The sequence below is a fragment of the Medicago truncatula genome, chromosome 2, assembly GCF_003473485.1.
Source record: "Medicago truncatula cultivar Jemalong A17 chromosome 2, MtrunA17r5.0-ANR, whole genome shotgun sequence".
Classification (NCBI taxonomy): domain Eukaryota; kingdom Viridiplantae; phylum Streptophyta; class Magnoliopsida; order Fabales; family Fabaceae; genus Medicago; species Medicago truncatula.
This window is the reverse complement of record NC_053043.1, coordinates 9,483,020-9,605,600: the sequence shown is the minus strand read 5'-3', so window position 1 is coordinate 9,605,600 and position 122,581 is coordinate 9,483,020. Positions and strand designations below refer to the sequence as shown.

The window sequence follows — 122,581 nt, the reverse complement described above, 5'->3', positions numbered from 1 at the left end:
TCAGCTGGATGTTGCATACAGTAAAGACGACGAGATAAATCTGGAATATCGGAGAGAGCTATGGGATAGAGGATCAACAACTTCCACATGGAATTTCCAATCAGAAACTTGATAGGTTTAAAACCTTTTGGATGAACTTGTGAAAATAGAGTCTAATCCAAAGCTAAAGAAACCATATGAGGCCGCTAACAATTTGAAAATACTTATTTTTCGTACTTAGTTGATCTAACATATTAAAGAAAGATCGGTAGAGCAAATAAAGGAACACAAAACCCCATGATATATTGTTGTTTGTATAATTGAAGATCTTGAACTACTCCCACGGAGTCGGTGCAAACAAAGAAATTGTTAGTAAAAATGATACCCAAATCTTCAAGTTCGAATATATGGGCCGATGGAGCTTCAGAACCAGTAATCGGCAAGCCAAGAGTTGGAGCCATATTAAGAAGGGTATGGGAATAAAGTCATTAACCCCTATCGACTAGTAACTAATAAAACCGAATAAGAGTTCTAAATTGAATCCCATAAATACCTTCGAGAACATGATCATATTATAATTACCCCATCAAGCGATGGTAAAAAAATCTACATCCGTGGATAAAATCTGTCGCGGACACGAGGTGAATACCTTAATGGTTACCCATAGATCAAATGAATGGACATTTCAGTTACTCGTTATTTAATGGATATGCACGCATATTTGATGGTATTTGCACCCGTAGATATCCGCACCCACTATTAAACGAAGTAAATTACATAAAAACCTTCCAACTTCAGTAAATCAGGGAGAGTAAATATCAAGGTAAAATATGACTCGGCTGAAGTTATTTATAAAAAGGTGACTTAATGGTTAGAAGGCAATATGTAACGCCCACTTTCGTTTAATAGTTATTTAATCGAGTTTAAGTGATTATATTATATTTATATAATATATGTATGATTTTGATATGTTTTGATAAATTGTGGTGATTTTGGTGATTTGATTGATGACGTGTTAGGTTATGAGTTTTGGAGGAATTGATAAGATTATAGAATTTATTTTATTGTTAAATAAGATAAAGATTTGAAAAATATTTAGTTGAGGGCTGTTTTGATATTTTAGATAGTTTTGGGGGAGAAAGTGAGATAAGATAAGTTATTAGAAAGAGGTATAAATAGGAGAAGACCTAATATTTTAGAAACTCATTGTACGTGAAAACTTTTGGAAAAGGGAGAAAAAGCCAAGTCTAGAGGAACCAAGGTAGAGTGCTGCGATTTCTTCATAACCAGGTAAGGGTGAGACTAGTAATTCAATAGCATTGATTGTTGTAATTCTGATGATTAATTGACAAAGTTAGGATTGATTTAGAAAAGTTTTGGAATTAGGTTAAAACCCTAAAAATTGATGATCAAACGGTAAAACTTGTTTAGATTGATGTAAGAACCGTCCTATAACCTTAGAATATGTTTAGGATGAATTCTGGAATCAAAATTAGGCTTTGAACCATGTTGTGTGATGGATTTTTGAGAAAAACCCTAGTCTGCCCGTGCTTCTGTTCATCGCTCGCCACGGCGAGTGATGATCCTCGCCTCGCGAGTGGTGAACTTCATCGCTCGCCACGCGAGCCCCTTTCCTTCGCCTCGCGAGTTGTTTGGTGCAACTCGCCATGGCGAGCAACCTTCCTCGCCTCGCGAGCTTAGGCAGAGTGCATGTCATATTTCGTGTTTCGACCTTTTTAGTTGAATCTTGTATGCCTTTGAGTACCTGAACTTACCTAGTATTGATTAGGAATGAATGTAGGATCAGAGGGAACCTAGAACAAGCTTAGTTTGTGAGTTGAGTGGTGCTCGCCATGGCGAGTAAGTACTCTCGCCTCGCGAGTACAACCAGGATGAACTTGATTATGTGTTTGTGCGATCTGTGTCGCACTTTTTAGTCCAGAGTGAACCCCTAATTGGTAATGAAACCTTATGATAACGTTTAATGCAGTCTGTAAAGCTATTGAGTTAAGTTGATATTATTTGAGCATGATTAAGGTATTATGCAATATGTAAGATATAATTGAAATGATTATGATTCTAGTAAATTGTTGTTGATATATTGATATCTCCTTGCTGTTATGCGACTTGACTATGCTGCTGCTGTTATTTAACTGAGTATGCAATGTTTATATATGAATATAAGGAAAATGATGACGTTTTGCATCAAGTTATTGAATGCACATGATTACGATGATTATGATGTTTTGTTCATATGTGTCCATGCATAGCATATCATTGAGCTTAGTCCTCACCACGAAAATTAGGAGCTTTGTCCTCCGCACGTTTTATAGGAGCTTTGTCCTCCGCACGATTAAAGTATATTAATACTTATGATGACGATTGGTACCACATGCATATAAGGAGTCTAGGAGCATTGTCACATTGTCATGATTAAGATGCCTTGTTGATAATGAATGGATATGTGATTATGTGATAAGTGTTATTTGATTATGTTATGTTGTTTATAATGATTGGATATGTGATTACGTGATAACTGTTTAGCATTTATGCAAAGTTAATAATGGAATGATTGATGTTAATTTATGATTCACAATTACATTGATTAATGTTATTTTATTATGAAATCTCACCCCTTCTGCTTGAAAATGTTGCCCTTCGTATGGGTAACTTGCAGGTGATCGTGCTTAGTGTGCAGTTGCTTCGTGAGTTGGCCTTGCCTTCACTGTGTCGTCTAGGTCGCTCTGATACGTAACGGGATGGGGTTTAATGCTATAACATGCTTCATTCTTTTACGTGAACTGCTTATGTTTTGATAAACTCTTTTGAGATACTTATTGGGCCTGCGTGCCGAAAACGTTTATGATTTATGTTTATGATTTTCCGCTGCTATGTTAAAGATATTTGTGAAGGTTAAATCATTATTTAACTGTTTTGGATTACGTTTCTATGTGATATCCCGTTTATGGTTTTTACTCTGATAATTGTTTAAGAAATTTGTATATTGGGAAAACGGGGTGTTACAATTGGTATCAGAGCAGGTCGATCCGTCCGGTCAATTAGAGAGTCGTGTCGAGTCTTAGTAATATTTATATTACTATCTTATGTTGATTGTTGCTACTTTTGTAGAATATCCGAAATGGCTGGAAGGAATGATGCTGCGTTAGCTGCTGCTCTACAAGCTGTTGCCCAAGCTGTGGGACAACAACCTAACGTGAATGCTGGTGCAAATGCTGAAGCTAGGATGTTGGAGACGTTCATGAAGAAGAACCCTCCGACTTTCAAAGGACGTTATGACCCTGATGGAGCCCAGACGTGGCTTAAGGAGATTGAGAGGATTTTCCGAGTTATGCAGTGCACTGAAGATCAGAAGGTGCGGTTTGGTACTCATCAGCTGGCCGATGAAGCTGATGACTGGTGGGTTGCTATTCTGCCTACCCTCGAGCAGGAAGGAGCTGTTGTGACTTGGGCTGTTTTCAGGAGAGAGTTCCTGAGAAGATACTTTCCGGAAGATGTTCGCGGGAAGAAAGAGATCGAATTCCTTGAGCTGAAGCAAGGAAATATGTCCGTGACAGAGTATGCTGCCAAGTTCGTGGAGCTGTCTAAGTTCTATCCGCACTATACTGCAGAGAATGCTGAGTTCTCGAGATGCATCAAGTTCGAGAACGGTTTGAGGCCCGACATCAAGAGGGCGATTGGATACCAACAGCTGAGAGTTTTTCAGGACTTGGTTAATAGCTGCAGGATCTATGAGGAGGATACCAAGGCTCACTACAAGGTAGTGAATGAGAGGAAGGGCAAGGGACAGCAGAGTCGTCCTAAGCCGTACAGTGCCCCCGCTGACAAAGGGAAACAGAAGATGGTCGATGTTAGGCGGCCTAAGAAGAAGGATGCTGCAGAGATTGTGTGTTTCAATTGTGGTGAGAAAGGCCACAAGAGCAACGTCTGCCCTGAGGAAATCAAGAAGTGTGTCCGGTGTGGTAAGAAGGGTCATGTTGTAGCTGATTGCAACCGTACAGACATTGTTTGCTTTAATTGCAATGGAGAGGGTCACATTAGTTCACAGTGTACTCAGCCTAAGAGGGCGCCGACTACTGGTAGGGTCTTTGCTTTGACTGGGACTCAGACAGAGAATGAGGATCGTTTGATCAGAGGTACTTGCTATATTAATAATACTCCTTTAGTTGCTATTATTGATACTGGTGCTACGCATTGTTTTATTGCTTTCGATTGTGTTTCTGCTTTGGGTCTTGTTTTGTCTGATATGAATGGAGAGATGGTTGTCGAAACTCCAGCTAAGGGTTCGGTGACTACTTCTCTCGTATGTTTGAAATGTCCTTTGTCTATGTTTGGTCGTGATTTTGAAATGGATTTAGTTTGTCTACCTTTGAGTGGTATGGATGTGATTTTGGGTATGAACTGGTTAGAGTACAACCACGTTCTTATTAATTGTTTTAGCAAGTCAGTGCATTTCTCTTCCGTCGAAGAGGAAAGTGGTGCAGAGTTTTTATCTACTAAGCAGCTGAAGCAACTGGAACGCGACGGTATCTTGATGTTTTCGTTAATGGCTACTATATCTATTGAGAATCAAGCAGTGATTGACAGGTTACCGGTGGTGTGTGAATTTCCTGAAGTTTTTCCAGATGAGATTCCTGATGTGCCTCCAGAGAGAGAAGTTGAGTTTTCTATTGATCTTGTTCCTGGAACGAAGCCGGTCTCGATGGCACCTTATCGTATGTCTGCTTCTGAGTTATCTGAGTTGAAGAAACAGTTGGAAGACTTGCTTGAGAAGAAGTTTGTTAGACCAAGTGTTTCACCTTGGGGAGCGCCGGTTTTGCTAGTAAAGAAGAAAGATGGTAGTATGCGGTTGTGTATTGATTATCGGCAGTTGAACAAGGTAACTATCAAGAATAGGTATCCACTTCCGAGAATTGATGATTTGATGGATCAGCTAGTGGGTGCACGAGTTTTCAGCAAGATTGATTTGAGATCAGGCTATCACCAGATTAAAGTAAAAGACGAAGATATGCAGAAGACGGCTTTCAGAACGCGTTATGGTCACTATGAATATAAAGTTATGCCCTTCGGTGTGACCAATGCACCTGGAGTGTTTATGGAGTATATGAATCGCATCTTCCATGCATTTTTGGATCGGTTCGTAGTTGTGTTTATCGACGATATTTTGATCTACTCCAAGACTGAAGAAGAACATGCTGAGCATCTGAAGATTGTCTTACAAGTGTTGAAAGAGAAGAAGCTTTATGCTAAATTGTCTAAGTGTGAATTCTGGTTGAAAGAAGTGAGTTTTCTAGGCCATGTTATTTCTGGTGATGGTATTGCAGTGGATCCGTCTAAAGTTGAAGCGGTATCACGGTGGGAGACTCCAAAGTCCGTTACTGAGATTAGAAGTTTCTTGGGTTTAGCTGGTTACTATAGAAGGTTTATTGAAGGGTTTTCTAAGTTAGCTCTTCCGCTAACGCAGTTGACTTGTAAAGGTAAAACTTTTGTGTGGGACGTTCATTGTGAGAAAAGTTTCGGTGAATTGAAGAAACGGTTGACGACTGCTCCAGTGTTAATTTTGCCGAAGTCGGATGAACCTTTTGTGGTATATTGTGATGCGTCCAAGTTGGGTTTAGGAGGTGTACTTATGCAAGAAGGTAAAGTGGTAGCTTATGCTTCAAGACAGTTGAGAGTTCATGAGAAGAATTATCCTACGCATGATCTCGAGTTGGCGGCTGTAGTCTTTGTATTGAAGATATGGAGACATTACTTGTATGGTTCGAGATTTGAGGTGTTTAGTGATCACAAGAGTTTGAAGTATTTGTTCGATCAGAAGGAATTGAATATGAGACAGCGAAGATGGCTCGAATTGTTGAAGGATTATGACTTTGGTTTGAATTATCATCCAGGTAAAGCTAATGTTGTTGCAGATGCCTTGAGTAGGAAGACATTGCATATGTCCGCCATGATGGTCAGAGAGTTCGAATTGCTTGAACAGTTTAGAGATATGAGTTTGGTTTGCGAATGGTCACCTCAGAGTGTGAAACTGGGTATGCTGAAGATTGATAGTGAATTTCTGAAAGGTATCAAGGAAGCACAGAAAGTTGATGTAAAGTTTGTGGACTTGTTGATTGCTAGAGATCAGACTGAAGACAGTGATTTTAAAATCGATGATCAAGGTGTGTTGAGATTCCGAGGAAGAATTTGTATCCCAGACAATGAAGAGATTAAGAAGATGATTCTTGAAGAGAGTCATAGAAGTAGCTTGAGTATTCATCCGGGAGCTACGAAGATGTATCATGATCTAAAGAAGATTTTCTGGTGGTCTGGTTTGAAACGAGATGTGGCACAGTTTGTGTATTCCTGTTTAGTTTGTCAGAAGTCGAAAGTTGAGCATCAGAAACCTGCTGGAATGATGGTACCTTTAGACGTGCCAGAATGGAAATGGGATAGTATATCGATGGATTTTGTGACGAGTTTGCCGAATACTCCGAGAGGGAGCGACGCAATTTGGGTTATTGTTGATAGGTTGACGAAGTCAGCTCATTTCCTACCTATTAATATTAGTTTCCCTGTTGCCCAGTTGGCAGAGATTTACATCAAAGAGATTGTGAAGTTGCATGGTGTTCCTTCGAGCATTGTATCAGATAGAGATCCAAGATTTACTTCTAGATTTTGGAAAAGTTTGCAAGAGGCCTTGGGTTCGAAGTTGAGATTGAGTTCGGCGTATCATCCACAGACAGATGGTCAGTCGGAGAGGACAATTCAGTCGCTAGAGGATTTGTTGAGAATTTGTGTTCTTGAGCAAGGAGGAACTTGGGATAGTCATCTTCCGTTGATCGAGTTCACATATAATAATAGTTATCATTCTAGTATTGGAATGGCACCGTTCGAAGCTTTGTATGGTCGGAGATGCAGAACTCCGTTGTGTTGGTTTGAATCAGGAGAAAGAGTGGTCTTAGGACCAGAGATTGTTCAGCAAACTACTGAGAAAGTTCAGATGATCCAAGAGAAAATGAAGGCGTCGCAGAGTCGACAAAAGAGTTATCATGATAAGCGTAGAAAAGATCTTGAGTTCCAAGAAGGAGACCACGTGTTTTTGAGAGTCACTCCTATGACCGGTGTAGGACGTGCTTTGAAGTCAAAGAAGTTGACCCCGAAGTTCATTGGTCCGTATCAGATATTGGAAAGAGTTGGAACGGTGGCTTACCGAGTGGGTTTACCGCCACATCTTTCGAATTTGCACAACGTTTTCCATGTGTCGCAACTTCGAAAGTATGTTCCGGATCCATCTCATGTAATCCAAAGCGACGATGTGCAAGTTAGAGACAACCTTACGGTAGAGACTTTACCGGTAAGGATTGATGATCGTAAAGTGAAGACGTTGAGAGGCAAGGAGATACCTCTCGTGAGAGTCGTTTGGTCGGGAGCGACTGGTGAAAGCTTGACGTGGGAGCTTGAGAGTAAGATGCTGGAGTCTTATCCAGAGTTGTTTGCTTGAGGTAAATTTTCGAGGACGAAAATCCTTTAAGTGGGGGAGAGTTGTAACGCCCACTTTCGTTTAATAGTTATTTAATCGAGTTTAAGTGATTATATTATATTTATATAATATATGTATGATTTTGATATGTTTTGATAAATTGTGGTGATTTTGGTGATTTGATTGATGACGTGTTAGGTTATGAGTTTTGGAGGAATTGATAAGATTATAGAATTTATTTTATTGTTAAATAAGATAAAGATTTGAAAAATATTTAGTTGAGGGCTGTTTTGATATTTTAGATAGTTTTGGGGGAGAAAGTGAGATAAGATAAGTTATTAGAAAGAGGTATAAATAGGAGAAGACCTAATATTTTAGAAACTCATTGTACGTGAAAACTTTTGGAAAAGGGAGAAAAAGCCAAGTCTAGAGGAACCAAGGTAGAGTGCTGCGATTTCTTCATAACCAGGTAAGGGTGAGACTAGTAATTCAATAGCATTGATTGTTGTAATTCTGATGATTAATTGACAAAGTTAGGATTGATTTAGAAAAGTTTTGGAATTAGGTTAAAACCCTAAAAATTGATGATCAAACGGTAAAACTTGTTTAGATTGATGTAAGAACCGTCCTATAACCTTAGAATATGTTTAGGATGAATTCTGGAATCAAAATTAGGCTTTGAACCATGTTGTGTGATGGATTTTTGAGAAAAACCCTAGTCTGCCCGTGCTTCTGTTCATCGCTCGCCACGGCGAGTGATGATCCTCGCCTCGCGAGTGGTGAACTTCATCGCTCGCCACGCGAGCCCCTTTCCTTCGCCTCGCGAGTTGTTTGGTGCAACTCGCCATGGCGAGCAACCTTCCTCGCCTCGCGAGCTTAGGCAGAGTGCATGTCATATTTCGTGTTTCGACCTTTTTAGTTGAATCTTGTATGCCTTTGAGTACCTGAACTTACCTAGTATTGATTAGGAATGAATGTAGGATCAGAGGGAACCTAGAACAAGCTTAGTTTGTGAGTTGAGTGGTGCTCGCCATGGCGAGTAAGTACTCTCGCCTCGCGAGTACAACCAGGATGAACTTGATTATGTGTTTGTGCGATCTGTGTCGCACTTTTTAGTCCAGAGTGAACCCCTAATTGGTAATGAAACCTTATGATAACGTTTAATGCAGTCTGTAAAGCTATTGAGTTAAGTTGATATTATTTGAGCATGATTAAGGTATTATGCAATATGTAAGATATAATTGAAATGATTATGATTCTAGTAAATTGTTGTTGATATATTGATATCTCCTTGCTGTTATGCGACTTGACTATGCTGCTGCTGTTATTTAACTGAGTATGCAATGTTTATATATGAATATAAGGAAAATGATGACGTTTTGCATCAAGTTATTGAATGCACATGATTACGATGATTATGATGTTTTGTTCATATGTGTCCATGCATAGCATATCATTGAGCTTAGTCCTCACCACGAAAATTAGGAGCTTTGTCCTCCGCACGTTTTATAGGAGCTTTGTCCTCCGCACGATTAAAGTATATTAATACTTATGATGACGATTGGTACCACATGCATATAAGGAGTCTAGGAGCATTGTCACATTGTCATGATTAAGATGCCTTGTTGATAATGAATGGATATGTGATTATGTGATAAGTGTTATTTGATTATGTTATGTTGTTTATAATGATTGGATATGTGATTACGTGATAACTGTTTAGCATTTATGCAAAGTTAATAATGGAATGATTGATGTTAATTTATGATTCACAATTACATTGATTAATGTTATTTTATTATGAAATCTCACCCCTTCTGCTTGAAAATGTTGCCCTTCGTATGGGTAACTTGCAGGTGATCGTGCTTAGTGTGCAGTTGCTTCGTGAGTTGGCCTTGCCTTCACTGTGTCGTCTAGGTCGCTCTGATACGTAACGGGATGGGGTTTAATGCTATAACATGCTTCATTCTTTTACGTGAACTGCTTATGTTTTGATAAACTCTTTTGAGATACTTATTGGGCCTGCGTGCCGAAAACGTTTATGATTTATGTTTATGATTTTCCGCTGCTATGTTAAAGATATTTGTGAAGGTTAAATCATTATTTAACTGTTTTGGATTACGTTTCTATGTGATATCCCGTTTATGGTTTTTACTCTGATAATTGTTTAAGAAATTTGTATATTGGGAAAACGGGGTGTTACACAATATCCCTTGTTTAGTTGAGAAGATCAAGGTTACCATTAAGATAAGTGAATTGACAAGGATTAATAATTTATGACCTATTGCAAGTCAAATAAAATGTTTTACTAACTAGTTTCCTACTTTTACGACACAATGATTAATTGTTCACACGCATTTATTTCGTTTATGTCGCATCATTTCATTGGTCAAGGACCAACTGATACAATGTAACAAATGAAAGCATTTGTTTACACCTAAAAATAATTATCATGTTAGCCGACATCGGCAAACAGATGATTAAAGGTTTAGGCGAGGCAAGGAAACCTCCCAACCGATGGAATGTTAGGAGGATATTGGGACAACTGAGCGAGGGGAAAACTAATTATTTCTCAAGTATACTGATTAAATACATGGATCTTGAGGATATCAGATTGAGTCAAAACTTAGTAGGACGAAACACCGAGGTTTAAAGCCAACACTCCATGTTTATAACACAACTAACCAGAAAGGGTAATAAGAAAAGAGACACATTTGTAGGAGACCAGTTGCACACCAAAGACCTTGTTAAGGGATCATGTCGTAAAAGTGAAAACTAGGAGCCGAACATAAGATACCAGTTGACGAGAACTCAATTTCTCAAAATCAATTTTCAAATTGATTATGGCATTAGCTACTCCCAAACTTGATTCATTTATGAAATCAATTATCATAATTTGATTTACTCATTACATCAAAACTTTAATCTTTCTTTCTCTAAAAGGAAATTTAGGAAAGATTTTAATGCATAAACAATAGTACTAGTAATAGGAAGTGAAGATTCGAAAAAGAAGAAGTCAATAAACAAACAAGAAAACAGTACATCACTAACTGGCTGATTGGCACTTACTTACCATTTTTATAACTTTAGTATCTCCAAATTCCAAAGATAACATCCCAAATATCACGCAATCAAGCCGCTCCTATAACACATGAACAAAATTTGAATTGGAACAGCGCCAAAAATAACTTATCTAATCATCTGCCACGTGTCATCATCTTAAAACATCCTACGACTAAATCAAACCAAACCAAACATTAACGTTGTCCTTCACTCCCTCCTTGTTCCTCAGTTCAAATCAAAATCTCTCTCTCTCTCTCTGCAAATGGCGTTTTCATTTTCTAAGAAACCCTCTTCAAGATACAGTTCCTACGATTCACGTTCTTCAACAACTTCATCACATTTTTCAGACCCATCTTCATCATATGAGTTAAACAACATGAACCTTAAACACCCAAAATCATCATCTTCATCTTCATCTCGTGCCATTGTCAAAGCTAAACCCTCTAATGTAGCTCCAACAACAAAAGTGGACCCCACATTAACCAAAATGGTGAAAAATTTCATGCAAAATAAGCCAAAATCAGTGAACACCACCACCACCACTACTAAGTTGTTTATTCCTTCTGATGTTATTGCTAAGGATTTGAAGAAGGATGCTAAAAGGGTCACCGGTTTTTCTACGTTGCAGAAGAAGCTGTTTGGGAAAAGTGGGAGTTCTGAGAAGAAAGAGAAGGTGAAGGCTTTGACTGAAGTGAAGGGGAATACAAGAACACTTGCTATGGTGTTGAGGAGTGAGAGGGAGCTTCTGAGCGTGAATAAGGAGCAAGAGGAGGAGATTTTGAGGCTTAAGCTCATGATTGAGAATAAGAATAAAGAGGTATATATTTTGTGTTCTTGTTGTTTTGAATCTGATTTGCAATTATGGGTCTTTATATTTTTCACTTAATTAATGTTAAGTTAATTAATTATTGATTATTGATTTTTCAATGTTTATGATCTGATGGATTATAATTGTTTTACCTCAGAAATGATGTTTTTTGATTGAAATTGTTTGTGATTTTACTGCAAAGATATTAAGAAATAGTTTTGGTGACCTTTTGATTTATAAGAATTACAGTGTATGAATAGTTTTAGATGTGTGTGTTTGGTTCTGACTGTTAACAGAAATTGATTTGTGAGTTGCATACGAAGTGATTTATGTTTGGATACATTTAAATAAAAGTGACTTGATTATGAAATGATGTATGTATAGATACATTTATGTAAAAGTGAGTTGAACAATAAATTTGTGCAAAAGTCAAGTTTGGAGTAAAAAACTACATGTCCTAGCTTGTTAGAACTCCCACTTGTGAAAATCAATTTCAATTGACATCATCCAAACATGTCAAAGTTAATTTTATGTGTGTTGAATCACTTCTATCACTTGCTACCATGAAACCAATCAATCACATTCTAAGTATCCATTGAGAAGTTAAAAATTGAGATACTGGAGCTAATTTCAAATTTGAAAAAGTTCGTTGTTTTTATTTTGAAGAAATTGTTATAAGCATATATTGATACAAGTTTAGATTTGAACAATTTGAGATGCAGAAGCTAATTTAACTCATACAATAAGTTATTGTCTAACTAAACAGTTCTTCGTTGTTGCAAGCTTTTATTGTAATTTCTTTGTTCCTGAAGGGTTTCATGAAACTGTCCAAATTAACTCTTAAGTCACATTTGCTTTGGTGAATTTAGGTAGAGAAGTTGAAGGATTTGTGCTTGAACCAAAGAGAAGAAATCAAGTCATTGAAGAGTTCAATTTTGTTCCCAGATGTTACGAATTCTCAGCTTCAGGAACTTGTAGAGAAACAAGGCACAGAACTGAAAGAAGCAAAACAGGTCATTCCATCTCTACAGCAGCAGGTTTCTTCTCTCACTGGTCAGCTTCAAAGCCTCGCCGAGGATCTTGCAGAGGTATAACTCACATCCTCGCAATTCCACCAATTCTGAATTCATTCTTGTCAAGCTGAGGCTTTTCATCCATGCACGGTGTTAGCTGTTTGAAGTTATAGGCTTAAGATTGGACTGTTCCAAATCCAAGTTTGCTTTTATAGCTGATTCATTGAGCTTAAAGTTATAGTCGACTGATCTTTATACAACGACTTTGCATATGTTTGGAAACACGGTGCACACACATAAACACATGGTAAACTCAAAGCTAGTAGGTGTAGCTTTAGCACAAAGTAAGATGACACCGTAGAAGTTAAAGTATCCAAACACACTATTCAAGCCGCTTATTGTGTGAATGTGTGAAAATTGCGATTTGAGTTTAGACGATCTGAGTTTATTGTTGCTACACATGATTATGTTATTCCATTGTTTTGCAACAAAGTATTGAGTCCTTTGTTTTCAGGTTAAACAGAGAAGTGTGATATATATTATTTTTTCGTTCTTTTGATAGGTCAAGGCTGATAAGTATTCAGCAAAAACAGGCTTCCTAGGCTATGGAAGTTCTCCAAGAACACCACCAGCACATGGCAGGGAAGATGCTTCAAACTTTTGGGTAAGATTAAAAACTTAACCGAATTTTGTGATTACCACGTGGTCTAGCTCATGTGGCTGGTGCACATGGTTCTGAGTGTCGTAAACCTCAGTGTACTGAATCCGATTTCTAACAATAATTTTTTTTGAATGTTGTGATCATAGAATATTCTATTACTTTGAATTTGAAAAATATTTTGGTTTACCAATTCATGCAGGAGTTTAGCTCCGAGGACATGTCAGATGACCTATTACTCAAAGATCTAAATCCATGCTTGACACCTTACAAGGCTAACAAGTCAAGTTCCAGGGTAACTAACTAAACCTCTCTACTAAGCATTTTTCTGTAGAACTCTTCAAATAGTGTTTCCTCTTTGTCTTGTAACTTTCTAAAATAAGTTTCTTAACTATAATTTCCATTTCTCGCAGGATTCTCTGCTGGATGAAAGCTTATCTGAGGATGATCTTAAAGTATATCCTGAGCTGGATGATTTCAATTCTTACAATCAGAAGTTTTCGAAAAGTTCAGACTGTTACCACCAAAACACCGGCAAAATCGACAAAATAGGAATCACTACCAAAGCAAGTCGAAGATCTGATGACATGAAAACAACTTGGAGGTAGAATGAACCATAATAATGAGCAACTTCAGTCACTGTTCCTTGTTGAGATTCCTCATCTCTTTTCCTTGTTTCCATTTTTCAGTTTTGTTAGCATACCGTGTCTGTTTTAGAAGTTGGACATTGTATTGTATCTTATAATACATGTAACATTGAATTATCTATCCTTGTATATGGTTCACATGAGCAATGAATAAGATTTCGAAATCAATAACATAATGCTGGAAAATTCGACATAAATATACTATAATGAAGTTATAAACACATTCACATGCTTTTACAACCAGTCAAGTTTCTGTCAAAACTACGGACCTAGACTGACTGCAATTGGCAAGTTGCCACTTTTGCACACTCATGCGTTTATGGCTGTCCGATCAAGACCGGACAGTCCTGATTTACGATCAGTATTATTGGAATTATCAATTAAAAATTAAATATGCTTTTCTTGAGCTGTTTGATCAATATTAAACGGTCAACAACGACCTGACTGTGTGTAAACTGTGACTGCGTTAAATCCATTTCCAAGAACTACACCACAGGGTGCAGTTCTATGAAACTGATTTTGATCTAGTATATCTTACAAAATTGCAACAATATAAATTATTGAACCATATTTATGGAGCCTGTAGGGTGCAGCTATATAGGGAAAGGGAACACGTCCAAAGCAAATAAGAGACTTCCCAAAGATGTTGATCCTCTTAAGACATTTGCACTTCCCTTTCAGTATAAACACGACACAAAGGTGTATGTTTTACTACAAGTACATGGTTTTCTTTTTGGCTATAAAGTCGGATCAATTTTTTTATAAGTTTAGTCCTCTCACCATTCCATATGGCCTCTATGACATGAACATGAATGGAAGGTTAACCCTTTTTGGTAGATTTGTATTGATTTTACGGCTGGATTCGAATGGTACAACTTGGATTGGGATTCAATGACTTTGGTGATAGGAAAGTAACCGTGATTTTAACACTTTTTTTTTTTTATGAAAGAGAAAGATGAAAGAGAAAAAATAAATATGACGAGATAGAGAGATCAATATAGAAGATAGAGACAAAGTCATGGTGACTTTCTTGACTTAAAGTTAGCAAATTCGAATTTGTATTGCTGAATGTTTTAAACACTTGTTTGTCTGATGATTTTCTTGAATGTTTTAGAGATTAAGGGTTTGTTTGTTTATGCGGTAGAATGATCCTAAATGTATGAATGGATAGAAGCTATAAAATATAGCTTTGTAATATCGAGGCAAAATAAGCACACGTTGAACCAAACGAGAAATTTGTAATCTAGATCAATGCAACTTGAAACCTATACAATTCTTTAGAGACAAAATGATATGATTGAATCATCTGGTTTAAATTTGGCCTAGTCATACGGTTCGACCAGATGCCTAATGCCCTTGCGATCTTTATGATCGAGCCAATTTTCAAAATATTGACGTCGCTTTGCCACTCTACTCAAATATGAAAACAATTCTTGTACATCGTTGGAGATGCTCTAAGAAGCATTTCTTTTCAATATCAGATTATATAAACTATGATTCAACACATTAATAATATTTGGCTTGTTGACCATATTAGAAATTTAGGGGAAAAAAATGAAAAGAAACCACACTGCAAGAAAATGAACATTCATAATTCATAATTATTTATTAGTGCAAAGTTCTCATTTCACTCCATCAACAAACAGATGATGAATTGCGAACTATGGTATTTGTTTTGTCTATACTTATTTGTGATAATATAAATTCCTCATAAACACTCCTCCTGTTTTAAGCTACATTCCCACTTCTTTGAGCTAACCTAATGATCTGAAACAGACCTGCCACGGAAAAAAGTAAATAGTCATGCATCTTGACTAAAATATTTGATCAACCACGCTTAACTGGATTCTACAATGACTTGTCCTTAAGGCTGAGACGAAGACCTAATCGATGTTGATTTGACAAAACAAGAAAAATCGAATATGGATCAAGTTTTAAGATAGACATATTCGTTTTTCTTGTTTTGTTGAATCAACATTGATCTAATCATTGTATCAACCTTAAGGATAAAGGATATTTTAGACTCTACTTTATAAATCATCATTAAAAGTTTCAAACAATTTTCAAATACAGATCCATTGTGCAACACCTATCAAAGTAATTGACGTTAAGAACATACATGATCCAACAATTATGAAGACGAAGCACCCAATCAGAACCGGGCCAGTTGGAAACTTAAACCCCTTCTTTGCTTTCTTTGTGATGCTCCTTTCAAACCTTGCCACTTTCCTGTCTGCAACACGCCTTGATGTAGTCTATAATACAACTCAACAAGTTACATCAAACAAAACAAAATCAACAAATGTACAAGTCGCAAGAAACGAGCAACACTTGTTTGGTCACAGACATATAACTGAATAAAAGTAAACAAGAACGAAATAAATAATGTGCATTTTTAAAATAATTAAATAAGTATTTTGATGTATGTGTGACCGAATTATTTTTATCTAGAGTCGTGATCAAGTGTTGCTACACAAATAACTCAACTCAATAGAAGAGAGATCATAACCAATAAGCAATGTAACCAATAACCATTACCATTAGAGGTAAGAAACCATATCAACGTGAAATAGCCACAAATTACCTCAAAATCAAATGCACACAAAATAAAAACGAATTTTGGATTTAACAAAAACCCCTTTTTCTTGCAAAACATTAAAATAAACATAGTATCCTCATCTTATCTTTTTTGTGTGAACTAACGCATCCGACTAACAATGGGAGACTAAACGCATGTTTAATGTCACAGTTTGTTTGTCAAAATCAAAATGACTCATGTGATTTTTAGAAAACTATGGTGATATCAAACATGCTAATTCTTTACCGATAACACTTAATTATCTATCAACCGTGATCCTCTCAATTGATATATCAATTTGAAACCACAACTATTGTAGATACAATATCACTAAAAGCAATGCTATAATATACTTTTATGCTCAAAAGCTAGTTTTATTTTGTTATTATTTCAAGATTTATCATCAGCATCATCAAAAGAACTAATCTAAAAAAAATTAGCATCATCATAAGGCAGAATTAATAAAAATCAAAAGGAAAATTAAATGTAGGATCCACCAAAGTAACAAAATAAAAAGTGTGTGAAAGAGAAATTTACCATTGTAGTGAGAAACAAGACAACCCTTTGGACAGAGGAATATGCAGTTTTAAGATTAAAATATTATTCTAAGTTTATAATAAAACAATTGTGTGCTGTTGAAAACACAGTTCCACAATTGACAAAATAAAATAAAACGTTCAGCAGTATATATATGAAGAGGATGAAGATGAGTTTATAAAACGTAATGTGTCACTTCTCAAATGTGACTCGTGTATTATTCCCTAAACCCTTTTACTGTTTTTGACTTTTTTCTTTTATTTAACATTTATAATTTTGCAAAAATAATAAATTAGTCATACTACTATTTCTCTAATTTCTTATGTAACGCCTCACATTAAGTACAAAATTTATTACCAACGGATACGTTTGAATCGGGAATTCAATTTCCATTAACGCTTCAAACAAAAATTCCAATCCTATCCACCAACTAGTTCATGACGTGTAATATTCATCCGTGGAAAAACAAGTGAAACCATTTTATATTTTTTTTTTCTCTTAAAAAAATGTAAAATGGTTTTACTTGTTTTTCAACTGATGAAGTATTACACGTCATAAACTATTTTAAAAAAATATAAATAAACATATACAATGTTATATTTAAGAAATTATTATTTATTATGCGGGGGTGTTTGCGGTGCAATTTTAATGGGTTACGAAGAAAAAAAATATCCAATCCAAAAAATTTAAGTACACGTACTTTGATTTGGTCTTAAAAATAAAATGTAGTTTGATTTGTTTTGATGAAGTCAAAAATGTAACAACCGTCCAAACACATTCAATAAATTTTGGTTGAGTTTTTTTTTTTTTTTTTTTTTTTTAAGATTAATTTGGATGCGAACACAATTAGTATATATGTATAGTTTTTTTTTGAGGGAAATTATATATGTATAGTTGAATATTGATTTGTGAGTGATGAAAATATTAATTAAAAATAGAATTGTAGAATAAGTAATTAATATTGTCTTGTCAAAAAAAAGTAATTAGTCCTCAAAAAATATTAATTAAGGATATATTTGGTATTTTTAGAGAAAGAAAATATATTTTTTTAAAGAAAGAAAGAAAATATATTTTGATAATAGTATAGGAATTTTTTATTCTTTAAAAAAAAAAGTAAACGAATTTTTTATAACAGCAAATGTATTTATAAAATGAGTAACACTAAAGTACTAGTAATTATGATCCTTCAAAAAAAAAAAAGTAAAGTAATTGTGAATTAACGGACCAAGTTGACTATAATATATTATGTTCCATGATAGGGGGTTAACCAAATTATAAGTTCAAAGATATGAATATGAGATCCTTTAAAAAAAAAAGTTTAAGGTGATTAATTATGATTGGCTTCTTCCTTCAAAAAAAATAAATTATGATTGGCTTCTTCCTAATTTAGGTTTTGGTAGTATGGATTTGAAAGGAAAAAATCTTTGTTACAACCAAACCACTAAACAACGTTGTTACTGAAAGGCTTGTTAAAAAGAACGTTGTTAATGACAGAAAATACGTCATTGATTTCATAATCACGACATAACTAGGATATGATGTCAATCCAAGAAATTCATCACCTCAAAGACTAATCATTGAATTAATAGCACTGGCGGAGCCCCTTTAGGGCTCGGTTGCGCCACATACCACTGCAACAGAAAAACTAAAATTATACAGTAAGAAAAATTATTAAAATATTTTGACTTTTAAATATAATTATACTATCCTCAAAAAATATAATTATAAGGACTTAGTTTTATCATCATCATGTTGCTACAAATTTGTGTAAATGTATTCATTCGTCCTATAGTCATACATGCCAATCTATTTTTAGTACAAGTGGAACAAAGCAGGAGGCAGCTGAAGCATGTAGCATACAGTAAGGGTATTTTAAAACTAGCGTGAGTTAATTCATTCACGTTGGGTATAACATTTGCCTCAGTTAACTCACGTAGCGTGAGTTAACTCACACAGAGGCATTTTAGTCCGTTCAGCTGAGTGCGAGTAAAAAGTGTTGGGAGAAGAGCAGAATTCTTGTAATTTTATTTGAGTTATGTCGGACCCTAAATATGGATATCACTCTCAAACAGAGTTTAAACATTGATTCGTCAAGTAGTGAGAATTTAACTCCGTCCGTTAGACTCAACCTTATTAGAGCAAAAATTATTTTAAAAAAAAAATAGTTTAAATAATAATATATATTGAAAATAATATTTAATATAAACGTTATTTACCAATTGTTAAACCTTGAAATAAAAAAGTAAAACAAATATAAATTATTTTTGCATATTTTTGTTGCATACAACATACAAACAAGTATATAACTCCCCATTTAACTCCTTTAAAAAAAAACTCCCCACCTTTAAAAAAAAAAAAAAAAACTCCCCATTTAACTACCGAGATGCAAAAATGTTTAAAGAATTTGACTTTTAAAAATATATTTAAAGTGAAAAAAGATTTATGAACCTAATATGAGATCTAAAATATTTAGGGGGCCAAAACCCTTGCTTTAGTAGTAGCCCCATTAGGCCGGCTCCATGCAATGCTCAGTAAACAAGGGTGGAATACACTTGGAGAATCCTCCCTTAAAAGTTAACTATGAAGGGGGAAGACTAAGCCGTCCGATACTACTTAATATGGAACTTGGAGACCCAAAAACACCTAATTCTCTGGTAGATGTAATTGCAGCATTGATATTATGTGTTCATCAACATTGGTTGTCTGATGATAGATTGTACTCTATTTTCAATGAGAAGGTTTCATGAACATTGATGTTAGTTTAATCTCTGAATGTGTTTAACTTCAATCAATTTAGTCTATAACATTACTTTTAGTCAAAATAATTTTCGTCCCCAAAATCAATTTTTTAAAAGAATGTCAAACATAATTTTACAAATTGAAAAGTACTTCTAAGGTGCATCTAAAATTGAACCAAAATATATTCTATGACTGAAACTGAAAGTATTAATCCTTCTATCATATATATTACTTAAATTAAATTAATATGTTTCTATTTTTTCCCTTAAAAAACAATGTTTCGACTTTTTTCTTCTTCAAAAATTCAAGAATAAATGCATGAGCTGAATCATTAATATATTATCTATCATATGTATCGGTCATTTTATTTCTACTTATCTCAATATCTCGTTGGCTATCTAATTTTGCAGTACATTAATCAAAATATTCAGTGAAATCTAAAACTTAAAACTGAAAAGGAAAAAAATAAACAGAAAAAAAAAAAAAAAAAGTGAAATTGCGGTGAGCGTGGATCGAACACGCGACCTTCAGATCTTCAGTCTGACGCTCTCCCAACTGAGCTATCCCCGCAACGATGTTATACTTGAATACTGATGTTATTTAAATAAGTTTATGGATTTTGTTTTGTATTAAATTTCTTCTATGCTTTTGGCTTTGGCAAAAGCTACTATTATCATCACAGGATACGTTATATAATCTAATTGTTTTCTTAATTTCTTTGGCAATGCTAAATGATTTTTGATGTCGAAGTTATTATTTTCATTACATAACATGTACCATATGTTGAAGATGACAAATGATATAGTTGTGAGTTGTGACTTTACGAAGAATACAACAAGAAGAACGATCATATGTGAGAGTACTCTCACAACAAGAAAAATATAAAGAAATTATTCATGTCACTGGAAAATAGACTTTATATAAACAAGAATATGAAGAAGAAACAATGTACTCATTCTTAACAAATAGGGTGTGGAATACAATATGTAGAAAGACTAAAGGATATATTAAAGTACAAAATGGATAAACCTGCACAAGAAATGTACTTTGCCTAAAAAGTGAAATTAAAAATGATAAGCTATATCAAGATTCAGCAAGAGAACTAATAAAAGATGTCTGTGTTGGGTATTGTAACCGGCAAATACTGCATAGTTAATGTCAAGTGAACCGTAAAGAAAGTTAAACAGATTCATGAATTGAAGTCAGCTCTATTTGACAATCTCAAATTATGCAACCAACTAACAAAATGATTAATGAATTCTTTTTTTTTTTTTTAAGCTAGAAATTCATCTTTGAATACAAATAAGCAGGGAATTCAGAGTTCTAACCCTGACCCCTAGATAATGCAACGTCTTTATCAACTAAATTATGCTCACAAAGAGAATTGGTTAATGAATTCTAGTTAACGACAAATGAAACAATTATTAGTTGTCGCAACCTACTTCCTCTAACTCTAAGAACAGAATTGTTAACAAAAAAACTATGCAACCAACTCAGTCACAGTCAAAAACAATGCATGTGTTAGGATTGAACCTACCATACAACTAAAATAACTAAATATATATCAAAGAGCTTTCAACTTTACTAGCACCAATTAATAAGCATTAGAACATTACAATAACTGCATTCTCATAAGTCATATTCATATCACAATCATCATTCAATACAACTACATACATATAGTATACACCAAAAAGCCTTGTAAATTGCAAAACAACCAAATTGGCCAAGAAAACAGTGGATTTGAGTGGTAGCTTATTTATTCACTTTCAATCTATGATATTAACTTATCCTAACCTTACCAATAAGCATTTTTAATTTTGCTACCACCATACAAACGGAAGAGACTGAAAGCTGAAATACATGATACTACCACCATACTAAGGCTAACCAAAAAAGCACTAGCTAACCCTTCTCCAACTTGGTTGCAGAATTTTCCATACATATTGCATATCTTCATCCATTGCAATTGTTCCTGGCCCATTTTTGCAAACACAGCAGATTGTGCTGCAGCTGACACTGCTGCCACTGTTATATATGCCATTACCTGCATACATGCATATAAAAGTTATGTATTACGACGACATGTTTGAATTGATTTATTTGAGTTTATCTGCTGACATTGTCACTTGTAAGACCATTTAGAAGAGTTTATGAAAACATCTTATGACATGTCCATGAACTATTTTCAGCTTATTTTCATAAGCATTTTAAGATAGTTTATGAAAATAATTTATGGCATCTTCATAAACTATTTACAACTTATTTCCAACAGCTCTTTAGGGTAGATTATGAAAACAACTATAGCTTGTATAAAAAAAACAATTTGACTTAATTTTTATATATAAGCATTTATATGTGATAAGCACTTTATATTATAAGCACGTAATCAATATGTTTATTAAAATATGGGATTCTAAAAATCTTTAGGGTTTCCCTACAAAACAAATCTTTAGGGTTGGATACATTTTTTTATAGTATATCTATTGGAAAAGTCTTGCTACAATAAATGTATGTTTTTATGTTGGTTAAAGACCATATCTACCATACCCACTTTTTAATAACTGCTATGTTCATTCCAAACAACAAACTAAATAGGTAGCTGAGAATTGTGATACCCCTCAATTATGGTAGCAAGTAAGCCTTATGGTGAATGATTCCTTAGTCCTAACATCAATATCAATTAGGTGTAACGGTATGTTTTAGAGATTAAAAGGTCCCACAGTACTAGTTACATTGCTTGATAAGACAAACTTCAGGTCACGTGCAAAGAGCATGTGCTACAAGAAAAAAAATCTAATTTTTGAATTGATATGACTTCACAATTGCATTTAATTGATCAATTAGACAGACTAAATAGAACTAATTAGATGCATTAGTTAACAAATGGTTGAAATTAACTTCTTAGAAACTAAAAACACACACTTGAACTTGAGTTCAACTTTATTGCTTGTTTGTTGTCCGGATGAGTTTGAAAAAATCACGATTTATAGCTTCAACAAAATCAAAGTGTTACAGGAATTTTGTTCAATTCACACATACACTAAACAAGAGAAAATATGCAAAAATTTGTTCATAACTTAATGTATATAAACATACCTGATCACAAGAAAATATAGCCCAAGCTAAGGGCTTGTTGAAAAGCACACTTCCTTTAATCATACTCACTACACATCTCAAACCTTGAATTAAGGAGTAACCAGCAGCTATAGCATTAGCAACAACCAAGAACCTGTAAAGTGTATTAAAACCATCAAATTTGGGACAACAATTTAGACAACATAAATCATATTTCAGTAATATCAAGAATTACGATATTAGATGTAAAAGTTAGTTATACTGATCGGTTAACTTAACTGACCAGTGTAACTGACTTTTACATCTAATAAAATTTAAAACATTGGTCTAGACAAAAGAAGAAGAAGAAATCTTACACTAAAGCCTTCATGTCAGTGAATTTAGCTTTCTTCTGAATGGTGAAAAACTCTCTAACTTGTGAATCAGTGACAATAAGAACAACTGCAAGAACTCCTAAGCCAAGATTCACAAACCTCAAAACCAACTCAGTTATTCTAACCCTCCTATCCAACACTTTCATGTTTGTACTATGATAAACTGGAACAGTTCCAGGACTAACACCTACACCCAAGTAACTCATTTTTCCTTAAAAAAACACAACACTCACAAACAAGAAACACAAGACAAAATACAAGAGAATACCTCAAACAAACTTTTGTGCTTTATAGTTCCAAACTAGTGATGATAAAGCATAGATACAAGTATACAATGCTGCAAAGTGTGACAAGTGGTCAAGAATGGAGGTTTCTAGGACAGAGAAAGAGGTTAAGTAAGAAAAAAGGCACTTTCATTTCAACCTATAATTACATGAGTCATTAAATAGGTCTGTTCTGACATCTGGTTTAGCATTTAAGGATTTATAAATGAAAAGAAAGAAAAAAATGTGGTTTTTTGAGCTCCTTTATTGTATGTCTAGGAAGAAGTAGTAATCAGTTTCTTCATCCCTAGAAAGAAAGTGTGATTATAGGAGTGTCTTAATTTCTGTCAATTTATTATGCCCCATTTCTTTTGTTTAGGACCATAACTAGTACCAAATACTAGATGAAAAGTGTTTGGTTCTGCCCTGATTGAAATTTATTGACAAGGAGTTGATTTTTTAAAATTTACGGTTCGTTTGTTTCATTTTTAGAGGAGTCAAAATTGATTTTAGACGTGTAATATTGATTTTAAGATGTTTAAACTTATGTTTGGTGTAGCGGTGTAACGCTGAGAGGCGAGTCCAAAGTGAAGTTTTACTTTCTAGCTTCGTGTCATATGTGTGAATAGAGCACTCTTATCACGGCCCCAAATAGAGACTAAGTGCATATTTGGTTCCCCATTGATAAAAATTGATTTTAAATGAATTGATTTTACGTGAGTTTACTGTAAAATGATTTATGTTTGAATATATTTACATAAAACTGAACTTTAGTGTAAAAATCATGTATAGACTAAAAAGCTACAAATTAAATGAATGGTGGAAAATGAAACCAAACTTAGTAAGGGTGGGAACACGGTTTCTGCTAGTTTTCACCAAGGGTGGGGTCTAAGCCTACTATGTGGTGGTAGAGAACATGCATGAAAAGCAAGTTAACTGCATTGTTTGGTCTAGAGTGGAAATTGAAAAATGCTCTTCCTACATTAAAGAATTCTAAGAAACACCACGAAAATATCAAAATAACTTTAATGATAGTTAAATGCCGATAGAAATTGGAATTAAATTTATAATTTATGGTGTTTCTTAATTTTGTTTGTAGTGTAAACAACAATTTTCAGGAAAATTTAGTACCAGTTGAAAACTTACACAAGACAAAAGCTTATGGATGAATTATTTATTAGGTCATCAAGACTATTGATGATTATATGGATCTTTTGATGGGCAAAAGTGCAAGTGGAAGCGTGTTTGTGAGTTGTGATTGTGAACCAACAACAAAAAAATCTTAATCATTAAAAACAATCTGAATCATTTTAATCTCTCTTAAATAAAAAATTGAGAAATCATAGACCAATTGGTTGCAAACCATGCCATGTATAAATGAGGATAATGGGATCTCATCTCATTCTCAATCCACTACAATATCAACAACTTCATTCCACTAAGTACATGCTCTCATCATTTGCTTAGTTTAGCTTCAAAATTTGTAAGATTGTCTTTACATGTGGAAAGGGAGTTGTTTGAAATGTCACAATACAAAATGTACATTGCTTTTATCTTATGCACATTGTTCAAAATCCCACCATGCTTGTCAATTTTAGGTGAAATAGGAGCTTTACGATATGGTCCTTTTTCGAATATGGTACACTAATAATTCACTTTATCTAATAAAGTAGATAATTTTTTGCTCAAAAGCAATTAAGTAAATAATTTTAAGTTGTGTTTGGATTAAGAGTTTAGGAGGGAAGAACTTACTTTTTTTTTTTAAATTACGCACTATATAACATGTTTTTCTAAAATATATTAAGTGTAATTTTGCATTTGAGCTAGAACATCATTCAAAGCCTAATTTTATTAAAACAATGTCTGCTTTCTATTAGTATTTAATTTCGACTCTCTTTGCATAGACCCTCAAACATGAGTAATTTATAGATCCAAATTATACCGACGAATATTGACAGTGAAACCTCATTATTATTAGTAAGATTGGAGATTGTTAGCTTCATAAGAAATGTTCTTCTTATCAACAGTGTTCTACCTACCATCACTCCCATATCTCGTCGTACAAAGACAGAGAATCCACCTCACAAAAATGGTGGTTTCTGATTTTATTTCGGTATGGATCAATACGCATCAGGTCGTAACTCCTGATCGTAACTCCCAATCACAAATTATCTTTAAAGTGAATATTGTCTAGATAAATCTTTAAGGAAATATAATTAATGTAAAAAAAATTAAAATACAATTCATCGATTATGATCGATTCACAATATTAAAAAAATTTACATTATCTTTACATACAGAAATTAAAGTCGTCCCATAAAAGACAAATGCCATTATCCATTAACATTGAAAAAAATCACTTTAAAAAAGTACATTTTCACCTTATGGAGGCGTAGGGTCAAAAGTGGGAGAGCCATCGATTGTTCCTCTCATAATAATAGGCATCAAAATCTTGAGCGTTATAGATACATCATATTTTCACCTTATAGACTACATTTTTTTGGGGGGTGTAAATAGACTATAGTTTTTTAAATGTGTTTCTCGGTATCCAAGTCATGTAACCTGGAATTTTGCCTCCCGACATGGAAGACAATTAGTATAATTTAGTGTTGTAGCTCTCAGAATTAAATTTTATTAAAGCTAAGATAAATTGAGACCGTCCTTATAACTCAATTGATAGCGACAATATATTATTGTATATAAGCATTGGAACTATGATATCTATACCATTCAGTTAGCTAATTTCTTACAGTGTCCATGATTTTAAATTTTAGCTTTACTTGTGTTGTAGATCGAAACTATGATATCTAGGATTTTTTATTTTAATTTTATAATTTACTGATATCTTGATACATCAAGTGCATATGCTACTTAAAGCATAATATGAAAAGCTCATATGGTATTGGTAGTAGGTGTAGTTGCTTACAAAGAAATTAATCTTTTTAAATCATGCAATCGCCCTTCCCATTTTTGATGAAAATATCATCTCTCATTTCTTCTTTTCCCCAAGATTTTTGTGTGAAATTGTCAATAAATAAATTGTGTGAAATGGAAAAATAAAAAGAAAGCTAGATCTTGGGCATGCATTGATCATGGATTTTAAACTTCAAATATATCCACAAAAGGTTAAGCAATAGCTTTTAATTTATTTTTATCAAGACTCTTTAAGTTAGACTCTAACTATTTCAAGAGAAATTAGGGAGGGAAATTAGTGACGGAAAAAATGAAATCTTTTAAAAATTACTTCATCGCAAAATTTAGTAACAAAATTAGAGAGCGATTTCACGTTTTTGCTCGCTAAATTTCCCTCACTAATTTTTATTTTTTTTAGTGTAGTTAAATTAAACTTTGACTTATTGGAGTTAGTCAAGTGAATCTTATTAAAGTCTAACTAACTTGAATCAAATTAATGAATAATATAAAGAATTATTTTTCTAGACACCTATAATTTATTCACACGCATCCCTATCTTTACCTATCAAATTTCTTTTCTTCCCTTTTCTCCAAAATGGGTCTACAATATTTGTTTATGTTTCTTTTTCTCCTTGGATTTGCACAATCACAATCTACTACTATACATCCTTTTAACCATACTGATTTACAAGCAGCAATAGGTGACATGAGAGCAAAAATTTTCTATGGATTTGCAATGCTTTTGCAGATGCTAAATGGAACATCACAACCAATTAGGGAGTTAACTTTTTTTATGCCAGGTGATAGAGAATTGTCTGCCTCAGCTATTTCAGCTAATGGAATTGAAGATTTCATACTAAGTCATGCAATTCCTATGCCATTAGTCTTCAATGATTTATCTCATTTTCCAACTGGTACTCTTGTTCCTTCAGGAATGAGCTCCAAAATGATGAGGATGATCATAACCGTGGTAGAGGAGAGTTCTTTGTTAATAATGCGCAAATTGTTTCGGCTAATATTTGTTTGAGCTCTATCATCAAATGTCATGGAGTTGATGCATTGATTGAATATGATTGATTGATATATATACTTATGAAATATATTTAATTACATTATGTAATGTTCCAATATCATAAAGGAATGTTATGTTGCTTGTTTCAAACTCTCTAGCTGAAATAAAGCCATTACTTTGATGATTGAAATTCGATGGCTACATACATATTGCAGTGTAATTTACAAAATTGCATATGATACCAATGTATTAATTTCATTTAATAAAAAAAAATTGTTTTTTTATTCCGTCTCTTATTATAAAACTCTTTTACAAAATTCGTAGGTATTAAAATAGGGAACTTCTACGGTACACTCACAAAATGAGGTGTACCGGTACTCCTACTTCTTAATTATATAAATGAACGATCATTTTTTATGTATTAAATAGCTATTTGTCAATATTTATATTTTATAGAACAACATTTCATAAGAAAAACATCATTTAATTGTTTATAAGAATCATAGTAACTTTTTTTACATATTATCATAAAAAATAATGAATGTTCTCAATTATGAGTGATAAAAATTTAAAAAAATAAAAAATTATTTCGTTGACACTTTTGATGAATAAGATTTAGTTACTATAATTATAAATGATAAAAAAAAAATATTTTTCTTCAAAAAACAACTCATTTAACTATGAATTTAAAGAGTGAGTGTACCGGTACACTCAAATATAGTGGGTGTACCATAAAATTTGCCATTAAAATAACAAACTTTAATGATAAATTTGTAAAAAAAAAAAAATGTTTTACCTTTCCATAATTACATGTACAATTATTGATATCGAGAGAGAAAATAAATTTATGTTTCACAATTGTAAATTAAGAAGAAATATTTTTGCAAAGAAAATATTAATGAATATGAAAGTTTGAAAACAGTCTTTAAATTAAAGAGCAAAGAAACATGATTAAAGACAGATGGAATAACAAAAATAATTTTGTCTAACATATTTTAAAGCAGTATTAAAAAAATCCGTTAGTTTTGCAACACTAACATATTAGAATTTAGGTGGTTGGACTTTGTGAGGTTATCTCATGTCCAAACATACAGAAAAGACAATTTTGGACTCATTGCACTTTGAAGACATCTTCATTGTTGTATTTTTTTGTAAATCAGTTTGCATGAAAACCGTTTACTTGTTTACAGGGATTTGTTCTTGCATGCATTCTTTTTTATTTTTGCTTTTGTTTTTACATTTGAACTTTCTTCTTCCTTCATTATTTTTGGAGTCATCTCATCAACTGTGGTTTGTGGAAATTTCCTTTATGAGCCATTTCCATGTCCATATCAACTTAATCAAAAGGTTACCATTTTATAACAACAAAAAAAATTGCAATAGGGGTAGGGCACATTATCACTAGTACTAGATTACCAAAATTATGCAAACCCTATATTCCATTTCCCTTTTTTTAGGAAAAATAAAATAATTAATTACCAAGTAGATTGGTGAAAAGTTGTAAAGGACTAATATTCCTAACCAAAAATACACTACAACTAGATTATAAACCAAACCAACAAAAAAGAAACCAAAAACTAACCAAGAAAATAACATATGGTTAATACATATTTTGTGACATAAATTTTTTAAAACAACCCTCTTGTTCATGCCATTTAAGGCCATATCATTTAATCTTTTCTTAATACTATATTAGACAAATAGTGATAATAGATGCTAAATTAATTGAAACAATATTTGACAAGACTTTACTTGCTTCCCAACGAACTCTGGATTACCAGAGCCCTAGCTTCCCTTAGGAAGAAGACGGCGATTAAGACAAAAAAAAGGGATAGCTAACTTGACTATATGATGATACATTTGTGCCACTGCCAAGCCACCACATAAAGAGGCTATTGTGTCACAATCACTACTCACTAAAGAAGCTAAATCATTAGACAATTATATATATGGATTCTTTTACAGGTGAAGAGAAGTGTCAACACCAGAATCAGAGGGAGAGTCACAATCATGACCATTCTTCCATGAAGTCTGCAAGTTTTTTGTATAATTTGTGGTGCATAAGTTCATTGAAACTGGACTCTTCATACTTGTATAGTAGTCGTCTTGTTGTGATGTTGTTGGCCAAAGAGAAAGAGAAACATGAGGTGGTGAAGACTTTGATGGTATGATCAATTCATGGTTGGAAGAAAACAACCTTGTTGATTGATCATAATCATAACTAGGAATGGTATTTGAATTGAATTGTTTTGGTTCATTGAGCATTTTCTTTAGCTCTCTCTCTTCTCTCATTTCTTTTACTCTTTCCAATTGTCTAAACCTCTCTTGTAGAAGTGCAATGGAAGAGTGAACAACAATAGTAGGGTCATGGTTTTCCCTTCCCATTATATGTTTGTGGTAGTTTTAAGAAAGCATGAGTTATATAGTTGAGTATTTATAGGGTGATGGAAAATAGTGTAAATATAGAATATGGTTAAGATTATATAGTTTAATGTAAAAAAAAAAAGTTACTTTATGTAACATGATGAAATTTAAAATGATTTAAATAAGGGAATGAGAATCGGCAGGTAGGATGCAAAGTCCAAAAAGAAGATGTTGATTGGGCAATATCTAAGGAGTGTATGTGGGGGAAGAAGGCACGAGCATATCTCTGCATTTTTTATGTACTAAGAGGCTAAAGCAATCCTAAAGCAGAAAAGGACTAGAAGAAATGGACAAAGGAATGTAGGAAGTAGCACATGGAAGGGTGTGTTTGGAGGAATAATAAGTCTGAGTGATGCTCTGCCAACATGTCCCTTAACCCCTCTTCAACTTTGGAGATAGTGTGTGGTGGAGTCTTTTTTGTGTGCTTTTGTTTTCATGTAAAAAAACTCATTTACTTTTTCCTTTTAGATTTAGTTCTTGAGTTTAAAGCAATATCTTAAAAATGGGACCTAAATAGTTGGTTCAATTTTTTTTGGTTACAAAATAGTTGGTTCAATTGAGAAATAGTTAGTGTGCCGGTTAATTTGATATCATTTTGCTTAGTAGATGTTGTTGGATTCAAATGTGAGAGATTAAGTTCTCCATCAACTATAAATTAAGGATGGCAAGAGCCAACTCGTCTCTGCTCGTCAATAACCCGTTTAAAAATGTGTGGAGTGGGGGTGGTCCAACTAGAGATGTAGGGTTGAAAATCTCACTCCAATCCATTTTATAGTAGACTGACGGGTTGGTAGGTTGACGAGTCAATGTTTTTTTTAATTATTAATTAAAACTTCACATAAACAATGTAAAAATTTATATATTTAAAGTCAATTTAAGGAAATATAAATATATATAACTAATGACTCCACTAAAAATACGAAAATAATCATTCTAACATATAAATTACATCATATAAAAATCTATAATAAATCAATAAGACATTCAAAAATAAAACTTCATGAGTTATCAATTGAATAACTGTTAAAAATATAAGGCTAAAATCACGAAACAAGTGATAAAATTAATTGAATTTTTTCTCCGCTATACGGAGGAGAAAATTGGAAAATTGATTGTGACGACTTATAAATAAAAAGAAGTAAAAATAACATAGAGTTTCTTTTTAATATTAACACAACGGGCCAACCCGACTCGCCCCGTCACCGCCCCATTTTTTAGAGGGTTAGGCGGAGCGGCCACTCAATTAATGACGAGTTCAAAATCTCAACCCACCCCACTAAATATGGCGGGTTAAACTGACCAACCCGACAGGTCCAACCCATTTTGACATCTTTACTAGAAATAAATGAAATCTTGGATATATAAGATAGATAATTCTTATACACCTAATATTTTAGGTTTTTGTTGGAGATTTGACGTCTTTTTCTTTTGTGATCCTGAATTATTGATTTGTTGTTACTCTCGACACTCTCTTAGACTCTCCAACATGTGTTTGTTAAAATGTTTTTGGACATAGTACTATAACATTATGAGTTGATAACATAAAAATACATTATCGTTGCATAGTGTTTAAATTTGTTAATTAATTATATAATTTCTATCTAATATGATCTTAACTTTTTGCTTTTGTTGGGAGGAGGGAGGAGTTGAGGGCTTGGGGGAAGTATAATAGCAAAAAGACAAGTCTAAGAAGGAGGAATAATCTTGGGAGGTCATCATGCTTTGATTGAATAATTATGTATGACAAAGACAAACATACCAACATTCTTTTCTCTCTCTTAATATCTCTATGCAACTTCTTTGTCATCAAGCATTTGGATGTGAATGGCATGCAGAAATGAAAGCTGCAGATACCACTAATTACTACTTGGTTTGGATGCTTCTTTTATGAACCAAAAGAGCCCCCCCACCTCATGTATTATTTTCTTCACATATATATTTGAAATTTGAAACATAGATTGACTGATTGAGATTAAATTAAGACACAAAGATTAGACAAGGCGTGCATTGTAAAATTTATTATATTTGAATTTCATTAGTCAAAAAATTAGATTGAATGATGTTGGTGGAAGTATATGAGTAATTTTGGCCAATTTAACAACATACAAGCATAAAAAGTTGATGAAGCAATAAGGGTCAAGGGACTACATTTCACAGGTCAAATTATCTGTAACAGTAGCAGTTTTTTGTTGTAGCAGTTAGTAGTGTGTGATTTAGTTAGAGATACATATAACTTGTGTTGCACTATGTCCAATAAGAAACAGGTATTAATTTGGAGCTTAGTTTGAAAGGACTTTATTGCGCGCAACATCAAAAAAAGGGGTTAGGTGATTTCAAATAAAAATAAAAAGTCTTATCGCATAGGAGGAGTATCAAAAATAAATTATTAATGACTATTAGCCAAAAAATTTGTCGTTTGTGTGATCTTTGAAAAATTAATCTCTATATTTGCGTGTGGATTTATTCAACATTGTTACAATAGGTAGAAAGGCATGCAAGTTTCAGCCAATATTACTAATACAAGTCTTGACTTTATTAACCTTATGGAGCTCATTGTTCCATCTAATATCTTAAACTACTATGAAACTACGTGGTAATCCTAACCCTACTATTGATACTTAAGATGAAAGACGTGTATGATGATGTCTAACACATATTGTTATTTGACACCAACACAACGTTGACACATAATTGTGTTCAATTATTTTCTATATCTTAAACTATTACGAGTGTCGATATATCGATGTGAGTGTTGTATCTCTTGCATGAGTGCTTCGTACCAAATCGTATTAAGAACAAGCAAAGTTTATTTTGAAAAAATATGTGAACAAAGTAACAAAACATGCTAACAACGATGTACTTCAATTGGAGTACTTTCTTTCTCCTACTCAACAAGTGGAATTGTCAATCGTGCAACTTTATTTTTCTAACTCGATTAATTACATTATATACTTCTTAATAACTTGAATGGAGCTCATGTTCATGTATGAGTCATTTTTTTAAATGAATTTTTAATTTACCAAAATAAAGATAATTAATGAGACTCATCTAATAAATATTTATTTTATTTTTTTTAATAAACAAAACAACAAATGTCATTAGAAACTCATACGCACAAGTTAAAAAGTCAGAGTTCGAATCCCGATCATCATGTTCAACCTAACAACTTTGACATTTTACCAGTTGAAATTTTATTTTTGGTCGGATGTGTGGGTAGGTGGGGTGTCCTTAGAGAAAGATTTAGTAGATTGTTTGAGTTATCGATGTCCAAATGGGTGTCAGTTTTTTATATGTTCCAGTTAGGGTGAGGGGAGAATGGGGATGCGTGGAAGTGGAGGCGGAGGTTGTTTGCGTGGGAGGAGGAGCAGGTGGTGGATTTATGTTTATTGCTTCAAAATGTGACTAAGCATGTAGATAACGAAGACAGATGGCTATGGACGTTGGAAAAAATCAAATGTTTACTCTGTTCGTAGTACTTACAATTTTTTGACATCTCAGCCTACAGTTGACGTTCTGATGGATGTGAAGTTTCTTTGGCATAAGGATATCCCTATGAAGGTTGTGGTTTTTGCTTTGGCGTCTGTTTCGGAATAGGTTACCAACAAAGGATAACTTATTTCGACGTGGTGCCATAAATCATGACTCTTGCTTGTGTGTTACTAGGTGTGACTCTTTGGAAATTGTCAATCACTTATTTCTTCATTGGTCGTCTTTTGTGTCGGTTTGGAACTACATTCTTCAATGGATTGGTCTTTCTATGGTTCTACCGTTCGTTGCTTGAGATCATTTCAAACAATTCAGTTTTGGGTGCGACATTCATTTTTTAGCGTCATTTGGTTTGCTACTGTGTGGGAAATATAAAAAGAAAGAAATAACAGGATTTTCAATGGTAAAGATTGCTCGATTTTGCGATTAGTGGACAAAATTAAGCTCCTTTCCTTCTCTTGGTTGAAGGAAAAATTTGTTCAATTGATTTTGCATTTTTGTCCAAGAATTTTACCTAAAACTTTGATAAAAATTTACGATGATTGATACATTCAACAACATGATCAATCTAACTTTTAAGTTAAATGTTAAGAAGGGTTCTTTAGAGCATCCACAATGGACACGCCTATTTTTGGGTTCTTAAATGAGTCTCACGTGTACGCATCACTTATTTATAATTTTTTAATAGTAGTATCTAATAAGCACTCAATCACTCAAACTCAGATCTCACACAAAGTTCTTAAATTGGACCCACTAATCAATTGTCAATAACTTTACATCATTATATTTCAATTTTTTATCATTAAAAGAGTGCGGATCCCGCTTTAAAGTGAGGATCTTAAGTAAGACCTCAGGTCTTATAAGACTCTAAAAAATATTCTCCCCATTGAAGGTACAACTTATTGTGTATTCAACTTATTGAATGATTAAAAAACAACTTTTCTACATGAAATTAATTATTATTTCCTTTTTTTAATCCATAATAAGTAAACTTATATAGTTAAGTGTTTATCATGAACAACATTATGTTTACCTACTTATCACTAATTTTAATTAAATCACTCTTAACCATGTTAACGTACAAGTTATTGTCAGCTTGGGGGTGTTTCTCAACACCGGTGAAAACATATAAACCATCTAATTAATAAATGAATACAGTGAGCATAGATTAAAAAATAAATTAAAATTTAAACAAGATTAAATTATTGCCAGAAAAACAATAACGAGTTCACTAAGCTAACACATGCCATGAGCCTTAGTAACTTTATTGATAAGTTCCATTTTTTTTTTTAGGGATGATAAGTTCCATATAATCATTTCCTTCAAAAAAAAAAAAAAAGTTCCATATAAACATAGTTTTTCCTACACTGACACAAGCAAAAAACCCAACATTTCCTCCTCACAAGAACGGTCGAAATAGGTCAATGATCTGTATGTTAAAAATGTTACAAATTTATAGAAATGCAATAATTTATCTAGATATCCAAGCACACAATTATTAACGGATTTGAGTAAGAATACAATAAAAAATAAACAAAGAACATTATAAATAAAACAAAAAAAAAAAAACCTTAATTCGCGTAACAAGAATCTTTTGAACTGAGTTTGAGAATTTGTTTGTATATAAAGCAATTGACAATAAGTTAAAAAATCCTCCTTTCAAAAAAAAAAAAGTTAAAAAATCCTAAATATTAGTCTACTCCTAGACGTTAAAACACTTTATAAATTATTTACTGATATATTTCGATTATTATCGATAGGATCTCTGATATCATAAATCATATGAACCAGTGTAGCCTTATCAACTAGAGCCTAAATGGAAAACAAAAATTAATTGTATAATATTCGTTAGTTAATTGCTAATGACTTTCTTACACGTTAAATGCTTCTTTGTCAGATATTTCCATAATATTAAGAAAAGTTTGATTCGACTCAGGACGTACGAAGAAATCAATACTTCTATGGATAGATCAGATGAATAATTTAGTTTGGCTAATTCATGATCTGGTTTGCGTTTAATTATGTTGTTTTACGTTGTTAGGTTTAATATATGTTTTTGTTGTTGCAGAATCTAATTAAATGGTAGTTTTTAAATTTTATGTGTTCTGATCATAGTTTCCAAGCCTCCCAAATCACAAATTTTAACGCAATTTGGTTGTTTTTTGGATTATATAATCTCAACCGATATCAAGCTTTGGTTCGGATTATATAATCTAAAACGGCCGAAATTTAGACTATGACGTTACAAGCAATGTTTGGACGATTTATTTGAATGTACTTTTGATAGATTTGATTCACTTTATACGTTTCATTTAAACGTAGTTATGATCTAAGACTCTGTCGTGGATATAAATAGTTTTGCATTCTTTTCCAGAATCATTGCAATTCCCATCTTGTTTCATTATTCTCTTTTCTTTCTTACCTTTTCTCCAGAAGAGGTTATGATAGCATGATCAATAGTGACCATTGATACCATCTCCAAAACCATTACGTTGTTTTTATAGAGATGATACAATAGTCAACAAAGACCTTTGATCATCTATTTATAAATTTTCAAATTAATATATTCTCTAAAAATATTAGCAAAGAATGTTCTTGTGAGCTTAGATAAGTTGGTATGGACAATGAATAATATATGCAAGGTCCGGGTTCAAACCCTGGCCACCACAAAAAAAAAAAAATATTAGCAAAGAATAAGTGTGTAAATAGTATCACAAAAACATTTCCATTGCTCAAGCATATTTAACTATGAAGCCCAAGCCCAAAGACAACACAAATGAATCAGAAAGAGAAAGTGAAACAAAACACAGCACAAACAAACACACTGATTCTTCTTCTTCTTCTAGCAGAATCGATCCACAGAGAAAATCGAAAAGATGAACACAGACATAACTGCATCAACAAAACCAGATTACCCAGTCATTGATCGCAACCCACCATTCACCACCGTCGTCGGAAACTTCAACACTCTCGACTACCTCCGTTTCACCACCATCGCCGGCATTTCCGTCACCGTCGGTTATCTTTCCGGTAACCATCTTTCTTCAATTGAATTAATATGAATTTTAAATTAAAAAAATTGTAAATTTTGAAATTGGGGTTTTTTGTGTTTTAGGGATTAAGCCTGGAATTAGAGGACCTTCAATGGTGACTGGTGGATTGATTGGTGTTATGGGTGGATTCATGTATGCTTATCAGAATTCTGCTGGGAGAATCATGGGTTTCTTTCCCAATGATGCTGAGGTAGCTCGTCACAACAAAAAATGATTTTTTTTTTTGTTCATATTCAATGAAGAAAGAAAAAACCCTCTTTTTAATGAGTTGTTGAATAATCAGATTTCTATGTATTGTTGTTGTTATTGTGATGATGATTTTTGAGGGATTATGTGTATCAATTTGGTTAACAAGTTAGTAGATTTCTGTGTTTTGTTTTGTTTTGTGTACTTTTGCATTTTAGGGTAAATGTGTTATGTTTTTAAATAAATGATTCCCTTTGAATGCAACTTCATGAATTCTATGTTGTTTGCTACTTATTAGTAATGGAACAAATCTTGAGTTGGACAATAATAAGTTGTTTTTGGTTTGGTGGAGTGACTGATGAGTGACATTTGTGATGAATAGCTATCTATTATTAGTGTTTCTCACCGTAGAAAACACGCGAATTTACGTCTTTGTGATGAGGTTTTTAGAAGAGATACTATAAGTACTAGTGAGTAACATGTGTAGATATTTAACTATCTATTATTGACATTTCTTACAGCATCAAATGTGCAATTTAACGTCTTTGTGATGCTTCTGATGTGTTGCAGATTCACGTTTGTTGAGTACTTTTGACAAATAGAATTAGAAGAATTACTATATAAGTACACTACTATTTGCATTCTACTTCAAAATTGATACAATACAAGTCTACATTTTGTTTATAGGAATAATAAATTTGTGATTTGCTCTATGCATTTAACTTTGGTGTCTTGGTATTGCATTGTGTCGCTTAGTTTAGGGATATTGAATCTTAAAGCACTTTTTTTTGCAGTGTTATACTGCAATACTAAATGGAACTTCACTTACTGTGTGACTTCATCTCTGATTTTTTGTAAATAGTCTTACTTTGCATTTGCAAATGGTTAATTCCACAATTTGAGTGTGTAGTCACACGGTAACACCAACGTTGCGTCAACTTAGGGTTTGTTTGGAAATGTGCAGGAATAGGATAGCTTTCAATGTGAAGTCAACAAAACCAAAGTTTCCAGTTGTTGCTTTGAGCTTAACTCAAGGTGATATCATGGAAACTATGATTTTCAAGCGCACACTTATTTGTCATTAGACTGATGGGTATAATGGTAGTCTAGGAGTTACTGGTTTTTGTTGCAGAAATAATTGAGTCTTAAGTTCTTAAATTTTGTTTGCCCTTGCCGGAATTATGTGATTGTGTTAAATCTTAAGCTTCTTGTATCATACTTCTTACATTTCCTTCCAATTTGTGATGGCATGGTATGAAAATATGTTGCCAAGTTAGAAATGTTAGTTGTGGCCAATTTCTTATTCCTTTCCCTCCTTGCATTCCCTCTACTGGTGTACCGAAACAGGGATAATCACTGATTATCTTTGTTTATCTGTCTTCCTTCAATATCTTCATACTTGTCATTACTAGGGCGTTAAACCGCCAAAGTTGTTTTGTTCAATAAGTCAGCTTAGAGTTTGAACTTAAGGTTTATTGTCTTGCATTTTGGATTTTGTAATGCTTAACTTGAATCTAGGATTTCGTAAGAATGATGTGTCATATTGTTAGTTTATTACAATTTCAATTTGTTAATACCGAAATGAACTAGATATTGGAGTGTTGAGTGGTTAAGAATGATAACGAGAATGAAAATAAGTGTAGGGAGATAAAGATGTTGCGTTGGATGTGTGGTAAGAATAGATATGATAGAATTAAAAATGACAATGTTAGAGAGAGTTGGGGTGACACATATAGTAGTAAAGATGATGTAAAATAGACTTAGGTGGTTTGGACATGTAGAGAGAAGACCTGTAAATTTTGTATTAAGTAGAGTAGATTAAATGAATGATAGTAGACCACTAGAGTCAGAGAAAGACCTATAAGAGAAACTATTAGAAAAATTTACAAATTAATGAGTTGGATCCTAATATGGTTTATTATAGAATATTATGGCGTACTTTGATCCATGCAGTCAATCCTAATTTAGGTGGTTTGGACATGTAAAGAGAAGATCTGTAAATTTTGTATTGAGAGTGGATCAAATGAATGGTAGTAGACCACTAGAGTCGGAGAAAGACCTATAAAAACTTATAAGAGAAATTATTAGAAAAAAATTTCAAATTAATGAGTTGGATCCTAATGTGGTTCATTATAAAACATTATGGCATACTTTGATCCATGTAGCCAATCCTATTTAGTAGGATAATTTTATTTTTTTTAGGTCTTGGTTGTTGTTGCTGCTTCAATAATTTGAAATTAGGGTCTATGATGCTTGGATAGTTATCGTGTGATAAGGACTGGCAAAGTTTTGTTATTCCAGATAAGATACGGCTTAGGTATGTCAATCAATTTTTTATAATAAAAATAGTTTAATGCATGTAGTAGAATATTCGTAAAGCAATAGGCAAAAAAATTTTTTTAACGAGTTTACCAGTTTTGCCACTCATCTGCTACTGGAAACCTGACCGGCTATCTTTGGTGGAGTCCCTCCTCCCAACTTTTAGAATACTTGTAATGAAATACACATTGATCATTTGTTTAATTTACGTCCTTAGTGAAGTCTCTCCTCCCAAACTTTAGATTACTTGAAATAAAATAGACATTGATCATTTGCATATTTTATAAGATGAGGATTGTCATGGATATCCTCTTTCTAACATTTTTTATTAGATGAAATATATGTAGGAAAATGAGTTATACATAAGGTGGTGAGACCCACATAAATTTTTCTTTAATGCTATAAAAGATAAAGGGTTTGTAAATTTTTTTTTTTAAAGAAGTTAAATTAGCACACCTAAATTAACACTAGAGGGAATTGAACCTGAGATATTGAGGAGGAGCACACTTCTAAATTTCAAGTCAATACCACTGTGCCAACCCAAATGAGTTAAAGGGTTGTCTATTTTATTACAAGCTAAGTATTCTAAATGTTGGGAAGAGAATATTCACTAAAGATAGTCAACCTAGTTTTCGGAGATTACTTGTTAACAACATTGGTAAATTCTTAGCACTAATAACATGGTTACAAACAAATGACTATTGATTTACATGTCAAGCTAAAATTATGCATTCTCTGTTTATTTATTTTTTAAGTAGTTTACTGGTTGGAGCTTACACATTTTTAATAAATGTGGATAAATGGGGTGTTCAGGTTCGAACCACAACTCATTCATATAATATGCAATGTTCTTACAAACTAAACTAAACTTACGGTACCTTGTATTATCTTTATATATAATATATATTTCATTAGTTTCAGCACATTTGACACCTTTTTCTCTAAAAAAACATTAAAGTTAAGGCAACGCCATTAAAAATATGTGTATATATTAATAAATTAAGTGACTCGAATTGAGCAGTTAATGAGTTTTATCAAAGGATAAATCATTCGAAAGAACTTGAATTTGAATAGAATAATTTTTGGTCATAATTTACATGCCTTTTAACCAAACTTTAGATTTTAAGAGTCATTATTTCTATAAACTGTAGGGTTAACAGAAAAATAATAATTAATACTATAAAAATAAACAGATATTTAAGTTGCTATTCTAGAATGAAATCTAAGTTAAATTTAAGAGAAAAAAAAAATCAAGTGTGTTTAGATAAAAAAAAATTATGGAATTTTCCTCTTCAAAATAAATCTCAAGTTCATTCTATTTTTCTTTAATTTCTAGTTCACATTAAAACATAATTTGAAAGAGCAATTAAAAGTTTTCAATGCCACAATGAAAAATAATATGATAGCTTTCTTTTTAATAAATTTTGTGAACGCAATGAGACGTCCTTGAGATTTTCTTGTCCTCACATCCCTGCAAAATGTAAAAAGGTGAAAGAAAAATTCGTATCATAAATAACATCATCAAAACCCTTCTTGCACATTCCTCTGTAACCCCATCATTTTTGCACCATACACTGCAAATGACCCACCAAAAGCTTTCCCTCCACAACATCCTTCCGAATGAAAAGCTTGTCCTGCAATCATCCACCAAAATACTCTACCTAAAAGATCCTTCATATTCTCATCTTCAAGTTGAGAATAAGTTATAAGCTCTAGAAATAAATTTCAAGCTCGATTAACACCATGTGTGTTATTGGATTTTTCACCAAATCATAGAGGATATAAGTGTTACGAGTTGTCAAGTCGTAAAATATTTATTTTTATACATATTATTTTTGAAGAAAATATTTTCCCTTTTTTTTTTTTTTGGTAAGTTCCCTTTTTTAATTTAAATGCTCATATTAAGGCTAGCTATAATTTTTTTTCCTCTTTAGTCACATACCTATGCTGCCCCTACACCATATGATCCAACCTTTATTCAACTCGCAAATGAGCTAACTCACACCACCTATCCCCAAACAAAAACTTAATCAGAGCAACCTTCAGAAGACCAAAACCCCAATACTCGGAATAAAACCTTTCACCCACACTTACTTCTTCCTCTCCCTCAAACCAATCCATTGATCAACATATTTCCCCTTCGGTCCAACCAACTTCACTCACAATGCCACGTTACTCTCCTCAAATGACTACCCGGACATAACATGATACTATTAAGCTTCGTAAGCTCTTTAATCTTCATACCTAAACTTAAATTTCTATACATTCCTTACACAAAAATCTCATTGATGCATTAAATGATCATAATTGAAACGAATATGATGCTTTATTAAAAATAAGATGTGGGACTTGGTTCCTCGTTTGTCAAATGCCAAAGTTATTCAAAGATTGTGGACTTTTAGGTATAAGAAAAATTATGATGGATCTTTTGAGTGATACAAAGCTCATCTTGTCGGTAATGGTGCAAATCAACAAACTCGTATTGATTATGGTGAAGCCTAAAACCTCGTAGTCAATATGTCGACAATTCACATGATACTAAGTGTTGTGTTATCTAAATCACGATGTCTCCATCAATTGGATGTCAAGAATGCCTTTTTGCATGGCAACCTTTATGAAACTGTGTCAGGACCAGCCCAAGCTGTAGGCTAATTAGGCCTTTGCCTAAGGCCTCAATTTTTTTACCGATTATTTCCAATACCTCATATTTATTTATGAAGCAATAAATTTTAAGAGAAATAATACAAGTGGAAAATGATACACTAATTGATATACTTAATACTTAATAATATTAAAAAACTTTCATTTTCAAATACGTATATTGCTTATAGAATAATGCCAACAATTCATATAATCGTTGTGTCTTTCGAAAATAAAATTTAAAGTTAAACTTAATAATATCTTATTTAAGATCAACGGTGTGTCCATAAAGATTAAATGGTTTTGTCTTGTTGTCGATTGAAAAAGAGTTGTTAAACGAAATCAATCACAATAATTTAATGAATGATTTTGCATCCAAAAAAGTAAGAAAAGTGAAATTTTAAATTAAAATATTACTTTCATAAAACAAATACAATTAATAACTTTTTTTTTTTTGCACAAACTAATAATAAATTAACAGGCCTCATTCTTGATTTCGCCTTGAGCCATAATATATGTTGGGCCGGCCCTAAACTGTGTGTATATGCACCAACCTCCTGGTTTACATCATACTCAACTCCCTGGCCATGTATGTCTTCTAAAAAATTCTCTCCATGGACTTATACAAGCACCCCACTCTTGGTACCAACATTTTACCGACTATGTCACCACAATGGGATTCTCTTAAATTATTTTGACCACTCTTTATTTATTTATCAACATGGCAATGACACCGTCTATATTCTTTTGTATGTGGATGACATCATTCTTGCCGCTTCTTCTGACTATCTTTATGAATTGATTATGTCTAAGCTTAACTTTGAATTTTCCATGAAGGATTGAGGCCCGTCCAGTTATTTTTCTTTCTCAAAATAAATATGCAGAGGAAGTTATTGAGCACACATGTATGTCTACTGGCAAGTCATCACCCATACATGTGAATACAAAGGCAAAACTCAGTGGTTCTTCATGAAACCCCTATGAAGATCCAACATAATATCATAGCCTCGCTTGAGCATTGTAGTACCTGACATTTACAAGATCAAATATCTCTTATGAAGTTCAAGAAGTGTGCTTGTTTATACATACCCCAAAAACACAACACATGTCTTTATGAAAAGTATTATTCATTACATTCATGGCACTATTGAGTTTAGCCTCAACCTATATCTCTCTCTCCTCTCTCGAAACTACTCGCTTATACAAACATAGACTGGGCTAGATGTCCCGACACAAGAAGATATATCTCTAATTATTGAGTATATATTGGTGATAACTTGATCTCTTATTATGCAAAAATACATTATGCCTTGCCTCGATTAAGTGCAGAGTATCGAGGAGTAGCTAATGTTCTGTCTAAATCTTGCTTGATTAGAAACTTACTTTTAGAACTACATTGTCCAGTTACAAAAGCTACTTTGGTATATTGTGTTAATGTTGCTGCAATGTATCTATCCGACAATTCAGTTCAACAATAACACACCAAATACATTGAAATGAATATACACTTCTTGTGTGAAAAAGTTTCTCATGGTCAAGTGCGAGTCTTACATGTTCCCTATCATTATCGATTTGCTAACATCTTCACAAAGGGACTTACGTTGCTACTTTTTATAGTGATTTTAGAGATTATTTAACTTTCAATTTCGATTTTGGAGATGGCTAAGAGACTATTTTATGTATATATATTATTGATCAAATGAATGAAATGACGATCAATATCTCTTACAATTTTCTTTATCTTTGGATTTGGGCTATGTCCCTCCATACATACTTGTTTTGTTTTTATTAATAATATTTTCTTGGATTTGTTTGTTTGGGTGAGTGGTGCCAACCTAACTGATTCGACTCACATTTACTAACGCTAATTGCTTTTCTTTGTTGAAAAAATGATTTAGTTGAAATATACATCCTATGTACATATGCATGTAATTTTTTTTGGGTGACCTACATGTATTATATCAATCTACAATTTCTAATTAACCAGTTTATTATCGTATACATTATTGCGTAAAAAACACAAATATCTGTATAAGATAAAATTCCTAATTAATAAATAAGTTACGTCAAAGATGAAAAAAAATAAGAAAGGAAAAGTAATTTTATCATATATTTTTAATATTCAAAATTTAAATCACAAGATAAAAAGGCATACATATGAACTTAATTTAAATTTTATCATGAAAAAATATTAAAAGAGAAGGCTTATAAACCTTGTTTGATCATTTATAAACTTACATATGATTTATATCATTTATATACCTATAATATTTTTCACTATACATGGTTTATCATTTATATACTTATAAATCTTTTTTTTTTACTACATATACCTATAAATCTTGTTTGATTTAAATTTGCTATATAAAAGAGAAGGCTTATTGGATGCTTAAGTTAATGTGGTCGCTCTACAAATATGAATATTGAACGAGATGTTAACTTGATGACTTTGTAATTGTAAGAGACATGATTCAAATTTTATTGGGATAGTGTAAAATAATCATATGTATTATCATTATATTATTATTATTTTTTAAACAAAAACTCATTATCGATCCAGACCAAATACTGACTAAGCATATATTCCGAATATATATAAGAGTGACCAATTTACTTACACCATATTGTAGTATTTGAGTAGTGTTATTATTTAATAGTTTTTTTTACCGACTATATACATTTTTTAAAACAATATTGTTAGATTACATGTCAGATAACATGTTAACTAAAAAAAAAAGTATTTTTATCAAACAACATAAATTTTGATTTGTTTTAATTACATGTCAGATAATTATTTTTATATGTATATAAAAGAATAATAATAAAGTATCATTTTTTTTACACAAAGAATATAAGAATGTACCCTTCTTTTTTTTTTTTTTTGGTCTTAATGTACCCTTCTTTTTGTGATGTAATATAGTGGTTTAGAGAAATTCTTCTTAAAGGTGAATAACTGAGGTGTCCGACTCTTGCATATATTATACATTATCTCTTATCAAGTGAGCTAAGTTTACGGGGACATAAAGTACCCTATTTGTTATATGATAGTATTTTTGAAAATTTATGCTTTTACTTATTTTGCTAATATACTTATAATGAAAAAATCTAGAAAAAAAAAAAAAAAAAAAACTTATAAAGAAAAGTGGCGACGGGGGAGGTGTCTTGACCAAATTGGAAATTTACCTTTTTTCAAATGTAATAATATTTTTTGAAGAAAAGGTAACATTATTATTTAATTTGAATCTCTTTTTTAATAGCAAAAAATTAGCAAATTAGAAAAATAATAATCTTTTTTTCCTAGGTCAGGTTATCTCCCCCATTCCTCCCCTTTATATTTATCTCAGTCTATTTTTACCTTATAAAAATTAATATTTTTTTGAAAGAATAAAAATTAATATTTTAAAATTTGTTATTTAAGGTTATTTTTATTATTTCACAGATACTTTTCCTTTCTCCCATTTTTTTATATCTAACCAAATAAGGGAAGATATATTTTCTAAAAACAAATAAAAAAAGAGAGAAGAGATACCTCCCTGTCAAAAGAAAGATACGTTTTATCATTCTTTCCTTTTCAATTTTTGTGATAATAAACAATCAAATAATAATCAACTTTCTGTTATTTTCAATCTTCCACTTTATTTAATTGTTATCCTCTTACATTTTTTTAGTCAAATAGTCTATCGACTATAATTTCACCCTTAAGGTGACTAAGTGAAAAATTCAAAGTTTGAACTTTAAACTCCGGATATTACAACGTTGATGGAAAATTTTATAGAGATTAAATATATTGACAGAAAATTTTATATGAACTAAAATGTGTAATTTTGTTGTAATGTTTAAAAACAAAATTCTAAATATTTATAGAGATCATATAACTAATTTTTTTTTTTTTATACAAATCATATAACTAATTAACTATAAATTTAATTAGATAAAACTGATAATGCGGATACCGGTTGAGGTAGTTTAAATTAATTTTTAGACAAAACTTAATTCACATTATTTTTTATACAAGTTGAGCTAATTCCAACTCAAATTTAGATAACAGTTGCCGGACCACTCATATTACACTTTTCAAGTGTCTCACACTCGTTGAGATAAGATCCTAAAGTATATTTTTAAGTGCTACCTAGGTAATTTCTCATCATTAAATAAATGATGGGTAATCCCATCTTATCTCACTAACATGATTTTGTAAAGGTTGATGTATCATGGATTTCACAACACCAAATGCTCAAATATGAGAAATTTTTTATTTAAACCTACACTCCAACCAAACTATCGAATATCATTTTTTTTTTTTTTACTTATGGAACAAATATTATTTTACACTTTCTAGAACATTCCATTTTATTTATATATAAAAATATATACACAGAGAATATCCTTGTGGCATGCAGGGCACACTCAGTGTCATCATACTGTAATTATCATATATTAACAGGATAATTGATATATACCATGAATGTTAGGTGAACTTTTATTTTTTTGACTAAATACCATGAACTTTTTTTTTTAAGATATGCATTTCTTTACTGTTATACTATAACTAAAAATTAATATTCATGTATAGAATTATGTTTATGATTTATGTATGATACTATGAATATGATTTATATTTTATATTATAATAAAGTAAATGTAAATTATATATAATCACATCAACGCTCACAGATTACCACCACCACCAATCCATCGTTTTCTAGCAGACTCTTGATACAGCCTATACAGTTACTTACTTACCCCCCTCTCTCTCTCTCTCACTCTCTCTAAAACAAAATAAATATTCTGTCTTAGGAATCTCTGCCACAGAACACAACATTTAACTGAACAACCTCTCAGTGTTCAGAGTCTGATACTGAGGTATGTTCTGTTCCAACACTTTGGTTTGTTTAAGGTTTCATGAATTTGTGTTGTTGTCTGTGGGCCCTGAATATATAGCATGTGTTCATGTTTGAATTCTTATGTTATAGGCTCAAACAATTTGTGTCAAGGTAGTGTTTTCAGAATATTGTTTTTGTTTCATTTTGTAGTGGAAGCTTTTGTTTTTTGTTTTTTATTAATTCAAACTATAAATAAACCACTTTTTCGTGGAAGTTTATGTTTGGATTTGTCTTGGTATAAATTTAATTTAATATCTGGTTTTAAAATATTATGATTTTAAAGTGTAAAAACTTACATACATCACAATCATCAATGTTGTGTGTGACTTTTTACGATAAAAGTCAAATATTTTTGGTGTAATTTTAATTAATTAATTAAATCAAAACATAGCTACCTATATTTTGGTGTAATTTTTTTTTATTACCTTTTCGATCACTTTACTTTTTTTTTTCTTTTTTCAATAAGTTCCCTCCAACAGCGAACCGTTTTCATTTGAGGTATCATGAACATTAAACATGAGTTCTTCTCTTAGCTGAGATTTGAACTACGTTAACTTCACTCTTAACATTGTCTTGAGTGGTTTATTGATAATTTCTTTTTCTTTTTCAAACTAATGCAAGTGTCTATTGAAATTAATATCTCTTTGACATTTAACTTCAAAACATTGATATAACAAGGTAGAGAATCCTTTGTACTCTTGATACTAATATATTTTGTCTCTTCATTTGTGTTATGTGACAAATAAAGCTTTTTATCTCTTCTGAAATTTGTAGAATTTACAATTTTTGTGCAACATATAAATTTTTAATTTTATTCTTGTGGTAAACTCATACCTTATTCTGAAATGTTCATGCTTGTCACACGTTTTCTCTTTTTTCTTTTACTAGTTGGCTTTCAATTTTTAGAGTGATTATGCTTTATTTAGCTTGAGATTATGTTACTAATGCTGCTGTTGTAAAGTGAATTGTGTGCTAAATCTGCTTAAAAGTTATTTCTAGGGAATATGGAATAAAGATTTGTTTTTGCTCCTTTCTTTATAATATGTGCTTTCGGTTGCCATCTTTTCTTATCTCTAATTATGTGAAATTTTATTACTAGTGGATGAATTTTTAGAAGGTATTACTAATTCAAATCTATTATAACATACTAGAGATTTAATGTTTTTAACCCTTAATAATCATTCCAACTATCTTTCCCAATAAGAGAGAATCTTGATTGAAGTTTAGGTGCATTTGTTTGCCCTTTTCTTTCCTTTTTATTTTTGCCCCATTTTATGAGCGAAAATGTTTGTCGGACACAAAATCCAACATCAATATTGTATTGTTTTATATTGGTTTTTTTTTTTTTTTCTCTCCTCGGTTTTGACACCACAAACTTCCGAGTTATATTTTATACGGTGGTACGGTCTCCGAACTTTTGTGTGTCTAAATAACATGTACACCTCACATACACGGAAAAATATATAGTACTGATACACAACGAACTGATTTCAGCTGCCACGACACTATTCTGGCACTGCCCCGGGCCCGCGGCTATCATCGTGCTCACTTTTAGTTATTAATACTCAACCAATCTAACACTAAATAAATTTTCTCATTTTTTTTTGCACCTCTAGTAATTGTGCCACAGTAAAAGCTTTTTATCACTGAAATTGCTATGTTTGGTTTATGATTCATAACAAACAAACATATCCTTGTGTTGTTTGTTTTAGCTTTAAAAGACAAAAGAGCATTTAAACCCAAAATTACCATGTAGATCACATTGATGAAGTCCTTGACTACTTCTTGTACTTACTCCCATTTTTAATGTTCAAATTCAGCTTTAAATAAGGGTTGGTGCTGGTGGATCCTAACATTATTAATTTAATTTCTATCTATAAACTTTTAGATGAAAAAAACTCAGTGACCTATATTTTTGTATAGATTGTCTTCTAATTATGCATTGAAGCTCCAATTAATGCTTAATGATTTTCTACTATCTTTTTATGCTTGCAGGTTTTGACTCTTAATTTAGTTGTTGGCAATAATTATTAGTCGAGTAAACAACTTAATTTGAGATGTATACTTCTCGAAAGAAACCGAATTCAGCCGGTATACAATTATACTACCAGCAACAGTCTTTGAGACAGATTGATTCAAACAAGAATCGTTTCAAAACGTTGCAAACCAATTCCAATAATGGTGGTAGAAGGCAAAGAACCAATGTTTCTTTGGAAACAAGCAACTGGGAGAGCAACTGGGAGAAGCAATTCTGTACCTTGGAATCTTCTCAAGTAGCCAATGATGTCATAGCTTTTGATTCTCCTTCATCTGCTAGTGGTGATCCATTCAACATGAGAAGTACTTTTTCACCACAAATTTCTCGCTATTGCTCCTCTGACAACACCACAAATGTATCGCCGTTAGGTGTTTACTCTAGTGCGGATGATGACAGCTTTGAATTTAAAATGAAAGAAATTGAGCTTTCACTGGTAGGTACCGATATAGAAGTATTCGGCAGCTGTCTGTCCAACTCAAATGGTAGCCTTCACCAAGGGACATCTCAAGATAATGAGTTTCATATTGATGAAATGATTTCAGAGCAAGGCTTTAAGGAATCGGAGATTTCATTGTTAGGTCCCAGTTCAGATATCGTCGACAGCTGCCAGTCCAACTTAAACGGTAGCCTCCACCAAGGTACATCTCAATATGATTGGTCTCAATTTGAAGAAATTATTCCAAAGCTAGACTTGAAAGAAGAACTTATTAGATGTGCACAGTTTGTATTTGATGGTGATTTTCAAAAAGCAATTGGATTCATGAATAAGGTGTTGGGAAAGATGGTATCGGTTGCCGGTTCTCCAATTCAAAGGTTAGGTGCTTACATGTTGGAGGGATTAAGAGCAAGGGTGGAATCATCAGGGAGTGCAATTTATAAAGCCTTGAAATGTGAAGAACCAACAAGCATAGAGTTGATGAGTGCTATGCACATTTTGTATCAGATTTGCCCATATTTTCAGTTTGCTTATATATCATCCAATGCTGTCATTTGTGAAGAAATGCAAAATGAATCAAGAATTCACATAATTGACTTCCAAATTGCACAAGGATCACAGTGGATGTTACTTTTGCATGCTCTCAAGCATAAACCCGGCGGACCTCCGTTCATTCGTGTAACAGGTATCGATGACTCGCAATCGTTTCATGCTAGAGGTGGAAAACTTGATATTGTAGGAAAAAAGCTAGAAGATTGTGCAAAAACTTGTAAAGTTCCATTTGAGTTCAATAGTGTTAAAATGTATGGATGTGAGGTTCAACTGGAAGATTTTGAAGTTCAACATGATGAAGTTCTTGTTGTGAATTTTCCTTTTGCTTTGCATCACATACCGGACGAGAGCGTGAGCATGGAGAATCATAGAGACAGGCTTTTGAGACTGGTGAAGATTTTGTCGCCTAAGGTCGTGTTATTTGTGGAGCAGGAGTCAAACACAAACACATCTCCATTTTTACCAAGGTTTGCTGAGACTTTGAATTATTACACTGCAATGTTTGAATCAATTGATGTGGCTCTTCCTAGAGATGATAAGAAGAGAATTAATGCAGAACAACACTGTGTGGCTCGCGATATCGTGAATATCATAGCTTGTGAGGGAGATGAGAGATTCGAAAGACATGAACTGTTCGGAAAGTGGAAGGCAAGATTTTCAATGGCAGGTTTTGTACCGTTACTGTTGAGTCCATCGGTGATTGATTCAGTCAGAACTCTCTTGAAAGATTTCAATAAAGATTATAGGATTGAACAAACAGATGTTGCTATCAATTTAGCGTGGAAGAGTAAAGTTATGTGCACATCTTCTGCTTGGAGATGTTATTGACAGGGCCGACTCGACACAAGATGAGGCTTAAAGTTAGACAAGGATTGAAATCATGAGAGCACATTCGTATGTGCAAATTTTGTTCGATACCAAAATGTAGGTAAGATCGTAGAATAAATAGACTATGTAGGAGTGTTAAATAGGGGAACCGAGCGGCTTAAAGCAAAGACTTGTCTGATGCTTGGGCCGACTTGACTTGCTATCATAGGTCTATAGACATACTTTTGTTGTTCGTTCTTCTTTTTCTTTTTTATCTTTAGCGACCAAGTTTCTGGATAGGACTTGAGATTTAGCTATGTTCCTCTTCCTTTTGTAGGTTATTATAGAGATGAATCTCTAAACTTGTTGTACAATGGAAAAGAAACCTCAGTCCCCACTTTTGCAGTCCTAAGAATTTAAATAATACAAACTTTTGAAAGTGTTTGTCCTTCTTTACATTAACTACTTCAATTCTTTTTTACTTCTTACTTTTAATTCCCTTTTAATTTGAGTTTGGAAACCGTGATTTTCACATCGAATGTGACGACTTTGAAGCTAAAATTGGGAATGTTGAGCAACCGCGTCCGCGTGGTGGCAAGTCCGTGCCGCATTTCCTAGTTCATGCCACATTTCCAAACACAACAATAACATGAATGAACACATTGAACAGCCTCAAATATTAAGAGACTCATGTAGAAAACTTCTCTAAGATTTTATTTTCTTCAGAAGAAAACAATAACATGTTGGTTCCTATATGCAAATCTCATGAATTGGTTAATATATATCATGAGTTGTGCATGTTATACCATTCACTGAAGTTGTTATCAAAACTTGGACAACTTTTCCATAGGTCTTTGTACTTTAATTGTGTTTTGTTTAAGATAATAGTCTTTCTGGGACAATAGTAAAACAAACATATTTTTTGAAGAAGTAAAACAAACATATATTCGATAAGGAAAGGAAAAAAAAAAAATTCTACCAAAAAAAAGAAATTCAAATGATGTTATGGGATGTAAAGTTGTTTTTCTAACCTCATAAATAAGTTTGTGTTGTATTATCCTTTCTTCATGTATGATAAACTGTTTCCTTTATTCCTCGAATCCAGTGGATAAATTCTTTGCACCAAGGATCAACCAAAAAAAAAAAACTTTGTACCAAATAAAAATAACCAAGTTTTTTTTATTCAATAATAATAACACATTTGAAAATGTGAATTTCTAACCAATAAATTATTTGACAAAAAAAATAAAAAAAAATGACGCATGGTTTCAAAGACGTGAAAATCTTTTCTTCACACAAATGAATTCGGAAGATCCATGACTCAAGTTAAATCCTTAAAGCATTCTTAGTTGATAGGTTTGAGGATACAAACGTTCTATTAGGCTTTATTGGAATTGGTGGTATTAGATGGAATAGAGTGGTATGTAATGGAATGACATCGCGTTTACATCAATTCAGGTTCAAACTTTTTTTTTATAATTTTTTTTATCGATTCATTGTATATTTTTACTCATATATTAATACATACACCTAATTTTTTTATGTTTATACATACGTCTATATTTTTTTTTTTTTATACTCATCTAAGAGAACCTTTTTTTTTTTTTTTTTTTTTATAATTTATAACACACCAAACACATTGATATGAACATACACTTCTTGGGCGAAAAAGTTTCTCCCAGTCAAGTGCGAGTCTAACATGTTTCATGTCCTTATCGATTTGCTAACATCTTCACAAAGAGACTTACGTTGCTACTTTTTAGTGATTTTAGAGATTCATCTTTCAATTTCGACTGAGGAGATGGTTAAAAGACTATTTTATATATATATATCATTGATCAAATAAATGAAATGACGACCAATATCTCTTACAATTTTCTTTATCTTTGGGTTTGGGTTATGTCCCTTCATATATATTTGGTTGGTTTTTATTTTTTTTTACAATCTTTTGGTTTGTTTTTATTAATAATATTTTCTTGGATCTGTTTTGTCCCGACCAATATCTCTTACATTTACTAACGCTAATTGCTTTTTTTTTTTTTTTTAAATGATTTAGTTGAAATATCCATCCTATGTACATATGCGTGTAATTTTTTTTTGGTGACCTACATGTATTATATCAATCTACAATTTCTGATGAACCAGTTTATTATTGTATACATTATTACGTAAAAAACACAAATTTCTGTATAAGATAAAATTCCTAATTAATAAATAAGTTACGTCAAAGATGAAAAAAAAAAAAGGAAAAGTAAATTTTATCATACATTTTTAATAAGAATAGATTGGGTCCTAAATAAAAGAATAAGAATGAAGTACCATTTTTTTTTATTTACAAAGAATAGAAAAAAAAGTACCCTATTTTTATGGTCATGTAGCCTAACGACTAGAGAAATTCACTTTAAAGGTGAATAAGTGAGGTGTCCAGGGTACGAACCACAACCCCTTACATATATTATACATTATCTCTTACCAAGCGAGCTAAGCTCACGGGAACAGAAAGTACCCTATTTGCTAATGTGATGGTATTTTCGAAAATTTATGCTTTTACTTATTTTGCTAATATACTTATAAAAAAAAAATCTTTAAAAAAAACTTATAAAGAAAAGTGGCGACGGGGGAAGTGTCGTGACCAAATTGCAAATTTACCTTTTTTCAAATGCAATATTATTTTTTGAAGAAAAGGTAATATTATTATTTAATATGAATCTCTTTTTTAATAGCCAAAAATTAGCAAATTAGAAAAATAATAATATTTTTTCCTAGGTGTCCCCCATTCCTCCCCTTTATCTTTATTTCAGTCTATTTTTACCTTATAAAAATTAATATTTTTTTGAAAGAATAAAAATTAATATTTTAAAATGTGTTATTTAAGGTTTTTTTTTTGGACAAAGAATGTGTTATTTAAGGTTTTTTTTATTATTTCACAGATACTTTTCCTTTCTCCCATTTTTTATATCCAACCAAATAAGGGAAGAGATATTTTCTAAAAACAAATAATAAACAAAAAGAGAAGAGATACGTCCCCGTCATAAGAAATATACGTTTTATCATTCTTTCCTTTTCACTTTCTATGATAATAAACAGTCAAATAATAATCTACTTTCTATTATTTTTAATCTTCCACTTTATTTAATAGTTCTTTCCTCTTGCATTTTTCTAGCGAAATAGTCTATCGACTATAGTTTCACCTTTAAGGTAAATAAGTGAAAATTTCAAAGTTCGAACTTTAACCTCTGGAAATTGCAATATTGACAGAAAATTTTATAGAGATTAAAAATATTGACGAAAAATTTATATGAACTAAAAGATGTAATTTTGTCGTAATGCTTAAAAACAAATTTCTAAATTTCTATAAAGATCATTTACCTAACTAACTATAAATTTAAATAGATAAAACTATTTGCTCAAAAAAAAAAAAAAAAAGATAAAACTATAATGCGGACACCGGTTGAGGTAGTTTACATTATTTTTTAGACAAAACTTAATTCACATTATTTTTTATACGAGTTGAACTAGTTCCAACTCAAATTTAGATGCCGGTTTAGACCACTCATATTACACTTTTCAAGTGTCTCACACTCGATGAGATAAGATTCAAACGTATATTATTAAGTGTTTGCTAGGTAGTTTCACATAAATAAATATATAAGTAAATAAATGTTTGGTAATCCACATCTTACTAACATGATTTTGTAAAGGTTGATGTATCAAACTCATCATACTTATGGATTTCACAGCACCAAATGCTCAAATATGAGAAATTGTTGATTTAAACATGCACTCCAATATCTCAAATATCAGTTTTTTTTTACTTATGGAACAAAGATTATTTGACTCTTTCTAGAACATTCCTATTTATTTATTCATTTATAAAAATATATACATAGGGAATATCCTTGTAGCATGCTGGGCCAACTCAGTGTCATACTGTGATTATCATATATTAACTGGATAATTGATATATATACCATGAACTTTTATATTTTTGACTAAATACGATGAACTTTTTTCTTAGATATGCATTTCTTTACTGTTATACTATAACTAAAAAATAATATTCATGTATGGTATTATGTTTATGATTTATGATACTATGAATATGATTTATATTTTATATTCATGCATGGAATTATATATAATCTCTCTCTCCCTCCCTCTCTTTCTAAACAAAACAAATATTCTGTCACAGAATACAGCATGTAACTGAACAACCTCTCACCTGTGTTCAGAGTCTGAGCCTGAGGTATGTTCCGTTCCAACACTTTGGCTTGTTTAAAGTTTCATGAATTTGTGTTGTTGTCTGTGGGCCCTGAATATATAGCATGTTTTCATGTTTGAATTCTTATGTTATAGGCTCAAACAATTTGTGTCAATGTAGTGTTTTCAGAATATTGTTTTTGTTTCATTTTGTAGTGGAAGCTTTTTGTTTTTTATTAATTCAAACTATAAACAAACCACTTTTTCGTGGAAGTTTATGTTTGGATTTGTCTTGGTATAAATTTAATTTAATATCTGGTTTTAAAATATTACTGTATGATTTTAAAATGTAAAAACTTACATACATCACAATCATCAATGTTATGTGTGATTTTTTACGATAAAAGTGAAACATTTTTAATCATTATAATTGAGGTGGATTCTATAGTGATGGTTCAATTAAATTCATCACCGGTATACCACTCGTTTTAACCATTAGATTAAATTAGTCTATAGGAAATCATTAGTCGTTGCCACACTCGATCGTTATGTTCAAAAGCATTAAATAATTAATGAGTCCTTCTCTCTCTAAACTATCCTACCTTCTCTCTAAGAAAACATATCCACCGCCTTTCTCAAATCCTTTCCCCTTTCTATCCAAATTCGTGTTTTTTCATCATGTAGACATCAGACTTGTGGTGATGCGATGGTCGGTGATAGCCACCCGCCGGTGGTTTTGGTGGTTGTTGTTGTTTGCGGTTGCTGTCATGGTGTTGGTTGGCGCTATTTCATCTCTCATATTCGATTTTCTCGGCGCTTTTCTTTCAGTTTCAGACCCAGCTTGGATATAGGAACGTTTATGAATTCGTTTCTTCACTTCGATCTGGTTTTGGTTGGTGTCTGCTATTGGTTTGCACCGGAGGTTTGTAGCTATTCCGGGGTCGGTGGCAGTCTGTTAACACCAGCTGTTTTATGGGTTTGTTTTTGCTCATTTTCGTTGTCTTTTTTGTTTTTGTTCTTCCGTTTTAGTTGTGTCGGTGGGTTGTTCATCAGATCTAGCATCTCTTTGAACTCCAGTGGGTTGTGTTGGTGGATTCTGTCGCTCCGGCAGTGCTTGCCTTCTCACCCTTCTGTCTCCGTTGCTTGGTCGTCGTTGAGGTTTGTTCGTTGGTTAAGCTCATATCCGATTTGAGCGACCTACCCTGTTGCTGGTCGTTTTTCTGTTTGGTGGTGTGTTGAGTGGCGCCGAAGGAGTGGGTGGTGGTTTTGCGTCATCGTCCTCTTTTTGCGTCGCCGATTCGTTGTTGTTTTGTTGTGTTGTCTCGAGCTGCTTTGTGTCGTTTTGTGTTGGTTCTGGCGATCTCTTTCTTTTTTGGATGTTACTCGAAAGGGTTTGGTGTGTAAACGCTTCGTGTTTGCGGTAGCAGTCATTAATATACCTTCAAATTCTTTGTGGGGGATGATCGTTGTTGTTGTGTTGTTCGTTTTGTTTGGGTCTTGTGTTTTTGTTCCTTGTTTCTTTCTTGGAGAGGGGCTTGTTCTGGTTTCGCGCTGGTTTTTGGTTATTGTTCCTTCTTCCTTGTCGTCCAAGCTTCTGTGCGCTTTCCCAACCTCCCCCTCGTCGTCAGTGTTTAGTCGCCAGTGTTCCCTAGGTCTGCAAAGGGTCGTGCAGTTGTGGTGGATCCTGTACCTGGATGGGTGGAGGTTTTCTCCTCCGCGACGTAAGACGGTACAGTGGGGTCCAGAGGGTGGCGCTAAAACGATGTTCGTGGCGGTGCTTGTGGTGGTTGATTTTGTGGCTTGTTTTTGGTTTGTTTTTGTTCGAGCTGGATCGATTTGCGCTATTTTTTCATCGTTTCTGTCTTATGAATTTGGCATCTAGATTTTGGTGGGCTGAGTTTTTGGATAAGTTATGGTGTCTGCTCTGGTAGTTCGTGAGTTGAGGGGTGCCTTGATGATTTGTGTCGAAAGTTTGGTGGACCGATCACTTTTGATTCGAGATCGGGAGCTAGTTTTTTGACTCAGGTTCTTTTGGCTTTGTTGGTGGCTCCTCCGTCCTAACGGAAGTTGAGTGGTGGTCGCGTCTGATCGTTTGAAGCAACAAATCATTGTCGGCTGCTTTATTGATCTTTGTTGGTGGTGTCGGAAAATTGTTGTGTTGTTGATTTTTCGGTGGGTGTTTTGGGGGCTTTTATTTTTCTTATTGGTGTAATACTTGAGATTCAATACCCTATAGATTCCATTCCAACATTTTTTAATTTAAAATATCTTTCATTTCTTATAATTCTACACAAACTTTTGTTGATTATTCATTATGGAAAAACAGAATATGGAATTATTTTCTGTTAGGTTAATTTCTGCCATGTTTCTTCCTGTGTGAACTTCTCCAAAATTTAGAATAAACAAATCCCATAAAAAAAACACAATAGTGTAAGGAGCATGAAAAATGTATTGGCCAAAAAGTTGTTCTTTAAGATTTGAACAAAGAACTAATGCCTATAAGGTTGTGGCCATGTAATTGGAATTTGATTCCATTTTAATATAAAGCGTTTAGTTTTGTATAAGTGATTTTCGGTGGAGATGAATTGGTAGAGACGGTTTGTGGCAGTTTCAATTGTAGCTAAAATTTAGGTTGATGATGTGAATCTAATAAAATTGGTAGAGATAGGGATTGTGTGAGTAAAGATGTACATGTTCTCCTTTTCTTTTCTAACTCATCTAAAACATTAAAAATATCTTGATGGTATATAAAGGTGTCGCATCGGTGAACCAGTTAATTGATGGTTCATCCTAGACACGACATATAATTGATTGACAATATAAAAACTATTTACATTAATTAAATGGTGTTATGTTTATTTTTATCACTTTAATTCTTTTTTTCTCAATAAGTTCCCAGTCCAACAACAAATTGATTTCATTTGAGGCATCATGAACACTAAACATCAGTTTTTGATCACTTTACTCTTAGTATCAGTTCAAATTGATCGCCTATTTCCAACATTAGTTTAAATGGATACCCTATTTTAGAAAGGAAAATATTAACAAGTGCCCTTAGGACATTGTTTAAGCATTCAAAAATATTAACTTTTACATTGGAAATTGTGTAGTTATAATTTTTACACGTGTTTGACTTGTATTTTCAAAACAAAATTTATTTTTGTGAGTACCTTAAACAATACCCTTAAGACACTTGTTATCAAGACCCTTTTAGAAAACATACACCAAAAACATACACCGTATATTACACATATTTATGCATTTGATTATCAATAGTGATGCTTTACATGTTGTTTGATTTATAAGTCCCAAATTTTTTGCCAAGCCCAATTCAAATTAAAATCAGGTCCACTATGATATAATAAACCCTAATTTCACTTTCTCCCTCATACAAAAACACACATCGACGCCTCCCTCATACAAAAACACACAACAACTCTTCTTCTATGTTTTTCTCCCTTTTCTCTCCATCGATTCTTCTCGGTTATTCTCCGTTCTCTCTTTCCATCTCTATTTTTTTGTATGCTAATTCAAAGAGACAATCTTTATTTTCTATCAATCATAAGTTTCTTCTTAAGTTACATCATAGGTTTCATCTCTGTTTTTTCCTCTGTTTCATCTTAAGTTTTCTCTTTGTTTTTTGAGGACTTAAAGGATCCGAACAAACCACCCGCATAAACCGCCACCCAAAGCAACTGACACCGAAGTTAACCACACGCTTAAACGAACGGAAATGGATGGTATAATCTCACCCACGGTTGCCTTCGGATTGGGGTTTTCACTCGAAAGGAGACCATGGTCGATCGATGTCCAGCCATATGTTATACCATGATTAAGACTTGATCCCGTTTCCTAAGAAAGCAATTTCCCCCCTGAAATGTAATGATGTGGGGATCTGTCTAGTAAGATTAGAGATAGGTGGTGGTGAATCTCCAAGAACTGCGGTTGTTGTCGCAGTGGTTTGCGGTGCTCCGGTGAGGAGAAGAGCAAGCTTCGTCGCTAGAGGAAAATGATGCATGCAGGCACTACACGTTAGCACTCCAACGCTCAAGTGTATGAAAGATATGGTTTATGTGCAAAAATTAGGTGAATGAAAGTGTACCCGAGCGTGACGTGGAGTCATGCTTATATAGCATGAGGTCGTTAGAGATCACCTGAACGATGTTGCAACCGACAGAACTGATGATTGTCATTTGTCTTTGCCCGACGATGTTGCAAGTAAAGGAGTTCGATGGTGGCATGCAAGAGAGCGCCACGGTTTTAAGTCGTACATATTTTAACAGTGTCCAAGTCATCGTTCATTATATTTATCATGAGCTTGTGTTGTGCACATTATTATTTTCATTATTTGTTTTAAATTTAAATAATTAATTCATCCTTAAAATCACAACAAGTTTTGATTTTAGTTCCTAAAAAAACAAGATATTTTCGTTTTTCCAAAATAAATTGTTTCCATTTTGGTCTATAATGGCCCTATTTATGTTCATCTTCATCTTAAAGTCAATATAACAATCGTGTTTAAAATATGGCCAATTTAATAATAATAATAATAATCACATTTAATAAAGATTATTACTTGAACAATTTTTGACTCCATGTCAAATAATTTTACCTTTATTTTGGTTTTTTGAGAGCTTATAAGCTATCCCAACATGGTAAGGTTGATAAGAACTAACACAAGGGAAGAAGGTAAAAAACTCAATTTTCACATTCCCAATTCACCAAAACAAAATAAAAAAACTTTCATTCAGTTTCCCTTCTCCCTCTGTCGAATCATCCCCATTTCAACTCTCTAAAACCCTTATTTTTCAATTTTCTTCGTTTTCTCCCTCAAAATCCAAAATCTCATCTTTCTAAACTCAAAATTGTCATTGCAAAGCAAGCATCATCTTCTCAATCTGCACCGCATCCAATTCCCAAGATCGTCGTTCAGAGCATTCACGCTAGGAGAGTGATGATGACAGTACACGGTTCGTGCTTTCCATCTTAACTATTCATTCTCATTTTTATCACCCCCTAAGTATCATGCATGTGTCTGACACCGCGACACGCCGAGAATCTGAAGTAGTCCTGACAAATTAGTCCCTCAGTTATACTGAGTTAGGGTTTAGATTAATTTGTCTCCGGTATGAAAATGTCAGGACTATTTGTGTTTTAGTTTTGTCATGGACTAAATTGACCAACATGAAGATTGTGAAGGTCAAAACGAGTCTTCACTCTTTTTTTTTTAATGGAACTTTAGTCTAGTTGAGTCAAAGAGGTTGGAATAGGGATACCATTTTATCACATTTAGATTAAATTTAGGGATTTGGTTTTAGGAATTTTTTGTTCGAGTTCAGTGCGTAAATTAAAAAACTGTTATTTTTAGTCTCTAATATCGTTTTATTGGGCTACATTGCATGATTATACCGGGTCATGTATGACGTCAGAGACTAAAAACAACCGTGACCGAATCCAAACAAAATAACTTATAGGGACTAGAAGAAAAAAAAAAAACTATAATTGCAGAGACTACAATCATATTTAAACCTTATAAACTTTCATTTGTATGTTTCGAGATTATACGATCTAAACTGATGTGATCAAATTCACACTGTACATTTTATACTAAGGACTTATGTTTGCTTATCTTTTGCCATTTTCTTTTGAATTTTTTCCTTAATGTATGTATATTTTCAATTTTTCATTAATTTACTGATTCTGTCCTGTATCTGATGTTACAAATCGGCGTTATGGGGTTGTTCATGTCTTTACAGTGTAAGTTGAAAATCTAACCTTTGAGCTTTGTATGATACTATGATTCATTATTTAGGCAAACTAAGGCCAATTAAATTTTAATCTTTTGTTTTTTTGGACATGTAGCCTAGCTGGTTGGCCAATCGTGTCTGCCAACCCTAAAAAATCGACTTGTTGCATTTTCCCGCTCAACCACTATAACTGAGAAAGGTACATTATCGCTCATCTTTCTCTCTTATATCTCTTTGGTCTGGATTTCTACACCTCATACAATATATTAGTTGTTTGTTGTTCCTTTCTTTTAAGTCAAAATGATAATTGTGAAGACTATAGTGTTTATTCTCTTGTTACTTGAGTGTAGTGGAGTTGAGGATGTTGTGTTGGATGTGTGGTAAGATTAGACGGGATATGATTAGAAATGACAACATTAGAGAGAAAGTTGGGGTAACACTTATAGTAGAAAAATGGTGGAAAATAGGCTTAGGTGGTTTAGGCATGTAGAGAGAAGACAAGTAGATTCTGTAGTAAGAAAAGTATATCAGATGGAGGATAGTCAAACTACTAGAGGCAAAGGAAGACCTTGAAAAACTATAAGATAAACTATTAAGAAAGATCTAGTGATTAATGAGTTGGATCAAGATATGGTTTATGATAGAACATTAGGGTGTAATTTGATACATGTAGCCGACTCCACTTAGTGGGATGAGGCTTGGTTGTTGTTGTTGTATCTATTAGCATAAACAATTGCGAGTCTGATTGGGAGAGCTTATGAAAACAACTAATGACATGTCCATAAGTAGATTTCAACTTATTTTCATAAGCTTTCTAGGATAGCTTATGAAAACAGTTTATAGCTTGTATGAAAACACGTTGACTTTATTTTATCGTTTGTTTAAAAAGTATATATATTATATATGATAAGCACTAAATTAAGTTCTTTATCCAAACAAGGGCTTACACTAGTAAAAAATTCTAATTTACAAACACTATTCAACAGTAAATCATTCAAGTTCTGAACTAGTTATATACTAGTATCTTTTTTCCAGTTAATAAGTAATAAAGAATGAAGGAGACATTGAACTTGTGAAGGAGGATAGTAATGGCAGTAGGAGTTCTTGGATGATTGGTAACAAGTGTTTTTGTGTGTGTTGGACTTTTTTAGCTTGGAAGGTTTAGTAAAAGGGAGTCCAAGTTCTGAAAGATCTCAGCCTGCATAATCATGTAGTAAGGCACATCTTGTTGATAAAAGGTACTGTTTTGTGATAATTTTAATGAGGGTATTTTGTTGAAGCTGTTTTTGAATCATGGATGAAAAAACATAGCAAACAAACTAAGTCACACTGTCTAGAGGGGAGAGGAAGTCCTAATCAGTAACCTACTAGTAAAATGGAGTGCCTTAATTTCGAGGGTTTAAAAAACACAACAAAAATCACTTATTTAAACTATGAAATCTTACAAAATATAACTATAGGAAGGGCGATATACTAGCCTAGTGATAAGCTACTTGTTTTTTCTATTAAATTCTTTAAGAAAGGCCTAAAAGACGAGATTGCTAGTAGAGTTAAGATGTCTGTAAAAAAGGCTAAGGAACAACCTTACTTTGTTGTCTGTCTGAGGGAGGAATTAGATGTCCTTGCTAAATTGTGGTGCTTGAAATTGTTAACTTCAAGTGAGCTGAAAGTTCGCTTGTAAGCCTGTTCTCTGTTTTTTATGATATTCATCCATGTCACAGTTTATTATATTCTTTGCGGCGAGCTTTTAACTCACGGTCCCACCCCGATGCATAACCGTCACTAGTATGGTTGCAGGGTTGAATTTTTTAACTTTTGTGTGGGCTTTGGTGGGCGCTTCAAAGCAAATTTCCCGTCGTTTATTCAGGAAACACACTAATAATGAAAGAAATATTTTTATTTTGACTAATTTATTCGTAAAGGAACATCTTTTAACCAATTGACTAATAATAACATTTTTATATGTATGAAGATTTGTACAGTAAATACACAATTAATGTATTAATTTTCTTCAAAATATTATCTGCAAGATAATTAAGAGACACACTGCTAATTAAATGCATGAGTTAAATATGGAAATGGTCTTTGCAATAGTTTACTTGAATTTTAGTCATGTAATTCCAAATCCTTTCAATTTGACACTAATTTCTAATCACTTTTAATTTGATACCTCGGTCCATTTTGTCGCAGAAGTGGCACAAATTTGATGACGTGTCACTGATGCATGTGATTAATACATGTCGACTCATAGTTTCATTATGAAATGACAAAAATCCCATTAGCTCTCAAAAAACAATAATTCATAAATTCAAAACCTAGAAAATGCAAGCAATCCCACAATCTTCATCTTCAACCCCATAAACAACAAGAAAAGGAAATGTGTTCTCATCATGTCAGCAACTACGAACACCCATGACCTAGACTCCTCCGGACACAACCACCCAATATGACAGAACCACAATAATCGACCAACTCAACCCATCCATCACCACTAAATTTATGGGTCTGTGTTTGTGTGAACCTGTATTGGTGGATGAGTTTCTTGATTTTGGGTTTAATTTATGGATTTTGACTTAATTTTAGCAGAAACAAAAAAAAAAAGATTTAGATTTTTAAGTAACTGGTTAATACAGTTAAAATAATTATTTAATGTGACTAGGCATGTTATAAGCCATGTCAGCAGTAGCACATCCTTAAATTTGTGGCACTTCAGCAAAAAAATAGATTAAGGGACCAAATTAAAAGTGATTAGAAATTGCGATGCCAAATTCCTAGAACTTGGAATTACAACGAGTTCAAGTGAGTCATATTTACATAGACCATTTGCATATATTTTTTTAACACATGAATAAATTACACGCCAAAGTTATAAAATTTGGAATACTAGAGAAAAACATTTTTTTCCACTAGTTAATTCTTGAAATATTATTTAAAACAATTTAGAACATTATGGTGTAGTTTAATTCATGTAGCCGACCCCACTTAATGAGATGATACTTGGTTGTTGCTGTTGGATCGACTAATGTAATAAATTTATATTTTGTTATTATATTATTATTAATGATATTAAATTATATTTAGTTGTTAATTTTGTTAAATTGATACTTCCTCAATTTCAAAATACATGTCGCATTTTTACAATGTACATTATATAACTTACTTTGACCGCATTTTTTAACTAATATATAAATCAAATATTAACATGTAAAATGTTGTTCGATTTGTCTCGATAAATATTTATCGAAACACGTTGATTTTGCACATGTACTGTATAAATCCGCAGATAAAGAACAAGTTAAAAAATTGTCGTTTAGAAACACAAAGGATGTTGTGATTTGTTACTTGTAGTGGAAAAAATGAATATAAATAATTTGACTTTTGCTATTAAAGTCTTTTGGACCAAATAATAATCACATTTATTACAATACCATGTTATGTAAAAATGAATATAAATAATTTGAATTTGGCCACTAATTCTTTTTGGACAATAATAATAACATTTATTATATAAATAATTTGACTTTTTCTACTAAATTTTTGCAGACAAAATAATAGTCTCAATTACCTTTTGTTTTTTTAGTCATAAATCTTCAGTTCCCAGTCGAAAGGATCCCTAGTAATCCGGAGTTCGGTAGGAGGTAAGTGAAGTCTGGCGAAGAATTGTTCCCACCCACCGAGCATCGAATTCAGGTTGTCCTCAATAAACTCTTGAGCTCAATCACTTGGAATCCCAATTATCACAATACGCTGTTTTTTGTGGAAAATGAATATAATTTATTTGACATTGTTTTTGTTGAAAAATTAATTTGACTTTTGCTAATAAGCATTTTTAGACAAAATAATAATCACATTTATTTGAAAAATTAATTTGACTTTTGCTAATAATCACATTTATTACAAAAACGTTAAGTGTCAATCACTTGAATTGGTAAACTGTTCACAGAACGGTTATTTTGGGATGCAGAAGTAGGGGGATGTTCATGAACCTTGTCATGCAGATCTTAAGCCAAAAAAATTTAACCAATTTTCTTTTTAGTCAAATTAATTAATTAAATAAACAAAAAAAAAAAATCTTATCATCTACATTCTACATTCCATGCCTCATTTCATTTGGATGCCTTTTTACATACAAATGCTAATTGATTATGTGTGGCTCCACACTTCTCCAATCTGCAGTGATAGGTACGATTTCTTGTAACAAATTCAGTTTATGATATTAAATTTTCAAAAAAAATCCTTACAATTCTAATGCTCCATTTTTATGAATAACCATATTGTTATTTCACATCTGAAGATTGTAATTTATAGATCCAGTTTTAATTTAATCATCTTCATTTTGCTTGATTGTTATTCACCATATTTTGTTATAGACTTGTAGCAGCGTTTATATTTTTAGCCTGCCATCATATGAATGAATGTCCATAGATCATAATATCATATAATCTATCTTGATTCAAAATTATTTTTTGTTTGTTTGGATTATTATGATAGTCTAAAATTCACTCTCTGTTGGTATAATGATCAGAAAAGTATCAAATTTGTTGAGGATAAACACTTATTTTTGTTGTGTATCATAAAAGGTGATAAAAAAGTTGGGGGTGCAAATAGAAGAGAGGTTACAAAGGTGAGTGAGCATGGAAGAACATCCAGAGAGAGTAGAACTAAGGAGATTGCAGAGGGAGCAAGAGAGGGAGAGAAGGCGCATACGCGACAGACAAAGGAGACAAGCCATGACTGAAGAACAACGAGAAAGACACCTTGCACGCCGCCGCAGAAATTACCAGCTTCGAAGACAAAGAGCTGCAAATGCTAATAATGTTCATGCTCCTTTCATTCCTCTTCCTCCTAGCACTCTTGCTTTTGAATCAAGTGCTGGTGAAGCTAGTACCAGTGATGAGTTTCAAGGTGTTAATCCATCTACGTTACTTGACTATAGAGCCATATCTCATGGCATTTGTATACCACATTATGGCCTCAATCAAGGTCAAGAAACACTGAATTTGGGGACACAAGTTTCTCATGAAGGTGAGAGCATTGTTACATTCAATTTTTCATAATCAATTATTTCAATTTTTTTCATTATATTAAATTTTACACGCTGATTTATTTTTCTTTTAATTTTGCAATGTAAACAATAGGATCATCATTGAACTTGGAATCTCTAGCTTATAAGCTCGATAATCCACCAAGAAGGGTGCGTCTAACTCAGCTCAGACACCTTGCAAGGAACATTGTAGGTTCGATGGTTGATTCTGCTGGTATTCACCAGGTTGCAGCTGAGTTGAAAACAAATGGAGATGGGGAAGTTTGTAATTTTGGTTAGTAATCTCTTTAGACTCAATTATATGCTAAAGTAACTATATACATAACTAAGGGTATATATGGAGTGAGTTATTTGAACTTATATATCTATTGGCATAAACATTTGTGAAATTGTTTGGGAGAATGTATGAAACAACTTATGACATTTTCATAATTTCAGCTTATGAAAATAGGTTATAGTTTATACAAAAACAGTTTGACTTTATTTTATAATTTATTATAAAAATAGCTTATACATAAGTGCTCACATGATAAACGACTGTGATATAAGCTACAAAATAAGTTATTTATCCATACAAGGCCTAAGAATAGTGGTCAGTTTCATTTTATTTATATAATCAAAAAATATTTCATTTCAAAATTATTCTCTTTTTGTTTAATTTTGTACGAAAACTTATTTTATTGAAGAGTATCTGGAGTACTATCATTAAATAAGGTGAAATTTGTAGATTATGCTTATATTTTGGTCACCAAATACGACTACATTTTCTTTCTTCTTGTATTTGAGTAGAGTAATAGTAAGTAGGGCATAGAGAGAAATGTATAAGTTGGCAGCACTTGGCATCTTTGATTATAATTAGTTTGAATGTTCTTCAAAATTTCAGGTAGCACACAAAAATCCTTGCGTTTGAATTCTGTGAAGCGTATTGCTCGATCAACGAATCCTCCAGCCAAAGAGACTGAAATTCAGAAGGACAAGGATTTGCCACCAGGAGAGATTCAGTTACTTGATAATCAAAGCTTTATGGCCACTAGTTAAGGTGAAAGTGAGAGGTTCACTCAAAGCTGCGTTACAGAATAGTTGCATAAATAAGGACTAATTTTATACATTACATGTAGAAATTAATGATACATACATGTATTTTGGGGAAATATTTTTTTGTTTTCTTTTTACATTACAAAACTACAGTAGTGTTATCCCATTGTTTTCTATTTACAATGATTTATGTGTTAACTTTGTAATCAACAAATAAAAGGGAAAACATTTTTTGAAGCCAGCGTACTAGTTTTAGTTGTCGTGTCAAGACTGAGTTTAAAAGTCTCACATTAGATGAAAAATAAGATGTTGAAGTGAAGTGGAAGACATGTATATCTTATGTTTTAAGGTTTAGGGTAGAGATTCAATGTCCAAAACTGTCAAAGAATCAAAACATAGGGGGCTGTTTTGTATTTAAATTAGTTAGGGGTCCATAACCGCAACTTTTGGAAAGATAGAGGTTTAAAAGTGCAATTAAGTCTATTTTAAAATGATAGTGAGTTGGTAATGACATTATGTGATATTTTAGAGGAAATATAAAAAAAAATGATAATTTGACCAAAAAAATTATAATATTTAGAACAAACACAGCAAATTTACATGGTATTGTGACCACATATATCTTCCACTACAACCACAATTTAAATCATGATCATCAAATACTAATCAATGATTTGTTGGCATCTCCCCTTCCTATAAATTATGAAAGATTTCAAGCAAAAAAAAAAAAAAAAAAAAAAAAAACTTCTTTGAGATAAGCAATAAATTATAATATTTGGTGTCAAGAAGAGCTCAGCTTTTAGTAAATCTTTGTTATGTAGCTATCTGTGTAGAAGATGATGGATCTTAAAATGGTATTTTTATCTTCTTTCTAGTTTTTACATAGTATGTTTTCCTAATAATTGAGAGATTAGAGGAAATGTATTTCATACTTCCAAAAAAATTAATATATCTTGCATTTTAGTCGTATCAATTATGAATCATTCTTTCAGTATTAGTTCTTCATTTCGTGTGAAATAATTTTCATCCATTTTTTAAACAGAAATTCACACCCACATTGAAGCATTTGATTTTATATTGTATGATATTAAATTTATTCGTAGATTAAGTTAACAAACAGCTTTCATAGCTCAGTTGGTTAGAGCACCCGTTTAGTAAGCGGGAGGTCTTGAGTTCAACTCTCAATGAAAGCAATTTTTCTTTTATTTTAAATCGTTCTGGTCCTGCACGCACTACTTCTGTTAATTATTGAGCTCAGTTTTTTTTTGGTTCTATGGTTTGTTGTATGATGAAGTATATATGAACACAGCCACATTTTGCTTTAGTCCTATGGTAGTATTAATATTATGGAATTACAGTGAGTACTTGAACCAAGTAGCAGGTATTTCTCATTTTAGTTGTATCATTTATGTTTGGCACACCTCTTAATAAATTTTTGGTGTATCTTTTCTACATACAGTATAACGAGTTTATCTTATCTTTTAGATGTTTTGTAAGAAATGGCAAAATTACAGCATATTGTTAGGAATAAATTCTTTCCAGTAAAAATGTCTCATGCTTTCTTCATTGAACCAATCTCCACCATTCAAACAATATCATCTTCATTTTTTCTATATTATGAAATTATACCTTTTATTTTCAAAGGTCATGGTTAAATGTCAATGGAGGATATCTTTTCCACATATCGTCATATTGTGGTAGAGCTCATTCTGTATTTTCTGACTCATGAATTAACAGGCCATTTCTTAAAGAGTTGATACTTGGTGATTTTTTTAATATTTTTTCCTATAAAGCTGAAAATTAATTAAAAAAAACTGAGAAAAATCTTACAAAGGCATTAAACTATACGAAAATGTCTATGCCATGTTACACATCCATAACCTATAATACATGCATAATTAGTACACTCAGATTGATAACCCTACATTTCTAAATGTTCACCAACCTCACAATCTAACACAACCCAAAAGCTTGTCACCTCTCTCATCTGAACTCTTTGAAATCCACATCCATCAGATGAATGAAGCTGGTTTAATCAATAACACCTTTGGATTTAGAATAAAACATTAAAACTACATTGACATGGTCAATTGAAAAAAGATTATAATCTAGATTTACTTTTAATTAGTAGTAGGATTTGGCAGACCATTTCTAAAAGACCAAGTTACAGGAGGCGGAAAACTAGGCATGCATCTGCTAAGAAATGTGTAATCATGTATGGGAGCCGCATTCAACCTTCTTAGATTCCACCACATGTCGTGCTGTTTCGACGGCAACCTGTCCATTGACATAGTGCTGCCGACATACTGGCATATAGACATCAACTCCACCGATCAACTCAACCTGTTTATCTTGTGTCTTCCTCAGGGTAAAATAAGCATTCTTCCCACATATTTCACATCGAGCATTTAACTTAGTTATAGAATCAGCAAGGGGAATTATGTCAAGGACAGAACCAAAGCTCTTCCTGCCAGTAAATACAGAAACACCATCAGTTGATAATGTAAAATTCACCATAAACTAATGATAAAATTCCTAGTAAAATAAGACTCGTTGAGGAAACAAATACAATGTTTATCAAGCAACTCAAGCCTGAGCTTGATTATGCTTGACTGGAAGGATGGAATTGCCTCTAATCAAGTCTAGGGTTGCTGATTGCATATTTGCATGGCTATCATTATCTGTTTTCCTGGAATGGAAATAAGCAGCTACCTAGAAATCGATAATCAACTTGAACCATGAAGCCCTGTGTGTTAGCTTACCCTACTCCCTATGTTACAAGAGCTAAATATATAGGTATAGCAAGAACAATTTAGCTTGCCCACAGTACTTAACTGAACGCTATCAATTGCAGCTCAAGAAAATAGTGGTCAGTTCAAACTCCGCTAAGCTTCAGCGCTGTAGCACCGCATTTTGACAACCTTTTGAACCAAGCGTATTGCGGAATGCAGAGTAATAGCGGCATTTTGACAACCTTTTGAACTAAAAGCATATTGCAGAATGCAGAGTGATAGCGATTTGATCAAATTCTGCTACGTATAGTCATTACTTTTTTTTTTTTACCAAGCGTATAGTCATTACTTGACAATCACAAACTTAGATATCAGTTCAGCTAACTCTAAATGATTTTTCTTTTAATCCCATCCAAGGTGTTCTTCCAGTTCTATTCCTAGTTTTGTATCTAATAAAAATTCATAAAGTATTCAGAATACATGAATGAATTCTGGATGCTGTGTTGTCCACTTTTTTTCCTAGAGGGACTTGCAACCATGGCCATAATCAAATAGACAATTTGTATGGCCTGGAATCAGAAGAGTTTCATTGACTTTTTTTGGGGGGTGGCTGTTTGGTACATCATCCGTCAATTAATGCTGAAAATCAACTTGCAGGCTTAGAGCTTGATATAACTCATAAAGTGGATGCAGCCCTCCCAAAAAACAAATTGGAATTATTAAAACGCCAATTATAAGTAATAATACCTCAAGTAGTCACCATCTAGCCCTGCAACTATTACAGTTTTTCCATCATGATCAGCAGCTTCACGACAGAAATCATAAAGGTCGTCAAAGAATTGAGCTTCATCAATGCCAATCACGTCCAGCTGTCATCATCTATCAGTTGTGAGAGTCAAATAAAACTGAAGGCAGAATACTAGTAAGAATTGGAAGAGGAAGAGAGAGCAAAATCGTCAATAGTCATGCATTACACAAATCAATTATGCAGGTAGTTAAACACATATTCCAAAGCTACAAAGCAGGATTAGTTAAACACATACTGCAAAACTTCAAAGCAAGATACCTGATCATAAGCATCAACTCCAAACTTCTGCTTGAATGATGATAAATTTGATAGTGCCCAACATGGTAATTTTGTACCATCATGAGTAACAATTGAATCTAATCCATATCTTGTATCCTTGCTTGATTTAATTATTGCCACATTTCTGCATCAAAGAAACATGAAATGTCAATCATATACTAAATGATAAGCTATTGCAAAACCATATTGTGGCTTTCCTGAAAGATAAACCACAATTACGGAATTCCTACACATCGAACATAAGCTCCACACACATATAGATACACCCACATAGATCATTAAATTATTCTAAGTATTATCATCCAGCATTAAGTCTGCTTGGTTCCATAAAAGATAAAAACAGTTGTTTCCAACCATAAGATATGGCTCAATTTGAAACTGAGCTCTGTGTGGCCAACATACATTACATAGTACAGGGGTTTAGGGACAAGCCAACACTTCAACACTCGAAGAAAGATTATTTCTTACTTTAAAGTGTGTAACCTCGTGTATTATTTTAAATAGTAGACTGAGAATTTTTTTATCAAGTATGTAAACATTTTATTATATTTGACATGGAGATGGTGTGTGTGTGAGTAACCTGACTCCTTGTTTTAAACAGCCAATATTTTAGAACAAGGTACTGTCAAAATTAAACAGTTGTAGATGTTACCGAAAGTACAAAAATAAAAAGTAAATTACTTCTAATAAACTACAAATTATCTCAAACATTTAGATAGTCATTCACACACGCGTTCAATTCTTTTCCCATTACAGGCAAAGAAGATAACACAACGCTAGATCATAAAATCGGAAAAGCAAGTAAAACACCAACTAGAAAGTCAACAAGCACTGACATGCATGCATGTGTGAATCTATGAATTTGATTTGGCATGTAATCTACCTATCCCGTAACGTATCACACTAATATTGATTTAAAAATCAAGATTTTCAGGAAAACAATCTTAATGAGATCCTCCAATAGGATGAGGAAATTAATCCAAGAGCCTTCACAATGGGTGATAACCAAAAACAGAAAGGATTCCCAGAAATTTGATACATAGGTGAATAAATTAAAGCGATTAATTAAACTAACTGTCTTGTATACTCACTCTAGCTCTCTTTGTAAACTCTTTCCGTCGGTTCCCTGGAAGAAAAAATTGCTAGTTGGCTATCACCCAATAGCTTGCCAAATGCAGAAACGTGCGAAGTATATGGCAAACCCAATAACGAAAAAAATTGCGTAGCATCAAAGGAACGCTATTCCCAGCAACCTGAAGAATGTGCATAGTACAGCACAATGTCCCATGTGTTTCAGCGTTCTGTTTCAAATTTACAACCTACAATTCAGCAGCTTTCATTGTAAACCAGAACATGTTTGAATCCCTGAAGAATTGTGTATAACTAGCAGGTACATTGCAAATTGGCTCAACCAAAATTTTAAGCAGCAGAAATAAATGCCCCTTGTTTTCTACTGCATAAGGTATGCATTTATCAGGTTCTACTTAAATCAGGAATATAGCCTGCATCCTTTAATATAGAGGTAATCTCTCTAATTACCCAATAAACCTCATCAGCTTGTCGGTGATATTTATCACCGTTAAAAAAGAAAGAAACCTCCTTTTGAACCTCAATCCTGCTATAACCAGGCTCCTTTGTCACCCCTGATTCCCTCAATGAAGCCCTAACTTCCTCAACATCATCCCACAAACCTGAGGAAGCATAAGCATTTGCCAAGACAACATACTTTCCAGTATTTACACGTTCAAATTCAAAATATTTCTTAGATGCAATTTTTAACAAGTCTAAGTCACCATGAATCTTACAAGCCCCAAGCAAGGCACCCCATATCACTGAGTGCTCTTTATAAGGTGACTTCAGAACAAATTCATAAGCCTCTTTTAACTTCCCAGAACGCCCTAAAAGGTCAACCATTGCAGCATAATGTTTAGCATGAGGCACCATTTCATAGTCTCTTATCATTGATTGAAAATATTTATATGCTTCATCAATCAAACCCACATGGCTACAAGCAACCAAAACTGCGAGAAAAGTAACATAATTTGGTCTAAATGATTCAGATATCATTCTATGAAAAGAATCTAAAACCTCCACAACTTGTCCGTGCTTACCATACCCAGATATCAGAGTAGTCCAAGTTATGGTATTTCTACTCAAACACTTATCGAACAGCAATCGTCCATCGCAAATACAACTGCATTTAAAATACATGTCTATTAATGCACTATTTACTACAACATTGTCCCCAATTTGACATTTCAACATTACACCATGGGCTTGCCTCCCAGGTTCTAACAACGCCAAAGTTGCACAGGCTCTGAAAACTGATGCAAAGGTATACTGATCAGGTCTCAAACTAGCCTGTCTCATCTCATAAAAAGTTTCCAATCCAACTTCTTCAAGGCCTTTTTGAACATAGCCAGCTATCATTGCATTCCATGCAAACGAGTCCTTCTCCACCAAGTTATTAAATAGAAACTGTGCAGTTTCTAGACAACCTGATTTTGCATATAGTATCAACAATTTGATCTTTAAGTATTCATTGGGAACATATCCAACAATGATCATGTGTGCGTGAATTCTTCTTCCCCTACCATAATTTTTCCAGAATATACATTCCTGCAGCATCAAGGAATAGGTTCTCGGGTGCACCGGAAATCCCGTGCGGTACAAGAGCCTAATTGCATCTTCCAATTTTCCAGATACACACAGACCTTGGAGAACCTTATCCAAATTCTGAGTATTTTTTGCAAGACTTGACCTGAAAGCTGAGAATATCTTACCATTGATGATTGCAAGTTTACAGCTAACTATAGCATTCCAAAGCAAAAGTTGTTTTTCATTCATAACTAAAATTACAAAAAAACGCAATGATTTGAGACATGGGATATCGATGCTTTTAATTTTAGAGTCTGTTCAGATTGACTTATTTGAACTTATCTACCAACATAAGTACTTGTGTGACTGTTTGAGAGAGTTTATGCAAACAACTTATTACATGTCCATAAGCTGTTTTCATCTTACTTCCATCAACTCTCCACGATAGCTTACGAACACAGCATATAGCTTATATGAAAATATTTTGAGTTTATTTTATCTACTGTTATAGAAATAGCTTATACATAAACACTTATATGATAAGCATTATATGGAATTGTTTATCAAAACAGGGCTTTACACTGGGGAAAAATTTAAAGTTGCACACACACACTATCTTTTTCAAAAACAAAAGGTTGCACGCACTATTCTAGGGCATGTTGGGATTGACTTATTTGAACTTATCTATTAGCACAAACACTTATGAGACTATTCGGGAGTCCTTATGAAAACAACTTATCACATATCCATAAAAGCATAACCTTTCAACTTATTTTCATAACCTCTCCAGGATAGCTTATGAAAACAACTTATAACTTATACGAGAACCTTATCTTTTGTTATAGAAATAGCTTATACAGAAATCACTTATGCTATAAACACTTAATTAAGTTGTTTATCCAAACAATACCTTACAATAGTAAAAATAAAACTCTAATTGCACACACTATTATTCTACTATAACTATTAAACAATAAATTCTTCAAACACATAAAATTGCACACATGATAACAAAACAAAAACACTTTAAAGGAAAGGGGTTGACCTGCCATTGCCAGACTCCGACTGAATCCGACGAATAAGCGAAGATGTTTTACCGGCGAACATGGGACCCACAATGACATGAATATCACCAGAAGTAGATGATGAAGCTTGAAAGGTTCGATTTTGAGAATTGGGAATAAAGGGTTTTGTTGAGTTGAGGCGAAGAGGGTTGGAAAATGAAGATGGGTTGTTACGGAAAAGGATTGAGAATTGAAGAGGATGTGAAAAGAGAGAGAAAGAAGAGAGTTTGGGGAAATTGCAAGATAAAGATGAAAACTTTGGGTTTAGAATTGATTTCATTGTGAAAGCAGAAATGGGTTGCGGTTGTACGAAGGAAGGAAGGAAGGAAGGAAGGAAGAGGGGTTTATGTTCAACAAGGGTTTTGCAACTATACATATCCACTTTATTTGTCTTCTTTTTTTTTAAAGAATAAATAAATAAATTGTTTCATCTAAGAATTGAACTTGAGAGTCTCTTGAATTATTTGTCATTTGATCAAGTTCATTAATCATTTGAGCTCCATAACTTCCTTTTATATTAGTATTTTATTTTTTGAAAGATTTTATAAGTATTTTATGTAGAGTATACTTGTTCAAAATGATATATAATAATTTCACTAAATCATATTATATTTAAATTATTTAATTGTTCTATAAAAAGTTACAAATTATCAGTTATTTTTAATTAATTTATTATTGAATTCCTCTATTTTTTGTTTTATCGTATGTTTTTGAATTATATTCAAGACATTATTGGATAATGAATATGGTCATCGTTTCTAAATAGGATTCAAAATTTATTTATTTGGTGTTTTAGGTTGATCCAAAGCCTATATAACCCACAATATGTAAGGCCTAGAACACAAAGGGCTAAACAAATTGCACCCTTATCCTTGGATTCTCCCCGTTCGGTAACTCCTCAACGGTTAGTAACGGTCGTCATAATAGAGAAAATTGATGAACACCACCTGAAATGGACCCTCCATCAATCTCCAACGGCACCTTTTGGCCTCTATTTGTTTTCACGACAAGGAGGCACTGAACGTGCGCTTTTTCTAACTCTCCAAATTAGAGCTTCTTGATTCCACGACAAAAACGTACATATAGATATACTAAAGGCTCAAGCAAACATGCACTTGGTGCTTCTAAAAACATATTCCACTACAATGTAAGGTACACAATTTTTCTGGTTTGATACAACTCGTTATTTTCTCTCTTACCAACTTGAATGTCAATGTGTTTGCAGTCGGAACAACAACATCGTTTGTTGTCCAACTTCGGTAGACGGAAGAATTGTTTCGCCATCACATACCAATACTCCACGACATGTGTCATTAAAAAAAGTGGCGACACCTCCCGTGCCGACAGCAGAAACGAATGAGATCTTGTACAATTTGGTCCAGGTTATGCACAACCAAATAATTCAAGTACAAAAGCTATAATTGTAGCAGGTCGTGAGCCAGCAATACACATCAACTCGATCAAACGCTACAGAGAACTCCCAACACTCAATATGTTCACATCGTCAGTAAGACACAATCCCTCGACAGTTATGCACGAGAAGAATGGACTACACTCCTGAGATATCAATGTCTCCACGACCCTCTCTCGGGTATCATCCACACCACCTACCACGTTGTCAACGACCACGATGCTTTAGATCCTTCAATCTAAGCGACGTCGAAACAGGCGCCAAGAGAAAGATTAGGAGTTGTTGAATCCTAATTGTGTTGGAAAAACCACCCAACATGGAACCTTATGACGGAACCATTGATCTCGATGAGCACATCGAGAACATGGACGTTATTATAGACTATCGAGGTATTTGAGGCGTGGTCAAATGCATGTTTTTCGCCCTAATGCTCAAAAGGGAAGCAATGACATGGTACAAAAGTCTCCCACGAGGATTCGTTGATTCATGGAAAGAATTGTGCCACCAATTCACTACTCAATTTAATGCATCACGAAACGAAAAACAGTGGTGACCTTAGAGGCGTTGTTCAAGGAAAGAGCGAGCCTCTCCAAGATTAAATAGAACACTTCAGCAAAAAACTAATTCCGGTTCGTGAAGCCGATGAAAAATTTATATATCACATTTGAAAATTCATGATTTGTCGATTTTTTAGATTGAAATAAAAATGTTGACTTCGATATTCTTTGACAAATTTGATCGCTAATAACACATGTGTTATCATTCTCACTTTAAACATCTTTTTTCTCATTTCCTTTTTATTCAATTCTCCTATACAAAAATACTAAGTTGTATAGCATGAGTACCACCATTTTAGGACACAAGTGGCTTATTATTGTTGTCTAATAGGACTGGCATGAAGAGAAAAAGATACTAAATTGCAAACAAAATAATTTTATTCGATACAAATTTGCAAACAAAATAATGAAAACGGATCAGACTTGTTTTCTTTTAACATGCATCATTTTGCTATGCACAATGTTATATCCAACTTTAGCATAGGAGATAATGGGACGCATTGTCATCATAGTTGGCTTATGGCTGTTTCCAATCATTTATCCTATATTATAATTCATATCTAACTATGATATTAGTTATCACTACTATTTAATTTAGCTATAATTCATATGCCTATACTAAGCACCCACCTTATCACAATTCACAAAGCTTGTAATCGATGTGAGACATTTGACTCTATCCACTATTATTACCTAGCACGTGAGAATTTCAATTATACAAAAAACTCTATAGCTGGAAAAACTGAAAAAGAAACCAATTATGAAAATCGGATTTTCTATCGTCAGCCAAAATCACACATTCACGAAATCACAACATCGATAACTGATCAATTAAGATCGGACAATACAAATTTTAAATAATTATTTTTATTTTCTTAACTAAAACAATAAAACTTCATCTTAAATTTATATTGTTTGATGTTGATCCAACACTCGTCGAACCGTAATAAATGGATATGTAATTTTGTGATTGAAGAGAATCTAGATTCTTCACTCATACACAAAACACACACGAGCCTTGAAAGGAACCCCTTTGTCCCCTTATGTGATGAAGGGTGTAAATTAAGATTATAACAACTATGGGAAACTATGTTGCATCTTTCATTGGTCACCAATCACCATATAAAACCAACCTTGCTCACCCTTTTTACCCAAAACACGTTAGGCAAAAGGATTACTTGTCTTTGATGCCACTAGTACACTATCCCTTATATCCGCCATGCTTTTGTGGAAGCAAATTACACAATAAGTAGTTTTCTACTTGGTTGGAACAGAACCACTACAAGCCTCAATATTAAAAAAGGAAAAGAAATAGTATGAAAATACAACATAGAAATAGATTTTTCTCTTCCCTTTACCAACTATTTGTTCACTATATGATATGATACTTCGTCATGATATGTCACTTGCTTTTGACTAGAAAACTTATTTACCACTATTTTTAGAAGTATATGTATTAACAGTTTAACACTTGTAATGAGCTAAATTTTCCCAAGGTCTAATTTTTTTTTCATATGTCATAGTTTTTTTTAGGTCTCACGACCTTTTCAAGCCTAAAATTTAGGCTTAATAGGTCATTTGGTCCCCTAATTAATTTTCAATTTTCATTTTGTTCCTATAAATAATGAAACCCACGTTTCGGTCACTCAATTATACGTCTGTCAGTCAAAGTGGTCCCCTCCATTAAATTTTTAATGTTTAATATTTTTGATATAATTTTAACTATTCGATTGCATGTCCATTGTGTTTACGGTGAACCATCTGCACCTAATTTTTTTCATTTTCATCTTATTCCCTCTTCCTCCTCCTCATATCTTCCTCACCAACAACAACAAAAATTCCCTCTTCTTCACCTAATTCAACCTTTCTAGTAAAAAAAAATCAAGTAAAAATTAAACATTTTCTAGAAGAAAAAAAATTCCAGAAACCTAAAAATTCATCACCAACAACAAAAACCCTCATAGAAAATATGGAATTGGAGTAAAAATTCAACCTTTTCTAGGGGAAAAAAAGTTCATAAACCTAAATCTTTTTTCTTTAATTGAAACTTAAATTCACAAAATCTAAACCCTCAGTTTCGTTCCAAATCCCTAATCTCTCATATTCACAAAATCTATCAGATTCATTACAAATCCCTAATCTATCAGATTCACAAAATCTTGTCTAGGCAAAAGGAAAAAGAAGCAGAGGCAGAAGAAGTTGCAGAACGCCAAGCTTCACAAAGGAACGAATGAATTGTCGTTGTTCATCTCCTTCTTCAATGATTCCGTTCACTCCTTCGTTGTTCAACGCATTGTGTTTTGTCACTGTTTCGTGTTTTTGAGCGGTGAAAAAGGAGGAATTAGAGGAACGAGGTTCAACACATCCAAACCCTCTCAGATTTACGAATAAATAGTAATTAAAAAGAGATTGATATTTGAGGTTTGGCAGCACTTTTGGATGTTGTAACTGGCGCTGTGCTAGTTCTGTTATTGGTGTTTTCGGCTGGGAGGGAGTTTAGGTGGGGGTTCTGTCTGTTTTTTTTATAACAAGGTTGTTTTTGTTTTGCAGGGTCTGCTATGTTCAACTAGCTGCCACTGTTGATTGGCTTATGTTTGGAATTAACTGCAGGTCCTGGCCCCTTTGAATTTTCCTATGAGTAGTTTTTTTTCTTTCTTCCTCTTAATAAGTTTGTGTTGTGAGATGATGGGATGATGAAAGGTTGTGTAATGAATCTTTAGATGATTATGAATTTCAGTTTTGTTTTTCTGGGTATGTTGATGAAGATGTATGAAGAACATGATGAATTTGATAAAGAAGAGGAATGAAGAAGATGAAGAAAGGGGAAAATAATTAGTTGTTGATGGTTCATCGTAGATACAATAGACATATATGATCAAATGGTTCCTGTTTTCAAAAATAGATCAAATGGATAAAATTAAAAAATTAATATGGTCTATGGTAGACCACATACAATGTTGGTCCATCTTAGATATTTGGAGTTAAAATTAACGGAACAGGACCAATTTGACTGACGAACGTATAATTGAGGGACCGAAACGTGGGTTTTATAAGTTATAGGACCAAAATAAAAATTGCAAATTAATTAGGGGATCAAATGACCTATTAAGCCTAAAATTTAATACTCCTTTCGCTCAACTTAACTGAACCAGTTGACCATTTCACACATATTAAGAAAAATGTATAAATGAAAGAGATAGAACAATGGTTTAGAGTGTCTTTGTCAAGTATTGATACATTCTTCTTTATCATAAATGTATAGTAGAATATATTGAATTGATAGTGGTGAAAGTAGTATTAATTATAGTTATAATTGAAAAAAAGTGATTAATGTTGTATTGAAAAGTGAAATGGGTTAATATTCTCTGGACAATATTTTTTTACAAATGACTCAGTTATTATGGTACGAATGGAGTAATTTATTTAAATTTTATTTTACGATGAAATCTTGAAATGTGTTAAAATGTAAATAAGCCTACTCGGCACCCTATCCATAATAAGCATAGTCAACGCATCAATGAGTTGCTTATGTTATTTTTTGTTTAGGGTTAATTATGTTGATTAACCCTAAAATTGTGTCGATTTTTAGTTAGGGTTAATTATGTCGATTAAATCGAAAATAACGTGTCAATTTTTCGTGTAAAAATAACAGTTCATAAAATTCTGGTACTGATTTGGTTTTTAAACTTTTAAAGAAATATTATAATCACACCACAACATTCAGGGGCAGATCTATTTAAGGGCTATGTGGGGCTTCACTTCCCTATTTTATATATATATATATATATATATATATATATATATATATATATATATATATATATATATAAAGTTATATTCATTTTGGTCTCTGAATGTGTAATAAATAGTCATAATAGTTTTTTAATGTATTAAAATTCTAAAATAGTCATTGTTTTTGTACTTTGTTAGTCATAATAGTTATAGCTGTCAAAATGGGCGGCCCGACCAGGCCCGTTTAGGCCGGCCCGGCCAGGGGCAAGGGCTTTTAAGGCCCGGGCTAAAAAGCCCAGTTTGAATATGGGCTGAAAAAATAGAGCCCGAGCCCGGCCCTTTACGGGCTCCCGGGCTAACGGGGCAGCCCAGGCCCGTTTTTTTTTCCTTCATTTTTTTTTTCTTATTATTTAAGGACTGAAAACATAATAACATAAATGTACACAAAATTTATAATGAACAAAAGATAAATTAAGTTTGGTCCAAGAGAATAACAATTATCCATACTAAGATAGTAACATTAACATAATTGTACACTAAAAAAGTATATTTATTAAATTCATTTGCTAATCAGTATAGTTACTATATATAATTTTTTTAGGGAACATCATAGTCACTATATTGTCTTGCAAGATCCACATATATGATATAATTAATTAATTAGAACAACACATGTAAAAATAAATTAAAAAAAGAAAGAAAGATAAAGGGTACTAAACTTAGTTGACAGTGAGGAAAGGAAATCACAATGCAACCATAAGCAAAAGGGTTTCAAAAGTGGGGAATAAAAGCATAACATTTTTAACATCATAGGAGAACAAGAGTCAAGAAACAATGATGAAACATGACCACTTTGATTTTTGTTTTTCCTTCATTTTAATTAGAAGTAACAAAATTTCGGTAAAAAAATAATAATTAGAAGTAACAAAACAAATGAACATAATTATATACAATTTTTAGAAGAGAGAATGACTTAAATACCAAATGAACATAATTATTTGGACTGTGTGTAAAAAATAACGTTTTTTTTTTTTTTTTTTTTTTTTTTGCGGGCTGCCCTTAGCCCGAACGTGCTTCGGGATTTTTCGGGCCGGGCTAAAAAGCCCTGAAAAAATTCGGGCTGCTATTTATCGGCCCAAACCCTACATTTTATTCGGGCTTTCGGGCCGGCCTGTAAGGCCCGGTCCATTTTGACAGCTCTAATAATAGTCCGTTAAGTGATAATAAGTAAGTATATTGAAGAGCTAACATGATAAATTAATGAAGTATTTTAATTTTAGAGATTATTTTAACTAACAAAGTATACAATTAGAGACAATTTAAAATTTTGATATATTTAGTGACTATTTTAACCCCACATGTATCAAATGTCTAGATCCGTCCATGACAATATTGTAAGTTATTTATTTTATTTTTTTTGTCGTTAACATTGTACTTTGTTTGATTAATTTAAATAATGAGATTTCAATTTTTGAGCTTCGAAACACTATTTTGAACGTAACATCAAAAACATGATTGTAACTAGAAAAAACATCAAAAACATGTTTTCCTCATTCGGCTCATAAAGGAAAAAAAACGTAAGAACGTACGATCTAGAAAGTCAAGATATGTGGCCAATTTCTATAGGGCAAAACTAAGTTCTATTTTAATTTTAAATTAAGAATTAAATTAAGGTAAGACCTAGAAATGTGTTTTTTAGTCACGGTTTGGTTCAGTTCGGTTGGTTTTTAAAAAGAGTGATGCTAGCAACACTCTCTTCTGAAACCCTCTCTAATATTCACTCTCTTATTGGTTTAAATCATTGTGGGTCTACACTTTGAAAATTGAACCCAAACAAAGTGGTGGGACATACATTGATTTCATCCAATAAAAGAGTGAGTGTTAGAGAGAGCGTTGAAAAATGAGTATTGCTAGCATTTCTCTTTTAAAAAAGACTCAATTAATTGATTTGTTGGTTGGCATCATATCTAGCACAATACTCTAAGTGAGTGTTTTTTAGTCAATTTGGCTTGAGTGACATGGGTTGAGTTGGAGTTAGTGTTTCTCTAAGTTTACGGTTTGGTTTGGTTTGATTTAATCAAATATCACATGTTGAGTGAAAATTTGATCCAAACACATTCGAACCAAACACGACTTTTTATGGTTTTCGGTTTGAGATGGCTCGATTTGTGGTTTGGGTTGGTTCAGGTAAAATGAAGTTGAATAGAATTTTTTACTTAATTTGAAAACAATTTTCACTTAAATTTCAAGACCACTAAATTAAATTTTGTGATTCTTGTTTCTGTTTTAACACTAACATGACACTATCATTGGTTATCGGCCAATACTCCAATCACCACTGATCATCTCTGACAACCATTCCTTACCACCACTATCGATCACTGTTAACTACCACTCAGATCATTGCAAACCACCACTCAAATAATCTCTCCAACCAACATTTCATCCACCTATGATATTCAATAAAACCACCATTAACTACCATAATGACCACCGCTTTGACCGTCGTCAAAAACCACTCCATCCACCTCTAATCACTAAACTGACCATAATAAACAACCACTACTTTGACCTCCATTGGCCACCACTTTTATCACAACTATTCACATACTTCGACAACCTCGTATCACCATTCTAATCACCATCGATCATCTCTCCGACCATTGTTGATCTTTAGAAAAACCACCATTGACAACCACTCTGACCAGCATTAACCACTTCATCCACCTCCCAACACCACTTCATTCACCTCTGATCTTCAATATAACAACCACCAACTACCAATATGACCATCACTCCGACCAATATCGATCACCACTTCATCCATCTCCGACCACTACTTTGACGACCACCGCCAACCACCACTTCATTCACTACAACAATGCCCTTGATTTGTAGCATAATTTGCGGCAGACTTGAATGCATTTGCGGCGACCATGACCCACACAAAAAGCATGTTTTTTTTTGTTTTTGTGATTCATCTTCAATTTTACCTCTACTACGACTACTAGAAACCGCCACTCTTACCACCTTCATCACCATTCTGATAGCCGTCTTTCAACAACCACCACTTTTGAAAACTATATTTTTCTTCTGGTTACATTTGACAACTATTATTAAAATCACTAGTAAATAACTACATTAAATTTTTTTAATATATTAATCATTTTGCAAACATAATGGTATGAGTTCTTTGGGTTAAAACATGTTGCGACGGGCAAAACCTTATGCAAACCCATATTATTCAAAAATAAAATCAAGCTTGTTTCCCATGGGTATCCGAAGGCTTTGCCCCTTGCAAAAGCTTGATCTTTCACATGGGTTCATATCCGAAGGCTTTTTCCCCTTGCGAAAGCCTGATCTTTTTATGTTAGGAGACGACGAATTTCTAGGGGTTTTTGCTTTTACCTAATTAATTTATGGGTTAATAGTGTTTTACACCCTATAATATAGGTCATTTTCGGTTTTGCCCCCTGTAATTTTTTTATTTATTTATCCCTGTAAAAAAAATTGTTTTGGAATACCCCCTAATAGGTCATTCAAAAACGAAAATTTCTGCAAAAAAAAAAGAAGTTGGTTTTTGAATGACCTATTAGGGGGTATTCCAAAACAATTTTTTTTTACAGGGGGTAATTAACAAAAAAATTACAGGGAAAAAATCAAAAATGACCTATATTATAGGGGGGTAAAGCACCATTATCCCTTAATTTATACACTAATTATAGAATTAATAATCGAAATTCAACCAACCTTATAACATTTCATTGAGTTGTAATGTATATATAATTGATACGTTGGTGAATGAAAACGAAACAAAATTTGTGGGTGAATCTTAGCAATGTGTAAGTGTTTTTTGACTTTTTTTTTTTTTTTTTTTTTTTTGTCTTGGACTCGGACACAATTTCCTGACTCAAAATTTTCTTTTATGAATAAAATACTCATAGATGAAACAAAATTTACAGCCCAAAAAAAAAGAGGATTTCATTTACTTAAAATTTGAAAACATATATAATTTTTTCCAAAAAATATAAGAAAAGTTAAGAAGACAGAGAGACTTCCATATGAATAAAATGAATTAAGTTGTTAGATAAATATAGATATAGTTTGAAGAACATGTTGACATGTTAAAAAAATATGATGGGACCGGTGGCAAAGCCAGAAAAATAGGCTTGGATGGACCACTAAATTATGAAACTTTTTTTTTTTATAGTACAAATATTAATTGAAACAAGTTTTAGTTGAGAGACCGTGTAAGGGAGGTTTGAAACCCCCTCAAATTAGATGGTATGTAAACCTTTGCTAAACAGCGAAGCATAAATACGATAAAAATCATGTATCTACTTGTAGAACCGCCGAAATTTAAAACTGTTGAAAAATTGTTTAAAATCTCACAAAATTGATCTATGATTTTTTATTTTTTTGGATGGGCCACTATACTGCTTTTCAAAGATTTGGATGTACCAAAAGCAAAAAACCGTCATAAAATTGTTTAAAATCTCGCAGAATAGATATATAATTATTTTTTTTTCTTTTTCGGATGGGCCGTGGCCCATCCCATCCCATGAAGGGCTACGCCTCTGGATGGGACTAAAACCACACCGTGTCTTTTTTTTTGGTTACAATATGTCTTATTGTGATCCACCTCTAGACCTGTTGTATGAAGTGCGTTGAAATCAGATGGCTTTAAGTAGATTAAAAACGAGGACTCTAACATTTCTTTTATTATATTATTATATTATGTATAATATAATTTTTATTTCTATACATGTAACAACTATCATCATCAGCTAAAGGAAAACTGTTGCAGTAAACGATCATGGTCCCCGGTACAGAACAAACTAATTGTGGTTTAAATACCAACCCATGTTGCAATTTACCCATTCTTAACTCAACACACTTGGATGGGACGATAAGGCCTAAGGTTTTCCGGTTTAACTAAATGTTTTGGATTTAAATTCAATCTTAAAAATAAATACATTTTTTGAGAGAGTTTTGCTGCATATTATAGTTTTATGTGGTTCAATGAATATATACAGTTATGCATAAAGATATCTGATACACATCAATATATATTTTTTCCCATTCTGATCATCATCCAGAATTAAAATTTCTGGCCTTTATGGTGTTAAAAACAAAATCTGACCATAATAATTAGTTAAGAAGTTAATGATTTCCTTAAAAAAAAAAGTAAATGATTTGATTTTTTTTTTTTATGCAAAATGATTCATGATAAATAAATTACTATTTTAAAAAAGAATAGTTATGATATTTTTTGCAAATCATTAATATATATGAATGAATAAAGCAATAAGATTATGCACATGCATTAATTTAGGTACAAATGTATTGTTTTTCCTCCTGTTTATTCTTTGGATGAGTGGGTACACAAGCAATCCCTTCTGTCATTCGCACATAACCCTACTTTTTTAAAATTAATTATTTAATTTTTTAATTGAAAGTTGATAGAAAGGTGTTGTTGTACAGCAACCATTCATATTTTATATTATTATTTGTGCCCATTCCAACTTGTTGCTTGATTTTGCCGATTCACCTCAAAATTCATAGCATTTCCCAAAATAGTCCAATTTACCATGATCTACTTGTTCTTGTTCATCATATATATTACATCACATTATCATCATAATCGTTTATTTCATCTAATTTCTGTTTTCTTTGACCTCAAGCAATGGTAACAAAATTAATAATATCTATATTTGTTTCCAACCCAATGTTATGTTACTACCATTGCTGCCCAATGGCAACATTTTGTCAGATGAAAAATTGGACTATAAACGCTGACTTTTTTATTATTTAGTTTAAGCATTCAGATTTTGACTAAGAAATTTGATTATTTTTAAAAATTAAGATTAATTAGTATTATTTTTCACTACATACCTACTTCTTAATATCATATCATAATCATATTTGATTTAGATAGTTATAGAGTACTACTCCATTAAAATGACACTAATCATCCAAGAGATTGATTAGAATACTTGAGATTATTAATAATAAAGACTATATAAAAAGCAGTGCATCAATAAAAAGTAGACATTAAGGATATTTTAGCATAAATCCATCTTAATTTATTCAATATTAAATTGATGCGTCGAAATTTTAAGCTATCAAAGTTTTATAACGGAAGAAATAAACTACTATTTAAAATACATGGGTATAATCCTTCAAAAAAAAATATGTGGGTATAAGTTTGATTTCTGACCAATACATATAGAGAAAATCAAACATGAGACGAAAATACCTTATTTATATTTTATAACGGAAGAAATAAACTATTATTTAAAATACGCGGGTAGAAGTTCAATTTCTGACCAATACATATAGAAAATTAGACGCGCAACGAAAAATACCTTAGTCATATTTTATAACGGAAGAAATAAACTATTATTTAAAATACGCGGTTAGAAGTTCGATTCCTGACCTATACATATAGAAAACGAGACGCGCGACGAAAATACCTTCTTATGTGTACACATATTTATTTGGACAAGAGTGAGAAGTTCTCTCACAATGTCTAAATATAATTTTTAATCACCATAAGGTCTAAACACTTTCTTTAATTTTTTTATGAAAATGAATTTTGATTTTCATAAAATCACAAAAGAAATTAAAAGAAAAAACAAATAATAAAATGTTCCTATTTTCTATTCTCTTTTGCCTCTAAAACAAAAATCAAACTTGAGAAATGGCTAATGGGCAGTCACCATCTTTCAATCCTTTGGTATTTCTTGCACAAGAGGATAGACATATAGATCAGAAAGAGAAACCTCTCCCTCTCTCATCTTTCTCTAAATAAAAAATTAATTATACAAAAATAAAAAATAAAATTATATATAAGGTGATGCAAATTCCCTTTTTCTCATTCATATATCTCTTACTCATTCATTGTGATACACAACTTTCATTCATTCATCCATTATATATATACATATTTATCTTCTTTCAATCAACGGTAATTGTTCTTTCTTAGAGAAAAAATAAAGAGGGCCTTTCGCCCTCTCTCTTTCTTCTTATGCTTTCTCTCAGATCTTAGATTTCTTCTAATTTTCTCATCTGGGTTTGTCTTCATTTGGTAAACTTTCTATCCTAATTTTATGACTTTTGTCAAAGTTTGATGCTTTTTACAATTTTGAATTATGGGCTGATCTTATTTCGATCCATCTAACTAACCCAATTCAGTAAATTTTTGTTTGTTTTTTTTTTTAAAAAAATTTAGACATCATAGTTTTCTGCTAAAGTTGTCTCAAAAAACATAGATTTGGTCTTTTTTGTTGTTGTTGCTGCATGTTTAATCAGCATTATGTTGTTTTGTGTTTGATGATTGCTGTTTTGATGAATTTAATGTTGTTTGGATTTATAGGACATAGATACGAGGTTTTGTGTTTGTTTGGTGATTGTATCATGTATGTAACTGATTGGAATTTGGATCCGATGATGTCAGATGTTTTTGTTTTTTGTTTTGATTTTGATGTTACTACTTTTGGTATTGGTTTGTTTCAATGATTGTTGGAAAAGAATTATGCATTTTTTTTTTTTTTAAAGATTTCATTTTATGGTTAGAAAAAGAATTTTGATTGGATTATGTGAAAGTGCAGAGTGGAAATGGACCCGGGGAAGCTATTCATTGGAGGGATTTCCTGGGATACAAATGAAGACCGACTCAGACAGTATTTTCAGAACTTTGGAGATGTAGTTGAAGCTGTGATAATGAAGGATCGGACCACGGGACGTGCTCGTGGTTTTGGATTTGTTGTTTTTGCTGATCCTTCTGTTGCCGAACGCGTTGTTATGGAAAAACATGTCATAGATGGTAGAACTGTGAGTTTTCTCATCTCTGTGCTTAATTGTATCTGTTATATCAATTTCTTTATGAGACAAAGTGAATTATGATTCATTGTCCCCCACAGAAATGATTGAGATGCATTTGATTTGCTGAGATGCATTACACGTACAATATCGGTTTGTAAAGAATTTTTTTTTTTTTTTTTTTTTTTTTAAGTTTCGAGTTTCTTGCAAGTTACAGTTGAGCACTAAACATGTGAATCAGATTTAATATGACAAGTTCATGGTGAATCATGATGCTTGCTTAAAGATCTTCAATCATTGAAGCAATTGTAAAGTGTAGTTGGCATGAATGATAGCAATGGCTCGACAAATATTGTATGAGACAGATAATTGATGCTTGGGATTGAGATGTTAAGGCAATATGCAAAACTTGATGAGCATAATAGTTACATTATGTTGTTAATTAAATCTAAGTTGTTAATTATGATAAACCAGTGCTCTAAACAATTCTGATCTGCTAGGAAGCTCTACTAGTCTTGGTTGTTAATTAAATTTCCAAGTACATTATTTGTGTTTCTCTCTCACTCTCTCATGGAGTCCTTGATTTCTATAACTCCCTTCTTATTTATAATTATGTCTATGATATTTGTTAAATTAAGTTTATTGTCATGCATTTAAAATGCAGGTTGAAGCAAAAAAAGCTGTCCCTAGAGATGATCAGAATGTGTTTACTAGAAGCAACAGCAGCAGTCATGGATCGCCTGCTCCTACTCCTATACGCACAAAAAAGATATTTGTTGGAGGTCTAGCATCCACAGTTACTGAGAGTGATTTTAAGAATTACTTTGATCAATTCGGAACAATTACTGATGTTGTTGTAATGTATGATCATAACACTCAACGTCCTAGAGGTTTTGGATTCATCACATATGATTCTGAGGAAGCAGTTGAGAAAGTGCTGCACAAAACTTTTCACGAACTTAATGGTAAAATGGTTGAGGTTAAGAGGGCTGTCCCAAAGGACTTATCTCCAAGTCCAAGTAGAGGTCAGCTAGGTGGATTTAGTTACGGTACTATGAGTAGAGTTGGTAGTTTTTCTAATGGTTTTGCTCAGGGATATAATCCAAGCCTGATTGGAGGACATGGACTTAGATTAGACGGTAGATTGAGTCCTGCTAATGTTGGCCGTAGTGGATATTCTCTTTTCAGTCCTAGTTATGGGACAGGACTCAACTTTGAGCCACCATTGAACCAAAATGAAAATGAAAACTTTACTTCTAACTTTATCATGGGCCGTGCATTGAGTTCTCCATACAGTGCAAGTCCGAGCAGGTACAATAATGCCATGGCATATGCTGCTGGTTCAAATGTTGGCAACAGTTCAGCCATAAGTTCAACAAATCAGAGTTTGTGGGGTAATGGAAATCTTAATTATGCTAATAACCCTGCAAGCTCTGATGCTTTCTTAGGTTACGGAAGTGAAAATTCAAGTATTGGTTCATTTGGCAATATTGGATCGCTTTGGAGTACCTCTGTTGGTGCTGCTAATCAAGCTGGAACTATTGGCTCTGGTTATGGTAAAAGCAGTCTTAATTATAGGCTTGGAGATGTGATTTTAGGGTCAAAAGCGGTAGGTTATGGAAAAAACAGTGAAAGCAATGTTGAATCAGATTCATCGTACGCTTTCTCAAATGGCAGTTATGGCGAGGCATATAAAAGTACCTTTGAAGCTGGGCCATTTTATCAAGACCATACTTGGAGACCAACAACTTCAGAACTAGAGGATTCTGGTCCTCTTAGTTTTGGCCTTGAAAATGCCGTTTCAGATTTAATGCGCAAAAGCTCTAGTAGTGGTCACATTGGGGCTTATGCTGCTGTTGCTAATAGACAATCAAACAGAGGTAGAATATGTTCTTTTAATTATCATTTGAAAATAAAAAAGTTCTTCATTGCTAAGTTGATTAATGTTTAGATTTTATACTTGATTATGGCTCATAACTTGATGTTAATATTATAAGAAAAGTTCCATATTTTTCTTTTATATTCACATACTGATTTCTGCGTCCCTTAGAGTCTTGTCAACAATACCAGTGTGTGCGAAATGCGGATAAACGAGTTACTAGTGAATTAAGTAGTTTAATCATATCATTTTTCCAAAATGCTGGTCCAATGAATAAATTCTAGCCATGTTAGGACCATAATTTGTGTGTGTCTGAGCACAGGCTTCAAATTGCAATATATAAATTATTAAGTTCACGATCTTGAACTTTTCATGTACATTGTGATATGCTAAGAGAGATACACCTTACTTTCCATATGATTATTTTGGATGCTTAATTATATGTTCCTTTACTTGAATCAGTTTGTATGACGATACGCTTGCATGTATTAATGTGTTTTTGACCATGTTTTACCTCAGGAATTGCTGCTTAGGAAGGTTATGCCATGTATGATGCTAGCTTGTGTTTCGAAGGTGAATGAATGTGGAAAGCATAAATCTTCTTCGTTTCGTGATAGTTTGAATGATTCTAAAATTTCGTTAGAGCCAGTTGGATTGGCAGTGTTGAATAACTTGCAAATACACAGACTTACAAGGGATTTACTATATAAGGGTTGAGTTGAGTGTGAATTATAGGTTTTCTTTCTTTGGGATTTTGAGACTTGTAATCAAGTTATATGATGGAGTTTGTCACAAAATGATGCACACCTCTCTCTCATGACAAAGTAATACACAAAAGAAGAAGACCTTCTCCCTTTTATTTTCTTTTGTTATATTTTTTTTCTTTCTCTTTTTTCAAACTGTTATTCCTTATTCCTCTTTGGACAATTAGAGTTGGACCATGTTGCTAGTCTTGGCTGGTTGGTATTTTTTAATTTTCTTCTCTTCAGTGTTTTGATTTCTCAGAATCTGTAAAAGATACACGATATTATCATTGAAATGTTCATCTAGGTTCCTTAAAATGTTAGCTGATTCATCTTCCACACAATACAAATTTTTCTTGTGCTATTATATGCTTCATTTATGAATTATGATGATTCATGTCTTGCTTACACTCAAACAATTTTTGTGTATATCATTGTCATTCTTTCTTCCCATTCTTAGTTAAAACAATAAAAATTAATTCAATGTTATTGATGACTTTTAGCTTTTTCCCCTCTAAAGACATAAACAAGGCGGGGAGCACTCTCTTGTTCTTCCATACTGCCTTTGTTACTGTTCTCCGCCATGAAAAGTTAGGTACTCGAGGATGGGTGCTCCGAGTGATGGAGAGCATGATCATTGCTCTCGTATCTGAGCTGCCTTTTGGGTTGCAAATTGGCATCCCAAGCACGATGGAGGGCATGATCCCTGCCCTCGAATCTGAACTGCCTTCTGGGTTGCGAATTGACATTTCTATTCCCATCTTCATTCTTTTCGTATGATTTACATCTACATTTTGTGAGCTTATTGCCTCTCAAACACTTGCAAAAAAAATTGTATACACTTTTCTATTTCATGTATTATACCTTGACTCTATAACACTGTTTTCTTTTTTCTTAAAAAATGATACAACAACTTCACAACCTGTTATCTCCCACCTTTACTGATTTGACCGCTCTTCGTCTAACCTACTCTCCTTAGTCCTTACTATATAGTCTACATGTCTCCTTCATACATGCTTAAATCACCTAAGTCGAGTTTCCACTATCTTTTTACCCTAGCTCTTCAATGATGTCATTTATAATCATATCATGTCTAGTCTTACTCTTATCACACAATCCAACACAACAATCTCATCTCTGCCACATTTATTTTATTCTCTTGTTACTCTTTATCGTTCAACACTCTATCTCATACAACATCGTCGATCTTATAGTTGTATGATAAAAAAATTCCTTTAACTTGAGTGATACTTTTGTATCATATAAAAAACATGAGACCCTCCTCCATTTCAACAATCTTCTTTGTATTTGATGATTTGCATCTCATTATATTTCTCCGTTGTTTTATACTATAGATCCCAAATATTCAAACCATATAACTTGTGGTTTGACATGATTTTCAAATTTCAACTCTAAGCTAGGAAGTAGTAATGCCTTGCTTGTTGGTAAAATTACATTTTGTATACCTTATCTTACTTCTACTCACATAAAAATCATACACTTCTAAAATTTATCTTCAAGTCTCCAACCGACCATATACTTTGTCATACTTTCTAAACACCAATTTAAAATTATTTCAAAAAAAAAAAAAAAACACCAATTTAAAATGAAAAGGTTAATAATGAATCTAGCACCTGCCTTAAAGGCAATTAGTGTAATTATATTCCTTTCCCTTTTAGAAGTGGTTAAAGATGCCATTTCTATGAGAACTAAAATTTGAATATTTTAAATTTTAAAAATTGTAATGATTCCATCATTTTTGAAATTACATATAGTATTCAGACAGGGAATTCCTATCCCACTTTATTCTAGAAATGCAAGTTCCTTTATATCCAATAAATTGACATGACATTTTCAATGTACATCATTATTTTTTATTTTTTTTTGTAGCTCAAGTATAAGCATGAAGCATTTGGTCGAAGAATTTTCTTCAACACCAATAATGTCACACAGACCAAGTGTTTTCTCTATTTATTTTTGATTAAAAATAGTTGTACGATTTATCTTAAAGTTAGTAGACAATGCAATGGAGCAAGTGATTGAGTGCAAGAGGATGCTTGAAGAATGTTTGAGGGGGTCACACATACAATACAGGTAGGGTAGGATCAAATTCTTCTTGTTCCATTTCAAAAACAAGCTTATTTTCAAAATAGATAATGATAATTGTTAAATTAAAGTATTCAAAATAAATGTTCTCTTTATTTGAAACATATGAATATATAGTTTTATTTATTAATTTATATAATCACTGATTTTATACTTCTATAAAAAAATGCCGTGCCTGCCCTACAAAAAATATAAATGGAAATTGCAGAACTTATTTGACTTTCTTTTCACTAAAGAACGTGGTTGACTTAGATTCTAAACTATTGGAGTCTGTTCAAGCATCAATAGTCACTTCTTTTGACTTTCTTTTCCCTAGACTATGATATGATAGACATGGTCTAAAATTTACACACACAACACAACTATAAGTTAGTGAGTTGTATTTATTTTCTACAATATCTAAATAAATTAAATACTCTAAGAAAACATTAACTCTCTTTGGGTAAACTATAAAACATCCCCGTGAGCTTAGCTCAGTTGATAAAGACAATGCATAATATATACAAAATCTAAAGTTCAAATCCAGACACCAAAAAAAACTATAATAAAACAATAACAATTGTCAACAAAATTGATACAACAATCAATTTTCTTAATTCTAATGTTTTTCTCAAAATGGTCTTATATATAAAGACAAGGTGGTATATATCGGGTATAAGAGATTCATGATTCGATGAATGCATATTCGAGAACGAGTAATCCTACTTCTCATTTGTTTTAGTTGAAACCGCCCTCTAAAAGAGTGTTAGTAGCATAGTGTGATACAAGTGAGTAAGTGACATATACTTGAGTATTTTAACCATTTGAATATTTTAATTTAGGGTTCGATTAGTTGCGCATGGAGAACACCTTATATATATAAACAGTTTTTATAAGAAAAAAAAACCAGAAATCAAAATTCAGATAATGTCAACCGTCAATTATTTACTTTGGCTCCAATTTGCAATAGGCAAGGTTCCAAAATTGGAGAGAAATGATATTTCCATATTATTGATCAAAATAGAGTAATGATATTTGTATAACCATTTAATGACAATTTTTGCGACAACTTTATTTTTCTTAAGAGAAAGGATAAGAACATTTAAATATACTCTTTCTGTCTCGCAATAATTGTTTCTTTACCCATTTTTATTTTTCTCAAAATAATTGTCACTTTAGAATACCAATGCAGCATTTATTATTTTTTCCATTATTATACCCTTATTTATTAAATTTCATCCAACTTTACTACTCCACTAACTACAATTAATAAGGGTGTTTTAATACACTAATTTTACCATCAAAATCAACACAATTAATTATTTTCTTAATAACTGTGTATAGACTATTATTTAGAAACGGAGGGTGTAAGAGTTATTAACAAATTGTAATAAAATAATTGTATATATATCATTTGTTTTCGGAATAAGAATATTTCCATCCTGCTGACCTCTTTAAGCAAAAAGAATTGAAGGAACATTTCGAAGGAACACTAATTTTGAGCAAAATTCTCATTTTCCAATGAGTTTAGATGCCATTTAATGTCAGCCATTAAAAATAATCAACGGTCTGAAAGCAAGATACGGTGGGGTTAAAGGGGTACACCGTGAAGTGAACGCCACCTTACGTAAAAAGAGATATCAGAAGAATAAAACGTTTCAATTAAAATTATAAAACGTTTAAGAAAAAATTACAAATACTAACCGTATTTTATTTTACAATACATTCAATCCTATTTTACCATTATATATAATATCGTAATATTTCCCTAGAAAAAATATCGTAATATTTTTTTTATAACTATATATACAATAGTATCTTTTTTCAATTGAAAAACAAGTCTACAAATTTAAATTCCAGGTGGCAAATGAATCCAATTGCCATGTCCATGTCTATCCTATCAATTTATTAAAGTTAAAAAATTCAATGAATCCACCCACTCAACAAAAAAAAAAAGATAAGGCAAAATAAGTGACGAAGTTGAGTCTAACAAAAGGGATTTTATTCCTTGACAACGTGAGTGAGAATTTAAATAAAAAAACTATCAAGCATTGAGAAAAGAGTTTCTTAATAATAAAAAAGGTTTTGGGGTCGTAAATAGCATTTGCCGGGTACCATCCCAGTAGATATTTGACTTTGGCAATGAGAAAATTTAGTGTCGAGATACCTATAATAATGTGGGTCCTTTGGTTGGTTAAAAATGAGTAAATTTTTAAGATACAAATACCCTTTTTATGACCCTTATGAATAATATCACATCTTTTAGGAGATATATAATTAAGAAATTTTAGGACTATCTGGTCATCCAGTAAGGTGCATCAAACACACATGATTGCTTGACAAGGACCAAGACAAATGTCCTTTATGTTGATGGGAGCTCTCTAACAAACCATGAGGTATTCAAATTTGGTGATCTAACTAGATATGCTAGGGGATACACCAGGGGGACTTTATTTGAGGATGTTATGAAAATATTGGTGCTCAAACATCCTACATGTGGTGATTGTAGCTTTGATGTAGGGCGTTCACATGTGCCGTGAAGAAGCTTTATATAATATCATATGCTACACTAATTTGAAGCATACATTTCAATGGTTCAAAGTGCTAGCGTTACTATACATCATTTTGACAATAGGTAGTTGTTACTTGTCAATACATGGCTAAAGATTGGAGCCTTAAACTTCTCATACGTTGCGTGAAGGGAACACGTGTGTTGATTATATTGCCAAGCTTGATGCTAGATCCAGTAGCGAGTTAATGGTTATGACTAATTTTCTAAGATGAGCGTCATTTGTTTCTAATGAGAGACACCACGGGGGTTGCCTAACCGCGTAGCTAGTTTTTTTTTTTTCACTGTCATTTTCTTCATCCCTTTTCTTATGTAACAAAAAAACTTGATGTGGTAGTTCAGTGATAAGAGTTTAACTTTATAACTTTAAGATGTTGTGTTCAAATTTTTAAATCAAACGTAAAACTTTGTAGATAAGTACACTCCAAAGTCTCAAACCGACATCACCAACTTTAATTTTAACATTTAACTTTAATTCTTTTGTAAAAAAAAGAACATTTAACTTTAATTCTAACATAATCTTTATGTCGATAATGAAATTGATCTCACATCATTGTTTTGTAGTAAGATTTAACTTCTTATCAAATTGAATGATTTTTATATAGCCGAAACTATTTTCTTCTTATCCTCTGATTTTTGAAGAAATGAGTCATGGTAATATGAAATTATTCTAATCCAAATTTGGTGGATTCGTTTTTAACTAAACTTTTATTTATGAACGAATGGATTTTTTATAATACAAGTCAAGGTTATTTAATGTCAAAACAAACAAAAAAGTTAAATTTATCTAAGATGATAAGAACGATGCATTTGGTGCGGAGTCTTCACGAGATATCAGTAATAAACAGTTACTTATGACCAAACCCGTCATGTGGGGACACAACCATTAACTCTTGTTTTCACTCAATTCAATAACCTTAAAACTCCGATATTATTCTTATTATCCCCGAACACTGCATGTACAAAAAAAACACAATCATTTCACTCTGTTGTTATTCATCAAATTCTTCAAATCGTGTGTATTTTGATTGAAGGTAGAACAAAATGGCCGAAGGTGGTCATCAATTAGCAGACAAAACAGAGTTCACAGAATGTTGGCGAAGAACAACCGAATCACCGTATCTCATGCGTCTTGCTTTATCAGCTGGTATTGGTGGTCTTTTATTTGGTTACGATACAGGTTAGTAGTTATCACCAACACTTCTGATCAAAGGTATATTCCTATGTCCAACATCGACACCAGACACGCTGAATTTTTATCAAATTATTATTGATATTGACGTGTCAGTATCATGTTCTGTTATGTCCGTGTTACATAGGTTGTTGATGTTACTGTTGTTGCATGTCAAAAATCATAATTGATTTTTTTTTTTTTTTTTTTTTTGTGTGCAAATTCTTTCACGTGCAGGTGTGATTTCTGGTGCTTTGTTATATATCCGTGATGAGTTTGATCAAGTTGATAAGAAAACATGGCTTCAGGTGAATTTTTATCGTACTATTGTACTTATTTTTTGTTTCTTACTTTTGGATTGGAACATGTTTTGGTGGGACCCAATTTTTGGGGGTCACATACACATAAACCATGCAAAGCTGCAAAAGTCAAGTAGATGAGAACAGAAAGTTCAAATTTTGACTTTACCAATAGAATTTTAAATATATGTTGAAATATTAGTTGTTCGATCTTCATCTAATGGCTAAGATCCACTAATATGATTGGAGAGAACTGGTGTGTATGTTTGTTTTCAATTTTGATTTTTGAAGGAGACAAAATTGATTTTGGCATAAAATTGTTCTCCACCAGAATTGATTTTGTGTTTAGAATCATTCTAATTTAGAGATTTTGCCTTGAGAATGGAGTTTTAGTCTCAAGATTTTTGTTCAATTCACTTATTACCAAAATTATCCAAACATAATTTATTTTACAATCAATTCACTTAATTTTAACCAAAATCATTTTGCATAATAGTAGAAATAAACACATATCAAGTCGTTATTCTTATGCATTTCAAGGGAATTGGATTATGTGTGTGTTTGGTTCTACGATGACAATAGATATGTTTTTAATGATTTGACTTTGTAAAATTGATTTGAGCTAAAGCACTGTTTGTTTACACATTTGTGTTGCGCGTCTGTCCAACTCAAATTTCTCGCACAAAAATCACGGTTGCGAGAATTAGTAGCGGTAGTTACCAAATATATGCTAAAAATGAGTTCGACAATAAATTTAAGACTAAGTGGTCGTTTGTTTTGGCGCCCAAAAAGTGAACGTGCGTTTACTTTGAACCTACAGTTTTTAGCTTATGTATTTTTACGGGTGCAATGCTCTCGCATGCATGGTGGCAATGAGGAAAATGCGAATACAAACGGACGCTAAATATCAATTGTAGAGACAAAAAATACAAATTCTAGTCTCAATTTATAATCAATATTGGAGGCAATTTTGCATAAACACAATTACGCATCTTAGTCATTAGATGAAGATCCAACGACCTATATTTCGAGTTATATTTTTAAACGAACTTGACGAAGTCAAAATGCCAACATCTGGATCTTCCTCCAACAACTGTCATCATTTCACTTCACGACTTTGTGAATCTCCTCGCTGCAGAAAATCTAAGTCCAATTTCAAGATGGTTGACTTGATTGTTTTATTATGCAGGAAACCATTGTTAGTATGGCTGTTGCAGGAGCTATAGTTGGTGCAGCATTTGGAGGATATATGAATGACAAGATGGGAAGGAAGAAAACTATTTTAATGGCAGATGTGGTGTTCGTTGCAGGTGCATTAGTTATGGCTGCTGCTCCAGCTCCTTGGGTTATCATTATCGGAAGAGTTTTAGTTGGCTTAGGAGTTGGTGTTGCATCCATGACTGCTCCTCTATACATCTCAGAAGCTTCCCCTGCTAAGATTAGAGGAGCATTGGTTTGCACCAATGGTTTACTTATAACAGGAGGTCAATTTCTCTCTTACCTCATCAATTTGGCATTTACCAAGGTATGTTCTATGCTGGATTGAAAGACCTGTAGTTATTGAAGTTCATAACATAACACTTGAATGATATTTTTTTATGTCATCAATTTGATTTCTTTTAGGCTCCAGGAACATGGCGTTGGATGCTTGGAGTGGCAGCAATCCCCGCTATAGTGCAGTTCGTATTGATGTTGTCCCTCCCTGAGTCACCTAGATGGCTCTACAGGCAGGTAATACTAATGGTTGCCATCACCGGTGTTGTCAATTGTGAAAAATATAGTGGTTTGATCAAATTGTGCCACGCAACATTGCTATAACGCCGCTATTTGACAGCATTTTGCACTACACAATGTATCATAGAATAATAACAATTTACTCAAATTCTGTTGTGCTATAGCACCACTATAATAACCACTATTTAAAAACACGGATCATGACATGCATAACATTTTCTCAACCCTGCAAATGAAGAATTGATTCAATGTGACAAAAAAATTGCTTCAATGTGATTGTTTTTAATGAAGTGGACTCTGATTTGATGTTAGTCTTGTGCTTAAACTCCGGAGTACCGGAGTGTTCACCTAATTACAATGAAACTCTTAAATTATTTTATTAATTTTTCTTGTATTCCTTGACTTCAAATAATAATGTTCTAACTTCTGATGGATGCCATGTATTCCGTTGAGATTTGTGTATACATTGCAACTTAATTTTTAGCTATTTAAAAGAGTCTTTAGATTACATTGAGCTTAACTTAAAGTCTAAATTAAGAAGGATCAATACAATAACAATATAAATAATTTTCTTTTCTCGCAGAGCAAGGAGGAGGAAGCAAAGATTATTCTGACAAAAATCTATCGCCCCGGTGAAGTTGCAGACGAAATGAAAGCCATGCATGAATCCATTGAAGCCGAGAAGGCAGAGGAAGGCTTGATCGGTCATAGTCTTGCACAAAAACTAAAGGGTGCTTGGTCTAATGACGTAGTTCGAAGAGGACTCTACGCAGGCATTACTGTCCAAGTTGTTCAACAATTTGTCGGTATTAATACAGTCATGTATTACAGCCCAACTATAGTTCAGTTTGCAGGAATTGCCTCCAACTCCACAGCACTTGCACTCTCCTTAGTTACTTCTGGTTTGAATGCCGTTGGCACTATATTGAGCATGATTTTAATTGATAGATTTGGAAGGAGAAAGTTGATGCTAATCTCCTTGATTGGTATCTGTGTTTCACTTGTAATGTTAAGTGTTACATTCAACATAGCATCTCACCATGCACCTGCAATCAGTAAACATGATTCCCTTAGTTTTGGTGGGAACTCTACATGCAATGCTTATGCAACGGCCCCTAATTTCTCGTCGTGGAATTGCATGAAATGTTTGCATGAAGACTGTGCCTTTTGTGCTAATACCCAAAGTGAAGTAAGTTCTACTATATTCTTCTCTACGTGTCTCATTTTCTTAATAAAATAAGAAATTTAGGTGAGTTGGGTTGAAGAGATTTAGCACTGTTACCAGGGTCAGAGCAGACCTCGAGAGTCAGAGAACGATGATTAGCTTTTGTTATAAACCAACTATCCTATGAGTTAAAGTTGTTAAGTAAAAGGACATGAATTTTATAACTTACACACCTTAGATATTTCTCATCCATTCTCATGAATATGCACAATCCTTGATTTTATAAAAAAATTACACATCATTATTAAGGAATATTTAATAATATTACCTGTTTTCGTGTCATACAGTTTCAACCAGGAGCATGCTTGGCAGCAGGAAAGAATATCCGAGGCATGTGTCGTGCACAAAAACGTGTATGGTTTTCCCAAGGTTGTCCAAGCAGAATTGGAATCCTTGCAGTTGTAATCCTTGGACTATACATCATAGCATATGCTCCTGGAATTGGAACAGTGCCTTGGGTTCTAAACTCGGAGATTTATCCATTGCGGTTCAGAGGAATAGGTGGAGGTATAGCAGCAGTTTTCAACTGGTGTGCCAATCTAATTGTGAGTGAGTCATTCTTGAGCATGATAAAGGCTCTAGGAACTACCGGAACATTCCTCCTCTTTGCAGGGTTCTCTTTGATTGGCCTTGTAGCCATTTATTTGTTAGTGCCTGAAACCAAAGGCCTTCAGTTTGAGGAGGTTGAGAAATTGCTTCAAAAAGGGTTTAGACCTTTCCCATTTAACAAGAAAAAGGATGACGACAAAGGGAAGGAGAAAGTGCAAGAGATGGCTTGACTGTTATGTCATTTTGTTCAACACAAAACTTGTTGTGTTTGGATTAACCGTAGAAATATGTTATAATAAATATCAACTATGTATAAATCATTTCAATTTTCGCAGAAGTTGCATATTGTATACATAAAAGCATATTTGTATACAATGTTGTATAAATGATTTCAATTGTCACAAAACTTGTTTTGTTTGGATTAACTGTAATAGAAATCTGGAGGATATAAACCAAACTAAATAAAAATACACTGTTAGTTTTTAGAGTTTGGACTATTCTACCTCGTGCCCTATGATTATTCCTATTTTATCAATAGAAAAGTGATGTGTTTGATACTTTTAACAGATTCAAATCCTTGGTTCATAAACATAAAGATTAGAAGAATCCAACGAGAGAAACCTAGACACGCACATAATAAGACTAGACACTGAGACTTAAAATTCACACTCCATGTTTATATAGCCACTAACCGCCATGAGTGATGAGCAAGTATGCACGTTTGTGGGAATGCTAAGGACCTTGCCAACATACTATGTGGTGAATGAGGAAGCTGACGGCCTAACATGGGGCGCCACGAACCCCTCAACGAGAGAAACCAACGCACTGATAAGCTGTAAATGTATAGTTTCTATCGTATCATAAAAAACATCGATTCCACATGAGAGTAGTGTTGATTACCAATTCTTTTTTTTTCTTTTTTTTTTAAATTGATTAGCTAAAGAGATTAGATTTTAAGAAGTTGATTTTTGGTAGAAAATAAACAATGATAATAAAGCTTATTGGGATTGTGGCTTTCATCCCAATTTTCTGTTTGCCATGAAAATCAAATTTCTAAAAGTAAGGCAGGCTATTATAACCTATGTCTAATCACAAGACAAAACAACATAAACAAATAACATAAGATAGAAAAAATATCAAAAACTTACTTAGATAAAAATCAGCAAAGGTACAAGAACAAGATGAAGTTAGAACTCTCTTTGAGAGAATATATGAAAGTTGCAAAATTACAAAGTAAAGCTAAATAATCTAATGTACCTTCTAAATGCTTAAGAGTATGGGTTATATAGACTGGTTTTCATGCATTTAGTAGCCACTTTTCCATCATAACTAATAGTTGCATTCAAAACTCACTCAAGAGACAAAAGAGTTACCGACAAAAAACTCAGCTGTCGATCATGTTATAGTCGTAACATAGTATTATGGACACCCATAATTCTCTCGAGTGGTGATATGTTAACTACCATAAGTGGCACACACCTCTTCTATCATTACACGTAAATGTGACACGTGATCATATGACCCTTACTATCCACCTACCTAACACTCTCTTTCATATAGGATGAACTTACTAAAATGTCATTTCAAATAGGATGTATAATAGGGGTAGGAAAAAAAGGGTTTTTCTATCATGTGCAAATCTGCACATGTTAAGAAATTTAAAGTAGTATGTTTGTATTGGAATTTGTGTATTTTCTATTAAATATATAATTTTTTAATAAATAATTGTTGTTTTTCAATAAATAGTTTTTATTTTTAACTACTTTAAGATGTGCAATATTGCACATGTTACGAAAAAAAAATTAAATCAACCTAACATTATTGAATTCTCTCTAATCTCATCTCAATCTCATGTACTCAATCTTTTGTTCTTCTGAATTTTGGTTATGGACATGTGCTTTATTTTTTATTTTTTATGGACATGTGCTTCTGGCTATGGGTGTAATGACATTATCGACTTTTCAACCCTTTTCTCATTGACTTGCCCTTCAAGCATCCTCATTTAATTCCTTGTCTTCAAAACTTCATCAAATGCTTCTATTTTCATCACTTTTTTCATGTTCACTTCTTCTTGACCTATTAAATGAAAATAAAACAAAATGTAGTGAATTGAAGCTAAAAACAAATAAAAATACTCATTTATCAAATAAAATAAAGCTATAAAAATAGGTAGAAAATAATATTATCATGCACTACTTGCAAAATTAGTCGAGTGAGGCTAGACATCGTAGACCACATCGTTTTGGTCAATAGGAATAAATTCGTCTATAAATACTACTCATTCTGTACATTGTAAAGACACATTCAATCAAACACAACTATTTTCTCAATTTTATTTATTTATCAATTTGTCATCATCTTTTTTTTTTTTTTTTGATGCATTTGTAGTCTAGTAACGGAAAAAAATCAAACAACTGTATTTAATGCTCTACTAGAGCAGGTAAGGAAGCCACAACTAAACAACATAATTTCTTCCTTGACGTTAATCGCTTGAACACCTAGGAACCCACTATATAATGACCTAGGATAATCCATGGACCACCCCTCAAATATATGTATTATATGTATGAGAAATGATATATGTACATTCACTTTTTGATAACTTTTTAACAACTTTCTCTCTCATATTCACATTATATTCTTAATATCTCTCTTTCTTTTTCTCTCACTATTGTTTTAGACCAATAGGAAGAGAGTAAATAAAAGTTGTCACTAAAGTTATTAGATATAGTTGTATAAATATCACAACTCTATATGTATTGCATCCGACCAATCTTCAAATTAAACAGGTTAAAAAAACTAACCATTCTTCAAATCTATGATTTCTATCTCACCTACTGGAGTCCTAATCTTCAAAAGTATTGCCTTCCAAAAATGTAAGCGCCCTATCTTTTTCCAAGGAATTTGACAATGATGGCTCTTTTCCAAGGAATACATTCAGCTTTAATGTCTATTTTATTTTTGGATCTCGTTAACGAATGTCTTCGGGGCACTCTTTAAGCAACTCAAATTTAGTAATTATTCTTTTAAAAATCAACTATTATAATTTTCAATACATTCAATACACAACTTTTCATTAAAAACTTACCATTTAAAGTGTTTAAAGAGTGCCCTGATACACCCTCATTAGGTGAAAGCCCAATTAAGTTATGGACGAACTTAACAGTGATGAGGAGTCGGATAGCCCAACTAATGCTTTGATCTTTCTATTATTTTTGAGTTCCAGAAATTAAGCAAGTTTGTTATGCTACACTTGCATTATATAATATGTACTTGAAACCCTTATGCTTATGATGAATGATGATAAGAAAAATTCTATTAATCTCTCAAATTTCCTCTTTCTTCTTCCTAATTTCTCAAGGAGTATACGAGTGCTTCTATCTCGATACACTAGGGTGTATCATGCTCCCGGCGCGCGGGTTAACATTTCCTTTTATTTTTTATAAAAAAAACTTTAGAGAAATATTAACTAGTGCTTCCGGGACACTAGTTAAGGACCTTAAATAATAAACTTTTATGAAAGTTAGTACACATCAGTGCATTGAAAATTGAAAAGTTTGACAGTTTTAAAAAATAACTACTTAATTTAGAATACTTTAAGAATGTTTGGGGACACTCGTTAACAAGACCCAAAATTTTAATACCATGCAGAAAGAGGTTTCGCTCCCCAGTTTCATCTTGTTTCTTCTCTCCATTGTCATCCATGATTACATCCTCTTCATACCTGGGATCCTCCAAATACCACCATTGATCCTCTTGTGGTATTTTAGACGTTCCTCCATTGAAGTTGATACAAATGTGTTTGTATGATACCTTTTGACGTGTTGTCCATCTGACACATTTGATGGTTGAGTTTCATTCACAAGAGTATTTTATGAGTTTTCATTTTAACTACTTTTCTTAATTTGTGCAACGTTGTAAAAATGACTTGTATTTTTTCGGAGGAGATGATAATGATAGTTTTCTACTTCCCTAATTAAAAAAAAAACATAATCAAAAGAGACTTAACTAAAAATATACACTAGTAGTATAACTTTTTCTTTTTAAAGTATACCGACCATTCAGATAATGTCCACTCCTATTCGGTCCAATTCACAATGGGCAAGGTTCCAGAAATTGCATAGGTATAATAATTTGCATATTGTTGACCTCTTTAATTAAGCCAAAAAGAATTGCCAAGGACACACATTTTAGCAAATTTCTCATTTTCCAATAGTTTTAAATGGGGATAATGTCACCAGCCATTTAAAGTTGATACAACGGTCTGAAAGAAAGATGCTACCGTGAAGTGAATGTCACCTATCATCTTATTTTAATTAAATATTTTTTAAGATAATTAGTTTATAATCTTTTACGAGATTATTTTACATTGTTTAAATTAGTTTTATCCACCAACATTAATAATGGATTGAATATCCAGTTTTTTTTTTATTTTTTTTTTTAAAAAAAGTCATAATATTCAGAGAATGCTACTTACATATTATCCACCAACGATATCTTTATGTTGAGAAAGGGAGTTGACTCTACGCTCTTGTCGTATATTAGTCAACTTCTTAACAACTAAACTATCACCTGTTGCTAATGGATTGGATACCTTTTTTTAAAAAGACGAAAGACTAATTAATTTTTTGTCTTAACCATTAGATTTTATGAAGGAAAAAAAAAAAGATCACGGTAATATAAAATTCTTTTTTTTTATCAAGCTAAGAAATGCAATATAATACTCAGGAGATGCCTGAACCGCATACAAATAAACAATTCAAACTAAGACAGCAAAAGAGAACACACCTGCCAATGGAGGTACAAAGACCAAATCCATCAATGGCTACCTATACAACACAAGCTAAGACACTAACATGAACTGCTAAGCAAAGCAAACCAGTCCAGCAGTAGAACTAGTAGTAAAAAGAGTACAATATATCCCCCCTAAGATAGATTCAGCCACCATCCAAAATAACAGAAGTTGAACCCACATAAGAACAACAACTGCAAGATATGGAACTTTCAACAAGACAGTCACATATATTTGGGATTGCTTTTGATCACACCCTTTTTGGAACGCGTTTGTGTGTGCTCACTACTAGTGTTTTGCATGTCCTTGGGACTCCTTTGCTTCTTGGGTCTTCCTCTTTTACCTTTCTTAACAGTGTCAGAGACCAGGTATTGTGAAGCAGTTGGAGATGTTGCTCTATGCAGTTCAGAATCAAATTCAGAATCTATAGAACTATCAGTAGCATTTGTGTCCTCTTCCCCCCAAAACTTACTCAAAACTTTACCATCCTTCCTACAAACAACAGAGGTGTTTTGAGGCACATTAACAACTTGCACCTGCCTTTTATCCTGCCCCAAAATCTCTACCCTAGTTGTGACAGGGGAGATGATAGGCTGTAGGATGATATGCTCATCAAAGGTTGGGGCCAAAGCTTTCCCAAGTGATATAGGTGAAGTGCCTGAAGTCAATTCCACATGCTTAGAAGTCCTTTTTGTCCAGTTACTAGGATCCTCTGAAGTAGTGTCATGAGTCAGTTGCTTCTTACCTAAAGAGATTTCCTTAACACTTGAATTTTTATCTTTTTGCTTATCCATATCAGTGTGAGGTAATTTCTTAGAAATGTCTTCCAGAGTTGGATTTCTAACTGTTTGCTCATCCATATTAGTGAAAATATATTCCTTATCCTTTGGGGTAGCATCCCCTAAACCCTGCTCATTGTCCAACTCCAACAAGTCAAAAGTATTTTGCAGTATTAGATTGTTTCCAACCTTCTGAACATTACCAAGTTCCTTATCAGTGTTGTGCTTAGGTAACTCTCCTTCCTCAATCTCAGAAGTAATGACCTTGTTAACCTCTATATCTTCAACATGTTCATAAGTTTGAACATCCTTCCTAGCCTGGTTACTAGAAACAGTCACAGTTTTGAACACAGGTTTAGCTCTAGCAGTACCAGTGTGAGATGGCTTATTTGTTGTGGCTGAAACACCTAATTTAGAACAAGTTTGAATAGAGTGCCCAATCATCTTGCAGTTAGCACAAAAGAGAGGGTGTTTTTCATATTGGATTGATATTGACAAAGCATGATCTTCCCTCTCTACTACCACATATTCAAACATAGATTCAGACAAATCAACATCAACCAATACCCTAGCAAAGATACTAATACGTCTATGTAGTATAGCTTCATAAATTGACAAAGGTGTGCCCAAACCTGATGCTATTTCAAACAATGTCTGTTTCTCCCAATATTCCTAAGTTAAGTTCAGAAATCTTACCCAAATTTGTGCATGTGTTTGAGATTGAGCGTGAGGTGTGAAATCCTTTGACCAGCAATAGAGGCGCAGCAACCCAGGCTTGAGATTAACCATTCCAAGAGCCCAAATCCGTCACATATCTTCAATAGAGTTGAATTTGAGCTCAAAAAAGCCCTTTCCAAGAGGAGTCAGATTCCAATTTTGTAACTGAGGCCACTGAACGTTGAGCTTCGCCTTCAATGCTTGAGACGTTAATGGAGCGTCCCCTTTGTGTAGGGTTAACCTTCCATGGAGGTGGGTTTGACATGCTGCTAAACCCAATTCATAAGCGGCTCGAGAAATTTTCACACGAACGGATTTTCCCATAATCACCTTAGGAGGTAACTGAGCAAGAAAAGGTTCACCGGAGCTTTCACCTGAGAGAATCTGAGCGAATGATTTACCAGAAACCGGTGGCTTCACCGTTTGATTCCCCACCGTCTGGTTCGCTGGCTTGGTCACCGTCGAATCCATGGGAGCCAGAAACGGCCACAGACACACCATTAGAATGAACCAGAAAAGCTTCGCCGGAGATCGTACCTCGTGAGCAGTAACATATCCAAAAAGAGAGTGGAAGCAGATGAATGCGGCAGAATCGACCTTGCAGAGTAGAGGGGATGAAGCCGCCACCAAAGAACGGCCGTGAAAACTGAAAGAAAAAGCAAATCGGAGCACCACCGGAGTAAAGCTGGAAAAGATTAGGTTGCAGGAAAAAAAATGGTTACAGAGCACATTTTGAGAGAGAGAAAATTTTAGAAAATTCATCGAATTTGTTAGTAATGATGTTGAAGTTGTTAACAATTCACTTGAACTGTAAATAAAATCTGACAATTGATTATTCTAGCAAGAGAATTTGAACTTGGTTCTTTTTAACTAAATTATTTGTCTCAAATTAGGTGACAACTAGGGTATCCATGGAAGAATAATGGTGGGTAATTTACCCCAACCAATACACATTAGCCACATAAGCACATTTTTAAGTGGTATCCATGAACTATCTTGACCCCACCAGCAAATTGCTCATTTTCATTGGTTGGTGGGTAATTGGTAAATTACCCACCATTCTTCAAATGTAATCTAGAAAAAAACCCTCAAATTATAATCCACTTTGAAAATTTTACACAAATTAAGAAAAATAGTTAATTTTGTTTGAAAAAGAGATACTGCAAATTAATATTTTATAAAATTATCATTCATCAATAATATAATAATATGTAATATATTTGTTAAAAAAAATATGGAAAAGATAAATTAAAGGAATGAAAAAGTAATTATAAATGGTATGTTAAAATTGATTTATTATCCAAGTCAAAGAAATCTCTCAAAAAAAAAAAAATCCAAGTCAAAGAAACATTAATAATGTTATGTACTTTTGTAAAAAAATATTCAAAGTTATCTAATAAAAAAAAAAGGTGACTAGCAAAAAATAAGAAGTAAAATTTATCTAACTATTGATCAATTTGTGTGTATTTTGATTGAAGGTAGAAAAAAAATGGCTGAGGGTGGTCATCCATTAGCAGACAAGACAGAGTTCACAGAATGTTGGCGAAGAACAGCTGAATCACCTTACCTCATGCGTCTTGCTTTGTCTGGTGGTCTTTTATTTGGTTACGACACAGGTTTGTACTAATGTTCTTCAATTAATATATACTTTTAGATACAAATGTTGTTGTTGTTGATGCTGCATGTCATAACTTTTTCACGTGTAGGTGTGATTTCTGGTGCTTCGTTATATATCCGTGATGAGTTTGAACAAGTTGACAAGAAACCATGGCTTCAGGTGATTTTTTTTTTTTTTTTGTACTATTGTACTTATTTTTCGTTTCTTACTAGATTTGGTGGGATCCGAAATTTTGAGGTCTCGTAACCAAGCAAAAGTCAATGGATGAGATCAGAAGGTTCATATTTGACTTTACCAATAGAAATTTAAATGTTAATTCTCTAATGTGATTGAAGAAAAATCCATGTGTATGTTTGTTTTAAAATTTTTATTTTTGAAAGAGACAAAATTGACTCTGACATAAAATTGTTTTAGTGCATTTAAAATTGTTCTAATTTCAATTATTTAACTTACGTAGTATTTAAATATCAATTATTTTAACTGAAATTAATCATTCAAAATCATTGCATGATAGTATAACTAAACACACACCAAGTGGTAGTTCTTATGCATTTCAAGGGAATTGGATAATGTGTGTATTTGGTTATGTGATGACAAAAAATATAGTTTGAATGAATTGGTTATAAAAACTTAATCATGGCTACATCAGTGTTTGTTCGTATGTTTCCCAACTCTCTGATTTCCGGCTTCGCAAAAATCATGGTAGTATACCAGGTTTACAAACATGCGCTAAAACTAAACCATAAATTTAAGAATAAAAATCAATGGTAGAGACAAAAACTATAAGTTCTAGTTTCGAGTTAGAATCAACTTTGGAAGCAATTTTCCATAAAATCACATATCTTAGTCGTTAGATGAAGATCCAACGACCTATATTTCGAGTTATATTTTAAAACAAACTCGATGAAGCCAAAATGCCAGCCTAGAGATCTTTATTAAACGACTGACATCTCTTGACTTCGATTTTGTAATTCTCCTCACCGCAGAGAATCTAAGTCCAATTTCAAGATGGCTGACTTAATTGTTTTATTATGCAGGAAACCATTGTTAGTATGGCTTCTGCAGGAGCTATAATTGGTGCAGCATTTGGAGGATATATGAATGACAAGATGGGAAGGAAGAAAACTATTTTAATGGCTGATGTGGTGTTCGTTGCAGGTGCATTAGTTATGGCTGCTGCTCCAGCTCCTTGGGTTATCATTATCGGAAGACTCTTGGTTGGTTTGGGAGTCGGTGCTGCATCCATGACTGCTCCTCTATACATCTCAGAAGCTTCCCCTGCTAAGATTAGAGGAGCATTGGTTTGCCGTTTGCACCAATGGTTTACTCATAACAGGTGGTCAATTTCTCTCTTACCTCATCAATTTGGCATTTACCAAGGTATGTTTGATTGAAATTTGAAGCAATGTAGTTATTGAAGTTCATTCATAACATAACACTTGAATGAGATTTTTGTTTTTATGTCATCAATTTGATTTGTTTTAGGCTCCCGGGACATGGCGTTGGATGCTTGGGGTGGCAGCGATTCCCGCTATCATACAGTTTGTATTAATGTTGTCCCTCCCTGAGTCACCTAGATGGCTCTACCGGCAGGTAATCCTTACTGTCATCATGTGATGTATAAAATTTTCTCAACCAGTGTTATTAAATAGCGGCTATCACAACACTATAGCATAACGAAAGTTGAACAAGTCACTATTATTCTGCAATATAGTAGAAAATGTTGTTATATAGCGACACTATTGCAATGCTGCATTGCAGAATTTGAACAATCTACTATTTTCCGCAAATGACAACACTGTTTATCAAGCATGCCATTGAAGAATTGCTTCGATGTGCAAGATCATTGCCTCAGTGTGATTGTTGTTTAATGAAGTGGACTATGACTTGATGTTAGCCTTTTGCTTAATTACAGCGATACTCTTAAATTGTTTTAATCAACAATTCTTGTATTCCTCATCTGTAATTATAATGTTCTGGTGTATGCATGTATTTAGTTGAAATTTGTTTATACATTGCAACTTAATTCTTAAACTATTTACAATGGTGTTTAGATTACATTGAGCTTAACTTCGTGCGTACACTGTGAACGATCAGTACAATAACAGTAGAACTCATTTTTCTTTTCCCACAGAGCAAGGAAGAGGAAGCAAAGCAAATTCTGTCGAAAATCTATCGACCGGGAGAAGTTGAAGAGGAGATGAAAGCCATGCATGAATCCATTGAAGCCGAGAAGGCAGAGGATGGCTTGATCGGCCATAGTCTTGCACAAAAACTAAAGGGTGCCTGGTCTAATGACGTAGTTCGAAGAGGACTCTACGCAGGCATCACTGTCCAAGTTGTTCAACAAATTGTCGGTATTAATACAATCATGTATTACAGCCCAACCATAGTTCAGTTTGCTGGAATTGCCTCCAACTCCACAGCATTTGCACTTTCATTGGTTACTTCTGGTCTTAATGCTGTTGGAACTATAGTGAGCATGGTACTCATTGATAGATTTGGAAGAAGAAAGTTGATGCTTATCTCCTTGATTGGTATCTTTGTTTCACTTGTAACATTAAGCGTTACATTCAACCAGGCAGCTCACCATGCACCTTCACTCAGTATACAAGATTCACTTAGCTTTGGTGGGAACTCTACATGCAAGGCTTATACAACGGCCCCAAATCACTTGTCGTGGAATTGTATGCAATGTTTGCATGAAGATTGTGCATTTTGTGCCAATAGCCAGAATGAAGTAAGTTCCACTCTATATTCAACATGTTTCCTTTAATTTATTTATTTTTTATATTAAGAAGCTCAAGTGAGTTGGTCCATGAGGCTCACATAGTCGGGGTCAGACCTCAAAACTTAGAGAACGCTAACTTGCTTTTGTCATAAACCGACTATCCTATAAGTTTAAATTGTTAAGTAAAAAAGGACATGAATTTTATATCTGATACACCTCATATATTTGTCATCCTTTCTCATGAATATGTAAAATATTGAATTTTATCAATAAACGCACATTATTATTAAGCAAAGAGTTGAATCTTATTCACCCTGTGTCATACAGTTTCTTCCAGGAGCATGTTTGGCAGCAGAAAAGAATATCCGAGGCATGTGTTGTGCACAAAATTGCGTATGGTTTTCTCAAGGTTGTCCAAGCAGAATTGGAATCCTTGCAGTTGTAATCCTTGGACTATACATAATATCATATGCTCCTGGAATCGGAACAGTGCCTTGGGTTCTAAACTCGGAGATTTATCCTTTAAGGTTCAGAGGAATAGGTGGAGGTATAGCAGCAGTTTTCAACTGGTGTGCTAATGTAATTATGAGTGAGTCATTCTTAAGCATGATAAAGACTCTAGGAACTACTGGAACATTCCTCACCTTTGCAGGGTTCTCTTTGATTGGATTTGTAGCCATTTATTTGTTGGTGCCTGAAACCAAAGGTCTTCAGTTTGAGGAGGTTGAGAAATTGCTTCAGAAAGGGTTTAGACCTTTCCCATTTAACAAGAAAAAGGATGATGACAAAGGGAAGGAGGAAGTGAAACACATAGCTTGATTGTTATGTCTTTTGTTCAAGACACAACTTGTGTTTGGATTAGCTGTATTTGTAGTTATATCTGAAGTGAAAAACCATATAACAGACATAATACTCAAATAGGGTGACATTTAACATACACAAGTAACTCTTTTTGTGTATCATACACAAATGAACTTTTCACCATTGATATATTAGTATTTTATTCAATGGCTAGGATTAGAGAAGGGTTACCTTTTTAGTAAGTTTATGTGATGCAATGTGTGTATTTGCAATGTTACCACCAAATTTTATATAATTATAAATAGATTTTTTTAATATTAATTAAAATTTTGATGAATTGTTTATTCATTTGATGACAAAGTTTAGTCTAAATAAATAAATTTTGACATCTTTCAATTTATTAATTGATAGATGTCATTTATCAAAACATTTAAATAACATTTAATTATAATTTTTTACAATTACTGGCTAATTGAATTTTTTATTTGACTAAAAAATTACGAATTGTCTTTAATTGATAATAAGAACCGTTCATTTTTAGACTAATTAAATGTTATTCTGGGCATTAACCTCTAAAAAAAATTCTCTCAAGAAAAAAAAAAACCTCTAAAAAAATTAAATAAAGTTTTCACAGTCGTATGTAGTTGCTAGACTAATTAAATAAGTTCTGAGCATTAACCCCTTAAAAAATTGAGTTTAATTGTGGTGCTGTAAAGTCAACCAATAGAATGCTGCCATTTCATTTTCTCTTTTAATATAATTATTGAATTAAAAAATAAAATTAATTCCATCGATGGCAATGGTATGATATTCTACTCCGACACCGTTGTTCACCGCTTAAACCCACAAGCCCAACATCCTTAAAAGACAATTGAAGGTTGAGAATACTATTTTAACGCACAACCAAGATGGTATTGTTTTCTTCAGAAAAATACCAAATCACACTGCCCTTTTTCTTTAACAAAAACAAAAAAAATAATACTCTTGGTTGGTTGAGTCTGAATAAAAACATCTGATTATAAAAACTGGAGGGCCAGAATCTAGTATCACAATGCAATGACACAATTTATTAGTTTTGATGATGTTGTATGTGCAAACATATGCTGCTATCGTGAATCTGCTAAACCTCAGCACATCCGTTTGTTAATCAGTAGTATTTGCAAAAACTCCACCGTGATTGCCACCATTGCTGCGCTATAGTCACTGTTGGAGCTGTCAAAACGGGCCGGGCCCTACGGGCCGGCCCGTTTAGCCCAATTAATTATAGGACTTGGGCCTTAAACATTGAGCCCGAATTTTAATAGGGCTTTTTAGCCCGGCCTTAAAAAATTCGGTACCCGTTAGCCCGTATAACAAAAAAATCCTATAAATTATATATATTTTTCAAATAATTCTTTACTTTGTTGATTATCAAAGTAAAAAATAAAAGTGAAAATTCAATGAATTAACACATATGAATGTAATATAAAATTATATTTACTTGTTTCGTTATTTATATTAAAGATCAAATATATAAATATCTATAACTTTTTTTTAGGGAAGTAAATATCTATAACCATAACGTATATAATTTATTTAAAATTGTTTTCCTCGCCGTTTTAGTTTACGACTGGTGTACGAAAATGTTTACAATTTTTTTTTGTGCTAGACATTATTTAAACATATTAAAAAATAATTTATAAAAAAATCTATAGGAGTATTTTATAGTACTTTTTATATAAAAAAAAATTAATTTTTAATACGGGCCGGCCCGTTAGCCCGCGGCCCGTGTAGGGCCGGGCTCGGGTAGTATATTTCAAGCCCTTTTTTTCAACCGGGCTTTTTGGCCCGGCCCGATAAAGCTCGAAGCCCGTTTATGGCCGGGCCGCCCGTTTTGACAGCTCTAGTCACTGTCATGGAAGATGAATTGGAAGTTTTCGTTGAGGATTAATTAATTTTTAAGTATTAATCTCTCATTAAAAGAGAAAATGAAATGGCAGCATTCTATTGATTGACTCTGTAAAGTGTCTTTACACAGTCACTGCACCATAATTAAACTCAAAAAAATTTACTCAAGAAAACAAACCCAAAAAATTTACTCAAGAAAACAAACCCTTAAAAATATGGGTTTTGTTAAGCAACATTGATTAAGGAATCCAAAAAAGAAAAATTTAAATTAAAAATAACACATTTTTTTTTTAGTCATTGATTACACAATTTCCAATACAAAAACTATATATTTGCTTCCTTAATCAGTGTCGGATACGGGTTAATATTTCCCTAAAATTAAACTTCAGAATTAATTATGGGAACATTTAGCCATGAATCTGAACATTATTTACCCAAGAGCGTTTAGATGAGATGGAACGAATCTCTTTTAGCTTAACCAAAGTCTTTGGTTCGAATCCAGCCTTGGGCATGCAGCAGGGTTAAAACTCTTAGGAAGAACCTGCCGCCCATTTGTGTCCCACAATGCTTGAGGGATTAGTTTCCACAGTTGCGCGCGGAGGATATCCAACCCAAAAAAGAATCTGGACATTATTTTCGACATAAATCTAGGCATTAATATCCGCAATAAAGATGAGCCGAGGAAAGAGAACTTAACAACACAACATCCTTTCATTGCTTTTGCTTCATCCAGTACATTTGAAGGCCGATTGATACTAAAAAATTACAGATCGCAAAAAATTCACTCACTAAATATTAGATTGATTGAAACAGTTTTAGATTGATACTAAAAAATTCTAGATCACAAAAGGGAGAGAAAGAATCGCAGATCCAATCGCAAAATCAAAAGAAATGAGAGGGAAAGACCTATGGAGATTTAGAGGAAACCAAATGATGATGTGAGGATGAGAATGAGTGAGAACTTGAGAGAAAGAAAAAACTCATTTTAGTTTGGTGTTGATACTGGTGACATGCTGTTCTTGCTGTTCTTCCTATTCAAACACTTCCTCTTAAACGATTTCTGAACAACAAGATTTTTGGTTGGTAAGCATTTAAGTTTTGATTTTGTTTGGAGAAAAATTGATGAAATAAAAGTAATAATTTAGTCAAAGTAGTATATTAGATTGTTTTGAGGAGGTACTTTGAATCCAATTTAAAATTAGGGTTAAATATGTTTTTGGTCCCTATAAATATATCAACTTTTCATTTTAGTCCCTCTAAAATTTTCTTTCAACTTTTAGTCCCTATAAAATTTTCATTCACTACTTTTGGTCCATATTTTAAAGTTAATTTTAGTATTTTTGAATGAAATGTGTAGAATATTGTAAAAATATTTTTCAAAAAAAATTAGAATTTGTTAACTAAATATAAATTTAATATGAATTTTTAACCATCAAAAATATAAAAATTCATATTAAATTAATGTTCCGTTAAAAAATTCTAATTTTTTTTGGAAGAGATTCTTATAATATTACGAATTTTTCTTCAAAAATACGAATTCTACGCATGATTTTATTTTAAAGGAGAGACCAAAAGTGAAGATTGAAAATTTTTAAAGGACTAAAAGTTGAAGGAAAATTTTAAAAGGACTAAAACGAAAAGTTGGTATATTTATAGGGACTAAAATCATATTTAACCCTTAAAATTATACCTAAAAGAAAGACTTGTGTATTAGACCTTCACCCTCAAATAACCTTCACCCTCAAATAGTAGTTTGAAAGCAACATGGAGTAAAAGTTCAGCAAAATACTTAAAAAGACAAAGGTATAATGAAGAAGACGTGAGAATACAATATCCTTCTTTAAGTTATATTATATATCTCAAGATGCTTCATACATAGCTTTAAGAAAAGGCCATTGCTATCTCACCAAACAGATTGGCCTTTTGATGATGGAAGCAATCAACCTATAATAGTATCAAGATATTAAAATAAATAAATAAAATATTAAGGAGGAGAGACCACCGACACCTGGTTAATTCAATTCAAAACTTAGAATATGAAAGTGCAACCATCCAAACAAACAGCAGGACAAAAACACACCTGCTCTGCCAGCTAACTGATGATTATTATAAGCGACAAGAAGATATGAAAGGGGAAAAGAAAATATAGATCATCAAAATGTAAGATCCTACTTCCGTTTTTAAATATAGATAAATTTGACTTTTTATATTCATTTAATTAATGATGTATGTGATTCATAATTAATTGAATGAATTTAAAAAGTCAAATTTACTTATATTTTGGAACGCAGGGAGTACAAAATAAATGATACAATGTGTGGTTGTATTAAAAACAAGGTCAAGGTGGGGTTCTGATTTGCCATACAGATGTAACAGCTTAAACCCTCATTTGGTAGCATGCAGCGGGTGAACCGCTTCTCAAGAAGGGCATGCAGCTCAAGGGACCCACTCATCATCATCCATCTATTTATATTTATATATCATTCAAATAAAAAACTTCCCAATCTCCATTTGAATTAAGCCTGTGTTTGGTAGGTATCTCTCGGCATATCAAAATCACGGCGACCCACTATGATTTTTCAAAAACTACACTTTGTAGTTTCTGTAAACTGTAAAATCACAGTAAATCGCTGTAATTTGACATATCCACCGTGATACAAAACATACACAGGGACCTTCCACTAGGACACATGCAATATCAGATCTTTCAGTAGCTTGGTGAACACTGAAATTTCAAGGCCAGACTTGACCGAATTTACAACTCACTCTTTACTCTTTTGAGAATATTAGTACTAGAAAAGTTTTCTAAAGATTCTTGTCTATTTTAGAGTTCTGACAATTTCCAGTTGTTTGGAAAAATGTCAAAATATCACAAGTTTCTGGTTACCTGCTTTTGTCAAGAACACATATAGAAGTATATTCCATATTTTACTTCTAAACATTCACACATCCATTCACACTGAAATTTCGTGACAGAGTATCAGATATGGAATTCTGGCCATGAAAATATGTGTACGTTTGTTGAGCAACAGTTGAATGTCAAAAACAGCACACTTCAGTTGAGAGTTACATACTTTCAGTGCAAACAGATGAAGCTGAGTAACTGGCTTACAGTTATGCATGCAATCATCAGTACAAAATACACAAAAACTCAAGCTCCAATTTAACCAAAAGGAGCTATGGACACAAACATAATCCAGATAGCAGTGAAGTACTAGGCTACTAGCTCCGCACTTTCACAACAAGTGGGAAGGTAAAACATACAATGATAATCAGAAACCCTTTTCCCAAAACTAGGGTAATCTGTACCAAAGAAATTTAAAAACCTAATCAACCAAAGGCTCAAAGACAACCATGCTTGTGTTTGGTCCGGTGTCGGTAAGCATTCACCGTGCATGTAGTTGAAGCATGAATATGAAGCTTTGAAGCTACCACGCAGTGAGCTAGTGACACAGTGGATTCGGTGAAATCCAAACACACGCCATGTAACTCCTGGAAACACAACAAATTGGAACAAGGGAAAGCTAAATGCCAAACCTAGCTATATTCATGCATCTAAAGGTCAGTCTATAGTCTTATAGATTGCTAACTTCTTCTAACTTCAATAAACATCCTTCCAAGAATGTTTGGCACACTGTACAAACCAGCAAAGCCGCTATATACACAATAATCAATTACATTGTATAATTACCTTCCTAACTAATAACCCAAATACGCAATTACTTCTCTACGAAGTTGAAGTTGATGCTTCTTGTCTTGATTCTCGCAAATATCGAAGAAGCGTCTCAGCCTGCAAAACAAAACAGAGAACTTGGTGAATTAACAGGAAAAAAGAAAATGCAGATCCAGATCTGTTCTTCCACAAAAAATAGCCAAGAGCAATGATAGATAGAAAAGAAATTAACAACGTGCATCATTGAAAATTAATTTCATCACATTCATACTAATGCCTAAAGAAAATTTCAAGGATTAATGACTTCAAATTCTCATTCAGCCACATCAATCAGAATACTTTATTCAGTCAAAATTGTTTTGAAGAAGATTAATCTTTTTACTTTATAATAATAGGATCCCAAATGTTGCTTCTGACAGTTAAGTTATCTAAGCAAACATGTCAACATTCAAACATTGTCTGCAAACAAGTTAACATTCAAGCATTGTCTAATAAAAGAAGACCCCTTTCATGTCGAGGTTTATTAAGCTCTACAAAGTGTATAATAATATATAAATACACACAATAGGAAAAACAGAACATAGTCAAAAGTTTTCAACATATATACATATGAGGAAAAACAGGACATAGTCAAGAGATATCATGATTAGAATAAAGGGTCGAACACTCAAAGTCAAGATATCTTAAATAACCAGGTGGTCATAACAATACTAAACAAATATACATATGAATAAATCTTTTGAATCCTATAGTATGAAGCAAAATGCAGAGATTGAAATTTACCTTATGCTTAGCTCGAGGAGTTCCATTTTGCGAAAGAGCGACAAGAGGAGGAATCCCACCTTCTCTAACAAGCAAACCTCTATTGGTAACACTTTCAGCACAAAGCTGCAAAAGTGTTAAAACAGCAAATTCTTTTCCTTTCACAGACCCATCTTCAATGGCTTCCACAAGCGCAGCAATTCCACCTTCTTCCACAATGGCTTCCTTCCCTTCGTCAAACCCCGCTAAGCTATTCAACACCACCATTGCTTTCTCCATCATCCCATTCCCTTGCTCAGCCACCAGCTCCACCAACGGCTTCACCACACCAGCACTAACAGCTCTCTCCTTGTTCTGCTTAACAGAGCAAAGCTTGTACAGCGTCGTTAATGCATCTTTCTTCCCTCTGTTTGAACCGTTTAACAGAAGCGAAACCAATGGTGGAATCGCTCCCGAAGCTCCAATTGAGCTTTTATTCTCTTCCACCAACGCTAAACTCAGCAGAGCACAAGCGGCGTTCTGCTTAGAAGTCTCTGTCCCAGTTTTCAATACATAAATCAACGATTTCACAGCTCCAGCATTAAATATCAGTTTCTTATTATCTTCATGAAGAGAAAGATTCAACAACGCCGTCACCGCGTGCTCTTGTGTCCATGGATCACTACACCGAAGCAAAGGAACAAGCAAAGGTACAGCACCGGATTCACCGATCAAAACACGATTATCAGCTCGATTCTTTGCAAGCAACCTCAATTTCGCCGCAGCAGACCGTTTCACAGCCACTGAAGAAGACTGTAAACCATCCACACAAAGCTTCACCGTCGGTTGAAGATCCTCCGGCGAAATACTCTCAATAATCTCCGTCGAGAAATTCTCTCTTTGTAAAAACCCCATGCAAGGCTCCGGTTCAACAACTTCAACCACACCATCACCTCCAACACCACTTCCACCGTCACACTCCGGCGACGGTAACGTCGCCAACCGTTGAAGCTCACCGGAGATATCACTACTACAAGCTGAATAAGCATATTCACTAAAAGCTTGAGAAAGATCTAGAAGGTCTTGTTCAGAAGTTGATGATTTTCCGGATTTGTGATTCTTGGAAGCGAGTTCACCGAGACGGAGGTCGACGACGGAATCGGTGAGATTTTCCGATACACAGGTGGATCTTTCGGTAAAAGTGCAGCTACTGTTATCTTCATCGAAGATACTGGATCTTCTTGTTCGCATGGATCTTCCTATGTTTCGCTGTGATTTTGAAGAAATAGATGAATGATATTGATAGGTTTTTGGTAATGGAAAACGATTTGAATTGGAACGAGAATCTTCTAGAGAAACCATTCTTAAAGGTTCAAGGTTTGTAACTTTGTGTAATGATGATGATTTTTCTTCTATTTTGAAGTTTTCATTTCATAGTGAGAAAAAGTGAGTGAGGTTGAAGAAGAGAAGAAGAATAGTATAACTGTTTTTGTGTTATTTAATTTAATTTTTATGTGAAATGAAATTAAAGGCTGGTTTTTGCTGTGAGTAATGGCTTTGATATAATCATCCCTGATAAGGTGGGACCAATTTATGGAGGGAGAATAGACGGTCAGAGATGTGTTGGAGGGTGAAATGATCGTGGGGTTGTTAACGTCTGGTTAAAGCGGCGTCGTTTTGTTCGACTTTTGTGTGAGCGAAATGACTGAAGTGTCCTTGTTTTGAATTTTTTTAGTTTTGTAGGTACTGGGTTTGTGTGGGGACGGACGTAGTATGGGAAGATTTCAGGTGGAAGGAGCTGTAGGGAAAAGAGAGTTAATTACAGTTGTCATACAAAGTGTACCATGAACAAATGGCACGTGTTGGTGTCCTTGGGAACTCAAATCTGCGCCATTTGATGTGTGTACTAACCGTGTTTGTCATTTTAGGATGGAGAAAGTGTTTTGTGCGCTGTGGTTTAGAGCAATCCAACAATTATTTTTGTACAATTTTTTAGATAATTTTGTTGCTTTCTTTTTTTATTAGTTAAAAAAAAATGATATTTGTATAATTATATTTTTGACAACTTTTTAAACAATCATCTTTCTCATACTCACATGTTTTTTATTCTCTCTCTTATTCTTTCTCTCTTCATTGTTTTTGTCCAATCATAAGAGGAGAAAATTAGTTGTCATCAAAGTTGTTTAATTTTAGTTGTACAAATATCACTCATCTGATTAAAAACAATGGAGAGAGAAAAAAAAATATAATATGAGTATGAAAGAGAAAATTGTATCAAAATGGTTGTACAAATTTCATTTCTCTTTTATGAAAACGTTTCGTGAACACGTATGGATCCATAAATCTTAAGAAATTGAACAAAAATATATCTTAAGAAATATGGGAGTGGTGTAGTAAAAACATAAATAGACATAAGTGAAGAGAGTGATGAAGAATATGTTGTGTACATATATTGTTGTTGTTCTTAGATATACAAAAACTAACAATGCATTCTAAAACTTTTATTAAAGATAACTTGAAATGTGTGGACGTTGGAATGAAGGAGAAAAACAAAATAAAAGTAAAAGATTGTATGCAAATATGTGTGTATTTAAAGCGTAATTATTGATTAGGAGTGAGCAGGGAAAAATTGATGTTGAGTACCATAATATTATAAGTTAAATTGTTCAAATTCTTATAGTCTTGAGATTTTGTTATAAGAAAAATGTTAACAAGTGTTTTAAAGGTATTGTTTAAATATTTAAAAGTAACAACTTTGTATTGGAAATTATGTCGTTATGACTTTAACAAGTGTTTGACTCGTATTATTAAGACGTAATTTTTTTTTTGTGGATTTCTTAAACAACGTCTTTAGTGCACTTGTTAACAAGACCCTTATTATAAAGATGGAGTGTTCAATTCTATTTGTGTCATTGATTAAAATCAAATTTCATAATTGGTTTGGTTTGACCAAAGTCTTCAAATTCTATCCATATACACCCTTCGATCATTAATATAAGCAAAAAACTGTATTTTAGGTTCATTCATTTAATGATGCACATAGTCTTTATTATAGACCACATACATCATTAAATGAATGAACCTAAAATGTAATTTTTTACTTATATTAGTGACCGGAGGGTGTACAACCCAAAGTGCTCTATTCCAGACAAAAGAGACCAATCATAGGTCTAATCGCATCAAGGTTCCACCCTTAACTCCTCTATACTAGCCCACTGTCCACAACGATCAAGAAGCTTTTTTCCCTTCAATACTTTTTACTTTTGCTCTCTTATTGATTTGAACGTTGGGATGTTTGGAGTTACCCCTCAACTTGCATCACAACGGTTGAAGCTTGACACAAGCCAACATTATGGTCACCATAGATCAATAATCACTGGGCTCCCTCACAGGCCAACCATGGTATAAGACCGATGGTTTGACTAACATGATAAACAACTCATTGTATCAAAAAAAATTGACAATGGTGCTCAGACAACATGTCTCATTGATGGATGTCAATAGGGGTTATCGACTCACATTGTATCATAAGTTGTTTCGACAATAGTAGCCAAATGATAAGGTGAAGTTACCAATTGGAGCTTCATCATTTCCACCAAACAATATCCACTCAATCATGAGACATGAAGTGTGCTTAAGAATAGAGATAGATGATTTAGTGGGTGAATATTAGATGCATATACTTGGAGTATTTAGTATTAAAATGGGTATGTCAGAATTATGGTTGTAATTCAGGTAAGATCAATAGCGTTATATGTTGCATTTTTATCCAATAAATGTACAATCAATTGGCTCTTTTGCAAAAACACGGAAGGTCAAATATTTAGTTGACCGATCACACTTAATTATAGATGAGATACATTATTTATTTAATTATCTAAAAAGCGAAATTTCGCTTATAATAATGACCATAATGTTTTTTTTTTTAATTGGCTACCCGTGCTAAGAAGCATTTTCTTTTTGGCAAACTACCATGATAGTGAGCTCCTTCTTTTTTCTCCATATATCTCCATAAGAAAAATGCTAATAACACACATTCTAACACACACTTTTCAACATATTCTATTTGATTGGTTAAAATTCACATGAACCCCATCAAATTTGTATGGGACCCACATGATTTGGTAGGATCTATATAAATTTTAACTAATCAAATAAAGTATACTATAAAGTTTTTGTTAGAATATGTGTTACTATGGTTTTTCATCTCCACAAATGTGTAGTGAGCTCTTTTTTTTGGCGGTTCTTATAGTAAGTCGCAGGGAAACTATAATAGCAGTGGATAGGAGTAGAAGAAAATTTATCAAAAGAAATGTATCGGTCAAATAAAGTGATTAGGCAGGAATACCAACCATAGTAAATGTCAATCACCAAACAAAGTTAAATATTAATACTTACTATTAAGTCATTGTAAAATTTCAATATGCGCCCACTAATACTTGAAATGAAGTTTACATCATAAACATGGAGTATTACATACTGTTACGTCAATGTAAGATGTCAATATTCAGTTGCTGACATTATGTTTGTTGAGCATTATTAAAAAATGATTTTGATATATAATAATTTATAAATTAATTTGTTTATATATTTTAAAAAAACTAAAATTGTAATTCTGTGTTTGTTCATTATAGTAAAAAGCATTTATAAGTCCGTGTATGCTTAACTCAGTTGGTATAGATATTATATTTTTTATGCAATGGTTGAGGTTCGAATTCGGATACCCCACTTATTCACTTTAAAAAAATGAATTTTTAACCACGAAACCACTTGACAAAACAAACAATTTTATAGTGAATTTACTCTTAAAAATTTTCACATTTTAAGGCATTTTTTAGATTATTTTTCAAATTCTCTTTTCTTGAAAACCTATAATAAACAAATAAAACTTTTAAAAATGATTCGTTTATTTAGAAAAAAATGTGATTTTTTTTACATAAAAAACCGGTAACAAACGAGCTCTCAATTTTAAACGAAGTTTTCATCCCAAATTTTGTTGAAGCTCTTATTGGTGTGGTTGATTTTTTTTTGTGGTGGTCGGAGTTTGAACTCCGGAATTTGCATATATTATACATTGTCCTTCTTTTTTGTTGAAGAAACTAAAATGAGATATATTATAAACAAGGTTAATTTATCCTGCACAAGACATGCAAAAGATAAATCAACCAACAATATTTACAACAATAAGGTGTTGTACTTAAGAAAGCACCAACAAAAAGGAAAAAAGTTACACCTGAACTCCCATACAAGGAAGTGGATGTTTCCACCCGTCATGATAACTATAGCGAAAAGATGCATGTGTTGATTTCAGCCATAAGAAAGAATTTAGTTTAACTTTTTGAGCTAGAATAGAAGAATCGCACGCCGTGTTTTGCATTGTCCTCAACAACTGAATTAAGCGCACGAGGACATTAGTGTGGTTGGTTTAAGGTGATAAACACTAATTTTAAAATGATTAAGTATATAAAATTGAAGTGATGTGGAAACAAAATGAGTATATAAATAAGCTTATATATTCAATCACTGAAATGATATAATCAATCACTAAAATGATTGCGTTTTGATCGTTTCACATAATTTGCTTGCCAAAT

At 33.0% G+C, this 122,581-nt stretch overlaps 10 protein-coding genes, 2 non-coding genes and 1 pseudogene across 22 annotated transcripts; 8 read left to right on the top strand and 5 right to left on the bottom strand.

Annotated features, from left to right (window-relative positions):
* Positions 1-10,707: 10,707 nt before the first annotated feature.
* On the top strand, positions 10,708-13,824 carry LOC11428669 (uncharacterized). The gene is made up of 5 exons (XM_003594230.4): positions 10,708-11,339; positions 12,200-12,418; positions 12,906-13,007; positions 13,204-13,296; positions 13,415-13,824. Exons 1-5 carry the CDS (start codon positions 10,785-10,787, stop codon positions 13,607-13,609), a joined length of 1,164 nt encoding a protein of 387 aa, XP_003594278.2. The 5' UTR covers positions 10,708-10,784; the 3' UTR covers positions 13,610-13,824.
* Positions 13,825-19,999: 6,175 nt separating this feature from the next.
* Positions 20,000-20,072, bottom strand: TRNAF-GAA (transfer RNA phenylalanine (anticodon GAA)). The gene has a single exon. It is a non-coding gene; the product is annotated as a tRNA-Phe (tRNA).
* Positions 20,073-21,062: 990 nt separating this feature from the next.
* LOC11411057 (CASP-like protein 2B1) lies at positions 21,063-23,594 on the bottom strand. 2 transcript variants are annotated; one of them, XM_013607469.3, is made up of 4 exons: positions 23,223-23,594; positions 22,937-23,141; positions 22,602-22,734; positions 21,063-21,549 (listed from the first exon to the last, which is right to left on the bottom strand). In XM_013607469.3, the coding sequence occupies exons 2-4, from the start codon at positions 23,098-23,100 to the stop codon at positions 21,301-21,303; spliced, it is 546 nt and encodes a 181-aa protein (XP_013462923.1). In that variant the 5' UTR covers positions 23,101-23,141; positions 23,223-23,594; the 3' UTR covers positions 21,063-21,300. The 2 variants fall into 2 exon arrangements, with proteins under 2 accessions (XP_013462923.1, XP_003594276.1); XM_003594228.4 differs by having other exon boundaries at positions 22,937-23,594.
* Positions 23,595-29,101: 5,507 nt separating this feature from the next.
* LOC11415654 (uncharacterized) lies at positions 29,102-29,527 on the bottom strand. Its single transcript, XM_003594226.3, has one exon. The coding sequence runs from the start codon at positions 29,525-29,527 to the stop codon at positions 29,102-29,104; it is 426 nt and encodes a 141-aa protein (XP_003594274.1).
* A 6,309-nt stretch (positions 29,528-35,836) lies between these two features.
* Positions 35,837-36,619, top strand: LOC11416650 (uncharacterized). The gene is made up of 2 exons (XM_003594225.3): positions 35,837-36,082; positions 36,168-36,619. The coding sequence occupies exons 1-2, from the start codon at positions 35,929-35,931 to the stop codon at positions 36,317-36,319; spliced, it is 306 nt and encodes a 101-aa protein (XP_003594273.1). The 5' UTR covers positions 35,837-35,928; the 3' UTR covers positions 36,320-36,619.
* An 11,489-nt stretch (positions 36,620-48,108) lies between these two features.
* LOC11406422 (scarecrow-like protein 21) lies at positions 48,109-50,356 on the top strand. Its single transcript, XM_003594215.3, has one exon. The coding sequence runs from the start codon at positions 48,191-48,193 to the stop codon at positions 49,985-49,987; it is 1,797 nt and encodes a 598-aa protein (XP_003594263.1). The 5' UTR covers positions 48,109-48,190; the 3' UTR covers positions 49,988-50,356.
* Positions 50,357-58,870: 8,514 nt separating this feature from the next.
* On the top strand, positions 58,871-66,229 carry LOC25486244 (uncharacterized). Of its 7 annotated transcripts, none has more exons than XM_039830371.1 (7): positions 58,871-59,136; positions 60,029-60,112; positions 61,065-61,151; positions 63,494-63,603; positions 64,494-64,938; positions 65,052-65,231; positions 65,841-66,229. In XM_039830371.1, the coding sequence occupies exons 5-7, from the start codon at positions 64,548-64,550 to the stop codon at positions 65,993-65,995; spliced, it is 726 nt and encodes a 241-aa protein (XP_039686305.1). In that variant the 5' UTR covers positions 58,871-59,136; positions 60,029-60,112; positions 61,065-61,151; positions 63,494-63,603; positions 64,494-64,547; the 3' UTR covers positions 65,996-66,229. The 7 variants fall into 7 exon arrangements, with proteins under 7 accessions (XP_039686305.1, XP_039686308.1, XP_039686306.1 ...); XM_039830374.1 differs by having other exon boundaries at positions 60,949-61,151; XM_039830372.1 differs by lacking the exon at positions 61,065-61,151.
* An 882-nt stretch (positions 66,230-67,111) lies between these two features.
* Positions 67,112-67,185, top strand: TRNAT-AGU (transfer RNA threonine (anticodon AGU)). Its single transcript has one exon. It is a non-coding gene; the product is annotated as a tRNA-Thr (tRNA).
* Positions 67,186-67,807: 622 nt separating this feature from the next.
* Positions 67,808-73,841, bottom strand: LOC112418988 (thymidine kinase a). Of its 2 annotated transcripts, none has more exons than XM_024775618.2 (4): positions 73,455-73,827; positions 69,791-69,935; positions 69,472-69,593; positions 67,808-68,459 (listed from the first exon to the last, which is right to left on the bottom strand). In XM_024775618.2, exons 1-4 carry the CDS (start codon positions 73,751-73,753, stop codon positions 68,204-68,206), a joined length of 822 nt encoding a protein of 273 aa, XP_024631386.1. In that variant the 5' UTR covers positions 73,754-73,827; the 3' UTR covers positions 67,808-68,203. The 2 variants fall into 2 exon arrangements, 1 of the variants encoding a protein (XP_024631386.1); XR_003008982.2 differs by lacking the exon at positions 67,808-68,459 and adding an exon at positions 70,903-72,572 and having other exon boundaries at positions 69,471-69,603; positions 73,455-73,841.
* Positions 73,842-85,874: 12,033 nt separating this feature from the next.
* LOC11416649 (heterogeneous nuclear ribonucleoprotein 1) lies at positions 85,875-89,983 on the top strand. Of its 3 annotated transcripts, none has more exons than XM_024776120.2 (4): positions 85,875-86,029; positions 86,787-87,009; positions 87,662-88,877; positions 89,396-89,983. In XM_024776120.2, exons 2-4 carry the CDS (start codon positions 86,794-86,796, stop codon positions 89,407-89,409), a joined length of 1,446 nt encoding a protein of 481 aa, XP_024631888.1. In that variant the 5' UTR covers positions 85,875-86,029; positions 86,787-86,793; the 3' UTR covers positions 89,410-89,983. The 3 variants fall into 3 exon arrangements, with proteins under 3 accessions (XP_024631888.1, XP_003594254.2, XP_024631887.1); XM_003594206.4 differs by having other exon boundaries at positions 85,952-86,143; XM_024776119.2 differs by lacking the exon at positions 85,875-86,029 and adding an exon at positions 86,062-86,263.
* A 5,107-nt stretch (positions 89,984-95,090) lies between these two features.
* LOC11416648 (inositol transporter 4) lies at positions 95,091-99,748 on the top strand. Its single transcript, XM_003594204.4, has 6 exons — positions 95,091-95,453; positions 95,682-95,752; positions 96,933-97,268; positions 97,367-97,474; positions 98,061-98,666; positions 98,990-99,748. Exons 1-6 carry the CDS (start codon positions 95,318-95,320, stop codon positions 99,479-99,481), a joined length of 1,749 nt encoding a protein of 582 aa, XP_003594252.1. The 5' UTR covers positions 95,091-95,317; the 3' UTR covers positions 99,482-99,748.
* Positions 99,749-107,012: 7,264 nt separating this feature from the next.
* Positions 107,013-110,956, top strand: LOC11408718 (inositol transporter 4-like; annotated as a pseudogene).
* Positions 110,957-115,541: 4,585 nt separating this feature from the next.
* LOC11407167 (U-box domain-containing protein 4) lies at positions 115,542-118,512 on the bottom strand. Its single transcript, XM_003594201.4, has 2 exons — positions 117,033-118,512; positions 115,542-116,366 (listed from the first exon to the last, which is right to left on the bottom strand). The coding sequence occupies exons 1-2, from the start codon at positions 118,350-118,352 to the stop codon at positions 116,304-116,306; spliced, it is 1,383 nt and encodes a 460-aa protein (XP_003594249.1). The 5' UTR covers positions 118,353-118,512; the 3' UTR covers positions 115,542-116,303.
* Positions 118,513-122,581: the final 4,069 nt, after the last annotated feature.

Excerpts from the sequence above, each read along its gene's own strand:
- LOC11411057 (XM_003594228.4), bottom strand. The coding sequence starts at position 23,160 with ATGAGTTACTTGGGTGTAGGTGTTAGTCCTGGAACTGTTCCAGTTTAT. Across the intron at positions 22,735-22,936 it reads ACTGACATGAAGGCTTTAGT|GTTCTTGGTTGTTGCTAATG; the intron begins GTAAGATTTCTT and ends TACACTTTACAG. Across the intron at positions 21,550-22,601 it reads CTATATTTTCTTGTGATCAG|GTAATGGCATATATAACAGT; the intron begins GTATGTTTATAT and ends GCATGTATGCAG.
- LOC11428669 (XM_003594230.4), top strand. The coding sequence starts at position 10,785 with ATGGCGTTTTCATTTTCTAAGAAACCCTCTTCAAGATACAGTTCCTAC. Across the intron at positions 12,419-12,905 it reads TCGCCGAGGATCTTGCAGAG|GTCAAGGCTGATAAGTATTC; the intron begins GTATAACTCACA and ends TTCTTTTGATAG. Across the intron at positions 13,008-13,203 it reads AAGATGCTTCAAACTTTTGG|GAGTTTAGCTCCGAGGACAT; the intron begins GTAAGATTAAAA and ends CAATTCATGCAG.
- LOC11406422 (XM_003594215.3), top strand. The coding sequence starts at position 48,191 with ATGTATACTTCTCGAAAGAAACCGAATTCAGCCGGTATACAATTATAC.
- LOC11416648 (XM_003594204.4), top strand. The coding sequence starts at position 95,318 with ATGGCCGAAGGTGGTCATCAATTAGCAGACAAAACAGAGTTCACAGAA. Across the intron at positions 97,269-97,366 it reads TCAATTTGGCATTTACCAAG|GCTCCAGGAACATGGCGTTG; the intron begins GTATGTTCTATG and ends GATTTCTTTTAG. Across the intron at positions 97,475-98,060 it reads CTAGATGGCTCTACAGGCAG|AGCAAGGAGGAGGAAGCAAA; the intron begins GTAATACTAATG and ends CTTTTCTCGCAG.
- LOC11416649 (XM_024776120.2), top strand. The coding sequence starts at position 86,794 with ATGGACCCGGGGAAGCTATTCATTGGAGGGATTTCCTGGGATACAAAT. Across the intron at positions 87,010-87,661 it reads ATGTCATAGATGGTAGAACT|GTTGAAGCAAAAAAAGCTGT; the intron begins GTGAGTTTTCTC and ends TTTAAAATGCAG.
- LOC11416650 (XM_003594225.3), top strand. The coding sequence starts at position 35,929 with ATGAACACAGACATAACTGCATCAACAAAACCAGATTACCCAGTCATT. Across the intron at positions 36,083-36,167 it reads CACCGTCGGTTATCTTTCCG|GGATTAAGCCTGGAATTAGA; the intron begins GTAACCATCTTT and ends TTTGTGTTTTAG.
- LOC11415654 (XM_003594226.3), bottom strand. The coding sequence starts at position 29,527 with ATGGGAAGGGAAAACCATGACCCTACTATTGTTGTTCACTCTTCCATT.
- LOC25486244 (XM_013607466.3), top strand. The coding sequence starts at position 64,548 with ATGGAAGAACATCCAGAGAGAGTAGAACTAAGGAGATTGCAGAGGGAG. Across the intron at positions 64,939-65,051 it reads GACACAAGTTTCTCATGAAG|GATCATCATTGAACTTGGAA; the intron begins GTGAGAGCATTG and ends TGTAAACAATAG. Across the intron at positions 65,232-65,840 it reads TGGGGAAGTTTGTAATTTTG|GTAGCACACAAAAATCCTTG; the intron begins GTTAGTAATCTC and ends TCAAAATTTCAG.
- LOC11407167 (XM_003594201.4), bottom strand. The coding sequence starts at position 118,352 with ATGGTTTCTCTAGAAGATTCTCGTTCCAATTCAAATCGTTTTCCATTA. Across the intron at positions 116,367-117,032 it reads CTCCTCGAGCTAAGCATAAG|GCTGAGACGCTTCTTCGATA; the intron begins GTAAATTTCAAT and ends TTTGTTTTGCAG.
- LOC112418988 (XM_024775618.2), bottom strand. The coding sequence starts at position 73,753 with ATGAAATCAATTCTAAACCCAAAGTTTTCATCTTTATCTTGCAATTTC. Across the intron at positions 69,594-69,790 it reads GAGTTGATGCTTATGATCAG|CTGGACGTGATTGGCATTGA; the intron begins GTATCTTGCTTT and ends AGATGATGACAG. Across the intron at positions 68,460-69,471 it reads CTAGATGGTGACTACTTGAG|GAAGAGCTTTGGTTCTGTCC; the intron begins GTATTATTACTT and ends ATTTACTGGCAG.